The sequence below is a fragment of the Dipteris shenzhenensis genome, chromosome 24 (genome assembly GCF_047967505.1).
Source record: "Dipteris shenzhenensis isolate YYH24624 ecotype China chromosome 24, Dip_SZ_1.0, whole genome shotgun sequence".
Lineage (NCBI taxonomy): Eukaryota > Viridiplantae > Streptophyta > Polypodiopsida > Gleicheniales > Dipteridaceae > Dipteris > Dipteris shenzhenensis.
In genome coordinates this window covers 5,635,970-5,757,865 of record NC_141619.1, presented here as the reverse complement: position 1 = coordinate 5,757,865, position 121,896 = coordinate 5,635,970, and the positions used below count along the sequence as shown (strand labels likewise).

At 42.7% G+C, this 121,896-nt stretch overlaps 2 protein-coding genes across 3 annotated transcripts; both read right to left on the bottom strand.

The window, feature by feature from the left end:
• Nucleotides 1–8,387: 8,387 nt before the first annotated feature.
• On the bottom strand, nucleotides 8,388–90,435 carry FASS (tonneau 2 (TON2)). 2 transcript variants are annotated; one of them, XM_087395693.1, is made up of 12 exons: nucleotides 89,615–90,432; nucleotides 89,267–89,358; nucleotides 89,041–89,103; nucleotides 88,844–88,942; nucleotides 84,729–84,887; nucleotides 84,489–84,560; nucleotides 65,771–65,903; nucleotides 44,440–44,504; nucleotides 39,970–40,048; nucleotides 34,489–34,590; nucleotides 33,904–34,096; nucleotides 8,388–8,669 (listed from the first exon to the last, which is right to left on the bottom strand). In XM_087395693.1, the coding sequence occupies exons 1-12, from the start codon at nucleotides 89,751–89,753 to the stop codon at nucleotides 8,429–8,431; spliced, it is 1,437 nt and encodes a 478-aa protein (XP_087251819.1). In that variant the 5' UTR covers nucleotides 89,754–90,432; the 3' UTR covers nucleotides 8,388–8,428. The 2 variants fall into 2 exon arrangements, with proteins under 2 accessions (XP_087251819.1, XP_087251820.1); XM_087395694.1 differs by lacking the exon at nucleotides 34,489–34,590 and having other exon boundaries at nucleotides 89,615–90,435.
• A 24,415-nt stretch (nucleotides 90,436–114,850) lies between these two features.
• On the bottom strand, nucleotides 114,851–117,434 carry TMKL1 (transmembrane kinase-like 1). The gene is made up of 2 exons (XM_087395948.1): nucleotides 115,945–117,434; nucleotides 114,851–115,742 (listed from the first exon to the last, which is right to left on the bottom strand). Exons 1-2 carry the CDS (start codon nucleotides 117,392–117,394, stop codon nucleotides 115,099–115,101), a joined length of 2,094 nt encoding a protein of 697 aa, XP_087252074.1. The 5' UTR covers nucleotides 117,395–117,434; the 3' UTR covers nucleotides 114,851–115,098.
• Between the last annotated feature and the right edge of the window lie 4,462 nt (nucleotides 117,435–121,896).

The window sequence follows — 121,896 nt, the reverse complement described above, 5'->3', positions numbered from 1 at the left end:
TTCATTAATTGAGCGTTGAGGTTGAGCTTTCCATCATAATTGCCACCATGGAGAATCACACCAGTAAAAAAGTGTCTTTTAAGGGAGAATCAAAGTCCTAAGAGAATACTAGACTTATGTTTAAAAATCGTACAATTTCTAACAAAAAACAATGATTGGAAAAGAATAAAATATTTTAGTCCAAAATGTGATCAATATTAAATGCATCAATGTGAATCCATCCAAGGTATAAGTACGTTAAGAGTTCCATAATCCTCCAACACTATCCAACTAAGGGCGTTTCTTGGTTACATGCTTTACAAAATAGCCTCTATGCTACAATAACCATATTTTTGATCCCTTCCATTGATGTTTTATCAAGAATGCAGTCATGCAAATTAATGCTATTCATAGACCATAAAGTCTACTTGTCAAACAAAGGCATTTAAATGTTTAAGAGAATTCTTAACTCTCAAGGCCCTTCAAAACTCTCATTCCCATGTAGCTTGAACTACCCAAATAATTATTTGCAAAATGGTTTGATCAGATATAAGAACAAACTTTTCCTCATCTCTATAGGTTTGCAATAGCTTATATTGGAGGAGATAGTCTTCACCTATGACAAGAAGCATAGATGCAATAGTTTTATCTTGGAAACAAATATGAACAAACTATATGGATTGTGCCAAAAGTTGTGATTTCTAACATCAAACCTTCCTACAAAGCTGAATACACTTGTGGGTGCAAATTTACTCAAATGTCTTCCTATTCTTCAAGGTAGGTGGACTTGTCCGAGTATGGAATTTATTACAAGAATACATGAAAAACCAAGGTCTATAGTGGCAGTTGATAGAATGAACAATGTAGCTCATTCTTTCAACCAAGACCACAAATTCTACCTCTGAATTCGTAGCTCAATTTCTTGACATTTGTTTAAGCTACTTAGGCTGCTTCGACAGATACTCCCAAAAAATGCCAATGTCATGAGGAGATTTTGCAAGGAGTCTTCCACACCAATGTCACAAGAATCATATCTAATATGTCACATCATCCTCAGATAGATGGACGTAAAGAGAGTTCTTACAAGATGGATGCATATATCTTTAAGACATTTTTGCCACAATATACATTAAGCTCAAGATAAGTGGTCTTCCGCAATGAATTTATCTAAGATCCTCATTGGCTACAAATTCAACTTAACTTCCATTAGGGATTCAAGCCCCAAGTACAAGAGGCATTAACCCAAATGGATGCTTTTTATAACTAGCCATGCAATATATTGAGGTAGCAGATATAGTGTATCCAAAGCTACACAAGCACAAATATTGCAACACTTAAGTACTCAATTAACTAGCCCAAAGGTATTATGTATCTATATACTAGTAGGAGGACTTGACACAAGCAGAGCTCAGTTCTCACAAAACAAATCGATACATATTAGCTTTGTGATACACAAATATGGAAATTAATGTTCATGGTATCTCTCTACACATGGATAGTGGTATAAGCATATTCCAAGCAATCAATGAGTCCTTGATGTCAATATCTAGATTCTCCTATTCTTTGATAGGCAATCATAGCTAGCAATCATATCTTGAATGTGTCAACCATATCTAGTAAGGTGTAATATCTATCTCTAAAGTCATGATTTACATACTCTAACCAACCAAAATGTGAATGTGTTCATCCATCTAAGACAAAGAAAACCACTTGGCTAGAGACTTCCTTTATCAAAATGCTTGAAAGGATAGAGAGCGCTTAACTTTGACCAAAAAACAAAAAAGAATCTACTTTCACTGGAGACATAAAAAACTCGAGACAACTTTTAAAAGGGAAGATGAATAAACACCCTTTTTGAAGATCCTTACAAATGACTACTTGAGACTCTACAACTAGCATTCTAGAGCAACTAAAAGGCATAAATATTGCAAATTTTGCTTTAAGGTAGTGATTATAGTCTTTGAAAGGTCAATAACATCTATTTTGCATACCAAACTTATAAGAATGCTTGAGATTCCTTTCCCTATCACCCACATTGATGATTCTAAAGCGTGACAAGGAGAACCACATTCTTTAGATGAAAGTCTACATGGCCTTCAATAGATGAGACACTCTACCATTCCACACACACACAGACACACACACAAATATATTAATTATTAAAGTTTTCGGGAAGTTTATTATAGTCTTATCGACTTTTGTGATACGACAAGCATCATTACCCAGGCTAGATGCTAAATGTCACACATAGTCCTAGAAAGCATCAATGTGACATAGTCATAACAACATCATCATCATCTGGTCCGATACAACACATGCTAGAGCCCTAGAAGAGAGGTCACGGTGGACCCAAAGGCGAGAGAGAGAGAGAGAGAGGGGGGGGGGCGGTGCGCCGGAGGGGGGGGTTGTTAGTCCTTTGTCATCTCGAAATAGCATGTAGCATGAATGTTTATTTCAAGATTCCCCTCTTTAATGGTCCTCGAGTACTTTAATAGCGCTAAAGCAAGGGCTATATCCGGCATAATTGGTTGCTATCAATTAACACATGGCATTTGAATGATATAGTAGACATGTATATGGGGTAAGTATATTGCCACATGACAATTCGACATTGTACCCAAATAAAATATGCCATATCTAAGTCCCTAAGAATCAACATTACATACATATTCATTAACCTCTAGCTAGCTACACCAAGTAATGCCAATGTTACAAGCCATCCCTACTCAAACAAGATTTCAATGTAAAAGGACATCATAAGAGTCTGATAACAGTAATGACTCAAATTGCAATCAAAACTCTTTAGTAACAGCTCAACAACATATTCCCCAATGTTGCATGCCTTTGTAATGATCTTTCAATGGCCAACCATAATAATCAACTACAAAGTCAATAGCACAAATCAAGCAACAAGGAGGAGTGTTGATCAAGAATTAAGGATCACTCTCACCTTGCTTCATCTTCTAGCAATTCCCCACACTTGCATAATAATTATGCACCTCAAAATAGTCTCTACACTCCAAAATCTTCCGCATAGGTCTTCTATCTCACCTTCATCATCCATAGGAGTAAGCTACAATCATAGTTATGCCATATCCACTTTTTGAGAAATGCAACGTGCAAGTTTGATAAATTATGAATGTAGGCGGCATGGTAAGGAACTCCGTCCCTCAACATAGTTTCATTTTGTGCGAGTCTTGAGCTATATACAATACGTGTGGGTCCTTGGAGGGATTGGGTTGCTACTCCATTAGAAACACATGCCTTTGCTAGATCATGGTCATATGCTCTTTGTTTTGTCCAAGTTGAGCATCACTTCATCACCTAAAGCTTTGCTAAAGTAAGGATATGTACTTAGTGAAAAGACTGAAGCTAAAGGAGTAAAGCTTTCAGTTCATATAGGGAGCCAGGCCACTTCAGCTCAAAACAAGGATAAAGGAAAAAGAAAGTTAGTGGAAAATAATTCATCTTTTCACGAGGGATGGCAGACCGCAAAGAAGACAGTGCCTCTCAAACAAAGACCTCTCCAATCTCGTAATTGGGATGCTTCTGCTCTTTCGGGTCAACCTTCTACCTCTTCGAGCAACCCCATCTCAAAGGCATGGGTTAATGCAGTCAAGAAGGGTCTTCCACTTTGTGAACAAGATGATCTAGTCAGGGAATTGGATTCTGAGGGTCAGCAAGACCCTGTGGCAATGGCAGAGGCTTGATGCCTCCCTTTCTTTTTTAGGATTGTTCATCTCTTGTACATATTTTCATGCGTGCTTCTCTTAAATGTATTTCTTATAATATACAGGGTCTCTGCAACCAGAATAAATGGAGACTCCTATGGCATTATATAAATAAAACTCATCCAGATGTTGTGTGTCTGCAAGAGCATAATCAGCATTCTTTTGCTAGCCAGCATGGATTCTTTTCAGGATATGATATATTTTATGCAGGATCTGAACAATTCTCTGGGCTGTGCATTTTAGCCAGACATGATCTGCAGCCTTGGATAGCATATAATGATCTTGGTGGCCGATGGCCAATGTATAATCAATGGAGAGATTTTTGAAATAGGCTCCTTGTATGCCTCTCAAAATTCAGCTTCTAGAGCTCAAATGTGGGACTCCATAAAGCAATATCCTTGGTCTTCAAATGCTCTACTTTGTCGTGACTTCAATAATTCTCCTAACTGGAAGGATAATACCACGCATAAATCCCATATGCTGCCCTCAAAAATCCATCAATGGGAACATATGACTTCATCACTTCAATTTGCAGAGTTATGGACAGCAACTCACCCTTTAGTTATGGGATTTACATATCATCATAATGCTTTTACAGAATATTGGGCCAGGCTTGATAGATGTTATCTTATTCATGCTCAGCAATATGATGAATATACATGTCAAATGTGGACTGATTATTCTCAACAACTATCTGATCACACTCCACTTTGGCTCACCCTTTCATTTGGAATGCCTCTGGATGACATGCAGCTCTCTTCAGTCAGATACTTACAGGGCAATCAATTATATCTTTTTCATGGAAAATTCTAGCAAATGATCAGACTGGCTTGTAGGCCATTGTTATCCCATGCTCAGGAAGATCTGGACTTTGCTTGAAACTCTTTTGTACATCGTATTCGAAATGTCATTAAGGAATATGGAAGATGGTACATGGCAGAAACCAGACAGCATATCCAGTGGGCAAAATCATACAAGCAGTATTTGGTACAGATTAGCCATCAAAGGTCTCTATCTGCTTCTGAGCAGCATGTATTGTCTTGTGCTTCCTCCATAATTGATGCCAATGATAAACGCAAGCTTTCCAAATGGCAGACCAGGGCTAGAGTTAAACCTATGCTAGATAAGGGTTGTTCCTCGAAATCTTTCTTTCGGAATTTACATGCACATAGACAAAGTCAATCTATCATGAGGGTCAGGAAACCTGACAGTCTTTGGACCCAAACTTTATCTCAGCTAGAAAAACAATGTCCGGATCATTTTCAGCTTCTTTTTTCTCAGCCATCTTCTTCTACACCTCAGGTTGCATTGGCTCGGAACAGATTTATTGAGCTTGTTTCTCCTATTGTTTCTTTGCAAAAAGCTTCAATGCTGGAAATGTCTTTCTCAGATATTGAATTGGATGAAGCCCTCAAGCATTTGGGTAAACATAGATCCCCTGGCTGGGATGGTTTGACGTTTGAATTTTTTGTAGCCTTCTGGGCTGAATTGAAGGGTCCAATTTTGAAGTTCATTAATGTAGCATGGCAACATCAACATCTTCCCTCAGCTTGGAAGCATGGTCTGGTTAAGCTTGTGCCCAAAAAAACCTCTATGTGAGACAATGGATGACTAGAGGCCCATCACTTTGATGCCGTTATATACAAACTTATTGCTAAAATGTTGGTACATCAAAGAAAGGATATCCTTCATGATGGACTTCATCCCATGCAATATGGTTTTGTTCCAAGAAGGCATATACATGACAATATCTCTAATACTCTCATCGCAATGGAATATGCAAAATATTCAGCTCAAGATGTTTTGGTCATGCAGGTGGATGTGGCAAAGGCATTTGATATGGTACAGTGGGATTATGTCTCTCAAATCATGTTTAAACTTGGTTTTGGGCTAAAGCTAGTTAATGTCATATATTGGTTTTACTCAGATTCCACTGCACAATGCTTTATAGGGACTCATTTGTCTGAGTCTTGGACTCTGGAACGATCAGTTCGACAGGGATGTCCTCTCAGTGTTTTGCTCTATGCCATTGCTTCACATCCTTTGCTTCTTTATATGGGTTGATACTGGACATTTAGTGGGGCTTCAGATTTCTGGTTCACGACCTTTCATTGCACAGGCTTATGCAGATGATTCATTCTTCATGCCAAAGAACAATCCTTTGGAGCTTCACCTATTGATGGATACCCTTTCAGATTTTGGGTTGGCAGCTGGTCTTAAAATTAATTTTCAGAAATCAAAACTCTTGTCTCTCAAGCCTTATGACTGGCATGCTATCCTGTGGCCCGGCCAGATTATTTATCCGAAAAACATAGTAAGACATTTGGGCTATCCCATAAACAAAATTCAGGACAAATTAGAATATTGGAAGATCTCCACGTGGCCCCTGCATGTACGGCTTCGAATTGTCCAGTCCATTGTTCTAGCTTATATCTAGTTCTACCTTCCTCTATTACATTGGTCAATCTCGAGATCTCACTTCTTTTATGTCTCAAGCCATGGAGATTTTCTGGAAAACTAAGCTTCATAAAAAAGCTTTAAGGTTGCTTAAAATGGACTTGCTTTGCTCACTAAGAATGCATGGTGGTTTGAATATAATAAACATCATGTGTTAGCAAGAAAGATCACTATGCTCAAGACATTTTTTCAATAAGAGCAGCCTTGGTCTATCATGTTGGCAATTTTGTGTGGTCAAATGCGCACAAATGCTTATGGACATTGACTAGTTGATCCATCAGAAGTAGTACTTGGCAAATTCCAAGGTAAAATCCCTGGTTGTCCGTTTTCTACATCCTTGATTCAGGATTGGAAGCAAGTTCTCTCTGACATCAAATGGTCTCCCCATCCTGCTTCTATAGCTTCTTCACTCAGAATGGAAAGCATTCAGTGGAGTGCTGTGTTTTCCTCTTCCCTTCCTCTACAATAACCAATCAGAGCTTATAATCTTATGAAGTTGGACATCCGGTCCATTGATGACGTGGTAGATACGCAAGGACATATTCTCTCTTTTCCGATAGCATGTGGACAATACAATCTTGGGATGCATCACAGACCTATTTGGAAAGCTATTGCTGATCTCTTACTCCCTTTGGTTCCAATTCCAACATTGAATGTAAAAGACAGGCTTCAAGATTGGCACCTTCAATCTTCAAGTCCAAGAATATCCTCTCGACCTTTGCATTTATCAACTTGTATACAGGCTTATTGATTGATATTACCTTCTCCTTGGATTGCTCATCATGCTAATTCTCTATGGCATCTGAATAAGTCATTAACCTAGTGGAAAGGAAAATTGCAATTGATATGGAACTTGAAAATGCCATTGAAGCAGAGACTCTTTCTATGGAGATGCATAGTTGGTATTCTTCCAGTGGGAGTGAAATTGGCTCAAAGAAGAATTGCCTCACCTCTTTGTCCAAGATGTCATCATTCTTCCAGTGGGAGTGAAATTGGCTCAAAGAAGGATTGCCTCACCTCTTTGTCCAAGATGTCATCATACTCCTAAGAGTATTCCACATTTATTGTGGTTTTGTTCATATTCCAGAGACCTTCTAGACAAGATCTCCTATTTCTTCTCTCTCAGATTTCTTGCACACAGGTTCTACAAGTTTTTCTGAAAGTATGGCAAACTATCAGCTTCTTTGTCACAGTATTCTCTTTTCTTTCAATGGATCAGATACTAGGCCTTATGGACCCTCTAGCGCAGCGAAATCATGCATATCTGAATTCTCCCCTTCAGCACCCTTATGAGTTCTTCCGAGCCTCATTGCGACAGTCTTTATATGATGCCTTATATGAGGAAGATTTGGATATTTCTTGTATTCAGCTTTTCTTTTACTGCTTCTGATGGATAGGTCATTGGCTCTTTTCTCGAGCTCTGCCCTGATGTAAATGAATGTTTCATAATACAATTTTCTTGGTTTCACAAAAAAAAAAAAGAGGGTGACAATCCTTTCAAATTGAGGTGCAAAGTTACAATTCTCGAATTTTATAACACATGGAAAAAAGTTAAAAGATGAAACCATGGCAACTTCGAAATTCGTGCATTCATCACTATGTGCTGCTTCTTTTACGAATTGATCTTCAAATTTTTTGTTCATTTTTATGCACTGCTTTTTACAAATCGAAAATCATGCCCACGCTCATTTGTCTACAGCGTCAAAAGTTTCATTGTACGTGGGGAATACACAAACTCAAATTTTCATCGAAGGGTAATTATGAAACAGAATAAAGAAAACATATATCAGCCCCAAATATGGCTAGACTTTCCTCGGGTCTTTTGCCACTGCGGCGGAATTGTGAACATTACTTTTTGCTACACACTCTCTCTCTCTCTCTCTCTCTCTCCAACCCCCCCCCCTCTCCCCAAGAATCCGTCTATGTAGAACTCCACAGCTGAACCACCAAAACACCAACCACTTTGTATTTCTGTAGGGAATAGCAATAATCTGCACAATACCTTTAGTTTGCAAGTAACTCCCCTAAAATATAGCATAAGAAAGACCATAGCATTCCATACACGGCAGATTGCATCCATGTTAGATTCTAAGCGTGCACTTTGATACGTTGAGATCCTTTGTGGGGGCAAGACATACTTAATGTATCACACAAATTTCATAATGAACTTTTGCATAAAGAATTTCATGTGAGAAGAACTTAAAGACCTGGAAACGGATATGACGAGAATGAAATTATTTCCTAAGGTAACAGAGGAGGGACTATTCTTCCTCTTCTACCTCTTCCTCATCTTGGAGGAGATTCTCACGATTGTCATGAGCCCAAAACCCCCGCACATCAGTAAGCATACTTGCTACAGTGCCTCCCTGTCTACAACCAAGCAGGTCTTGTAAGGTGATACTCAACGGATCTTGAGGCTTAACCATGTCCCAAATCTCATCCCTCACGTCCTCAATACAAAGATCATAATTGCCACCTTCAATCCACTTTCGATGGACATCCCTGGCATAAGAGTGAAGAGCTGTCAGAACTTCGTAAGTACAAATACAGAGGCAAACGTAGAAAGCTAGACACCTGAATGAACAACTTAATTATTAAACAAAGATATAAAACTCGAAACAACATGATAATGTTGATGGTTGATCAAACCAGCAGAAAGAATTTGCAAATATACAGTAATCTGAAACTTGGCATTCCAATGGTAGGAACACAAGTAGGAAACATACCATCTTAAATCTAGGAAGAATGTATCAAGTGAGCATCACTGAATATGCACACTTTTCTTTGCTTCCCATAAGACTAGTGAAACTGTCATGATAGCAGAAGAAACTGAAGGGGAACCTAAAGGAGCCTAAATATACAAGCTGACCTGTGCTATTAAATTTGTATTTAGAGGTTTTGCAACACACAAAGTTTTGATCATGTAAAAAATATAAGAATTTGGGTTTGAGGAACACAGTGGAGTAGAACAAAACAGTTATAGAAAGCACAAGAAAGCTGATGTGCTATTGCGAAATGTCAAAAGGTTATCTTGTACAACTCCAAAACGAGGTTATATACCTCGAACACAAAGACCTAACCCTAAGGAGGAAAAACGCTCGTAATTGGATGTAAAAGTGCCCCAAGGGGTGTTCACACCTCACTACTCAATATCCAACAAGTCCCCCTTATAGTGGCAGTGTGAACATGAACAGGAACTAGATCAATCACCACAAGAAAATAAGCCTAAAACTTGCGGCAGCTTCAAATTGTTCTCTTGATAATGCCTCAGTAAGAATTCAGAAAACACCACATCTCTACTGACAAAAATCCTTTGTGTCAAAGGTTTGTACAGACATTAACCTTTACTCTCATTGCTATAGCTAACAAAAATGCACTTGATATTTATCATCCAATTTGCCTCTCATATGTTGCATAGGCTAAGCATCCAAACACCCTCACATAGTGCACTTTGGGTTTCCTATTAAGCCATGCCTCAAAAGGTGTGATGGTCTTTAACACTTTTGTGGCGCCTTTGATCCAAACATGTGCAGCACACCTAATCCCTCCATCCAAAACTCGTGTAGCAACCCCTTCCCTTTGATCATGCATCTGGCTATCTCCATCAGAGACCTATTCTTTCTCTCAACTACACCATTCTATGTATGGCACTATACACGGATGCTTAATGCCTTGTTCCATCAAGTATGCTTTAAAAGCATCACACATATGTCCCCCCCCTTTTCTATCTATACCCGAGGGTTTGCACTTCGCAACCTATTTTTCATTTTCAAGACTCGCAACAAAATGCTCAAAACACAAACACTTCAGATTTTTCTTTTAAAGAATACACACATAAATCATCAATGAAGGTCATAAAATAAGCAAGCGATGGTGTCCTCATGAGACAACACACAAAACTGTGCATAAGCCGCAATTTCCTGTCAACCTGGAGTCCTGACTGATCCATCCTTGGGGGAAGCATTCCAACGCATTTGCCAAAATGCATCCCTCACATACATTTTACCCAAAATGCAAAGGCATATTCAGTACCATGTTTTGTCTCAACAATAGCTGCGAACTACAGTAGCTGTAATCTAGCATGCCATAACTCTCTCTCTTTCATGGAAAAAGTAGAAATGGTTGCCAAACAAGTATCCTGCTTGTTGCTGTCACATGCTGTCCAGCTGGTATCACCCCTAATACAAACTGCCAATAGTGATCACCTGATACCCGTCATCCTCAAAGATGACAGCATAACATATTTTCCCCAAAAAGGAAACTGAAAGAAGATTCTTCTTAATCCCTGGCACATAAAATCCATCAGGAAGACATAAATCAGTTCCACCAGCGGATGGCAGGATTATCCTCCCAACTCCTTGGGATAAGAAAAAGTGTTGGCACAAAACACTTGTTGTCAACCAGGAGCAAGCTGCAAATCTGCAAATAACTTCCTCTAGGATGTAATTGTTGGATGCCAGGAGCAATGGAATAGAGATGGAATGCAAAGGGGTCAAACAACAGATGAGAGATCTCAAAGTACTTGCAAATGGATAATGAAAAGGTACAAGTGGTGGCCAATGTCAACCACAAGTGTTGACCAATGAAGTCCACCTGAGGGTTGACCGATCCTAATTGGCCTACAAGGCCATACCAGGGTTAAGGGCCAACAAACCCCACTCCATCGTATGGCTGAAGTATCTTGGATACATCTCAGATATACCTGGAAACTATATCATGCTTCCAACTAGGAAGCTACTTAAAAGAGATTTTAGAAAATCGCAACCAGGTATTGGATCTAGCTCACAAGCTGGCCCAACAAGTACTCACTACATGACAAATATGTAAGATTTTTCTCTTCACTGCATGTAAGGGATCACTATTAGTTAATAGTGATCACCAGCCCCATAGATCCTGAAGGATCTCACACGGACTTTAATACAATCATATCATATCATATCATATCTTCTACTCAATACTAACTGCAAATTGCAAGATGATGCACTCAATACACCAAGTGATGCTGTGGATGTGAGAGAAAGAGAATCAAAGGGAGAGAATGTCGTGGGCCTCCGAAGATGGATAGATACAACTAAATAATGCCCAAAGGGCTGAATACAACTGTATGGAGGGGCTGAAACCCTCACTGCAAAACTGGAAGAACTAGACTACCTAGAGGAGCTGAATCCTCACTAGATCCCCGAAGAGGCTAAGGCTACCCTGCTGGGCTGCCACAGGGAGGCCTAGCTACTGCTGCATTGAAGGTTTGAAATACCCAACTGTGGGATGGTGAATGAAGGCCAAGGGGCCTGCCGTTTATAGGCTCCCTTGGGCCTGGAAATGAACCGACCACCTTCCTGCCGCCCTCCGATCTGGCAGACTGGTAGCCGACCTGCTGACGTGGTGCCACATGTCTCCTACTAAAGTGGCACCCTTGCTGAGGTGTCGCATACACTGTGTTGGCTACTGCTTGTGTAGCAGTCCACATGGTAGTTGACTGACGTGGCTGCCTGCATGGCAGTCCACGTGGCTGCTACTGTGGCTGCGTGCTAACTGGGCAGCCTAGCACAGGTTGAGGATGCCCGTGTCATCTCCTTCTGCTGAAAGAACCAATATATGAAAGTGGTCTCCCGTTGTGCTGATGGGGGTGACTGGCTGTGGTAGATCTGGCTGAAAACTTTTGACCTACCTGGTTAATGAATCCGGAAATGGTTGCTAAGCTGATGGATCCTGATCTGCAGGTACCAAATTCTTGGATCTGGAGCTAACTTCTGGTAAGGTGCTCTGAGTTAATACTCCATGTGGTTTTCCTCGGTGCATATAGATAATAGGAACGGAGGAAGACTAGGTTTGAGAGAGGCATCTTGGTCTTGTTGTAACCCTGTTGCCTGCTGTAATATTGTATCATGTTGTGCTACTGTGTCTTGCTAGTGCCGGTCTCGAACGCCTTGAATGACTGATATCAAAGGTCGAGTCGGAACACCCTTAATCCAATAGATGAACTTGGACCCATGGTCATCCAAGCCTTGGTACTGATAATTTGGTCGGACTTCGAAATGGTGCCACCATCGTACTCCCAAGATGGCGTCCGCTGCCTGAGTAGGTGCGACCCTGGGTGGCTGGGACTGTGCACCCACCCTAAGATCTTCAGAGTGGCTGAAGTTACCTGCGTGTTGCTCTCTATCTGCTGCCGCAAAAATGCCCCATTCAAGGTCATCAGTTCCGTTGTCGTAAAAGGCAACTGAGCCTTCTGAGCTGTTTTGGTGGAGATGATGTCCTCGGAACTGCCTGAATCTACCAGGATAAGGACCTTCTGACCACCAACCTGTCCATAAAACTGAAACATATTGTGTTGTTCAAAACTTCAAAATTGGTCATCATATATCTAGAGGAAGAGCTCGATCTCCCTCTTATAGTGATTTAAACGAGGGGATGACCGTTCCATATTCTTTCGAGCATGCATTGCAAATGGTGTTGTAGAATGTTAAAGAGAAGGCATTATTCCATCCAAATACACCATAGCATCATGCCTTCTGATTTAGGGCTTGTCATCTTATCATCTTATCCAATACAATCCAAATACAACTCTATGCCCTGAACTGGTAGAAGGGAAGTGGTTGAAGAATTCCTCCACAAGATTAAGATGATCCGGGATCAGTTGGTCTCAGTTGATGAAAATTTGGACACAAATATGAGCAAAGCTTGTACTCAACAAGCTACCAAGGCTTTGTGACAGAATGATTACATGTCAAAGAAGTTGCCCAGTTACCTAGCTCAGGGCATGGCCTTGGAAGAATAACAAAGGATGAAAACGCATGATGGCACTAAAGCTACTGACAAAGCTTTCAATGTCCAAGCAAAGATCAAAGAGAAGTAGGTATCTTCAAAATACAAATACGGGCAAGAGATTAGGGTCTTCAGATTTAAAGATGAAGCAAAGTCCCCAGCATTGGGAACATGATGCCATGAAATGCAAGAAGAAAGCAGTTAACAAACGAGATAGCAAAGAAAGGAGGAAACAAAGTAACAACAGTGTCCTCATAGACAAGTTGTTTCTCATCGTGGACGAGATACCCATTATTGCAAAAGTAGTATCTCACTCGAAGATGTCTAGTATGTTGGCAGTGGTGCCACCGGCGACATGGCCAACAAAGGGGTATGGTACAGCTCCATTAGACATCGGGATCCCAAGTCCTTAGTCACAACTGGTAACAACTAAAGAATCAAATGAAGGGAACTGGCAATGAGACTTCATCACCAACTCAAGCGAGACTAAGGTCCTATCTAATGTACTCTTGCTACTAAACTCTGCAAGAATCTTCTCTTTGTTCATGCAATAACTAGGAATAGAATGAAGGTAGGGTTTGACCATCAAGGTGAAGATTCTTGATACAGAGAACAAGTGCAATAGGAATGTCAGAGAATGATCTCTATAGAAAGATTGCATTAGCTAGGTTTTGGCATTTGCACATGTGCATGTTGTATTACATGCAAAAGAATGGGTTGGTAAATGGACTACATGCAATCCACTCCTCAAAAGATATATTTCTTCTTGCTTGATGCACAAGCAAGCAATATGACCATTTCCAAAAAAGCTAATTCCATGGCAAACCAAGTTCTCAAATTGTTTTCATGCCTATATTAATGGTGATGTCGACACATCACCCCTTGGAGGCGCACTTTATTTTTTTAGCTTCATAAATGAAAATAGCATTATAAAGCCTGAAAAAGAAGTCCAAGTCATCTGATAGCTTAAATAATGATTGACATTATAAAAAATGGAATTGGGAAGAAGTTAAAAACCTTGAGCGCAGACAAAGCAGGAGAATTCCTTCCAACGAGACTTTCCAAATGATTCTAGGCTGAACCAATTAACATTACAATGTATCTACTCAATACTATTTCAACAAAGATAGTAAAAATGAAGACTCCCCATCCATTACAAATTTGAAGGTTTACAAATGTAATTGTTTTATGCATGTTTAAATGAGCTAGCATGTACAGCCTACAACCAAGTCACCTAGAAGATATTAGTTAGTACGACACTTAGGATGTTGAAGCCTCAACAGGCAAGGGGGCAATCATCGATACTACACACACAGAAGAAGAGGAGGAGGAGGAGGAATAAGAACCACAAGAAGTGGTCGACGTTCCACAAGCCCCAAATCCATTGCAATGGACAACTCTAACTAGAAAGGAAAGTCTTCAAAGACGGTACACACTTACTTGGAGTCTTCAACTTTATTTGATGAATCTATTAATGCTATACAAAGATGATACAGGTTATTGAGACAAGGCACTAGACCAAAGTAATAGTCAAGAGTCTAGACATAAATGGGGCAGAATTGGAAATTGTAATCGAACCAAACACCCTAGAACAAATTGATAATTAGCCTTGAAACCCTAAAACGAATTGGTAATCAACCCAAAACCCTAAAAATGAATCACTTCTGGTAGAAATGCAATTCGCAACAAATAATCACCAAGATAGATTTTGAATTTCATAGATAGAAAAACATCTGATAGCTTCATCTAACCTAGAGCAACAACATAATTTCTTTTGGGAAGCAAAACAAACTGAGAGGGGGAGAAAGAACAGAGAACACACGCACTAGGGCCAAGAAATAAGGGCTGGATCCCCCCCAACGGTCTTTATTGCAATAGAATAATTTTTGTAAAGATGGCTCATAAAAGAGAATTAGGCTGAGTACAACTCTTGAATGAATCTAGGAGCATTGAGGCTCTTCTTTTATAGACTCGGCCCAGCAAAAAGCTGGGCCTGCTTTTCTAAAGCTACTTTTACAAAAGCTGGGCTTTCTTGCTTAGCCCACCTAGGGGCAGCTTTTGTGATCTTTTTACAACCTCGTGGGGCCCTCCTTGATGGCGCCATCTTCCTGGTGCTTTTTGGCCTTGTGGGACCTACTTTTTGGCACTTGATCCATCAATTGTGAGCCTTTTTGCACTCTTGCAAGTCCTACACAAACACCAACACTTTAACCCATTAAAGGTTAGCGAAATGCATGCATTCCTAGTTCTTGGACTAATCCTAGTCCCTTGTGGGCACCATCTTCCTAGTGCTTTTTGGCCTTGTAGGACCTACTTTTTAGCACTTGCTCCATCAATTATGAGCCTTTTTGCACTCTTGCAAGTCCTACACAAACACCAACACTTTAACCCATTAAAGTTTAGCAAAATGCATGCATTCCTAGTTCTTGGACAAATCCTAGTCCCTTGTGCACAGTTCTCTTTTACCAATGCAAAGCAGAAGTAAAAGCAATAAAACCTATTCTAGTTAACCAAAGTCAACTTTCTTTGAAAGTAGTCAATCTAATAAAGACTCCTCTTTATTTCTTGGGAGAAATACCAATCGGTGACAGAAATCAATGCTCCTGTTACAAATCTTTACTATCCTAGTCTCTTGTTCAGATCACGGGAGTAGCACCTTGATCTTCCACCCAGCCAAACTGCCAAAGCTTACCAGCAAGAGAGAGAGAGCTATCTCAAAATCACGTAAATCCATTAATTCTCCACTTCTCTCACTAGCTTTGACAGACCCCAAATCCCTAGATAGATCTAGATGCCACATGTCATCCATATAGGGCCTTCCTAATGCAACATTTCACCCCTCTCTTGGGATGCATTTAATTCCTTGCCCCTAGGCACATTCTTTGCACTAGGCCCTTGGTCTCAGATCTATCTAGTCTGGTGCTATCAGCCCTCACCTAGGACCTTGACATTAATCCCTCCCGATCATTTACATAAAGCGCAAACACATATATTACAAAGATAGATCCTATAAGGGAAATGTCGACTGATTCTTCCGAGGTCATGCTACCTCGGCTAGAGCGTAACATTCCTTCCCTCTTCAGACATCAGCGTCCTCGATGATAAAGTCTGGGAACACTCTCCGCAACTGATATACGGATTCCCAAGTAGCTTCGGATAGAGGCTGACCATGCCATGCAACCAACACCGTGGGTATCTTCCGATTTCGTATTTGCATTGTTCCTCGGTCCAGGATTCTTGTTGGTTTGCGCCTTGCAATATCCTCTATCTCCTGAAACAAAACCACACCTTCGATTAGTGAGTCACCAGTATGTAAAAATTTCTTTAAACGTGAAACATGAAAAACCGGGTGCACCTTACACCCCTGTGGCAATTCTAATTTATAGGCTACACTGCCTATTCTCTTTAGAATTAACCACGGCCCACAGTATCGAGGTGATAACTTAGCACACTCTCCTGAAGTCAACGACTTCGAGTGCGAAGGAATTCTGAGAAAAACTTTTTCTCCTTCTTCAAATACTCTTATAGACCGATTTTCATCCGCATACACCTTGGCTCTATCCATAGCCTGGCGGATATTAGCTCTCGCAAGTGCTAGCATCTCTCGCATCTGAACTACAAAGTTCGCGGCACTAGGCACTTTCTGAGGTACTCCAACTATAGTTGGATTGGCTGGCCTATAACCATAGTTCAGTTCAAACGGACTGAACCCAGTAGATGAATGTTTTCGATCATTGTAGGCAAACTCCAACAATGGCAACCACTTGTCCCATGTATGTTGCCTCAATGACACATATGCTCTCAGCATATCCTCTAAAGTCTCGTTGACTCTCTCCGTCTGACCATCCGTCTCAGGATGATCCCCACTACTCATTCCCAACTCAGTCCTTAGTGTCTCGAATACCGCTGTCCAAAAGTGACCGGTAAACCTGACATCTCTGTCTGACACTATGGATCTAGGCAATCCATGCAGACGAAATATGTGTCTAATAAACAAATCCGCTACTTGCGGGGCACTAACAGACTCTCTAGTCGGAATGAAGTGAGCCATCTTGGTTAGACGATCAACCACCACAAGGATAGAATTATACCCTCCTTGTGTTGCAGGTAACCCTACAATAAAGTCCATAAAAATGCTCTCCCACTTACTTAGTGGTATTTCCAAGGGCTGTAAAAGTCCGGGTGGCTTCACCCGCTCGGCCTTACTTACCTGACACGAGAAACACCGTGTCACATATTCATGAATATGCTTTTTCATCTTTGGCCAAAAGAAATCTCGCTTCACGAGATCATATGTCTTCTCGACTCCTGGATGTCCCGCACACGGGCTATCATGGCATTGTCGAATGACTCTCTGCCTGAGATCATTCTGACCAGGTACTACAACCTTGCCATTTCTAACTAGCATACCATCCCTTATGGTATATCTTGCATAAGTTTGGCCTTTTCTGGATGCCAGGTCATCCTTTTCACTTTCCCCGGGTTTTAACACATGAGCTTTAGGACATAAGCTCTGGACAAACTCGTCCACCTTCTGAGTTTCTCTGATCTCGGCCATTAGAGCGCTCTCTAATACCGTGAAACTCAGATTGTGCATAATGCGAGACAACGCATCAGCAACCTTATTGTCTTTTCCTCTTCGGTACCGAATCGTTAAATTAAACTCCTGCATGAGCTCTGCCCACCTAGCTTGGCGGCCCCTCAAGTCAGGTTGCTTACAAAAATGTTTCAGAGTATCATGATCTACATCCACATAAAACTCTGAACCATACAGATAATGCCTCCATGTTTTCAAAGCATGGATAACTGCATACAACTCCAATTCATGAGTTGGCCAATTCCTTTGAGAGGGAGAAAGCTTCTTGCTTTCGAAGGCTACTGGCCTTCCCTCTTGAAGGAGGACTGCTCCTACTGCAATGCCACTTGCATCGGTTTCTAAGAACAACGGTTTCTGGGGATCAACTATCTTTAACACCGGTCCTGAGACCACAGCTTGTTTTATGGTGTTAAAACTTTCTTATTGATTCTGTCCCCAAATAAAAGGTACTTTATCTGAGGTCAGATCAGTCAATGGCGATACTATTTCGGAATATCCTTTGATATGCCTTCTATAAAACTGGACAAATCCCAAGAATGATCGCAACGCGGTCAGACTCTGAGGGATTGGCCAAGTTAGTATCGCAGCCACTTTCTTCGGATCCATTTCTACCCCCTGTGGAGTAATTATGAATCCTAAGTACTCAAGCCTAACCATACACAGTATAGTTTTCGTTTTATTCACGTAAAGACTGGCTTTCCTCAAAGTACTGAACACTATCCTTAAGTGTTCATGATGCTCAGTAATACTTTTACTGAATATCAAGATATCGTCAATAAAATGTACTACGAACTTTCCGATATACGGACGTAGTAAATCGTTCATAAGCATGACGAAGGTTGCTGGAGCATTGGTAAGTCCGAAGGGCATTACCAAAAACTCATAATGACCAAACCTGCTCCTAAAAGCGGTTTTATGCACATCCTCAGCTCTAATCCGGATCTGATGATAGCCGCACTTAAGATCTATCTTGCTGAAAATCACGGCTCCATGTAATGCATCTAGCAAATCATCAATCCGAGCCATCGGATACCTGTGCTTAACAGTGATATTATTCAATGCTCTGTAATCTATACAGAGGCGAAACGTATCATCCTTTTTCCTCTTTAATATCACTGGTGAAGCAAAAGGTGAGAAACTTGGTTGAATCTGCCCCAACTTGAGGGATTCTTCCAGTTGCCTACGCACCTCCGCTTCCTCAGTAAAACTCATTCTATAGGGAGGTCTATTTACAGGCTCTGCCCCCGGGATCAGTTCAATCTTATGCTGAACTTTCCGCTCTGGAGGTAACCCATAAGGTAGTTCATCCCTAAAGCATTCAGAGAACTCCTCTGTTATAAGATTAGCCAGCTTGGCCATCTCATCACTTTGCGTAACATCAGTGCTAGTCGAAGAATCATTCACCGACTCTACCGATGCGGTGCAAAGGTATAAAAACTCTACTTGAGCTTTTCTGATTTCCATTACGGAAACCAACGGTCCCTGAGGTATATCTTTTCCACCTCACAAGACATAAAGCACATCATTCATCTTGAATTGATATACGTGCTTTTTCCAATCAATGGCTGGATTCTTCCTAGAATGCCACGCCATTCCCAGGGCTATATCCGCATGAGCAAGCTTGGTTATTTCAAAATCAAGCTTCTCAGTATAGTCCTGAATCTGAAGCTCCAACTGGGTAACCCTTTGGTCCCATACTTCAGTTGAACTTCCATCTGCCATCCTGACTGTGTACGCATAGTCAGATGGACTTGTCTTTAATTTCAGCCTCTTCACGAGCTTGGAGTTAATCACATTGTGAGTTGACGCTGAGTCAAACAACACAATGACATCATGACTGGCCACTTGCCCTTTCATTTTGATTAACTCTGTATCGTTGAAGGCTGCATACCCCGTTGCTGCGGGCTTAGATAGGATGTTATCAGGTGCACTCGTCACTAACTTAGTAACAGACACACAGAACAAACAAGGTACTAACCTCTGAGAAGATCCCGCTAGCTGAATCTGCATCTCTTCCGCTCTGGGACTTCCCTGCATCTCCACGTCGCACTCTGAGATCACCATCTCAGCCATCCGACGATCTTTATTACGTGGACAATCTCTCCACTGATGAGGTTGAAGGCAACCAAAGCATAAGCCTTCCCTCCTCGCTTTTTCCCTTTGTTCCGGGTTCAAGGGAGACTTAGACCAAGCCCGGGCTGCCATTGGAGTTACTTTTCTCTTCACTCCAATGGTGGTACTTGGTTTAGGAGTTTCAGCCGGTCTCGCCTGCTTGGCTTGACCACTCGGCTGCGAACCACTCCCTTTACTAGTCCACTTCTTCTTAAACCCAGATTTCTTCGGATACCCATACTGGGTTCCGACCTGTGCAAACCCACTTGGCTTGCTGCTCTTGGCATCCTCGTAGTTCAAGGCTATAGCTATTGCATCATCTAGCGTGTTCGCGTACTTAGCCCGAACTTCCATTTTTATTCGGTCATTCAATCCAAATATGAAATCTTTCACTTGGATTGATTGAGGCAGGGGTTCGTCAACCTTCATTACACTCTCTCGAAACTTATCAGTGTATTCTGCCACTGATAAATTTCTCTGACGCAGGTTCCTATATTGATCCCAAGCTCGGGATGCCTCGTCAGGAGGTAAGAAGTGTTTCCTGAACTCTCTTTTAAACCCCTCCCAGGTAGTGGATGCTATACCGTCTTTTTGTTGTTTAATCCACCACCGATCCGCCGCCTCACTAAACATATGGGTGGCCTCGCGGATCTTTTTGATGTCATTTCTGATCTCACAAATGGCGAACGCCTCGTCCCATTTGTGTAGCCAGGTCTCAATGACATCGGAGCTACGGTCGTTCATCCGACCAGAATACTTTTCCGGTCTGTAATTAGCAATATTTGGCACTTTAGCCTTCCTAGGCTCGACCGTATGGACACTAGACTCCAGTTCCATTGGAGCCTTTCCCTTCTCTTCTCGAGAAGGTCTGGCAGACATACTCTGTAGCACTCTCCTAAGTTCAGATTGCCCTGTGTTGGCTTGTAATTGCTGCGCTAACAACTGTTGCAAGGCATCTTCCAGCAATGCAATCCTGCCAGATAAAGTGTGAGCTACTGGGCGCGATCCCTGCTAGGTCGGCCGGACTCCTGATTCACCAGGGTCCCTCCTGGAAGCCCCTTCTTCTGCTTCCATTTAGTTCAATAGGTGTTTTGTTTTGGGGTTTTTTTTTTTTATTTTTATAAACACCCTTAGAACACTGTAATCACAAACTGACACAATTCAGGGTACTGACACTCTGAACACAATTCCCTATACTAGGGAATTCCTGCAATCCCACATTCACACTGATCACGCATTTAATACAGGCATATATCGCATATGGCGCTTTTCCCTGTACTAGGGAAATTCCTGCAGTCAAATTCTAACTGAAGCACACAGGCATCTACACAGGCATCATATGTCCCTATATAGCATCATAAACTGCAAACACTGCTACAACCACCAAAGCCTAATCTGCTTCTGACAAAACAGGAATGACAGAACAAAAGGGAAAATGAGAAAAGGGCTCCCTGTTCTAATCTATCTGAGGGAATCCGTCTCAGCTCCACATCGTTCAAGCCCCTACGCTCCTGCGACAAATCTTCAGCCTAGAGCTTTACTTGAGCATCGATCCAATATCCGGTTACGTGCTACCTGCGTGGCGTTGGAGGGCTTGGAGAGTTTTCACGTATGCGGATATCCCGAAACTTGCAGCCTCCACGTAACTTCCCGATCGCAAATACTACGTCTCTGCCTACGAACTGTTCACGTGACCTTGGAGGGCTGCGACAGTGATTCCGTTGCACGAGCCCCTTGGTTGGCTGGTCGGCGCCGTGCCTTCCAGAGGCCCTTCTTCCGTCTGACTTACGGGAACCCTGCTCTCCGTTCCTCGTCAATCAATTTCTCCCAACCTACTGGCTAATTACGTAATGCTAACGATCCCCTTTTTTTTATCCCGTCGACCGTCAGGCCACCACGCTAATCTGCGCTCACCGTCCAACCTGCCTTACGTAATTCCTTCGCCAAGGATGCACAAAACTCCCAATCGCCATTGCAGGAGGGCCACCAATATCAATTCGTCAAGTCAGCCCGTCTGAGAAGAACTGGAACGGATCAGAATCTCTCGTTGGTCGTCTTGCCCATCAGCCCAGTGATTCTCACACATAGCGCTTCGCAGACATTTAAACATCGACGTAATTCCTCGACTTGAATCGTCAGCCTCTTAAGAAAGACCTTGATCCTGCGCTCTGATACCAACTGTTACAAATCTTTACTATCCTAGTCTCTTGTTCAGATCACGGGAGTAGCACCTTGATCTTCCACCCAGCCAAACTGCCAAAGCTTACCAGCAAGAGAGAGAGAGCTATCTCAAAATCACGTAAATCCATTAATTCTCCACTTCTCTCACTAGCTTTGACAGACCCCAAATCCCTAGATAGATCTAGATGCCACATGTCATCCATATAGGGCCTTCCTAATGCAACATTTCACCCCTCTCTTGGGATGCATTTAATTCCTTGCCCCTAGGCACATTCTTTGCACTAGGCCCTTGGTCTCAGATCTATCTAGTCTGGTGCTATCAGCCCTCACCTAGGACCTTGACATTAATCCCTCCCGATCATTTACATAAAGCGCAAACACATATATTACAAAGATAGATCCTATAAGGGAAATGTCGACTGATTCTTCCGAGGTCATGCTACCTCGGCTAGAGCGTAACATGCTCCACCCTCTAGACATCCACCTAGTGTAGGTGCTTACTAGTAACGCCCCCAAAGGAGGAGGAGCCATGAGGAATAGGTGGTGGATCAATGCCCATAGCATCAAGTTTCAGCACTCTATTAATTGGATAGAGAGACTGGTGTGTAGACATCAGCATTGGCTCTTAAACAGCCCAAAACAGGGCTGAATGCTGAGGTGGCATGCATGCGTGATGATGTGGAACCACAGCTGCAGATTTGCAAAATATGACATGGAAAACAGCCACATGGTATAGGGCTGGGAAACAACAAAGTTTCTATACACCATGCTAGTGTGCTCCACAGTTGCCCAGCCTGGGCACCCGAACTATCCAGGGCATATTGGGGATAGAGACCATCCAACAAACGTTTTCCCATCGGTCGGTTAAGGGTTAAAGCCCAAACTCCATAACCCATCCTGCTTGCAAAGACAGCGATGTTACCTCTTAAAGGGGGGGCACTAACACGCTTGGAAAGACTGACACAAAATGATCCCACATAAACAATGGAGGCCCACAAAGTGGCACAGAGAAGGGGCTAAATGGATGGAAAAGTGGGAAACATTTGGCTGCTGATATCCCAAATGATGGAGAAAAAATCAGAAATCCGGTCATGCATGAAATGCTGCAGAAACTATGGCAAGAACCAGGGCCGAAAATAGACTTCTACAAACGAGAAATCAATCAAACGTATAAGGTATGAAATGCAGGATTATCTCGTGGAGGACTAATCATGGTACAAACAGCATTTAATCAAGGAGCAGCTCTCAAGAAGTAGAGGTGGAGAAGGGCAGGTGGAAAAGACCTCGAACCCTCTGGAATGCAACACTTTGCTGAGCGTACCCACACATCATGGAAAAATATGGTAGCACTGCCCGTCTTAGAGGACATCCCCCACCCTTCGTCTCCACGCTCTTCACTAAACTCGCAAAAGCTCACTTCAAGAAGGCTATCAAGAAACCTCAAAATGGCAAGGCCAAGAATCGCACAAACCTCCAAGCAAAGCTCCTAATCCATGGGTTAGGGAGTACTTGCTCCAATCTTAGCGAAGTCGTTTGATGAAGTCTTCTACAACGCCTTGACCACTGAAATCATCATACCCATTCACAAGGCAAGGGATCCCAGGATACAAGTAACTATAGGACCATCATGGTTGGCCACTTGATAGCCAAGGTTTACGGGTCAACTCTTCAAAAATGAGCAAGTCGAGAGAGCAAGTATGTAAGCAACTAGAGAGGTATGTTTCAGACAAGTTCAATCCACAACACTAGATCACATCTTCACCCTTAGAGCCCTCATAGAGGCGGCTTCACACCCGAGACAAAGAGTATACTCTACTTTATGGACTTTTGGAAGGCCTTTGACTCTATACCACTCTTCGCATGACTCAAAGCCCTGGATATAGCACACAATGTGATATAGGCAGCCATGGCTTTGTATGAGAGGATTACAAGCAAGGTGCATACCATACAACAGATGTTAGAGGAGGTGAGCAACACCATGGGGGTGAAGTAAGGATGCCCCCTCTCCCCCACCCTCTTTGAAACATTACATTGATGAGATGGCCATGCATTGTAGATCAAGGATCGGAGTCTCTCACACTAATCTTGTTGTATGTAAATGATGTAGTACTAACCTCAAATACCACAATGGGACCATAGATGCACTTGACAACTTTGCAAACTTCTGTAAAAGCCATGACATGAAGGTTAACCTGGAAGGTCAACCTCGGAAAAGGTAAGGCTATGATCTTCAAAACTAATGATGCTCACTAAGGCTTTCCCCCTTGCACGAAAGTCACTTGAGATGGTCAAGTCCTATATGTATTTCGGGTGTGTTTTAATAGGCTCCCAATTTGAAATCAACATCTTAGGTATGCTTGACCAAAGGACATGTGTTTTAATAGGTACGCTTGACCAAAGGACATGTGTCTTTGTGGAGACTAGAGAGAGTGTTTCTAGGCACATTTCGAGCATGTGAACACAGAAATAATCCTCTTTGAACTCCTAGTTTGGTCAACAGCTCTATCTACAAGTGCTTTTCGGACCATAGATCGGCGAGAGGATGAGTGGACTCTAAGAGGCTATAGGTCATGAGTGGACTCTAAAAGGATGATTTCGGAAAGAAATGCACTCCACACCTGTTACAAAAAGAGAGAGTGAGAGAAAGAAAGAAAGAAAGAAAGTTTATTAATGTCCACTGGAGACCTAAAAAGGTCTATGGGACAAAAGAGACCTGCTTATACATCAGTACAGAGAGGGCCATAGGCAACCTCCCTGGGAGTATCATCAGATTCCTCCAAAAAAACAAAACACATAGAACATAAAACATAAAAGGAACTAAGTACTAGGCTATGGAGTGGCCATTACATCAATTTAAGACTGAGGGTCTTTAGATTTTGTCTTAAATTCTCTAATCACTGCAAGACCATCACGATATACTGCCCATTTTCATGCTTCCCTAGCTGCCCAAACCTTAGCAAGCTCGGTAGCTTTGTTCTTCAGTTGGGTTCTTGTAAGCTCCTCAGCAATCCATATCTTTGTCCCCTTCAGCTTATAGGATTGTTGTAGAATCCTCTTCCTGAGTGTCTTCAAGTTGAAGGTGATGACAACGTGTCCATTCCTAGGCGATAAATAAACTGGGGAAGACTCCTCTTCATCATCATTATTGTCATCACTTGGGCTTGCTGACCAATCAATGGCCGCGACTGCTGCCTTGATTCTGTCGATTGTCTCCTCGAAAGTGTCATCTCGTGCTGCCAATCGGTATTCCCCCTATTCGAATCTTCATAGCATTCTCTTTCCGAAGGTGATGTTCTTGGATCTCTGTTTGGATGTCAACCTTAGGTTCAGCTGTCACTTTCACCTGGATAAGCTCTCTAACCGTGGAAATCAGCTGTGATGTTGGGGGCTCAGCTTTACATGTTTGTACGGCTGCTGCAATAATCTCCTGCTTCCCTGGGCCTTCCAAAGCTGCAATACGAGCTAGGGCTTGGGTGATCTGGGACCTCAGGTCTCGCACTTCTTGCTGGAGATGGTAAATTTGCTCTTGCGGCTTGGTCGGCGTCGGGGGAGGTTGAATCTTATACCTAGAGTACGTCCTGTCGAAGGGAGCAGGGGTTGTGGCCCATGGCGGAGTAAAGCTTAGGGGGATGAGGGGAGGATGGGCTGGCCATATCGACTATCCCCCTTTTGGCTAGACTAACCCCTTGGCTGGGCCTGGGGTACAGCCCAGCCAAGAGTGGGGAGAGGAAGTGCGGAAGTGAAGAGTAGCGGGCTGGGCAACGACGAGCTGAGCGACGAGGGGAGCGACGGGGCTGAGCGACGGGGGGAGCGACGGAGGCTGAGCGACGAGGGACGGAGGGGGGAGCGACGAGGGACGGACAGGGGGAGTGACGAGGGACGGACGACGGGAGCGACGGACGACGGAGGAGAGGGAGGGGGCTGAGCGACGGACGAGGGGAGGGGGCTGAGCGACGGACGAGAGAGCAGGGGGCTGAGCGACGGACGAGGGGAGGGGGCTGAGCGACGGACGAAGGGAGGGGGCTGAGCGACGGGGAGGGGGCTGAGCGACGGACGAGGGGAGGGGGCTGAGCGATGGGGAGAGCAGGAAGCAAGAGAGCTGAACGTAGTGCTTGCAATAGAATAAGTGACTAGTACAAGAAGTGGGATGGGTTTTGTCTAAGTGACAAAACCTTATCCTTCACTAACCATAGTTAGTGAACTAACTGTGGTTAGGAGGAAAAACCTCTAAATGAGGGAAAAGTGCCCCTAACCTACTTATTACATTACATTGGTCACTGCTGAATTATAATAATAATTCTAACACCCCCCTACAATGCCAATGTCATGTATAAGGAAATGATCAATCACCAAAAGGATATAAGTTCAGGGCACTACGAAATGCCTCAAACTTTTCACGTGGAAGTGCTTTGGTAAAGATGTCTCCAACATTGTCATGTGTTGACACATAGATCCTACTAATCTCTCCTGTATGCAACTTTTCTCTGACATAGTGATAGTGAACCTCAATGTGCTTCGTGCGAGCATGAAACACAGGATTCTTTGCCCTTGTTATAGCACTCTGACATTGAGAATCGGAGAAGGACCCTCCAATGAAAGATGAAGATCAACAAATAAACGACGCAGCCAAACACATTCAACTGTCGCTGTGAAAGCTGCCCTGTACTCAGCTTCACATGAGGAGGTAGCCACTGTAGACTGTTTCTTGCTGAACCAAGAAATGCAAGCATGTCCTAGAAAGAAACAATTCCCACTGGTGGACTACCTAGTATCATAGTCTCCAACCCAATCTGAGTCACTGTAAACATGCATATGCAAGTCACCCCCCTGGGAAACATCAAGCCAAAAGACTTTGTACCTTGCAAGTAACGGAAGATGCGTTTTACAACCTGCCAATGCATAATCTTTGGGCTGTGCATATACTTGCTCACCTGAGAAACTGAAAACTGAATATCCGGTCATGTATTGCAGAGATAAATGAGGCATCCAACAGCCTGACTATAGAGTGTGACATCAATTGATTCACCCGCATCATGCATTGTAAGCTTCAGCCCCGACGCCATGGGAGTGGACATAGGCTTGCAATCATGCATGTTGAATCTGTCCAAGAGCTTTTGAACATACTTGGACTGAGACATAACAATGCCACGTTTCTCTTGAATAAACTCGATCCCCAAAAAGAAATGTAACAAGCCCAAGTCTGTGACATATCAAATGTAGCTTTCAATTGGGCTTCGAAATCTGCAATTACTTCCTCATTTGATCCGGTGAGCAGCATGTCATCTACATAAAGAATGATGACCAAAATATCCCCCCCATCCTTCTTGATGTAGAGGGTGCTCTCAGTTGGACTATTGTGCAACCCCTTGCTGGTCAGAAAGGCATCAATTTTGGCATACCATGCACGTGGGGCTTGTTTCAGCCCATACAAAGATTTATTCATCTTGCATACCTAAAGTGCGTTTCCTGAAATTTCAAAGCCCGGAGGTTGTTTGACATAAACCTCTTCCAACAAGTCTCCATTAAGGAAAGCTGTTTTAATGTCCAACTGATGAACATTCCGTTCAAAATTTGCAGCCATGGCTATAACTGACCTGATGGTTGTCATCCTGGATGTAGGAGCAAAAGTCTCCTCATAATCTATGCCCTTTTTCTCAGCATATCCTTTTGCAACCAACCTTGCCTTGTACCGATCAATGGACCCATCTGGTTTTCTTTTGACTTTGAAAACCCGCCGTGTACCTATGGCATTCTTACCTGGTGGCAAATCCACAACATCCCAAGTCTTATTTTTATGAATGGACTGCAACTCATCGTGCATGGCATTCATCCAATGCACATTATCTTTTGCTTCTTCAAATGTCTCAGGCTCCTCCTCATCAAGAAGAGTACCTGCATAAGCTGATTCAACAGAGTGAGCTCCCTCCATGTGCCTTACTACACTACGAGTTCTGCCAGGCAATGGAGCTTCAAGCCTACTCTCCTGAGAGTCTGAAGCAGCCAATGCAGCCAATGCAGGACTGTTTTGGCTGCGTGTATCTCTTGAATTTCTTGCCTGACAACTTCATCCACACCCTGAGGTTGTACCAATTCAGCTGGGGGCTGAATCTGTACTTGTGGAGCTGGCGGAGGTTGCTGTAAATTCTGATTTTCAGCGGGGGAACCAAATGCTATAGGAAGCATCCCCTCAAACACATCATCTGAAGAGGCCGGAATCTGAAATTCAGCATTTGTATGTGCAGAATTTTCAGAGAATATGACATCTCTACTGAAAAAAATCTTGCATGTTGCAGGATTGTAGAGACGATAGCCTTTGCTTTGTGAACTATATCCCACAAAAATGCATTTTAGTGCCTTATCTGACAACTTGTGTCTGAACTCCACAGGCACGTGGGCATATGCAACACAACCAAAAACTCTGAAGTGGTCCACTGAAGGCTTTCTCCCATGCCATGCCTCATAGGGAGTGATTGTCTTCAAAGCCTTTGTAGGAGCCCGATTTAAAATATAGTTGGCACACATGAGGCCTTCCAACCAAAACCTGTGAGGCAACTTCTTACTTGTGAGCATGCATCTATCCATTTCCATGGTGGTGCGATTCTTCCGCTCAGCTTTTCCATTCTGTTGAGGTGTAAGCCTCACTGTAAGCTGATGCATAATGCCTTTTTCTTTCAGAAATGTCTCAAATTCATGAGACATGTACTCACCCCCTCGATCTATGCAAAGTGTCTGCACCTTGAGTCCTGTCTCATTTTCAACCATAGCCACAAAGTGTTTGAAATGCATAAACACTTCTGAGTTTGCCTTGAGACCATAAACCCAAGTGTAGTTGGTAAAGTCATCTATGAATATAACAAAATAGAGATAACCCCCAAAAGCAGGTGTCCTCATGGGACCGTAGACATCACTATGAATAAGCTGCAATTTTCTTGTAGCTTTCACTGCACCATCCTTCTTGAAGGGAAGCCTATGCATTTTGCCAAGAATGCAACCTTCACATGCATGAGGAGGAGGCGACTCCAAAGGAGGTAATGCATCAACCATATCATGCCTCTGAAGTGTCATTAAGCTGCCATAGCTCATGTGCCCATACCTGGCATGCCATAACTCTGCATTGTGCATCGCAGCAGTGGGAGTGCTAACTGATAATGCAAGATGGGATCTTTTTTCATATAAATCAAGCTGAAAAAGACCCCAATACAAAGTGCCAGACAACCTCAAAGCATATTCATTTTCTTTGTCTCTGACTGCACACTTGTCATCATCAAAAACAACCTGAAATCCTCCTCTATTGAGTGAGGACACTGAAAGCAAATTCTTCTTTATACCTGGCACATAGAGTACATCTGATATTCTGAAATCTGTGCCATCAGTGGATGTGAGAATAATGTCTCCCACTCCACACACTGAATGAGAAGAATTATTTGCACAAGTTACCTTCTTCTTGGTGGGTGAAGAATGCAAAGTTACAAATAGATTTTTCTTGGAAGTGATGTGCTTTGAAGCACCACTATCAAAATCCCAAGTATGTAGTGTCTCATCAACATTGAAAGAGCATTCATCCTTTGAAGGATCGTAACTGCAAGTCAAAAAAGCATATGGGCCATCATCATTAGTGGCTGTAGTATCTGAACTACCCACTAAAAAATCTCAAGTGCAAGTCAAAAAGGCATAGTGCTCTTCAACCAAGTTGGCTGCAACATCTCCTCCATCATGGCAATGTGGACCTGATGAATCTGATACAGCCATACCGGAATCCCTTTTCTTTTCTTTGGCTATGTGCTTCTTGCACTCTCCAATGTAATGACCTGGCTTCTTGCAATAATGACAGATGCCCTTCTTTTTCTGCTTGTTTGTATCACCCTGTGCCTTATAAGAAGGCTGCCCAGAATCAGCTTTATGCTGATGTGGGCTGATGGGCATGTGGCTTATGCTGCCCTTTATCCTTGGACTTTATCCTTGGGCTTAAACTTAGAGAGCATAGCATGCTCGCCAGCCCGGGTTGCCATATTTTTGTGTGTTTGTTCCTCCTGCAACAGAAGTCCTACCAACTCGTGAAAGGAGAGAGGATTGCTGCCCCCCCTCAATGACAAATTCAGCGAGGTGTGGAAACCGAGATAGGACTCAAGAAGAGAGTTCAGAGTGGTGGAGATCATCTCTGAATCCAGAATGACTTCATCAATGTTCAGCAATTGTTCCCTGAGATCCTGAAGCTTTGTGAGGTGAGAATTCATGGAATCTCCCTCTTCCATATGTGTATGGGAAAGTTCTCGCTTCAGAAAGGAAACTCTGGCATCGTTTCTTGCTGCAAACATACTCTCTAGTATTACCCAAGCTGCCATAGATGTCTTGCATGACCGAATATGAGGTATAATGAACCTCTTGACAGAAAGAGAAATTACTCAAAGAGCTTGTGCATCTCTAGAGTCCCATCTTTTCTACTCTGCTATGGGAGCTCCTGAAGCGGCTGCTCCAATCACCTGTGCTGTATTTGTACCTCTACCCCTACCTCCAGTTGTAGGAGTGACAGGTATAGGTATTGTATCTGGTCTTTCTTCATCTCCATTGACATAATCCCAAAGATTTCTGCCAACTAAGATATTGCAAACCATGAAACTCCACAAGGAGTAGTTGGTGCCATCCAACTTATCCTCCCGTGTGAGAACCCCGAACACCTCATTTGAGTTGTTCTGTGCCATTTTTGCCAGATAAACTCAGAAATACAGCTAACTGAACAAGTAAAATCCCTTCCTAGGATGTAAGATGCACAAATAGAATCTGCCAAAGAAAATATGCCCACAGTGACAAATACTGTCACACCCTGTCAAAGGCTCAAAATGCACCACAATGCTCTACTCAATGCCCAAAAATCTGCAAATAGAATCTGCAAAAGGTGGCAAAAGTTTGCAATTTGACTCGTACTGAGTCCAAAACTGTTTGCAAACTTCCAAAATGCTCTTTTTCCTGCAAAATTGCAACTTAAATGCAAAAGCCCCAATTTCTTATGGGAGATTGCATATAAAAGAGGGCAAATGGTCTGAAAGCCCCAAATGTTGCACAAATTGAACTATGCCTGCAAAAGCCCCAAATTTCATTGCAAAATTGCAGTGTAATTGCAAAAGCCCCAATTTCTTGCCAGAAATTGCATCCAAGACAATGGTTCACTGCACAAATGCACTTGTGTGCATATGCAAACAAAAGATTCCCAAAATGTACTTATAGTATGGAGCTGCAACCTCAAAGAAGCACCTTGAAGCCGGGAACAAAAGTATACAGACAACTACACGAAAAGATGTACGGTCGATAGTGTACGGATGCCAGTGTATGGACGACTGTGTACGAACGAAGCGTACGGATGTATGGATTCCTCTGTACGGACGTATGGTCCTCCTTCATGTACGGACAATCGAAAAAGATCTGTACGGAACAGGTAGTACGGCGCATGTACGGCCAATGTACGAACTAGCTGCAAATGTACGGCTGTACATAACAGTCCATACGACTTGTACAGACAGCAGCGCAAGAGCAGCGTACGGACGACGAACTGTAGTACGAAAGTCCGTACGTTGTACGGCGACTGTATGGCGCAGGATAGTACGACTGTACGGACGGGATCTGCGAGAAGGGAGCTTGGAGCACGGAGAACTTGTGGGCAAGGAGCAGGGAGCTGGGAGCAGGGAGCTTGCGGGCTAGGAAGCAAAAAGCAGGATCTTGCTCTGATACCAAATGTTACAAAAAGAGAGAGTGAGAGAGCAGGAAGCAAGAGAGCTGAACGTAGTGCTTGCAATAGAAGAAGTGACTAATACAAGAAGTGGGATGGGTTTTGTCTAAGTGACAAAACCTTATCCTTCACTAACCATAGTCAGTGAACTAACTGTGGTTAGGGGGAAAAACCTCTAAATGAGGGAAATGTGCCCCTAACCTACTTATTACATTACATTGGTCACTGCTGAATTACAATAATTATTCTAACAACACCACACTAACCTAGCATTGTTTGCACTGACACCTCCCCAGAGATGCCTCATTCTAGATTTCACCTATCTAGACCATAGTTACGCAAAAGGAAAATGGAAACCAAAATGTTTCAGAATTTTTAGGAGGGCCGAAACGGGGAAACACCATGTCAACAAGGAGGTTTAGAAAAGGGGGTTTTGAGATTACAATCAGCAACAGGGATTTGAAATTACATTCAACACAACGGGCATCCTACTTGTAACTTAAACATAGTGCATAGTACATACCACAATTCACATACCCGTTTCAGCCCATCAAAACCGCTTTAGGACCCCTCAGAACGTTTCAGGCACCGTTTCTATTTGGGGAAACATTTCCAGACAGAAACGATGTTTCTGTCTGGAAATGTTTTTAAAATGACGTTTTGGGGCAAAATAGGGGCTGAAATGAGTTTCAGTGTAACTATGATCTAGACCGAGTTGGACAGCTTAACTAGACAGATGTAGATCAATGGAGACTACCGAGGAGGGCCCTTTCAACATCTATGCAGCTTGCAATTGGGGGAGACGAGTAAGCATAAGTCTGTAGATGGTTCTGATCAAAGGACACGTCTATCGATCATCTACCAACATACAAGTATTGACTAGATGCCCCTTTCCTACGATTGACTCGGTAGGAGATTCATCAAATCATACGAGATGACCTATGACAAGTATATATCCATAAGACGTAGGTATATAGACGAGATGACCTATGACAAGTATATATACATAAGGCATAGGTATATAGACAAGATGACCTATGACAAGTATATATACATAAGGCATAGGTATGCCCCCATGGCCATACGCAACCAAGATGGACTTCTATGGAGAGCATTTCCTCTGCCTGAGCAAGACGGCTTCATCCAAGCACTAGGACACTTATAGATCCATGTCTACCATGCAATATGAATCACCATGGGCCAACTTAAGACCTCATCCCATCAAATTCAGATCAAGGCAAGGCACAAGATTCAAGCCACACGACATCATAGCAATCTGAGACTCTACACTCTTTGCGACACATGTGCAGTGGAGGCCAAGAAGCAGGTCTTAGTGCAGTGCCCCAGATACTATCAGATCCGAGGGAGGTACCATTGTCTTGTCACCTTGGATACATAGACTTTGTCTGCAATCAGAGTGTTACAAGTACAAGTTTCAAGCTCCATGACAGAAGGATAGACTACTTAGGACAATGGGAAATGGGAAAAGGCTGATCTCCATTAACTAATCTCCTTTTGTATATAAGCTTTGTGACATGAACGTACCTAGGATCTTGCGATAGGGAAGATGTTGTGCATTCAGCGTTGTGTGTGCATGTCATGTACTATTTTTAACCTCCATATGGGAAAAAGAGATCATTCATTTGTTTTTTTCCGATGAGCACCCTCACAACATTTGCAACTCCATGTGTATGCAGGAATAGTATTCAATGGTATTATAAGCTGTGACCTTTTAAGTCTATTACAGGGAGAAAAAAAAATCATAACATACCAAGACAGAAGAAATGAAAACCATTACACCCTCCTATTCCGTAAACCACTCATAAACCTTGAACATTGCTGAAGATCACCTTGAGAATCCACAAGTGAATCATTAATTAGGTAGAAAAGAAATTTCACAGTTGCTGTTGGTCATTGTATGTGCAATTTTAGGCTGTCCCATAGATCCTCATGGATCTTCAAGAGCCATTAGCAAACCATTTCAATTCAGTGTTTTTCTTAGCAACCATCTTACACACACACACACACACAAATACAGAAGTATGCGTCGCAATATGCAGCATTACTGCATTGAAACACAAGCATGCATGTGCACACTCATGTTGCACATGCACATGTGTGTGTGCACCACATGCTTATCCGGGTGGACGAGTGTGTGCACACACACAGGGGTGTACATGACCATGTGCAGATGTCTTTCAAATAGAGCTTAACTAACGCCCATCAAAGCTAATAGCAAATCAAGGCTGCGATGTCTAATAACACCATAGGTCCCAGTCAGAAACAGACAATTGGTTAGATATATCAAAGAAACATGCAAGCAAACAAGAACATTCCAGTTCAGCCCCTGAAACATTTACCTGAAAAGAGTGTGGATGTCAGCAGTGGTAAGATAGCCCCGGCTGTGCAGATCCAGGCATCGAAACAGGTAAGTCAAGCCTTCTGGAGTATCTTTGTTCTCCAATGCCAAGACAAAGTCCAGAAAGCTCTCAAAGTCCATTTCCCGACCATTTCCTCCACTGCCTCTACCTCTCTTCACATGCTCATCAAAAACTGCAGAAAAAGAAGTGCAGCATGATGAAATGAGTAGATCAAGAAGAAGTTGACCTTGCACATCAATGATTCAATCTGTAGATCGTATAAGATGTTTAGCATGGTGTTTCAACTTTTCAAAAACAATCTCCTGATCAACATAGCATGTACAGCTTAATATTTTAAACTTTAATATCCTCTGGATATACAAATTCTCCTCAATCATATTTGCGCCTGCTATTTCCAAAAACTAGCAAAAAATGTTCTTAAAAGTAAATTCAGATTGTAAATAAACAAGCACACATAGAAACATGGTATGAGAGCCAGGACAAAGACCACTGACAACACAAAATCATTTTATTAGAACTAAAAGATGAAACTGGCCTAATTTTGAAAATACATATGGTACTTACCTCGCTCAATGAAAATCTCTGTAAGGGTGCCTTCAGCATACTCTTGAAGCTCTTGTTTGCTTAGTGTACCATTCATATCTTTGTCCAAGGAGAGAAAAATATCTAGTACCAAATAAGGAGGTCAATGAAGTGACAGTGTCACCAATCATTCAGCAGTTCTCTCTCTCTCTCTCTCTCTCTCTCTCTCTCTCTCTCTCTCTCTCTCTGTGTGTACGCTCTCTCTCTCTCTCTCTCTCTCTCTCTGTGTACGTGCACCGTACCTCCCGTACAACCTCCGCTCAGCCCGTCATACAGATCCCATACAACCTCTGCTAAGTTTCCGTACAGCCCCCGTAAGCCTCCATACAAGCTCCCCTCAGCTCCCGTACAACCTCCGTAAGCATTTGCTCAGCTCCCGTACATCCCCCATACAGTGACAGCAACCATATCGTTGGAGCGTAAGGGAGCAGCGCAGGTAGCTTTTTGAGGCCACTCCAAGCTTGGAGTGAGCCCTTGGCCCAGTTCTGGGGTTTAGCTCCAGCAAAGGGCTCCCAAGTTTAGGAAGGCCAATATGGATTTCCCCAAAACGAAGTTATTTGCCTCTACCCCAACCAACAAGCCCTCTTATTCAACTATTGCAGCAACACCCAGCCCCTCTGCGCTGACCTAAGATCGGATCAGACCCTCAGGAACACATTTATTATCTAAAGCATTAAGTTAGAGAGCTCAAGCTCCTAGTTGCAGCTCTTAGCAGAAAGGTGAGAGAGAGAGAGAGAGAGAGAGAGAGAGAGAGAGAGAGAGAGAGAAGGTAGGCTAGGGTGAGAGGTAATGATACTCAAATGAAAACATAATGAAAATGAAATGACAAAGCACTCACATGACTAAATGTAACATGGTTCTTTCTCACTGCCATATATTGAATCATTATTTTTACTTTCTTGAGATCTCATTTTTACTGACCACGTGTGTGTATTCTTCTATGTGAATTCTTGTGATAGGACTTCACATCCCGGCCGGGCATCTTCTGCTACCCTGTGCACATCTTCATCGGCAGTTCAGAGTACTCTCTTTTCATGGCTGATCACCACGCAGTGCTATCTCCAGTATAGCACTTCTCACCTTCAGTGTGATTTGTATAGCACTTCTCACCTTCAGAGCTATTATCGCCTTCAATGCGGTCCATCGCGTTCAGCGCAACCGCTCTATCACCTTCAGTGTGCTCTAGTGTCTTCAGTACAGTCTTGGTTTGCCATCTCCAGCGTGGCCTATGTTTACCATCTTCAGTATGGTGTTTTGTTACCGTCTTCAGCACGATCTCTCTCTTTGCCATCTTCAACATGGCCATGGGTCTTTAGTATTCATCATAGTCACATCCAGTGACAGGATGTCGAAAGCTAGTGCATGGGGTGGACTTCACACCAGTGAAGTTACGAGTCGATTGACTACCTTACCGAATCACCCTCCACCTGGTATTAAATTACCAACATGTCGTACGAGACTGATGATGCTTCGCACATCCAGAAGGGTTCTCAACACCCGACCATTCCTCCCTGACACCTTCAACGGTCTTGGGGGTGAGCCTTGGTGTGTTGGGCTATGATGCTTAGTCAATGAGGACAGATCTAGATCACATACGCTTGTGAGTTGGAAGTGATCTCAAAACCCAGTCCTTGAGTATCTAGTTCTGAGAGCCTTTCGAGAGCTAAAAGTTGTTCTCAGTTTAGTAGATTATGAGTTATCTAGAGTTAGATACAAGTTGTCTAGGTTAGTAGGTTCTAGGGTTGATTGACTCCTAGGCCTCTAGATTAATTAACCTTGGTGAAGGGTAAAATAATAATAATAATAGTAATAATAATAATAACCATATTCATAAAGTTATTGAAGTATTAAATTATTAAGAGTTGATGCTTTTCTTAAAAGCTAGTTTAGCTTTTCTGCTTTTTGCTTTTCTAAAAAGGTAGTTTAGTTTTTCTGCTTTTTGCTTTACCAAAAGCTACTTTAGTTTTTCTGCTTTTTGCTTTTCCAAAAAGCTAGTTTAGCTCTTCTGCTTTTAGCTTTCTTATCTTTAAAAAGGCTACTCTATTTTTAGCCCTAGCTCTCCTATAAAATAGTGGCCTAGCCTACCCACACAGATTCATGCAGAATCCTCCACAGTTAGGCCATCTCCTCTTCCTCTTGCTGCACAACAGCTTCCACCTTGCCCCCATAGCCTTCCAAGCTACTGCTACTGCTCCAGTTTGCTGCCATCTCCTCTCTCTCTTGCTGGACACCTTATCCCAGCCTGCCACAAGGGCTCTTCCATGTTGCTACACTGCTGAAAGTGCTGCCCTAGCGCTCTACCTTCACTGCCATGTCCACCCTTCTGGTTTTCCTATCGATTGCTCTCTCTGCAAATTTGCACCCTCTCCCTTTGCTCTCTTTGCAAATTCGCCCTCTTCCTAGCCATCCTCCTCTATCCAACTATTATTGCTGCTTCAGCCTATCTTTCCTCCTTTCCTGTGCCCAAGACAAGTCACGGGGCAAGTATTCTTCGCGTATTTCACTTTTATCACCCACTACAGTCTCATTTAAGCGTTGTCTTTCTCATATTTGCAAATAATAATTTTATTGGTCTTCCATTTTCTTGTGGAAGCAAATGCATGATCACAAGCAAAGGCAAGAATGGCATCTCAGTCCTTTTCAATAAGTAGAGCCACCATATCATCAAACATGATAGTGGCAAGCCGAACTTCAAGGGTTTGCTCAAAAGGAGATATCCCTTGCATACTCTTCATAAGGACAGCCATTTTATCCTCATCATCAAGCGGGCTTTTCAAGCTTGAGAGTTGTTATACAAGAGACGAAAATTTTGCTAAATGATCACTCAACTCTTCATTCTCTTCCATTTTTAAATCATAGAACTTGAGTTTCAAAAAGACTTCAGAGTTGGTGATTTTGTTACCAAATAAGCTCTCAAGACGATCCATAGCAGTTGACTTGAAAACCACATGGTGAACGAGGGAGCCGGCCAAACAAAGACCAATGAGAGCAATTGCTCTTGCATTCTGCTGCTTCAATACTTTGTGTTGCTGCTGATTGTATCGAATTGGTCTTCCTCAACGACGTCCCAAACTCCTTTGCGCAAATAAGCAATTGCATATATGTTTGCCAAGTTGGGAATCCATCAAGGGGGGCAGCGACCCGAGGTAACAAGCTCGCAGTCCAAAGTGAAGAACGAGCAATTCACCAACAGAGTCCATGTGTACAAGGCAGCGGATGTAGGTGCTCCTATAGGCATTGCAGCAGCTGGTCGGTGGCTTTAGGTGCTCCAAAATGCAAACCCTGGTCGAAATACCATAGTTAGGGGAAATAGAAACGGGGAAACGGGGAACGCAAACGGAAACGTTTCGGGATTTCTGGGAGGGCTGAAACGGGGAAACGCCACGTCAGCAAGGGAGGGGAGTAGATGATGATGGAGGGCTGAAGCAGGCTGCAGGAGAGAAAGGAGAGGAAAGGAGTGAATGGGGCTGAAGGAGGGCTGGAAAACCTTGAGGATGGAGAGAGTATGAGGCGGAAGGAGTGGAAGGAGCCTGGAGACCAAAATCAAAAGAAAAAAGACAAAAAATGTGATTTTGGAGACCTAGCAGCTTGTGTTGTCTGAAACGGCACGTTTCAGGGCTTTGAAACGCGTTTCAGACTGGCTGAAACGTTTCAGCCAGCCGTTTCAGGGTCCTGAAACGTTTCAGACCCTGAAACGCGTTTCAAGAAACGGGGCTTCTCTGAAACGGCGTTTCAGGCCTGGCTGGGCTCTGAAACGCGTTTCAGCGTAACTGTGCGAAATACAGCAAGAGGGTTCCCCAAAATATAGAACCAGATCAGAACGCAGCACTCATAGACGTTGGAACTGCTCGGAGGTGGCTTCAAACACTTCGAAGTGCTGGAAAAGTAGCTCAGAGGTAGTGGGCTATACAGCAGCACCACCAAAACAGTGACTAGTAGGAGACATATTTAGGGTTTGGGCAGATGAAGTGGCAGGACAGGTTAGGGTAGGGTAGGGCCGGCCTGCTCTGGTACCATGTTAGAAACATGGTGTTAAGGGGGGGCAGGGGGGGAGGGGGGGGGGAAGAGAGAGAGAGAGCGAGAGAGAGAGAGAGAGTAGGTAGGCTAGGGTGAGAGGTAATGATACTCAAATGAAAAACATAATCAAAGTACTCACAAGACTTAAAGATCTTGAGGCTTGATTTCATTAATGTGACATGAGAAGTACAAGCCTTTATAGAATAGGCGCACACACTACCGAATGTACATGGGATAACTCCCAAAGTGACATGTGGCACTCACACATAGAAGTACTACTAGAACTCCTAGAAAAACACTCCAAAACACACTCTTTGGCTATGATTTCTCCAACACTCAGCATGTATACAATTGTGTAAATGTATACACATCGATCCAATAACCAACCACGCAACATTTATTTAAACAATAGTCTTCCTACCGAAATTTTTACAAAACCCTATTATTTAAGAAAACTAGGTCATATGAAGGCTAACACATAAGGGAAGGGCTAATGAAAAGTTAGCCTACATCCTGGTCATTTAAAAACAACTACTAGTCACGACAATATTTCCATTTAGTCACAGCTTAGAAAAAGTATACCTTTGTAAGACTAGAATAAGTCCAATCATACAAATTTAGATTTTTTGTTGTTCTAAAGATCAAAAATCTACACAGAAAATAAAAGAGAAAATGAAAGAGAAGAAAAAAGAGGTAAACAAAAGCGTTTATGAAAAACAAAAGGAAGACATACTTAGCAAGCAAAGCAACACTTATGTCATCATCAGTGCCCAAGCATAAGCAGCTATACTGGGTTTCTAAAGACCCGCGGAGTCTCTTGGGTAAACCCAATGCTTACTAAAGTCAAATAAACAAAAGAGAAAGAAAACAAGAAATAAAGAAAAAAGGAAGCAGGTGACTAAGCAAAAATAAACAAGCAAGTCAAGAAACAAAATCTTCCAAAAAACTGGAATATCAGCTTAGAAAAAGTAGCTGATAGGGCACTATGGAACATTCAAAAAAAATCCCCTCGTTAGGGAAGCACACTACCAAACATAAAACTAGTTCCCTTGTCAAAAGGCAACACACTACTAAACATACAAACAATCCCCTTGTCAAAAGGCAATTCGGGGAATTATAGGAGAGGTTCGGGGAGCTTCAAATCTACAGCCACTCAATAGAGCATTAGTCAATTACAATTTACGGAGCTCTTGTAATACTTGTAAATTTTCCAATCATGTACAAATGATAGTTAACTATTAAAAACTTGTTATCAATATATTCTGAGTATACTTTACTGCTGTGATTTTTACATAAATGCAAAAAAGTTGTCCAAATGAGTAAAGATATAGACATTAAAACAATATTTCTCTTTCACACATTATCCTTTTTCAGGAATCAGCAACATAATGAGTGATAGAAGAAGCAAACTCCATGACTTTAAAGCTCTCTCATCATGAGAATTACCGCATATCCTTTGGGCACTCCCTAGAGAAAACCAATTCTCTGCTTGCTCCCCTTCAGTTGCTTCATCTTCAAAAACCTCCTATGTCACAAGAAACACATAAGTGCCTTTAGAGAAGGGGAAAAGAAAGGGAAGAAAGAAAGAATTAGGGGTAGGGGAGCCCACTTGGGATAAATCATAACATATTCATTTAACTATACATCAATGCGAGGATGGACAAGGTAAAACATAAAACCACAGTTTAGCATGGCATGCTAGACATTTTATTTTACTTGGCAGAAGTGACACTTGCATCCAAAATCCTAGAAAAACAAATACAGTACAATAGACAAACCTAGCAAGAATCTTTGAGTGATTAAACATAAGCAAGGGAATTGTTGGAGATATCATAGTCAAAGAGTGTGTTGGTGTGAAGTGTTAGTGTGTAGTACTAGGTGATCTAGTACCGGTCTATGTGTGTGTGTCTTGTGTGAGTGCCGCGTGTCATGGGACTTATCCCATATGCACTAGGTGCTAGAGTGTGAGTGAGTAGCCTACATAAGGCTTGTACTTCACTTGTCTTGTCATACTTGATGAATGAATGAAAGCCTTCTTCATGCTTTCATTTGAGCATTATTTCCTCACACCCTAACTCTCTCTCTCTCTCTCTCTCTCCCTTCACCATGTTTCTAACATGGTATCAGAGCCACCTTCCATAGCTGCCATGTCATGCCCTAACCCTAATTCGTCACTCTAGCTCAAGCTTTTTTATCTCTTGCAGCCGCCTCAGTTCCGCCTCCTTCCCTTGCAGCCCTTTGCACTCCTACCTGCCCACATGGCTTCACCTCGGGAGTTGACGAAATACATCAACTCATATGCTTAGCCTCTCCATCAGCCTGAAAGCCTCGCCATAAGCAGCCGTACACGTACGATTGATCATACGCTCTATCATGCAATCGTACGATTGACCGTACGACTTGCCGTATGATCTGTACCAATCGTTGTTGCATCTGTCCGTACTATCCGCCGTACAGCCACGCTGTCCCACTGTACACTCTTGCCCGAATGTCCGTACAGCGCCGTACAATTCCTGCACTACCACCTTGTTTCTGCTGCACCACCGTACGGATCTACCGTACAATTGTACGACCAGCCCTCTGATTTGCTCATCGTACGGCTTGCCCATACAGTTCATGCTTTGGTGCTGCTGCTCACAACGTTTTGGAGGTGCTGCCTTCGCCTCTACTCCAGCCCACGACTTGCTCCATGCAGATTTCGGACCTCTAACTGCCCCAAAACCCTAAAAGTTGATTTTTGCAATATCTACTCAGATCTTCCCAAAATTTTTAGGGCTTTTATGATTTGAGGGGTCCTAAGTGTTGCAAGAGCACTCTCCTGCAAGAAATTTTGAAAAGCCCCAAAATTTCCAAAACCCTACTTTTTTGCTAAACCCTAATTTTCACATTTTTAGGCATTTCTGTTTTTTGCATACCTTGAGCTGTATTGAAGTCTCCTCAGTGTAGACATTTGGGGATTTCTCAAATTTCATGTAATTTCATTACTATCTTCTACATTCATTTGGGCATTTAAAGATCTTCTTTGCATTCGGTGACACTCTGATCGGCACATTGAGAGTCATGACATGATCTCCCTTGGTAGCTGCTCCTATGGACTTCATAGTCACATCAATCGACGGCATCCTCCCCTGGTTCTTCACCGACATACCTCTTCGCATCAGGATGTGCACACTCTTGTGTGGTAGCTACTTCGGGATCATGGGTTCTCTACCCTTGCTATGCATAAAATGAATGAAAATATCTATTTTTATATGTTTGAGTTAAAGATTCTCAGCCTTGAGTTGTCCCTCTAAATTGAATGTCTTTGGAGTCAATAAGAGGTCCTCTGCCCTGGGTTGTCCCCGAAAAATGATTGTATTGTGTTTTATTTTGGTTGATGGTATTGACCACCCAGTCTAGAGTAAAGGGAGACTCTTTGTGTTGGTGTGAAGTGTTAGTGTGTAGTACTAGTCTATGTGTGTGAGTGCCACGTGTCATCATGGGACTTATCCCATATGCACTAGGTGCTAGAGTGTGAGTGAGTAGCCTACATAAGGGTTGTACTTCACTTGTCTTGTCATACTTGATGAATGAATGAAAGCCTTCTTCATGTTTTCATTTGAGCATTATTCCCTCACACCCTAACTCTCTCTCTCTCTCTCTCTCTCTCTCTCTCTCTCTCCCTTCACCATGTTTCTAACAGGAATCACCCATCATAGAATGATATATCGAAAAATCCAAAGAGATTCGGTTCACCCAAAGAGGGCTTCAAAGAGATTGAAAATCTGATAGCCAATAACAAAAATGCACTACAAAGCCTACATTATTCCATGGAATGCATTTCTAATTTCTGTGACTGTTTTATTATATTTTAGTGCATATGCTGCTGATTTACTTTGTGTTCAGGTGACGCTTCACAGAGGAGTCAACCAAGGACTCCCTGAGCCCACGCTACGTGTGACCAAGGATCTCTAGAGGTCACATGAAGGTGCGCTCCTTCCAGTTGCGCAGCAATGTGTTCCATACAAGATGTTCGCTATCCAAAGTAAGCCATTTGCAGATCTGCAAATGATTCTCCCTTACTTACAGCAACTTTAGGGCCTCAATTATAACCATTGCAATGTATCTTCTCATCCCTAATCTTGCTTAAAGATCCATTTGACGGGTCCACCTACACTGTACACATTATGGAAAGTCAGGGTCAAGAATCTCTTGACCTCATGGAGAATATGGAATGTCACAGAGGGTGCATACCCGAGGCCAAAACCGACCCCATGATAGTGATATTGGTTGAAGCATGGGAGGAGAGGCATACAGGCATGTTAGCTGCCCTTATTCCTATAATGCAGAAGCACAAATCTGTTAACCCCAAAGCTCATCAAGCATGGATGATTCTCAAGTATCATTACAAGACTGAGAACTCTTGAATCTAGAGAACTAGATGTTCTCTCTTATGGTATCTGAGGGAGACGAGGTGGAGTAATTCTGTCAAAGGTAAAGGCCACACGAGACAGTTGGCATCCATAGGTGAAGACCTCGACTTGAATACTATGGAAAATCTTGTACAAGCTTACCCACAGTTACCAAGGAATTGTCACAGCATCAATCACCAATAAGAGCAGCAGCCCAATCACTTCCGAGGAGGTCAAGACCATGATCCTGCAAGATGCATTGCAGATGAAAACGTACATGGGTGACAGCAATGGCGGGTGTTTAGTTTACAACAAAGACAATGGTAATCCGGATGCTTCACCAAAGAAGGATGCTTAAGAGGATGGACTCCAGAGTCTTCCAACAAGGAGGCGGCCGCTGGTTAATAGGGTTGGCCTTTACAGTATCACCAAGAATTTTTTTTAAATCTAAGACTAGTTTACCTAAGGCATCCCATTGGTGTGCTGTAGTGTGCCACATCATCACAATTGTTATATTTCTTGTAGGACAGGTTGTATGGACACCAAAGTAAAAGCTCAAAACTACTGCATCTATGGATTCGTACAACATTCCCCTACTGTTCCATAGAATCATGCTTGCTCTGACGACATGTGGGAGTATTTTCATTGCCTTGCACATCTTGAGGCAGTAAAAAATATCATGCACTTGCTGCCTCTTCTACATAACTAGAGTTACTGCATCTTCTACATAACTGGAGTAACTGCGTCTTCTGCATGACTGGAGTTATTATGAAAAACAGCTTTTGGGGCTTTTGGTGACTTCCTCTAGATGGCACGCTTCACCAGACCTCTATTTGTCACAGATTTTGCGTCATTTCTGTATATTTACAGCTTATCTCATCTTTTTCAAAACTTTTGAGAAAGACGTTTATACAGCCATCTTTCTCATAACTAGTAAATACTGGTGTTTCTCACAACTGTAAATACCGGTGTCTCATCTGTCTCACAATTGAGACAGCAATTTGTTGCATATTTGGTGCCATTTCCCTCTTTCCTACTATCTATACAAAATAGTCCACTCACATTTTGCTCACAATAATTCATAGATATTACACTAAGAGAATGACAAAGACAAGTTCTCAACTAGAACGGATTCCGCTACAAGCTAAACCATTGTCAATTAAATTGGAAAACCCTCTAGCTTTCTGCAAGACAAAGTGGTCGCTAGCAAGTTATGCATAAGCTTCCCATAAAACCTAGGTTTGAGGGACATCTACCAGAGCCTAGAACGGGATTTCTCAGCCTATCTCTGAATACTTCAAAGATATGATAAAGTCAATAAAATGTAAATTTACTGAAAGCCAAAAAATTATGCATCCAGCATGCAATATAGTCGTGTTTTCAGCAAAAGATGAGACGAGCAAAGTTGTACATGCATCGGGGATGAGTGCTTCCTAAAATAAAAAACCATCTAAAGCTCTGGACACACACAGACGAAAAGATTAAATATTAACACTCCGTGAGTTCCAGATGTCAGACATGGTACCTGATGAAGTTCCATCAATTCGGCAAGGCAATTGCTCAAAAGCACCTTTTTAATGCACAGCTTTCCTGCAAACAAAGCAGGTGAAGCAAGTGCTCACATGAACTCTTTAAAATCTATCAAGACATGCAACGCACTCTGTAGATGTACGATGGCCACAACACCAACTGACAAGTTAAAAGAAAGACCACAAAGGATGCAAGCTTTAACTTTTTTAAAGAGCATCAATTCCAATACTTGATACAGATATTAATCCAAAATGGATAGAAAGATACAAGCTGGGAAAGGAGTAAGTTAAAGAATATGAAGTTTCTTACTAGCTTTACTTCCACTATCTTTAAGCAAAGGGTAATCAAAATTCAAAAGCTTGCTCTAATTTTAACTTGAATGCCAAAGTAACCTACACCCGACACGATCAGTTCATCAACTTAAAAGAAGGTGTCCAATTCACAAGCTTTATTCCTAAGCAGTAATCTTAGTCTTCACAATGATCAAACCCTATAATTTGCCAATAAACTACCAAGCTCCTTGCTCACATTATCAATGCATATGAGTTTGAACATGTCACACAAATGTTTACCTTTCGGATTTGCTGCACATACGTCCCTGCAGGTCACGCACATGCAGCAGGGGCATATTTTGAGCAAATTTGAGGACCAAATTCCCATTGTTTCCCAGAGGAAACGGGTGCCTCCTAGAATGCCATCCCATCCAAAGAGCTATATACACATGAGCTAGTTTTCCTTACTCAAAATCTACCTTCTCTACATAGTCTTGAATTTGAAGTTCCAACTTTGCAACCCTTTAGTCCAACACTTTTGTTGGACTTTCACCTAGCATCTTCACCTTGAAGATCTAATCAAGTGGAAAAGTATTAAGCTTCGATCTACTAACTATAACTACTAACACTTTGTGTTCATTCCATTTCAACTAAAACTGAATATGCCGTTGCTGCAAACTTTGAGAGAATATTGTCAAGTGCACCCTTTCTATCACAAACACACACATTACAATAGAATCGTACCTTTATGTAGTCACACTTGGCTAAATCAGTAACTCATTAGCATCAAGGCTACCTTTCATTCTAGAATCAAACTCTATGACAACCATCTCGGCCATGCAACAATTTTCACTAAAAGAATGTCGTCAACTGTACCCTTTCTCTGACAAACACAAAGTAAGATAGAATCACACATCCATGAAGTACCTACCGGCTGAATCAATAACTTAGCAGCGCGCCAAAGCTACCTTCCATGCTAGAATCACCCTCTGTGACAACCATCTCAGTCATGCAACAACCTTTGTCCCTTGGACAATCCCTCCACCTATGTTGTTGGAGACATCCAAAGTACAAACCTTCCTTTCTCGCTTTCAACTTCTACTCATAGACAATGGAAATTTCTGCCATGCTTGAGGTGTAATAGATGAAGGTCTCTTTTCACAATAATGCCACTACGGTTCGCCTTCACCATCTTGACTTCATTACGAAGCTGCTATCTGGCAACCTTACTTACAAACTTTGTTTAAATTGTCAAGACCTTTACATACACTTTCCCAAGAACATGGCTTAAAAACTTCTAGATCTACATCTCACATCCTCGTAGTTGAAAGCTATAGCAATAGCTACGTCGAACTTTAACTTTGATTCTGTTGTTCAAGCCAAACATATGATCTTTGACTTCTACAAAATGTCATAATGAGTTTAAAATACTCATTCACTGACAAGTTTCACTACCTTAAATATATTCATCCCAAACTCAAGAAGCTTCATGTTCATGCAAAAGCTATTTCCCAAAATCTATTTTGAAGCTTCCCCAAGTTTAAGGTGCTACATCATCCAAGTATATCCACCATCTATCCAAAACTTCAAAGAGCATATGAGTAGCCTCGAGCAGTGCCTGCTACAGTTGTGCCTCCCACACAGGAACAGAAAAGGTGGGATTCACGTGATGCAAAAGCACTTTCAGTAATCTCTCTTTTTGTCAAAAGGTTTATTATTCCGCACATTCGGTCCTGCAAGACCTCAAAGGCAGCTTGGGATATTTTGGAGAGTATGTTTGCAGCCCGCAATGATGCCAAGGTCTCTTTCCTGAAGAGACAGTTGACTCATACTCATATGGATGAGGGTGACTCTATGTCTGAGCACCTCACCAAACTTCAGGATTTGCGAGAGCAATTGTTGAATATTGATGATTCTGAGATGGTTACTATGACTTTGAACTGAGTCTTATCTTGGTTTTCACACCTCATTGAACTTGTCTTTGAGGGGGTTGGCAACCCTCTCACCTTTCATGAGTTGATATGGCTTTTGTTGCAGGAAGAACAAACCAAGAAGAACATGGCTTCACGGGCTGGTAAGCATGCCATGCTTTCGAAATTCAAGCCCAAAGGGAAGAGGCAGCATAAGTAGCATGCAAATCAGCCTACACATCAGCATAAAGCTGATTCTGGAGAGCCTAATTACAAGGCTAAGAGTGATGCAGAGAAGCCCAGGAAAAAGGACGTTTGTCATTATTGCAAGAAGCCAAGCCACTACATAGGAGAATGCAAGAAAAGAATTGCCAAGGAAATGAAAAAAGACTCAAGCATGGCTGTCACAGATTCAACTCCTCATGCACATGATGGTGGTGATGCTTCAACCAACTTAGTGGAAGAAGACTATGGCTTTTTAACTTGCATTTCTAATTTTCACGTGCATGCTCCAGATACTATAGCCACATTTGAGGATGACTCTTATGCTTTTTTGACTTGCACTTATGATCCTTCTAAGGATGCATGCATTTTCAATGTCAATGAGACATTGAATAATTGGTATTTTGATAGTGGTGCCACAAACATATCACTTCCAAGAAGTGTTTGTTTGATTCTCTACCATCACCCGCTGGAAAAAGGGTATCTTGTGCAAATGATTCTTCTTATTCAGTTCGTGGTATTGGTGAGATTGTACTTACAACCACAGATGGCACAAATTTCAGAATTCATGATGTGCTTTATGTACCTGGAATCAAGAAGAATTTGCTTTCAGTGTTCTCTCTCAATAAAATAGGATTTCAGGTTGTCTTTGAAGATGACAAGTGTGCATTTCGAGATAAAGAAGATGATTATGCCTTGAGACTATCTGGCACGCTATTTCGTGGTCTTTTTCAGCTTGATATTTTATAGAAAAGACCAGATCTTGCAGTTTCTACTCCCACTGTTGCTATGCAGAATGCGGAGTTATGGCATGCCAAATATGGACATATGAGTTATGTCACCTCCCCCTCATACTTGTGAAGGGTGCATACTTGGGACGATACACATGTTTCCCTTAAAAAAGGATAATGCGATAAGAGCTGTTCGGAAATTACAGCTCATTCATAGTGATGTCTGAGTCCCATGAGGACTCCTGCATTGGGTGGTTATCTCTATTATGTCACAATTATTGATGACTACTCAAACTACACTTGGGTCTATAGTTTAAAGAAAAAATCAGATGTGTTTAAGCATTTTCGACACTTTGTGGCAAAGGTTGAGAATGAAACCAGGACTCACTGTTCAGATTCTACGCATAGATACAAGGGGGGAGTTTATGTCTCATGAATTTGAGGCTTATTTGAAAGAGAAAGGCATCACACATCAACTTACAGTGAGGCTCACCCCTCAACAAAATGGCAAAGCTGAGCAGAAGAATAGAACTCTTATGGAGATGGATAGATGCATGCTCACAAGCAAAAAGTTGCCTCACAGGTTTTGGCTTGAGGGTCTATGTGTGCCAACTATGTTTTGAATCGAGCTCCCACTAAGGCTTTGAAAACAAAGACTCCTTATGAACTTTGGCATGGGAGAAAGCCTTCAGTGGAACATTTTTGTGTCTTTGGATGTGTTGCATATGCCCATGTGCCTGTTGAGTTTCGACATAAGCTTTTGGGTATAGTGCAAAGAGCAAAGGTTACCGTCTCTACAATCCTACTAAACGCGAGATTTTTGTCAGCAAAGATGTAATCTTTTCAGAAAATTCAGCACATACACAAGGCTGAATTTAATGTGCCAGCTTCTTCTACATCAGATGATGTTTTTGTGTCTTTGGATGTGTTGCATATGCCCATGTGCCTGTTGAGTTTCGACATAAGCTTTTGGGTATAGTGCAAAGAGCAAAGGTTACCGTCTCTACAATCCTACTAAACGCGAGATTTTTGTCAGCAAAGATGTAATCTTTTCAGAAAATTCAGCACATACACAAGGCTGAATTTAATGTGCCAGCTTCTTCTACATCAGATGATGTTTTTGAGGTATTACTAGCCATTGCTTTGGGTTCCGCATCTGACATCCCTGCTGAAAATCAGCATTTACAGCAAGCTCCTCCTATTCCACATGCCCCGATTCAGCCACCGGCTGATTTAGTTCCTCCACAGGCATTGGAAGATGCTGTCAGGCAAGAGATTACAAAAATACACGCAGCCAAAACTTACAGAAATACACGCAGCCAAAACTGTTCCGAATTGGCTGCTCCAAGCCCTCAGGGAGAGTAGACTTGATGCTCCTTTGCCTAGCAGAACTCGTCATGCAGCAAGGCAGGAAGGGGGGGGGCTTTTTTTGTTGAATCAGCTTATGCAGGTACTCTTCTTGATGAGAGAGAGCCTGATACTTTTTAAGAAGCCAAAGATAATGTAAATTGGATGCATGCCATGCAGGATGAGTTGCAGTCTATTGAGAAAAATCAGACATGGACTCTCATGGATTTGCCTTTCAAAGTCGAAAGGAAGTCAGATGGGTCCATTGATAGGTACAAGGCACGGCTGGTTGCAAAAGTTTATGCTCAGAAGAAAGACATAGATTATGAGGAGACATTTGCTCCTACTTCTAGGATGACCACTATCAGATCAGTTATTCCTATGGCTGCACATTTTGATTGGAATGTTCATCAGTTGTAAAAACAACCTTTCTCAAACGGGCTGAAACAAGCCCCACGTGCATGGTACTCCAAGATTGATGCCTTTCTGACCAACAAGGCGCTTCAATTGGAAGTACCCTCTACATCAAGAAGGATTGGGAGGGGGGGATATTTTAGTCATCAATCTTTATGTAGATGACATGCGGCTCACAGGGTCACATGACGAAAAAATTGCAGATTTCAAAGCTGAATTGAAAGCTACATTTGACACGCTAGATTTGGGCATACTACATTTTTATTTGGGGATCCAATTTATACAAGAGAGATGTGGCATTATTATGTCTCAATCCAAGTATATGTTGGGTGGTTCAACATGCAAGATTGCAAGCCTATAGCCACTCCCATGGAGCCAGGGCTGAAGCTTACTATGTATGATGCAGGTGAGTCAGTAGATGCCACACTCTACAGGTAGGCTATAGGATGCCTCATTTATTTGTGCAATACATGGCCCGATATTCAGTTTGCAGTCACAGGTGAGCAGATCTATGCACAGCCCAAAGACAACACATTGGCAGGCTATAAAACGCATCTTCCGTTACTTGCAAGGCACAAAGTCTTATGGCTTGTGTTTCCCAGGGCGGGTGACTTGCAGATGCATGCTTACAATGACTCAGATTGGGTTGGAGATTATGACACTAGGCAGTCCACAAGTGGTAATTGTTTCATTTTGGGACATGCTTGCATTTCTTGGCTAAGTAAAAAACAATCTATTGTGGCTACTTCCTCATGTGAAGCTGAGTACAGGGCAGCTTTGTCTTTCTAGAATGAGGAATCAATATAGAGTTGGTTGGCCATTCTGAGAAAATCCATGAGTCCTTTATGGGGCTTGCTTGGCAAAGGTCTGCAGTAGAACATCTAGCCTCCGAATGGCTCAGCATGGTTGTGTTTGATCTTTCGCAAGCACATGTCAGCTGTAATGAATGTGTTTTGCCCTATTAAGGACACCTCGTTGAAAACAAGAAGCTCTAAGATTTTTTCAAGAGTGGAGAGTATTTGGCTGCCAAGAGGCTCACGTAAGCAGAAATCAAGAAAGGCAAGTGGAGCGCTCAGTGTATTGTTGTCTCTCCTATGTTGTATGCAACCTTTCCGGTGTATGACAATAGCAGATCCTTAGGCAACTCTAGGTTAGATGTTTGTGTATGTGAGGAATGTCGCAATAGAGCTTGGACAAGAAGCAACAAAGTGAAGGTTTTCCCTGTGCTAGCATACCTTGATAGGAATAGATGGAATTTTTTCCTCGGTTAATCCTTTTTTGACCGCTATGTCCTCCACTATAATACGTTGCTCATGGTTTAGTTTTCTAAAGGTGTCATAGTAGTTTTTGTTAGGCATAAATCTATAAGTTAGTTGCAAAGGGTTGTGGAATTAATTGGTGTTGGTTTGTTACGCCACTTATTTGCTGATCTTCATTAATCATTGGAGGGTCCTTCTCCAATTCTCACTCATAGTCAGAGTGCTATAGCAATTGCAAAGAATCCTGTGCTTCATGCTCACACGAAGCACATTGAGGTTCATTATCATTATTTCAGAGAGAAGTTGCATACAGGGGACATCAGTATGCTCTATGTCTCCACACATGACAATGTTGCAGAAATCTTCACCAAAGCACTTCCAAGTGAGAAGTTTGAGGGATTTCGAAATTCGCAGTGCCCTAAACTTATTTCCTTTTGGTAATTGATCCTTTCCTTGTACATCATCCCATTGGCACTGCAGGGGGATGTTGGAATTATTGCCATAATTCATGGCAATGACCAATGTATGACCAATAAGGAGGTTAGGGGCACTTTTTCCTCATTAGAGGTTTTTTCCCCTAACCACAGTTAGGACCTTAACTACAGTTAGTAGTTAGGATAAGGTTTTGTCACTAAGACAAAACCTTAGGCTTGTATCTTGTTTTTCTTATCTCTTTCAATACATTGGTGTGGTTTGCTCTCTTGCTCTCATCTCCATTTCCTTCAATGTACTAGATGGTTTTTTACTGTCCCATAGACCTGTTGGTCTCCCGTCGACATTAATAGATTCTCTCTCTCTCTCTCTCTCTCTCTCTCTCTCTCTCTCTCTCTCACACACACTTTTTTTTTGTGAAACCAGTAACTATATTATTAACATGAAATCAATGTACATGACATTAGACTCCAAAAGAGAGCCTAATGGAAGAACTCAAAAACAGTCAGAAAACACTTCAAGGCTAGTAGCATCCAAGTCCCTCGCAACATAACTATCATATAAAGATTGCTTGAGGGACATTCTGAAGAAAGCATATGCCTGAGGAAACTATTGTCCCATCCTAGAATGCAATCTCTGTGTCCAAATAGTCCATAGTACCCAAAAACGAGCCCACTGAAAGAAAAGGAGGAATGGAGACATCTGAGATGAGAAGCATCCAAACATCCAGAAGAGTTTCCCGAATGTGATAGAGGGAAACCGAAGCCACAGCAAATGAGAGACATGAGTGATCAATATCCGAGAGTGCGGGCAAGACCATAACAAATGGGGAACTGTCTCACGGTGATGAGAGCAACGGGGGCAGGAAGAGGAAGCAATACGATGTGCTGCCAATTTCACCCCAATGGAAAAAGCTCCCACTATACATCTCCAAAAGAAAAGCCTCTGTTTCAATGGCAATTTAGCTTTCCAAATTTTCTTGAGTTGTGATTGCCACCAAGATAAAGGCCTATCCAAATTCCAAAGAGTGTTGGCATGCTTATCAATCCATGGCGGTGGAAGAAGAAATCTGTAGACCATCCAAGAGGCCACATTATGCATTGAAAGTGAACAGGTAGCGGGAGATAAGGAAGTCAGATTCCAGTCCAGTAATCTGTCGTGTACGTGGAGGAACAGGAACAAATGGCTGCAACATAGTTGTAAGTATTCTCCAAATTGGCCTATGATGCAAACCCAAGGGGAATGTCCTGCAAGCTTGTGGAAATGAAAGCACATAACCATGTTGATCCACAACATCTCCGACAAATCTTATGCCCAATTTCATAAGATTATATGCTTTAATAGGTGCCTGTGAAGCAAGAGGCGATTCAAACACCGTGCTCCAATGGATGCTTTCCAAGCGAAGAGAATTACCATGATGCGAAGAAGCACCTGACCATTTAGCATAAGAAAGAATTCTCTTCCAATCATGAATAAAAGCAATAGAAACAAGACAACCAGGAATTTTCCCCTGAAATGTGGTCATGACTGCTTCCCAGTGATCTGTAATCCAATGCCCATATGCATGGGACGTCATGTTTCCACACATAGCTGCTAACATAATAGCCCATGGCTGTTTTTGCTGAAAAAAAACAGCAATCATAGTGCTCTTTCTTGCCAACATATGAAACTGAAGATTGAGAATATTCAGTCCCCCATGAGTCTTAGGAGAACAAATAGACTGCATGGGAAGTAGTCGCAAAGCCTTTTTGTGAGATTTGCTTTTCCAAAATATCTCCATAGCCTGGGACATATAGGAGGCCAAATGCTTAAAAGACCAAGGAAGAAGAGGCAAATAAAATTGCACATATGTCATAATGATAGACTGTACTATCCGAAGTCGAACATGTAGAGGCCAAGTGGACAAATGCCAATATTCCAACTTCTTATTAATCTTTTGAAGCACCCATTTGAGTTGTTGTTGAGGGGTAATATTCCAGCCAATGGGATACCCTAAATGCCTCACAATAGTATGGGAAGAAATAACATGGCCTGGCCAGAGAAGTGCATGCCAATCAGCTTCTGTCAATGCTAGAAGATTCAATTTCTGAAAGTTAATATGCAGTCCAGCAGCTATGCCAAAATCATTCAGAGTATGCATCAAATGAGAAAGGTCACTTTGAGAATTCCTGGGCATGAAATATGAATCATCAGCATATGCATGTGCAAGAAACGGCTGTGCCCCTGGAATTTGCAAGCCATGAAGCTGCCCTGTATCTGCAAGATGGTCCATATGCAACAATAACGGATGAGTAGCAATGGCGTACAGGGCGAACTAAGAGGGCAACCCTGTCTTACTGAGCGGGTCATAGTCCATATTCTTGACAACCCACCACAGCAAACACTGCGCAGTGGCATGAGAATAGAACAAGTAAATAATATGGACCAGCCGAGGGCCAAATCCCAATTTATGCATAGTTTGAGAAATAAAATCCCAATGGACACTATCAAATGCTTTCGCAATGTCCACTTGCAGAATGAGAACATCTTGTTTAGAATATTAGGCATACTCAATTGCAAGCAAAGCATTGGAGATATTGTCAGTAATATGTCTTTACTGCCTGGGATGAAGTCCTACTTGCAAGATAAATCGAACCCTGAGGACAATCATTTTGGCAATGAGTTTGTAAATGACTGGCATAAGAGATATGGGCCACCAATCAGCCATTGTCTCACACAACCTTTTTTTGGGGATCAATTTGACAAGGCCATGTTTCCAAGGAGGAGGAAGAGATTGTTCTGCCCAAGCATGATTGATCATAAGAAGAAGAGTGTTCTTGAGATCACCCCAAAATGCACGGAAAAATTCAACAGTCAATCCATCCCTGCAAGATTCCGAGGCTTTTTGACACCTACAGATATATTGGGGTTGTTGTTTGTAGTATACGTGCTGCCTTTACGTAAATGACTCAAAGCATCATCCAGTTCATTAAGCATAAAGGGCTGCTCCAATGCATGAGCCTGTTCCCGAGACAATATGGGCTGAACATGCATAAGAAATTGAGACCTAGCTGAATTCACTTGCATCGAATGATCAGGCTGAGGAGAAAAGAGATGTTGGAAATGACTAGAGCATTGCGATTCCAATTCTGATTTGGAGGTGGTCCAAGTGCCATCATCTTGCCTGATCCTGCAAATATCCTCCTTTCGCCTATCCGCATGCAGGCTTTTAAAGAAGGCCTTGGAGGAGCAGCCCTTATCCAAAAGGGGTTTCATGCGAGCTCGGATTTGCCACTTCTTTAATTTGCGAAGATCATTTTGATGGATGATATGAACCGCATAAGCACAAGAATCATGTTCAGAGGAGGTGAGCTGCCTATAAGGGCTGATTACATCCATTTGTTGCTTGTGAGATTGAGCCCATTTCAGCTTAAGCCTAAGGTTTCCCATGTAACTCCGTCCATAATCTTGAATAACAGCCTGCAAGCGATGGGCTAGACTGATCCAAGCGAAATCCATGTCCTCCTGAGCATGTAAGAGGAGGGGGCGGACAGCCACTCTCACCATGTTCTGAAATCGTTGATGAAGCAAATAAGCACTATTAACATGGAGTAGGCGACGACCAAAAAAAGGCATATCATCTGTCAAACGTGCTATAGATAATGTCAAGCATACTGGAAAGTAATCAGATAGCAAGAGGGAATGATCAACCCATAGTGCACATGTGAAACTAGCATACTGCTGAGCATGCAACAAATGCCATCTGTCAAGTCGAGCCCTGTAATGAGTAAAGGCATTGTGACGGTATGTATAACCCATATCTCTATCCCTTGTTGAGAACCATAAATCTTCTACATGCAAGAAAGAAAGCATATCCTCCCAATGTCGAAGCTCAGTGGGGATCATGTGAGAACGATGAGTGGTGTTGTCTTGGATGGCAGGCGAGTTATTAAAATCTCCACACAAAAAGGCATTAGATAGCAAATCCCAAATCAAGATCCAAAGTAGATGGCACGGGCTGCGTCATATCCCACAAAACGCAAAGGCGAACATCACGGGAAGCTTGCAAGAACTCCTATCTCGGAACATGAAGAGACCTTCCCAAAAAAGCTGCAAGAGTTGGAAGATGCTGAAGAAGAGGCACACGCAGCGCTTTGAGAGTAATTCAAACCGGACAGTGAGTCAGAAGGGTAGCAGAAGGATCGAAAAGTAGATCCCAGGGCATCACATAAGCGAAGAAACCAGCCCCAGGAACACCAGCACGACTGACTAGCCGCTCCACCACATTAGTCGAAGAAGCGTGGGCATAATAAAATCCTTTACCTAGAAAGACAAAGGAGGAAATACAATCCAGACCCATTGCAACTTCAGCCTAACGACGAAGTTGAGCAGCAGAAAGAACCCTGCCCATAAAGTAGAGACAGACTCCAAACTGCTGAGCCTATCGAAGACCTGAAACCAGAAGGGCAGAATCCAAAGAACAAACAAACGGGGAAACTAATGAAGGAACATCTGTGACAGAGGCTGAGCATAACTGACGTAGAAGATCCACCTGCAGGGAAGAAGAAGGGCCATCTGCGAGATCAAGCTTTGCCAATTTGAAAGAGGATGAAGAAGGCAAAGCACCGCGCTTCCGTCGAATGAAGACTCGAGCAGAAGGAATAGAGGAAGCAGAAAAAACAAAAGATGTTTCGGGATCCTGTACGAACTGGGAAACCTGTACGGATTTTGCAGATATGGATGAAGCAGGTACGGGCATCTGCACCACGTCTGCCTGGACGGAGGGTTGTATGAAGGGCTGAACCGAAGGCTGTGTAGATAACTGCAGGGGTCGGGGGGCTGTACAGACTGTACGAAATTCCGTACAGCTGACGGGAGCTGTACGGATGGCGATGAAGGCTGCAAGGTGAAAGACGGGGGCTGTACAAGCAAAACGAGGGAGGGAACAAAGGGGGACGGAGGGTCGACTAGGACTACTAGGGCTCCAGAGCTCTCCATTGGAGCCCTTACACACACACACACACATACACACTATATCCCCACACCACACACACACACACTTTTTTTTTTTTTGGGGTAAATCCATGATTATATTATCAGCAAAATTTACATGAGGGTCTCAAAAAAACAGAGAGCCTCAACAGGAAATCAAAAGCAAAGAGAAACTATTTCCAGGCATGACTGAGGAAGATCTCCTTGATGGCAAGCATCATAGATAGATTGCCGTAGGGAGAGTCTGAAATATTCATAAGATTGCAAGAACGGATTCCCAAAATATCTCATGTTATGATCCTATAATATGGTCCAAAAAGCCCAATATCTGACCCACTACAAAAGTAAAGAGTAATGGACCAGGGTTGTAGGAAGTCTGCCAAAAAGCCAAAAATGTTTCCCAAAAGGAGAGTTGGGGAAACGAAGGCGAAGCGACATGGAAATTTTGCATATGAAGGTCTTAGTGCTGGAGCACATCCAAAACAAATGAGGCACCGTTTCAGAAGGGCCCATGCATCGAAGACAAGAAGCAGATGCAATCCTGCGTTGAGCAAGAGTGACCCCCACGGATAAGGTTCCTGTAAGACAACGCCATAGGAAAAGCTTTTGCTTGAGAGGCAATTTGCTCCTCCATAAATTACGGAGATTCTTTCGCCACCATATATCCCCACACACACACACACACACACACACACACACACACACACACATACACATATACATGTATACCTATACACACTTTTTTTTAGTGGAAACTTTTGATTGATTATATTACAAGAGTAGCAACCTCAAAATGAGACAACCAAAAATACATCACGTGAAAATCTCAGTGTATGCTAAATATACATCATGATCCATGCAGTGCGTCTGCAAGCAATCAAAGAAGGATTGCTGCAGAGAATGCTTAAAAAAACTAAACAATGAAGATATGGGATCACCAAAGACTTTACAGTTCCTGTCTGTCCATAAAGTCGAGAGTGCCCAATAGCGTACTCAAACAAAGAAACGATGAAACTCTGGTCAGGGTGGATGAAAACCAAAGAGCCAAGAAGACTTCCCAAAAAGACTAGTCTGGAATCTCGCTCGTAGGCGCTGCCGAAGAAGATCGATGAACTACTCTAAAATATGTCTTTTTTATTCCTTGTATCCAATGTACCATCGAACGCACACTCAAGATTTTTTAGTTCTTTTGATACCAAACTAATATCGAACGGTACATATCATACCGTGTACGTGATCAGAGGTGGTGCAACACACCTAACACAAAAATTGCTACTGCATTAAGAAGGCAAAGTCCAAGAAACATTAATTTACAAAAGTACAACAAATGGAAGGGAGACCAAGAATTGCAATACAAAATTGTACAGTGTTGACAATGGGACAGCATGCAAGTCAAGTTAGCTCAAAAGAACTTGAATTGGAGGCAATTGTATCATCAAGTTGAGCAAAGAAAGAAATAACTACCTTACCTTGAAAAGTTACAAAATCATCTTCTGTCTGGCGTGGTTGAAAAGAAAGAGAGAGAGCTTAAAATGCCACTCCAAAACACGCAGATTTCATTAGCCAAAGAATCGCAGGATGTCATGAGGGAGCAACAAGAACGATTAAGTAAATGCAATAATGTGGTGATATAGAATAACACAATGAGAACCCAGATAATATAACTTTGACGGTGCAGGTATTTTTGCATCATTGTTAGGCAAGGGATGCCATTGTTACGTTTCAATGCTTAGGAATTTGAGGACAATAAAGGCAAACCCATCAATTCTTGGAAACAATTGGACCTTGAGTTATTCTTCAAGGGACGCAATTCTAAAGTGGGCAAGAGCTCATCTAAAAACAATAAAAGGAACATAGAAAGCGCTCTAAAGCATGCAAGAAATCTCAACCAATAAAGAACCCAAGACCCACAAAACGAGAGCCCAGTCAAACCACGTAGGAATTTGCAACCTACGGGACCACGGAGAGCATCTTGAATACAAGTTTTCGGAATTGCCATGCTTGTCAGTTGAGGACGGGGGCATGTTGCAAGATGTTAGTAGAAGATATGGGCATTATCTCTCATTGGCCAAAACTATGCATGTAAGATTCATGCAAACCAACAAGTACATTCAAGTTCAGATGTCAAAGAAATGTACAAGTAAGAGGCGAGGAGGGATCATTTGCTTTGTTCGCAAGACCCTATGCAAGTGCAAGTAGGCCAATTGGATGCAAAAATATGCACAAGTTAAAATTCTCAAATTCTCAATAAGGATGCCATACTTTCTTTCTGGCGGGGTGCTATGTCTTGAACTATGATGCCCCACATTAAGACGGTGTAAGCCAAGATGACCCCTTCTTTGAGCAAGAAGTAGATATAGCAATATTAAAAAATGAGAGAGATGTCCTGATTATGGGAGATTGCAAGGCTAGGACAGAAAATGGGTAAATACGATGGAAGAAGATGAGAAATGTAGAGATTCCGTGAGGGATGCAAGGCAAATGAAGTGGGACAGCTCTATGGAAAATTCTGGCTACCCCCATCCAAATCATCCTCGCCTGAGGCTGAGCTGCTGCTCCTCCCCGTTCCCCTGCTGCTCCCCCTCCCTCAGCCCGTCTCTCTCTCCCCTCAGCCTGTCCCTCGCCCCCTCCCTGCTGCTCCCCCCCCTCCCCCCCTGCTGCTCCGCCCCCTCCCCCTGCCTGCCCCTCGTTCCCTCCCCCTGCCCTTCCGCCCCCTCTCCCTGCTTCTGCCCCCTCCCCCCTGCTGTTCCGCCCCCTCTCCCTGCCTCCGCCCCCTCCCCCCTGCTGTTCCACCCCCTCTCCCTGTCTCCGCCCCCTCCCCCCTGCTGTTCCGCCCCCTCCCCCCTGCTGTTCCGCCCCTTCCCCCTGTCCCGCCCCCTCCCTTGCTTGCCCTTCGCCTCCCCCCTGCTGTCCCGCCCCCTTCCTGCCTGCTCTCCCGCCCCCTCTCTTCCTCTCAGTCCTCTCCTTACCTCTCAGCCTGCTCCCCCCGCCTCCTCCCTGCTTCTCCGCCCCCTCCCCCCCCCCCCCCTTTCCTGCCCTTCCCTTCTCTCCTTCCCCTCTCCTTCTTCTCCTCTCCTTTCCCTCTTAGCCCTCCCCTCCAACGCCCCCTCCCTCCCTCTCAGCTTGCCCCTCTCCCCTCTCAGCCCCAGCCCCTCTCCTCCTTCCCTCCCCTTCCCCCCTGCTTCCTCCTTGCCTCCTTTCCCCTCCTTCTGCCCCCCGCAGCTTTTTTGGAACGGAAGGAGCCTTTATTTTGTTAGAGTCGGCCTCCTCACCTTGATTGGCGATGGATACCCCGTCAGCCAATCCTACTCCACCTCCACCGGCCGCGAAAACTATCACTTTCTCTAAAGACGAGTTGCAGCAGCTCAAGAAGGATGTAGAGATTGAATGCTCTACCACATTGCTAGCACGCATCTTCGGGTCTCACCCCTCCACATCCCAAGCCAGAGACTGGATGCTTGTGGCTCTCCCCCCAGACCTCACTCCTCGATTGTTAGATGTTCGCCTTCTGGGACGAGGTTTTTTCCAGGTTGTTTTTGACACTCCAGAGGCTGCAAGCACTGTGCTCAAGGCCGAGTTTTTACACCTGGGACACAGGAAGATCTTCTTTGAAGCCTTTCACATTGGTTTCGACCCAGTAGAGGCAGATAAGAAAATCTTCTCGCTCTTCATCAGGTTCCCCGGGCTTCCCCAGGTTTACCATCGACTTCTTTCTGTTATTGGGGAGCATTTTGGCGCAGTTGCTGAGATCCCACCCCTCCCTGGGTTGCCATTGACTGCAGTAGAGGCAACCAAGGCTGATGGGGTTCCTAGAGTTAGGGTCCTTTGCAAGTATCCTAACCTCGAGATGGACCACGTCATGATTCAGCGCCCGGATGGTTCCTTTTTTCGCCAGAGAGTGGAGATTTCAGGCAGGCAGGACCAGTGCAGGATTTGCAGGACCTCGGGACACTTTGCCAGGGATTGCCCCAGGAAGAAGAAAAGGCCTAAGAAGCCCTCTCGTACAGCTACCGCCTCAGGGCATCGACAGGGGGGACAGGGGGGGGATTAGACCCGGCACTTGCCCCTCGACCTCGACAGAGGGGTGGTACAGGTCCAGCTCCTGCTCCTCGTTCTTCACGTGGCGGTCCTGCTCAGTCAGGTGGTGGTACAGGTCCAGTACCTATTCCTCGGCCTCGACAGGGGGTGGTACAGGTCCTTCACCTGCTCCTCGACCCCCACCTCCCTCAGGTACACGCGACGCTTTACAGTGGGTTCCAGTACGTGTGCAGGTCCCTCCTTCAGTTCACGAGGGTACCTTAGTAGACTCTGCTTCACCTCGAGCTGTCCCTCCTGTCTCACCTTGCACAGTCCGAGACGCTGAAGCTTCGACCTCCTCCCCAGTTGCAGCTTCTTCCTTAGATCCAACAGTGCCAGATGTTCCTCTTGAGGACGGAGAGATCTCCGCAGCTGGGCAGACACAGGATAGAGAGCATTCCTCACTCCCTCCCTTGGATAGGGGGAAGGGGATAGCTTACACTGTTGATCCTCTTCCCTCACAAGGGATCCTTCGTACTCCGGTGTCTGGATTGCTCCACAGGAACTCGTTTTCAGCCTTAGCAGAGAGTTCAGATTTCCCAGAGGAGGAGTTTGTGCCCGCTACTTTTGGGGAGCCAGTGGTTGGGTTTCCTATTGACAGGGCTTCTTCTTCAGGTGCCAGGATCCTTTCCCCTATTGATTTTCCACCACTGGGTTCCTTCCCTCCCTCCTCGAGCAGGAGGTCTTCCCCTATTGAGGGGTTTGTTTCCGCCACTAGGTCGGGTAAGGTGTTCCACTCTACATCCTCCCGTCGATGAGGATTATCAGTTGGAACATACAGGGCCTAGGTGGCATCCCACATCGCCGCCGTAGACAGCTGATCCGGGATCAGCTTCATCCAGGTGTTACTGGGGGTTCCATTGATATATTATTTATTCAAGAGCACAAGCTGGATTATAGAGATTGTGCCAAGTCAGGCAAGTTGCTTTCTGGCCATACTTTTTTGTCGCCTGCCTTGGGCACTAGGGGAGGCACTTCTATTTCAGTTTCGCAGTCGGTTCTCCCCTTAGTTGTTGGGCACGGAGTCATTATCCCCTCTAGAGCTCAGTGGATTATTCTTTTGATTGGAGGGCGTAAGGTTGGATTCCTCAACCTATATGCCTCCAACATTAGAGGGGAACGTGTCCTTATGTGGAAGACTTTGCTCTCCTGGGCCCCCATTGTGGATTCTTGGGTGATTGGAGGTGACTTTAACATGGTCGAGTTACCTTCAGACAAAAAAGGGGGTAGAGAAGGCGGACTTCACTCTTAGGAGAGAGCAGCTTGGGATGCCTTCCTTTTCCATTTCTGTGGCAGAGATACTTGGTGTGATGATGCCTTTCTTATTCAGCCACAATCCCTCCTGTTCTCTTGGTCGAACAGGAGGCAACAGATGCCTATTCATGCACGCATTGACAGATTTTATGTAGAGGACTGGGCACTAGACAGAGGTGGATCGGTATGCATTGCTGCGGGGGTTTCCACTTCAGACCACTTCCCTGTTGTTCTGGCGATCTCAGAGCCTCACTTGAGAGGCAGATCTGCCAGCATCAGGATTCCAGATGCCTTTTACACAGAGGAGGACCTTACGGAGGCAGCCCTACGGATATGGTTTGCTCATGTGCAGGGTGGGCAGCCACATCCATCACATTTAGCCGCTGCCCTCTCTGGTATTAGCGACTTTTACTGCTCAGTTGCTTCTACCAGGAGACGAGATATTCTCATACATGAGATTGGTGTTCGCCAGCAGTTAGCAGCTTTGCAGAGGGAAGAGCAGAAACGGCCTTCAGATGCTTGGATTCAGGAGCGCCTTGCTGCAGCGAGGGCTCATCTGCAGTTATTGCTTGATCAGAGAGCAGAGTATGCCTTTCATGCACAGGAGTCCTTCTGGATTCAGATGGGTGGTAGAGTCAATAAACACTTTTTCTCTACTCTTGGCCCTAGACATAGTAGAGAGAGTGTATCTCAGCTTATTGACTCACATGGGGTTTTACAGACAGAGCCAGATGACGTCTTACGCATAGCTTCAGATTTCTATGCCACCCTCCTTACTGCTGATCCTGAGACACACGATATAGAGGATGCTAGACAGGCTATTTGGCAGAGTATCCCAGTGTTGGTGAATCCGAATATGCATGTTCTACTTGACGCACCTTTCACCAACACAGAGTTCAAGACTGCACTTACAGCCCTTCACAAGGGCAAGTGCCCAGGTTTAGATGGCCTCACCCCATCTTTTTTCATTGCATTTTGGGATATGATTGGAGACTATATTACTTCAGCCATGCAGGCCATTTGGGACTCTGGCGAGATGCCTGAGTCGCTTACAGAGGGCCTCATCCACCTTATCCCAAAAGGAAGTAGCAGAAATTTATTGTCCCAGTGGAGGCCTATCACACTTCTGGGGACTTGTTACAAGATTCTGGCCAAGGCTATCAGCCTCCGATTGCAGCCACTTCTCCCTGATCTTATTCATGACACTCAGACGGGATTTGTGCATGGCAGAAGTACTTTTTATAACATTTTTTCTTTTTGGGAAGCTGCAGAGTGGGCCATGCAGAGTGGCCAGAATCTTGCCATTCTACTATTGGATTTTGAAAAAGCTTATGATAATAGATTGGAGTTTTTTGGAGGGCACCCTTCTACGCTTTGGATTCACTGATGTTTGGATCAGAGGTGTTTCCTCTTTGTACAGATCAGCCCATAGCCAGGTACTTATTGGTGGGGTAAGGGGTGAGAGATTTCAGATTTCGAGATCAGTCCGTCAGGGATGCCCCCTTGCTCCTTTCCTTTTTTTATTCGTGGCCGAAGCTATGAGCATCTATGTTAGATCTCAAGCTGACATCTTTGGGCTGAGACTTCCCATCAGAAGAGAAGAGGAGCTGCTTGACAGTGAGTTGGCTGATGACACAGCGATTTATTTGGATGCCTCTCCACAGACGCTGACTTCTTTCAGGACAGCATTGGATTTATTTTGCTTGGCGGCAGGGGCGCAGATAAATTGGCATAAATCCAATGGCTTTTGGATCAGTGATGAGGACACTCCAGTTTGGGGGCTTGACATAGGGTTCACTTGGGTTCAGAGGGGTGTGCCTATCAGGTATTAGGGCTGCCAGGTCGGCTTGGGTATTTCTACCACGCAGCAGTTTGCTCCCGTGTTGGAGAGCATCAGAAGGAAGCTTCTCTTTTGGAGCTCAGCCAAGCTGGATCTTGCCTCTAGAGTTGTGGTGGTCAACCAGGTCCTCCTGGCCACTGCTTGGTTTATTTGTTCATGTTGGTGCCGCTCTAAGGACTGCATCATTCAGCTCAGAAGACCGATCAGGAACTTTCTCTGGAGTGGGCTTGATAGCACAGCAGATGCCTTAGCCAGAGTGGCTTGGGAGACCCTCATCCTCCCTACACAGGATGGGGGTCTCAATATTATTGATCCAGATCTACGGTGCAGAGCTTTACTTTGCAAGTTAGTGGTGAGAGGACTTATGCCAAGACAAGAACCGTGGAAGGACTTTCTTATCAGCAGCATACAGAGGTGCATACCTTCCTCGGGAGGAGACTGGATGAGCAGTGTTAGATGGATCTTCACCACAGCACACCTCAGATCACCTTCATCCCCTCTCATGGTTGCCATTCTGAAAGCTTGGGCTAGTTTCAAAAGCTCTCTTCGAAGGATTCCTCCTTCCTCCCGGGAAGAGATTGATAGGCAGTCCATCATGTGGAACGACAGTATTTTAGATGATCGTGGCAGGCCACTGGGTGCCTCACTCTACATGCAGTGGGCCAGGTGGGAGAGGGGACCTGCTTCTTCTTTGGGATCTTGAAAAGCTTTCCGTAGGCTTCCAGAGGAAACCAAATCAAGGTTGACAGGACATCTCAGAGGGAGTGCAGGGAGGATCTTGCAGATTGAGACAACCCTTCCAGAGGCTTGGATAGACACAGATGATATGCCTCTCACTTCCTCCACTTGGGCAGGTACTTTCTCGAGAGGCGGGGTTCCACTTCAGGTCTTAGCCTTCCGAGATGCACAGGAGGATGCTTTGGTTTTCAGTGTCCAGGATGGTGGCAGATTGCTCAGATCTACAGAGGACATCTTGCTTGAGTCTGCTTTTCAGCCTATCAGGGTTGTAGGCCTTTTGATGTAGGGATCAGATTCAGAGTGGTTCTTAGACCCTGACCCCCAGTTACTCTCCACCGGGTCTTGGAGGCTCTGGCTCTATGGAGGAGTTCCCATCAGGTATTTACAGTGGGACCCCGGAGAGTGGGAGTGGATTGACGCGGGGCATCGAGAGAAGACCATCCCCTTCTTTCGTTACACGGTCAGTAATGCCAGGAAATTTCAGCTCAGTAGTAGAGGCTGGAGACCCTCCAGAGTTCCTCATTGGGAGACTTTTGGTACTTCTGCGGATCAGCAGAGGTACTTCTGGAGGAGGCTCTGAAAATCCCACAGGAATAGAAAGATCACTATTTTCTTTTGGCTTTCTATTCATGGAGGGATTGCAGTGAACCTTTGGAGGTCCAGATTCGGAGCCGACCCTACTTGCCCTCGTTGCCTTTCTGCTTCGGAGTCTATTCAGCATTGCTTATGGGATTGCAGACAGGCGAGATTGATTTGGATGGGGATAGCCAAGATCTTCAGTCACTTTGCCCATTCCCCACTTTTTATGACTTGGGGCTCGGTGGCTTGGCTTTCTCTTACAGGACCTCACGTTTTCTATGAGGGACTTGACTCCTCTCGGGCCATTTCGGTTCGACGTCATCGGGTTGAGTATCAGGTTGAGTTCTGCTCGTTGGATGTGGTTCCACACCGTCCTTTTACAGCTGTACATGCCTCTGTGGATACTTCTTGGGAGATTATAGCGAGCATAGCAGCCTGGCATATCTGGAGAGCCAGATGCACAGAGGCTATGGAGGGTACTCAGGTTCATCCCTCGCACACATTGGCTAGTATCTGGATAGACATCGTACACACTCTGATGGCCGTATGGACGGGTATGCAGGGGGACTCCCGTGCAGCCTCAGCTAGGAGGGCTTCTTTCTTCAGGGAATGGAAGGATTCTCCTTTCTTCTCTGAATCTACTACAGGGTTGAGATGGCACTTTCAGCCTCAGCCTTGGCTTCTTTCCACCTCACTCTGAGGGGTTTTTTATTATCCTCATGATTTCATGATGTATTCCGCTTTGAGCTTGCTCTCGCGGGTTTTTGTTCTTACTTAATAGAAGTCTTTTTCATGAAAAAAAAAAAAAAAAGAAGTGGGACAGATCCTCTGTAAATGGAGAAGCTCTGATATGCTTTATCAAGGTTTATGGGGTCATTATAATCAGAGTCTACAAATGCCTCAACAAGCTAACTGTGGCAAACGTTTTCAAAGTCACCAAGTCCCCCTAATTCAAAATTTGGCAAAATAATGCTTTCATTTTTTGAAAATGACATTATTGATTGACATAAACTTCTTCCATGCATTATATTTGCTACCACACTATAATATTTTCAGATCAAGAACTCGCTATTGTTACTCACCTTTCCATTGGGCACATACTATGCCTTCTGTGAATGTTTTATCTCATTTTCAGGCAAAGATTTGAAGTAGATTGCGATCACGGACTTTTGGATATTCAGAGAAACAGCAAATCATGTTCATGAAAGATTTGGGTATTACATTGGAAAGACATGCAATACTTCAAATTCAAGGTTACCAGTCTTCAGCATGGAACAAACCTCGCCTATGAGGATCACAGAAAAAGAAGAACTTGCGTGCTGCTATGCGGCAATACATTGGTAAGAATGGCACGGGTATATCTCGTAGTTGTGCCAGATTGGGGATGAGTCCCCTGATGTAAGCTTCCATTTCCTGAAACAAAACATGACAAAAAAGAGGTTAAAGCAACTTCTCTACATGTGTCTGCTTGCGATACTATAACCCCCACATAATAATCCGGCCACAAGGACATTGTTCAGCAGAGATACAATCATAGTCAATTCTCGAACATAAAACGGTGCTAGAACTTCTAGCAAAAAGAAGGACAAATGAAAAAAGGCAAAGCAAACAATATCAACTCTCTTTTTATAAAGAATATATCCATTAGTCAATCATAGCTGTCTATTGAAATACATACAAATCAGAAATATTGAAGATCAAATGACATCGCAAATAGAACTCTACAAATCGATAGGGTATGCTTGATTCAAGCTCACAGCAATAAAGCTAAGTGTCCAAATATCATTACTGAAAGGCGTCCAGATATGATTACTGAAGGATGTAACAAACATCCTTGCCAGATCTTGCAACCTCCACATACACTAGGCAATAATATTCACAATACGGTGTTTCAGGTGGCTCATGGTATTGTTGCTACAACCAAAGATACCCAAAAGTTTAAGTTAGAGCTTACTGTTGGAATATGGAAGCAAGAACTAGAACTAGAAACTGGAAATGAAATAACAAGACTAAAAGACAAGAAATACCTTGAGAAGAGTGTAGACAAGACACAAGCTTAGACAGATTGATTACAATGATGTGACCCATGAATATATGGGCCAAAGTACAAGACATAAAGCAAGAGTGCTTATGGGATAATTGTGGAAGTGCCACATGGCACACACTCAAGACATAAAGACTAGACTTAGACTTAGACAAATGTAGACTAGGAAATAGTACACTTGGTGTGCACTTATCTCCAACACCCTCCTTAAGTGGACACTAGGAGTAAAACAGAAAGACAAGACTAGAAGACAGACATAAAGACTGATAGACTGAGAGACCAAATAGAAAACATGACAGACAAAAGATCCTGAGACACCCCTCCTCAAGTGATATCCTCATATGGGTCCACAAGGGTAGGGACAAGATGGATCTAAAACACAGTCAGATTGATAGACAAATAGACAGACAGACAAGACTAGATAGACAGAAGACTGACTGTAGACAAATAGAAAGACCAAGACACTAGAACCCCTTGACCTACATCATCGGTGGTCAAGGTGGTAGACAAGACATAGAAGTAATCAGAAAGCCCACTTCTCATCATGTGAGGAAGGAACAGCAGGATCAGCTGATGGAGATGTTGCAGCAACATGGGCTGAGGTAGATGCACGGGCTGATGTAGAGGTTTTGGAGTAGCAGTCTCTCTCCCGATGATTATCACGGCCACAAATGGTGCATGGATGAGCCTTGAAACAGTCCTTCTCCATATGATTAGTCTTGCCACAATGGGTGCAAGGCTTTCTTACCTTAGAACTTCCTTTCTTTGCTAAAAATGCAGCGTCAGTTACCTTTCGTTGTTGAGTTCTTTCTTCCTCTTGGAGAGCATTGATGATACCCTCAAGAGAAGGATTATTATGATACTTGAAGGTAGTGATAAGAGTAGCATAGGTGTCAGGTAAGCTTTTGAGAAGCACAGCAATAGCAATATCTTCGGAGATGGGAGACTTGACTGACGCAAGCTGAACCGTAAGACTGCGAAGATAATTGACATGAGAGGCTATAGTAGCTCCTTCCTGCATATGTAGATCAAAGAATGAGATCATAAGTGCAATCTTAGAGTTTTTAGATCGGGCTCCAAAAAGGGTATCCAAAGTGATCCATGCTTGAGGAGCAGACTGTATGTTGGAGATGTGATGAATGTAATCATCTCCAAGGCCGAGCAATATGATAGCATAGGCTTTGTCATTCTTGGCAGTGACAACTTGCTCAGAAGGACCTTCGGGAGCAGCACGTTGAACAATGTCCCAAAGACCTTCTTTCATAAGATGGCACTTGATTTTGATTTGCCAAGTATGAAAGTTGGACCCATTGAATTTGTCGATAGATATGAGAGAATGAGAGGAAGATGCCATGTGGGAAGGTCTTACCTCTTGCTAGGATGCAAGGGCAGTATCTATTCCCTTACAATATTGCAGAAATAAATGAGAGGAGAGATTTAAGAAGCCGGTTCTCTCACCACTTTGTCAAGGCCATAGCATATGACAACCCATCGAAGCAGGAGGAACCAGCAAAAAGAGAGACTGCTCAGCAAACTGAAAGAGGCAAAGCACAGTACCTTAATCTCAGGCAGAGGCAGAGGTGCAAAAAAAAAAGGGGCGCAGTCCAAGAGGTCGAACACATGGCGTAGATCTCCGTGAAGATGGAGCAGATCTCGAAAAGCAGCTGGAGAAATCGGCCTGTGCAGGTACCGATTCCGTACAGTCATACGGAGTGTACGGACTGTACGGACAGCGGAGTACGGACGGAGTATGGACGGAGTACGGCGTACGGACGACAATGTGTAGAGTACGGACGGCGCTGATCTGTACGGACAGCAGGAGCGGGTGCAGGAGTGACAGCAGGACTGCGCAGATCTGGCGCTCAGATCTGGCAGAAATGATGCGCAGATCTGGCGCAGATCTGGAGCAGAAACACACAGATCTGGCGCGCAGATCTGGAGCGCAATGGCGGGGCAGAAAGAGGGAGAAATGAGAAGAGGGGCAGATCTGCAGCAGGGGAGAGATCTGAGAAAAGGCAAACTGAGGGGAGAGAAGAGGGAGAAGAAGGATCAACCTAGCTCTGATACCATGTTGGAATATGGAAGCAAGAACTAGAACTAGAAACTGGAAATGAAATAACAATATACCTAGATGAATCCAGAAACATTCCCAAACTCATCCTCTAAAAACACAACATAGTGCAGCTTCAATCTCATGATAGTCACTCACAAGGTTGAAAACCATAAACTCCATCATGCATAGCAGGGACTAGCTACTGGAAATGAAATAACAAGACTGAAAGACAAGAAATAACTTGAGAAGAGTGTAGACAAGACACAAGCTTAGACAGATTGATTACAATGATGTGACCCATGAATATATGGGCCAAAGTACAAGACATAAAGCAAGAGTGCTTATGGGATAATTGTAGAAGTGCCACATGGCACACACTCAAGACATAAAGACTAGACTTAGACTTAGACAAATGTAGACTAGGAAATAGTACACTTAGTGTGCACTTATCTCCAACACTTACTCAATGAAATGCCTCTTTCTGTTATGCACACCAAAAGAGAGGGAAAACGAAGGAACAAGAACAAACCTGAATTTAATAAGAACGGAAGGTTTACAAGCTTACTGAACTGGATTTGACCTGTTTTAAGACTTTGTATCTGACATTGAAAGGCCATGACAATAGCAGGAATTACATGTTACCTAAGTGGACTGAGAAGTCAGAATGAGTACAGCTTAGTGAGAATTGGGACTGGGTTTTAAAAGGTTGTGGATGGCTGAACAGTCGAAAAAGAACCAGGATGCCTGGTACGTAATAGAATCTGGTCTGTTGCTAGCTTCAAAGGGGGACAATTGGATGGAATTCTCGGTGGTGCTTGGTATCTCGAAGACCCTGGCAGGTTTGTGGCACTGAATTTATATCTGTGATCTGGGTTGAGTTTGAATTTCAAGTGAACGTCTAGGGAGCATTGGTCTATGGTATGGGGGAAGATGATCAATAGATATGCCAGAGGTTGTCTTATCAGAGTATGCAGAGAAATTATGTGTACAGAAGAGAGAGATGCAGAAATGTGGTTAGAGAGAAAATGTACTGCGCAATAAACAAAACTGCAAGTGACTTTAAGAACAATGTGTTGGAAAAACTCTGCTCTTTACTGCTGAGAAAACCACTTCTGGAAGATCAAAACCAAGGATGAACTGCACCCTGCAAGTGTGAGAAGTGCAGCGGAAATGAACGGAAGAGAGAGAGAGAGAGAGAGAGAGAGAGAGAGAGAGAGAGCACGCCTCACATATACACACTGATAAGGAGAGAAAGGAGAGACAAAGGCACAAGAGAACTGCAAGTGATCTCTGGAGAACCCCACTACAACTAAGGGAAAACCTTGTAAACAACAGGCTGCTCGAGAGCTCGAAACACACAGCTAAACAACCAGAAGAATGGGAGCACGAGGGAGTGGATGAACTGCTCCACTACCCTGCTCCTCGAGTGATGTTGTGGGCTGGCTCTGCATCTCTGCCAGGCTCCACACTGTGGTGGACTGAACTGCTCGACAAGGAGACGTTCACCTCCAACAGGAAGACTCCACACAAGGGCTTAACTGCGTCTCTGAATGACTACATATATCTCGATGAATCCAGGAACATGCCCAAACTCATCCTCTAAAAACATAACATAGTGCAGTTTCAATCTCATGATAGTCACTCATAAGACTGAAACCATAAACTCCATCACGCATAGCAGGGCCTAGCTACTATGACATCCCCACTAACGTCATCAGCGCCCAACAGTGGTTGTAGACCATAGTATAAACATATGTCATAGTAGCAGGGCCTAGCTACTATGACATCCCCACCAACGTCATCAGCGCCCAGCAGTGGTTGTAGACCATAGTATAAACATATGCTCTCACACATACAAACCCACACACCCACAAACACTTGAGCATCCATTTATACAAACGTCCTCGTACTGAGTTTCTGTCGGCACTCAAAGGTGAAGGGCAAACTCAGCCATGACAAAGGCTAGCGCCTCTGAATGACTACAAACTAAGGTAGAAACTGCTGCATTTTTTTCTTCATTGGACTTATTCGTTGCCCAAGCGGGGACCCGACCCGACCTGCCTAGGTCTAGGTTGGCTGGTCTACCTGGTGAGGTCGGTTGAACCTAACACTGGTCAAGTGGGTTTGACCTGACCCTGGTCAGGATGGTTGTCGCCCAAATATGGCTGGTGTTCGTGGTCCTCTAGCTGAGCCTTTACCAGGCCCTAAACCAGGCCTAAATATTTGTTCAGCCTTATGCCTTGTCACTGCCCCCATTTGACGAAATATTTTACAAAAGAATACTACCACTATCTCGAGTGGGCACAACCACAAAGGCACAACCACAAAGAAGCCCTCACTCCCTACAGTACAAAAAGGAGATGCCAACTGTAGCTGGATTTGCCAATATATAACCGTAGTTCAACTCGAAGGACTCATTCCTATAGAGGGATGTTTTGATCATTGTAGGCAAACTCCAACAATGACAACCACTTGTTGCACATATGTTGCCTCTGATACATACGTTGTTAGCATATTCTCTAAGGTCTGGTTGACTCTCTCCGTCTGACCATCTACCTGGTGATCCCCACTACTCATTCCCAACTCAGTCCATAGTGCATTAAACACTGTAGTCCAAAAATGACTTGTAAATCTAGTATCCCTGTTTGAGACTATGGATATGGGTAATCCATCCAAATGAAATATACTATCGATATACAAATCTGCTTACAAGGCACTAACAGAGTCCCTAGTTGGAATGAAGTGATCCATCTTGGTAAGACGGTCAACTACCACAAGGATAGAATCATATCCACCTTGTGTTATAGGTAGATCAACTAAAAAGTTCATCGAAATACTCTCCCATTTGCCTGATGGTATCTCCAAGGGCTGCAAAAGGCTACATGACTTCACTTGCTTTGGCTTACTTGACACTAGAAACACCATGTCACACATTCGTGAATATGATTTTTCATTTTTGGCTAAAGAAACCTCGTTACACAAGATATGTCTTCTTAACACTTGGACGCCCGGCACATGGGCTATCATGGCACTGTCAAATGACACTATCTAAGATCATTCTAACTAGGTACAACTACCTTCATTATAATTTTAGCATACCATCATCTATGCAAAGTATATCTTATATAAGTTTGGCCATTTTTTTGCTTGGATGCTCGTTTGGGAGAGACTAAAATGAAATCGTTTAGTCTTTAAATGAAGAAAATGTGGACTACTTTTTGATGAGCTTTCTTTTTTACTGCTAGCCTTTGTCATAGTTGAGTCTACCCTTCACCTCGAGAGTGTCAATAGAAACTCAATACGAAGACCTTTGTATAAATGGATGCTCAAGTATGTCGGGGTGTGTGGATTTGTATGTGTGAGAGCATATGTACACCCACTGTTCGGCATTGATGACGTCACTATGTGTTGTGTTTTTAGAGATGAGTTTGTTGTGTTCCTAGATTCATCTCTCTCTCTCTCTCTCCACCCACCCACCCACCCACCCACACACACACACACATTGTAATGAGGTGGGAAAAAGGGCTACTTTAGTGGCTCTTTAGGTGGGAAATGCGGAGGAAACTATAAGTCTCTATCCACCACTCATTGTACACTTTTGATGTGACATCTAATCCTATGTACTCTTCCTCCTTCCTCCCCCTTGCAGCCTACACACTCTCTCATCCCCAATCTCTCTCTCTCTCTCTCTCTCTCTCTCTCTCTCTCATGTATTTTATGCAGACCAATTGAATCTCATGAAGACCAATTGAATTTCATGCATTGATCAGAGTTATGCAATACCTAATAGAGGTGCAGCAAATGCAACCTGATAGGCTGCCTCATAAAGCATGGAATGCCAACACAAAGCTTCAAAAGAACTACAAAAGTAAGGTCATCTGCACAGGATGGGCAACCGACATAAGAAAATGGTTCAGCAGATGGAAAGTGGAAGCATATTTGATCATGCCGCCTGAAAAGGTCGACATGCAAGAGTTTCAACTATCTTTACTGAGCACTTTGCGGAATCACTGGTTGACAAGTGAAAAGAGGGTAAAGCTGGAATATTACCAAGACAACATAAATCCCACATGTTGGTCTACATACATGTCCATAGAGACTCATGCTCACTCTTATATTAGCACACCTATCCCCCTTCTATATTGCAGAAACATCGCTAGGTTCCGTACCAGATCTCATACATTTGCCATTGAGCAGGGAGCTTGGATACACCAGCCTAGACATGCTAGAGTCTGTACCCTTTGTGACATGCAAACAGTTGAGACGGAGGCACATGTAGCTCTACAGTGGCCCCGATATGCACATATCAGGGAGGACTACCAGCAGATACTGGGGGACTCCGCTAAGTTGACATCAGTTCTCTCCACTGCCTCTCCGACAGCATTGGGATCTTTTGTCACTCGTCTTTTTACCTGTCGTCAGGAACTCATAGACTCCTGACCTCTCTCCTTGAGGAAACTCTTTTTACATTGTATCGAGACGGGTCCCATGGGGGTCATTTTTGCCCCCTCGAGGACGCTAATAAACTCTTTCTTTCTTTCTTTCTTTCTTTCTCTCTCTCTCTCTCTCTCTCTCTCTATCTCTCGGGACACAAAGCCAAAGTGGTGCTCAATGACAGGAAAGCAAGAATCAAGATTCTCATGCAAACAAATAAGTTGAGAGGTACCAAAGTATGGATATCAGAGAAGCTCACCCCAATTTAGCTCAAGATGAAGCTGAACAAAGTGAAGGATGCTTGCAAAGAAGGGAAATGGGCTGTCTACAGAGATGGAAAAGCACTTATCATAGACTTTAAATCCAAACCCAAGGATTCTCAGTCTTAAACTGATGTAGCATAGGTTGACTACCTAGTACAATGTAGCTAATCTATAGTAACTTGGGGAGTGATATATGCACTTCCAAGAGACTCTCAGTCTATAACTGATGTTTGGTGTGTACCTTTTTTGTTGTGTGCGCTTTGTCTCATTGTCTCGCGAGGGCTTCTGAAGATGTGAATCTCTCTCTCTCTCTCTCTCTCTCTCTCTCTCTCTCTCTAGTTTACTTTGTATTTAGGCTCAGATTTGACATTATGTACTTTCACTTGCATTGTATTGCGTAGCACTTAGATGATATTCGACGATGCCTCTTCTTTGTGGCACGTTGATTTTGTGCTATCTTGTATGCAGAGTTCTTGATGTCCCATGGGCCCATTTTGGCCTTTAGTGGACAATAATACACTTTCTTTCTTTCTTTCTCCCCCTAACTCTCTCTCTCTCTCCCACCTCTTCCTCTCTCTGCCTTCTTCTCTCTCCCTTCCTCTAACCCGTTATTTCGAGCTCTAGAAGCTACGCCAACAGCCTCAAACTTTCGTGGCATTGGACTAGTGTGCAACAGCCTTAACTTAGCGTCATTTATCAACAAATCAAAATCCTCTCTGCAAATCAAAGAATTGGTCAAGAAGGATAGCAGTGGAGATATCCTGCCCAAGCTTTGCATTGTGCACAGGAGTTGTTCATCGTATCACAAAGCATAGCTGCTCTGACAAGCTATTCATAGGAGTTGAGCCCGAAGCCTTTGTTTCATCACACAGGTGGCTAGTTCCATCGCAGCCTATCCAAACTGATTGGAGAGCCACCAAATGGACTCTTCATCTTGCCCACCCGAACGTTGGAACTTGTCCGTTCAGGTCATGGATAGCTTGTTGAATATAAGCTTTCTTGGAAAAGAAAAGGCTCAACAATGAAAAGAAACATGCTTGCTAAAATTAGGTCACTTTTGCAGATGCTTATGCAAAATTGAAGTTTTTGTTCAATCAAAGTTAAGGAGAGAAGAGAAGTGCATACATTGTCATTTTGCCATTTTTAACTACTATTTAAGTTTACACCAAACTCTACATGATTTTTAAGTCAGCAGAGCAAGCTCTTATATGATTTTGAAGTGTTACATAACAAGCAATCAAGAATTTATAAATCAATAAGAAATCAAACCAAAGTTCGAGGTCAAAGCAATCTCACAAATGTGCTTCTTGAGCAATCTGGTGTACATCATCTCACGACTTGAGGCAGGAGACCTCTTCACGTGCGCGCGCCAACTCCATTCACCAATAGACGAATAGACTAAGGCTTGACCGCCATGCCGCCTCGCGCTCCGTCCACGCCTAATTCCGCCAACGTACCATCACTTGGAGCTTCCAAACCTTAGGAATATCTTTAATTAATTAGTAAGTTAGCTTGACTTGGGTTTGGTTTAGCTTAGGTTAGGTTAGCACGTTTAGGTCAGGTTGGGTTAGAACTAACTTAGATTGGGTTAGTTAGGACTAACTAGGTTGGTCGGGGTTAGCTTAGATCAAATGAATTTGGGGTTAGGATCACTCATGGTTAGGTTAAGTTGACTTAATGTCCTAACAATCCTAGGGGTCTTAGGTTAGGACTGTCCTAACTATCCTAGGTGACTTAGGACACCCCCCTCCCCCCTGCCAAAAAAAAAAGAGCCTCTTTTCAAGGCCTTCCACAACCCAGTTTGGGCTCATTTCGGCTCCATTTCGAAGCCTCTTCACCAAGCTTCCTCTCGAGCTTCGACATCGACATTTCCTATGTTGCACACACAGCATCAAGTGCTATTACAGCAGCATTTACTCTTGCCTTTCTGCTTCCTTTCTTGCACTATGCTTGTACTTGCTTGTGGGGGCAGCATTGTCTGCCAGAGTGGGACTTTTTGCAAGAAGCTACATTTGCGCTCCTTTCTCCCGTGATAGTCATCATAGCTCCCAAGTGTGCCACTCGTATTGGGCCATCACTACATGACAATGATGAGGTTGCTCAACATGAGGATGTGCCTACCACAATGGGTGCATTCATTGCACCAGCAAAGAAACCACCTCGAAATGGATGAAGATCAGCTGTACAACAAAGCAAACACCCCGTTTTGCGTGCAAGACAGTTGCACCAGTTCATACAGCTGCCTCAGGATGCATGCAGATATCCATACAGCAGCTAGCAAGTCTGTGCGCCGTTAATTAAAGCGCCTTGGAATGTGTGCCTTAGAGAGAGTCTATTAACGTCCACTGGAGACCAAAAGGTCTATGGGACAGCAAGAAACCATATAGTACATCTCTGCTTTAGGGAGGGCGCATAGCAGCTCCTAAGGAGTGCAAAAGCAACCCCAGTTTATTTAGAGTACCTGCATAATAGTCTGAAAGAGTAATCAATTGTACATCAGTTTAAGACTGAGAGACTTTTGGTTTTGATTTAAACTCTCTAATTAGGGCTATGCCTTCACGGTAAGCTGCCCATTTTCCATCCTTTCTGGCAGCCCTGACTTTCGCTAATTCAGTTGCCTTATTCTTGAGTTGAGCTTGTGTAAGCTCCTCAGCTATCCATACTTTGGTGCCCTTCAGCTTGTAAGATTGGCGAAGAAGCTTGATTAACATATCTTTTGACTTCAGTGTAAGGATTGCATGACTTTGTGCATCATAAAAGCGGGCCTGGAGTCGTCATCATTTTGCTCATCCATTCAATGTTGGGCAAGCCTGCTTTGATCTTTGTCAATATTTCACTATAAGTGTCCTCCTCGTTGTACCAATCTTCTGGGAGTCCCCCTATTCTAATCTTCAGCGCATTATCACATCTAGCTTCGTGTTCTTTAATCTCTACTTGAATATCAGACTTACTTGCTTTGGTGTCCACTTCCACAATCACTTTGCCACAGAGAGAGAGAGAGAGAGAGAGAGATTAACGTTCGCGGGAGGCCTCGCAGGCCAATGGAACAAGGTGCGGAAAACACCAAAAGGAAAAAAACTCATACAAGCCAGAAAGGTTGGAGCAAAATACTATGAGAGATAGCAAAAGAAAACGTTGAAAAATCCGTACAAAGGAGGAATACCCATCAAATGTTGCTTTGAAGAGAAGGGTGCATGGCAAATTGCCACGTGGCACATTTGCCCCCTCTCATTAAAGTCTTAACCCCTACAACCAATGACACACTTAAAAGCTCTAACCCACTTTACCAATGACACATTGGTCGTCTCCCCTTGGGCCCAACTGTTAGACCCCTCTCTTCTAACATTGGTCGTCTCCCCTTAGACCCCTCTCTTCTAACATTGGTCTCCCCTTGGGCACACCTTTTAGACCCCTCTCTTCTAGCATTAGCCTAACACTTGGGCCTAGGCATTGGATGCATTCTTAGGGACTTCTGGGAAGTATCACTTCCCCTAGGCTAGTCCCCCAAGCCAAAGGTAGTCACGATTACCAAACTCACGTCCCCATGACATACCCAACAAACTACCCAGTTTGCTGCTAACATATACAACAAATAAAGAACAATGAAAGAGAGATGAATAGCCCATACCAGATAATAAATTATCTATAAGATACAACCAGCAATGATGATATGGTCTAGGAGAGAGCGCGATTTCATCCGTACATCAATCCATCACTTGTGTGGAGTGAGTACTACACTCATCGTAGAGGTCCCGTAGCAGAAATACTATCAACAATCTGTACCTTGGGTGAGACGTGTCACCAAGTGACCTCTAGATATGTGAGCGTGTTTGTCCTGAAGGGGTGGAGGTGCTACCCCCCTCTTGAGCATCAGGCAATGCTCTAGACCTTTTCTCATTGACCTGAATGACCCTGCACCGTAGTGGGCTCAAGCTGAAATGCTTCCAGGGAGAGCTGCAATACCCTAGGTGAATCTACTGAATAGTTCTGAAACTTAACTAGATACCTTCTGGAAACTCTACCTCGACTTTCCTTTCATGTTGTGCCAAGATCTGTTCTGGAAGCAAGATCTCGTCCAGTTCCTCCACTTCAGGCCGTTTCTCATCAAGCATCTCTTCTGGCACATCTTGCTGGAAAGGTTTCAACAAACTCATATGAAAGGCGTTGTGAATTGTCCAATGGCGTGGTAGCTTCAGCCTGTAAACTACATCATTTATCCTTTGCAAGACTTGAAAGGGTCCATAGTACCACATTTTCAGTTATCCTTGCCTTTCATCTGCTTAAGTCTTGCTTTCTGAAAATGCAGCAACACCCAATCATATTCTTTCAAGACCAACTCACATCAGTGGCGATCTCCTGCCCTATACAATGCATCCAAACTTTCCACATACCGATCTGCTTCAAAGATCTTCTCTTTCGTGTGTAAAATGGGAGGTACCTTTCTTCCACCTTCCACAATTTCAAAGGTTGCTTTCCCGGTGGAAGAATGCACTATATTGTTGTAGGCAAACTCGACCAGTGGCAAAAATTGCTCCTATTTTGATTGCTGGTCTGAAACATAGCATTTCAAAAGGTCCAGGGCAGTAGAATTTGACTCTTCTGACTGTCCATTTGACTGTGGGTGTAAAGAGGATGAAAAATTGAGCAAGTGCTCATGTTCTCAAAGAGACCTCTCCAAAAAAGGCTGGTCATACGGGGGTCTCAATCACTTACAATTGATTGAGGCATCTCGTGGTGTTTGAAATATGAGACATGAATAATCTCGCCATCTGATGTTCTGTAATTTTCTTCCGCATTGGAATAAAGTGGGCCTGTTTGCTGAATCTGCAAATTATGGTCCATAGACTAGCGTGTTTAGGGCTGGTTGGAGCCAGCCAACCAAGGCAAGTTATGGGCAGACCATGGGGCTGGACCCCTGCAAAGTTATGGGCCAATTGGCCCTGGTTTTAAGCCCCAGGAGGAGGTAGAACAGGTCGGCCAGGAGGGGTAAACTGACTGACCAGGTCGGCTAGTCTGTGGCACCTGGGTCTGTGGTATTCCCAGCCCTTTGGGCCTATAAAAGGAGGGCCTTTGTGCCCTCATATCTCATTCAATTGGAGCAGCACTTCAGGGAGCAGAAGGAGCAGCAGACCAGCCACCTGTGGGCCTACATCCAGCAGCTCAGCACAAAAAGGGAGCTGACAGCAGCAGCCAAAAGACACTTCCTGGGGCCTCATCTTGGAGGTGAAGGAGAGTAGAAGGTGTGCTGCAGGCTGAGCTCTCAAGGGCTGAACCTTGGCTGTCTCTCAGGGCAGCAAGGTGTTGTAATCTGGATTGAGAGTCTACTTACGCTTGAGGTGGAGCACACGGGCTCAAGTCTAGAGATATCCGGCAGATAGTAGAAGTACGTGGTGGTAAGATCAAAGGACCACGCTTTAGTGGGACTTTGGATCTTTATCTCTTTGTATTGTGTCCATAGTTTTGGATGGAAATATATTCTTTTGGCAGCTTCTATCTCTGGCTGGATCCTTGTCTAATGCTTGTGGATGTTCAAAATGCAAAAAACGTGTTTTTAATAACCGGTCAATGTACACCGGTTGACCGGCTAAATACTGCTCGGTGTATCACAACACTGTGCGGTATTAGGCTGAAAATACCGCAGTGTAATATAATACCACACAGTAAATAAAACACCGCACGGTCAATATGATTACCATCCGGTATCAAATACACCGATTGGTGAATCCCTACACCGAGCGGTGTATTAGGATTACACCAGTCGGTGTAGTGTTACACCAGTTGGTGTAGTCAGTCAAGGAACGTGGTGCTGTTTTCCGCTGTTGAAAGGAAGGGTTGGCTCGAGGATGAATTTTGGAGGTTCGGAGAGCTTCAGAGGTTCTAGAGCTTACGCGCCGTTCAATCATGATCCAGATGGATATTCGCCGTTAGATCTTGGGCAAAGGCAGAGGCAGAGGCAGAAAGATGATGGTGCAAAGATGACACGTGGAAGAGAGGACAAAGGGCAGAGCTGAGGGCAGAAAGAGATGACACGTGGTGGCGCGCGGGCTACAGGACATGTGATAGATTGGTGGACTGGTAGACGGGCGAGGAATAGGGTATTGTTGAGGTCGAGGCGGGTTGTTGCGCATGTTGAAGATGCAACTGTTTTCATCATGGCTGCCGACGACGCAGATATGGCACCACAACCTTGGCAGTGGATTTGCTTGTGCAGTGATCTTGGCTCTTAGGTCCAGGCACTCATTTGCTGTATGATTGGCCATGTAGTGTGGACACCAGATATTTTCTCACCGAGGATATGTCTGAGTTGGCGGTTGAGACAAGTGAAGTTTTTGTTCCATGACTTGCATCATGTCTTCTTTCAACTTCATGGTCATGGCCTCTAGGCGATCTTCATTTGATGTTTCGGCAGTGGACTTGGTTTTGCCTTTTTTCGAGCGCTTATCTCGTGCATTAGATCTGTCGTCATCACTGCTAGTGTCAGAGTTGGTCATGCCATCCTCGATGTCAATGGTTGTCGCATGAGCAGCACTGAACATTTCATAGCTGCTAATCTTTTTCATATCCTTTCGGATTTTCTTTCTTAGTCCTACAATGAACCAAGCCGTGAGGTACTTTGCATCGGGGCATGGGTCACATTTGGTGATTAATCTTTTCATCTTGCCCAGGTACGTGCGTACATCTTCTTGACGGCCTTGTTCGATCTTGCTTAGTTGGAGAGCGGGATCATCTTGAAGCCTCTCCATTTGAAAGCGTCATTTAAATTCTGTTTGAAGTAGGTCCCATGTGGCTTGCTCTTCCCCTAGAAGGTCTAGGTACCATTCGGATGCTTCATCAATTAAGGCCATGGGAAACCAAGCCACCTTGGTTTCATGGGATTGATCTCCACCTTCTTGGCATGCGACATCAAAATGCTAGAGGAATTGGGCTGGATCTCCCCTACCATTATATTTGGGAAGTTCCAGTTTTCCCAAGGGGTGTCTGCCTTGATTGTTATTTTTTCTTCCATTAAAGAAATTGTCAGTCTCTGCATCGAGGTTGATATCCCCATCATTGTCACGAGGCCTCCAGCCATGTTGTGGCGTGGAGGAGTTAAAGGGATTGCTTGATTTTTAGGGGGGGATTTGGGGTAGAGGATTGTTGGGGATGGTGGTTGCAGCGGAGTTGTATGCGTACTTGGTGAGCGAAAAGAACTATTCAGTGTATGATAGAGAGCTCCTCGATGTCATCCAGGCATTAAAACATTGGAAGCCTTTCCTATACGGACGGACCTTCACGATGAAGACAGATCACCAAGTCCTTAAGTGGCTTCAGACAATGCCTAGTACGCAATGGAGTGATCAACAGCAGCGGTGGAGTCAGATATTCCAGCAGTTTGGGAGAATTATCGAGTACGTCGGAAAGATTCTATCCAGACCATTGAGCAGGCCACTGTGCTCGAAATCAAAGAAAAGAATCTTGATAGCATGAAGGCACAGTACGCGAAGTCAGCAGAGTTTGGCACGCAGTTCCAATTAGCCACGACGCTTGCTCCAGGCCATTACTCATTAGAAGACAGTTGGCTTTTCTATAAGAAAAGGTTGTGTGTACTCAAAGACAAACGACAGTTACTTCTTCATGATGCCCATGACGCCCTTACCGGTGGTCACAGAGATATCAACGGGACTTTAGAGAAGTTAGAGCGCTATTTCTATTGGCCAAAGATGCGGAAGGACGTATAATATTTGTGCAGAATTGTCAAATATGCCAAAAGGTCAAGGCTTCCCACAAGAAAGCAACAGGCTTACTTATGCCATTGCCAATGCCCGACGGTCCTTTCCAGGACATAGGTATGGATTTCGTGGGACCACTTCCAGCATCCGCAGATACGCATAACACTCAATGTCTTACTATTGTTTGTCGCTTTAGTAAATAGCTTTAGTAAATATTGTATACTCATTCCCTGCAAACAAACGGCCAGTGCTGAAGATGTAGCTCGTTTGTTTATCAAGTATTGGTATCCCATTGGAGGGTTGCCAAAGACCATAACATCCGACAGGGACTCCAAGTTTACGTCTAACTTTTGACGAGCCTTGTTTGATAATTTTAGTACTAAGCTGCAGATGTCCACAGCGCTTTCCCTCCGCAATCGAACGGCGAGACGGAAAAGTATAATGGTATGGCATTTGATATTTTGAAATCATATTGTCATGATGCTCACGGAAAGTGGGAGCAGTTTCTTCCGCTTGTGCAGGCCATTCTGAACGATACTTATTCTTCAAGTATTGGTCGCACACCTTATGAAGCGGCGTTTGGACGGCGATTTACCTCACTCCTCACCCAGATGGTGTCTCCATCTCTTGAAGCCAACAAAACCACCGAATCCATGGCAGCGAATCCATGGTAGAGATTACGGAGTCCATGAAAAGCCGCATCGCCAAAGCTCAAGCATCGTATACACGCCAAGCTAATAAATCCAGACGAGATGTCCAGTATAAAGAGGGTCAATGGGTGTATTTACGCATTATCAAGCAACGATTGAAGCAAGTGGGCAAGCGATGCCCTAAGATGTCCTTCAGGAGCTTCGGACCATTCCCTATTATTCAAAAGATCAACGATGTCTCAATGAAGTTACGCCTACCAGACAGTTGGACTATGCACAACGTGTTCCATGTAGCTTGGTTGAAGCCATATTTTGGACCTCCTCTTTCAGAGATTTCCGACAAGCAACAACATGAAGTTCTTGATAAAGCCGAAGTTTTGCAGCCAGAACAGATCCTTCTTCATAAAATCAAAGCATGGGTCAGGACGCAGGATCCGGGAGTTTTACACCAAGTTCCGTGATTGAGGTACCCATGAAGCAATGTGGTTGGACGAAGATTTTTTCCAGGAGTTTCCCCATATATTGGCAGACTACTTGGAAGCAATGAACCTACCGCCAAGTTAAGAAGGAGGGAATGTCACATGCACCCTTGCACTTGGGTGCAAGGAGACACACTGGCTACATCGACAAGTGCATTATAGTTCCCAGATAGGAGATTTTGTCATATGCCGTGACCCCTTTGTGAGCCCTTGTCCAGGGACAGTTAGGCACAAGCTACGTAGGTCAATCTCTCAGCCTTAGGTCAAGTCAGTAGTCAGTTCTTGTTCACTAGTGCCCACTAGAGAATAGTAGGTTAAGTGTTTCCATCTTATAGTTTAGGTTAGGAGTCCCTTTAGGGTCCCCAAAGGCTGGACAGGTAAGAAGGGAAGGCAGCCTGCAAAGGCTGTCCTAAAACTCCCCTGGCAAATGAGCCAGGGAAGGCTTTTTATAGGCTGGTTGTAGGCCAACCAGTCTATAAAACAGACTGAGTCGATCTGTTTACAGACTGGGTTGGCTCAGTCCAGCCCTATAAAAGGGCCCCTTGGCTGCCCTGTTCTCTCATTCAGTTTGCTCCTGCCTTCAGTCCTCCTACAGCTCCACTTCAGCCTCCTGTGCAGCCCCTGAGATCCTCATATCTGGCCCTACTCTAGCCTCAGTCCCTTGGCCATCAGTTCAGCCTGATCTGAAGGTGACCACGCAGCACAACAGTCGGAGGTTTGGAACGGAGAGAGGTTTGGACACTGTTTCCTCAGCTTTCTCAGCTCTCTTTTACAGTTTACACAGCTCACTCTCAGCTCTATATTTCAGTCTTCTCTCAGTTCTCTCATAGGATCTATCACTTCTAGTTTTCACTCTCTCACTCACACAGTAACCCTGCATTCCGGTAGACAGCACAAGCCTCTTCCTTGCCTTGCAGAAGCGTCCTACATCGTCAGTGTGAATAGCATCAAGGTCTCGGTATTAATCGGCGTTGCCTCTCAAGTCCTTGGGTCTGCTATATGTGTGCACAGTGAGCTCTTCGAAAGCGCGTTCCATGCTCTCTCGAAGAGTGTTCTTTGTATTTCTCAGTGCTCCAAGTATAAAGCAAATTCTCCCCTGATTGGGGGAGGGGGCCCTCAGTGGGTACAGGGACCCAATCGGTTGTCGACTCTACCCTCTCTCTACCCTCATCTCCTTTCTCTCTCTATGGTAAACAACGCTCATTCCTCGCTAAAGGTTTAAAGAAGGGCTTGCTGTGAATTACACGATCAGAAAACCGTTGCATGTTACATCTCCAAATCTGGTACACAAATTCCCAAGAAAATGCCTTTCCCACACCATCAAATTGCTAAGGGAGAGGGAAATAAAAATAGAAATAAATCTCTATCTGATTCCACCCTCCCTTCCTACTTCCCCCCAAAAATCATAATTCCGTAGCGGTCACCACTTGGGTACATACAGGCATTTTATGCGCAGCTAGTCAATTCTTATAGAGGTAAATCATGCCATGCAAGCAACATTGTGGGTATCTTCCGATTGCATACTTGCTCGGTCCAAGATTCTTGTAGGTTTGCACCTTGCATTGTCCGCTCTCTTGAAACAAAACAATACTCTCGATTAGTGAGTCACCTCGGTGAGAAACATGAAACATTGGATGCACCTTACAACCTTGTGGTAATTCCAATCTATAGGCTACCTTGTTTATTCTTTTTAGAATTAACCATGGCCCACAACATCGGGGTTGCATCAAAGATAGGCCTTTAAAATTGGCATTTTGGCATCTAGATCTCTCTAGGGCAATTGGGCTTTACAACGAAAAAAGAAACGAAAAAAAAAACGTACGAGAGAGAGAGAGAGAGTTGTTGGCTGTAGAGCTTTGCTGGGAGTACAATCATTGTGCCATAGCCCAATATGTTACAGATGAAATTGCAGGGATTGACTGAAGCATATCACCAATAACATAATTATTTGCATTTACACTTACATTGACACACATCGTGCTGCTCTAGTTCCGGAATATGACTTGAGCAGAAGAACGTCAGTTATTAAGTCCCATAAATTTCTCTCTGCAAATGAAAGGAAGATCTCTTATGGCCATTGCTGGCAAATGGACCATGAGAGATGAAAGTCTCAATACACACTACTTTCCATAAAGGATTGCTATATGGTATGCCTGGATTCTCATGGCCAACCCCACTGGTTTACTAACAGAATCTACAGGACCAATATCAATCCCAGTCATCAGATTACCAAACAGGACTGAAACAACAACTCTAAAAGACTCCCAATAACCCTAAAATCAAAAAGTAAACTGGGCTTCAACTAAAATGATCATCTGCACATCAAAAGCCAAAATCATAACAAAAAACAGAAGAAAACTGACTACCTGAGGTTGCAAAAACCCATCTGCATCTTCATCTAGCTCACTCATGTCAATGCGTGCTTGTGTCAAAGACACCTGCAGATATTGGCAATTGTAAGGGATTTAACACAGTTAGCAAGCATCTTCAACCTCAGAAACCCAACTGGAAAATAAAATCTTGTACCATTGAATGAGCCATATTTTCTCCACACCTTAAGAGCCTGGAACATTAAAAAGGGGAGGCATTAGAAGATGACTACTCACAGTGCGCATCACGTACAAGTAAAAGGGCAAGATGGCAATTCTCCCAAATTCATCCTTCTCGAACTTCATGAAGTTAGATGGGCAGAAGAAGCGACGGCATTTGGACCCTATTTGTTCTGTGCAGACAGTGGCAATGTGACAAAAATCTTCATAGTTCATCTGCAGACAACCAACGTTTAGCCACAGGTACAGCCTGCCTGGGATATGTACTAATAAATTATCAGTTTTGAAAACAGTTCTTGTTATAACCTTAATTTAGCAAGCACAGGTAAAGGCACTATGTGCTAGGGACGTTTCTATGAGACAGAATGGAAGTGCACCAAAGGTTCAGTAACACTCGGTAAGAAAGAGACACCTTCTGCTTATTTGATACAGTATTCAAGAATGCTGCATGATTCTACCTCATTCCTTGCTAGAGGTTATGTAAAATGCTGCTTATCAACCACAGAACTTGAAAATGTACCTGGTGCTTCTCACTCAATAAAGTCTGAAATATCCCTGGACTATAACAAAGTGAACCTTGGCGTTAATCTCCCTACAAAAAGCTACAAAACATGATAAATAAGACACTACATTGAGCACCAGGATCGATCTGAACAGACACCCAAGAAAGAATGGCAACAGCTTTTTATAGAGAATGAATGCCTTTATCTCAGTCGCATGGTGATAAATGCCTATGTCTCCATGCCATCACATACCTTCTCAAGTTCACCTTCCCACACTCACCCCAAACTTAAAAAAGGGGAAACAATGTGAAGTATAACCCCAATGTGATGTATAAGCTTGCTGGAAGGCTCTGAAACACGCGGCAGCACAGCCATCCCTTTGCTATCCGGCCTGTGTGGACCTCTCCCACAACCCCTAGGCTGATAATGACCGCAAAGAAGATGCTTAAAACACAGCAACCAAACATGTATACTAAGGCTGGTAGCGAAGCAAAGCATATGATGAAAAAACAGCAATCAAGTGTGTACTGATGCCAATGAAAAACCAGTATGAACTGTTGCCCAAGAAACTGCCCACCAAATGTGGACCATTGTCAACCAAGAATAGGTATCATGTGCCGCCCAAACCTGCTGCAAAACAAGACCTCAAACAGTCCAATGCCTGCCCCATCTTGATGTAATGAAGAAAACAGCACTTATCAAGTACAAAACAATACAAGTGCCGAAGCCGCACCTTCTAAGAGGCCCATGTCTTCAGAACAACATTCCTCTAACACCATGTGAGAAGGTACATGTGCTCTTATGTAGGAGCATGTACACTAGGTTGACTCTAATGCCACAGGATTGGTTCAACAAATGCACGAGTGAGCTACAAGATGAACTCTGAATGTCATGACAAGAGAAATAATTATTTAGTTAATTAATAGTCATTAGAACCTTATTATTGTTAGGCGCCAATTTGATGGTGCGGTTATATGTTTGTATTTATGATCGATCAAGCGGTGTAAATAGTACCGCAAAACTATCTAACATTGGCCAATGATTAGTAATAAAGATGTGCACACACGTGTCTAGGTCCTAGGGGCAATAGGAAAGGGAAGGGTGCATTAGAGTGCATTGAATGGTAGGCGCATGTGTCATAAGATAAGGGTAGGTAAGATGGAACTTGAGTGATCTCAAGGGACATTAATGAAAGGGTATCACCCTTCATTGTGAATCTCACGTAGCATTCTCTCTACCACATTGCATTCATCCGCCTTCTCTCTCCTCCCTTGCATGTAGGTCGAAATAGAAAGAAGTACTCTCACGAGGGCTCTCTTCCCCATTGGAGGGCCAATTGGGCCATTGGCATTCAAATTCTGCATGCATTGCACACATTTGCATTCTCAAAAAGATTGGTTCTTCACATTTGGTATCAGAGCAACGACAATCAACGACCAGGACAGCAAGAGAAGGGGAAGAGTGCAACGAGACAGAGAGCGAAAGCGTGCAAAACAAAGTCACCGGCTGCGCAACGTAGAAGAAGGGTTTTCGAGAGAGGGCCGTACAAGCAAGCACGTGGAGAGTCCGTACGGGAAGAGCATGATAGCAAGCGACGAAGTCCCGTACCGGCAAGCCACGTGAAATAAGGCCGCACGAGAGAAGGTGTGGATACCGGATGAAAGGGGTGCGAGATCCAAAGGCTGAAGACTGACCGCAAAGTCTAGCGAAAGGCTGGCTGCAAATTGCGACGCAAGAGTACGGGAAGAGCATGATAGCAAGCGACAAAGTCCCGTACCGGCAAGCCACGTGAAATAAGGCCGCACGAGAGAAGGTGCGGACGCGCAAAGGCAAACTACCGGATGGAAGGGGTGCGAGATCCAAAGGCTGAAGACTGACCGCAAAGTCCGATGAAAGGCTGGCTGCAAATTGCGACACAAGAGTACCTGCAGATCGTCCTCTTGTTTTTTTCGTTTGGAGCAAGGAGTTATTTTGGGAACCCTGCAATGTTTGAATTCTAAAGTCTCTAAGGTAAGGGATTTCTCTGATTTTTTGGGTCTTTGGACATGGAACGGGGTGACTCCCCCATGTGAATGTATCCTTAAAATCCTTAAACCGTGAAGAAAAGAGACCCCCGTTCTCCCAAACAGAAAGTCGGATCAGAACAAGATTTTAAGGGGGTGATCCACCCACCAAGTACCCCCTATAACCGTATCTAGAGCTCCAATCCACTCAAAATAAGTAGCCCAAACAGAGTACCAGTTTACAGCAAATGTACAATAAGAAAAGCGTAAAAGCGAGGAAAGAAGAGGTCATTTGAAGAGTTTTTTGGACACCAGCGAAGCGAGAGTCAGATAAGTACCACCAACTCTACAACACTTGACTTTTGCTGTAAAATAAACCCTTTTGTTGAAATTAGAGCAAGTCATTTTCCCTCTTGTATTACTAAAAGGAAAGAATGGAAGGGAAGGGAGATATAACAACGAACTTATTCCTTTTCCTCCATTACCCGAAGGAGAGAGAGAAAGAACACCTTCACCCCCTCCTTAAGAGGATGGATTAGGTGAGTTACACACATCTTGAGTATGATAACCCACAAATGGATTTACAGCAGTCTCTCCTTCAAGAACCTCTTGATAGGGAGTTCTCCTTTCGTAATGAAAGAAGAAATGGGACCAGCCAAGAATAGGGTGATGAGTTTACGCCTTCAACTCGAAACCCAGCACACATGGATTATAATCCAAGTGCAAGAGGAAGAGAGAAGACTCCTTCTAATAGGCCCATGTCTTCAGAACAACATTCCTCTAATACCATGTGAGAAGGTACATGCGCTCTAATGTAGGAGCATGACACTAGGTTGACTCTAATGCCACAGGATTGGTTCAACAAATGCACAAGTGAACTACAAGATGAACTTGGAACTGATGCACATAAGGCACATCCAAAGTGCGAGTACAAAACTAGGCAGAGTTTTTGTGCATACATGACCATCATATATACTCACAGATATTTGTGCAGAGTTGCCAAGGTTGAAGGGAAATTTCAGTCAAGTCACACTATGCAGGCTATTTGAACTGGTTCAATGTCTTTTCATCCAAGCTACAATTGCTTCTGAAGACAATATCAGTTTCTTTAGTCTCTCCCAAACACTAAGCTGTGGTGCAGGATTGCTTAGAAACGGTAGCTGATCAGCCAACTCACCACTGAAGTGGAAAATATTTATGATATCAGCTGGCACAGGTGAACTCTGCATCTTTGCTACTGCGACAGGAAAACATTCCTAGGTGAACCTGAGCAGCCTAAATATGTGACCTATAAGTAACAGAAGAATGTGCTGCAGTATTTCAAACTTGTGATGGTCCCCACGAGTCAAAAAGACCTATCAACTCCATCACCCGTAGCATTCATGGCAGGAAGCTACATCTCTATCACCCAAATGGTGCAGATCTAAACATACATAAGATACACAGGGCATGCATGTGCACACTCACAATAGACAAGAACTCGTACAAAAGTATTGGGGTTGAATTTCAGTAAAAATGAATTCTGTCCCTAGAGACAACAAATAATAAATCTTTTTCCCCACACCTCATGTACATTCTTTGGACCTTGGCAGAGAAAAATAAATTTGGGGCAGACATGCCTCATCTACGGTAAGTAGACATTGGCAAACTTTAGAACAGAACAAACCTTCTCAGCACCAGTTGAATCATCAACAACACAGTTCTCCCGCAAGCATACCCACATGGTGTCCAGATCATCTGCATTTAGTAGTTGTTCTGTTTGTTTCTGCACATAAAAGTTTTGGCTGTCAACTTCTTCGTGCATAATCTAAGAGATGTTCATCAGCACAAATGGTACCATATGGAGTGCTTCAAAATGCATACCTTTAGAAACTTAAATCTTGCCAGCCGTTGCACTTTACTCGCAATTGATCCTTCAGAAGGTTTCTGCTCTCAACCCCCCCGCCCCCCACCACGAAAAAACACAAAACAATCAAAACAAAATAGACAGACAAAAATTTTATTAAATAAACATAATAGACTTCAAGTAAAGAGTGATATGACACTCTTTATGCTATCAAATTTCTTTAATGAAGAGTCCAAAGAGCACCTTTTTATAAAAGCTTGGAATAGCTCCAGACTGGGCATTCTTCTGCTGACGTTCTTTGAAAGCTTCTAGCAGAATTCTTTTAGTCTCTAGCTCTGCCGAATCGTCAGGACGGAATGTACCATCAAACAGCCCATCGCTTATACGACTTATACACGTAAATTTAAATAATGCCAATGTTAGGAGAACTGCTCGCACAGATATCTTTCCGTACATTGTTGACGAGATTCGTACTAGGCCACCCCGATGGAGTGGATTAGACGGCCAACGATGCGCTGGGACAGTTTTAAGTCGAGATCGTTTTCATAGCTACTTGAAAAAGAGAAAGCAATATGGGATATGGTATATTACCCATTAGAGCCTCAGACCCTAAACCAGTTCCGGATCCAACATATTTCCTGAGATTTCGAGCCCATAACATCGATGAAGGCGGTATACCCGGTCTCGATTGCGCCTCTTGGCCCTCTCCGCTGTTAGTATTATCCTGCATTGTTCTTGTATTGACTTGAGTGCCGCGATGAGTGGCAATTTAGTGGCCTCACTTTTGACTAAAACGGTTCCTAGGCGAAACTCGATGGAAACGGAGAGTGACTGGCGACACTTTCCCAATCCCTCCTACAGTTATAGGAACGAGCTTCACTCAAAACAGAATCTCGTAGCCTACAAAACGAGGCCGAAGGGGCCCCCTCATGCCATGGCTCCTTCATAGGACTTTGAACAAGAATTGCGCGTGCAGATAGGTTTCATTTGAAATCTCCCAAAAATGCTTCGTCCAAAGTGGGGCAAAGTTCAGCCCACTCGGCATTTTCCTGTGTGGGGCTGGAAGGCACGCAATCTTACTCGAAGGTTGAAAGAGGCTTGGAAGCGCTTGGTTGGAATGTCACCAAACCTTGTTACACATCGAACCTGATGCCAGTCTAGGAATCGGGAGCTCAAGGAGGAGCTTTAGATGATGGAGCAACGCTTTTCCTTCTTCGACATTGTGACACTTGCTTCGCGGAGTATTACACTTTCAGCAAAATGCCTCATTCACGTGTGCTATTGCATTGTCTAGCATTTCCAGAGCATTGAGGTTTCAAGAGAGGCATTGCGATCGTTACCTTGATAGTATACGAGGAGCATGACCCTTCTATGACGGGTTAGAGACCCGCTCGGCTAGGGGATGTATAGATTGTCAATTTTCAATTTTCGGTAGATGGGCTTTCCATCTTTGTATGCAATTTGTGTCTCACTTAATGTAGATTTATAACCATCTAACCAGATGGCTTTCTGATTTATAACCTAAGCCAAGGGAAGGCAAAAACCCATTGATAGAGAGAGAGAGAAAGAGAGAGAGAGAAGGGGGTGGCGGGGGAGGGAGACAGAGGGAGGGGGACGGGGAGGGAGAGGGAGGGAAGGAGGAAGAGGTAGGGACAGAGGGAGGGAGAGAGCAAGCCAAGGGAAGGCGAAAGCCCATTGAGAGAGAGTTGGAGAGAGAGAGAGAGAGAGAGAGAGAGAGCCAAGGGAAGGCGAAAACCCATTGAGAGAGAGAGGGAGGGAGGGAGGGAGGGAGGGACGGGACGGAGGGGGCTAAGGGGATTTGTTTCACTTAATGTACATTTATAACCATCTCGAACTTGTGTTATGAGGCTGCGTGAAGGCTGAGTCAATATGGCTCGTGCAAGCTTGCTTGTGCCTATGTTGTGCCAAGAGTGTTATGCCCTATGCCAAGATGGCTAAGCAAAATGTTGTATGTGTTGATATGCTACACCTTGCGCCAAGGAGATACACACACACACACACACGAAAACCTCCCTCCTGCCTTATTGCCTTATTGGGCACCTCTCTCTCTCTCTCTCTCTCTCTCTCTCTCTCTGATACACACACACACACACTTATAGTATAAATATGAATATATAAATATATAAAGATAAATATATGTATATATATTTATTTATTTATTTTTGTTTTTTTGTTTGTATATATAAATTTATATACACACACACAGGTGCACAACGACGCAATAAATATATTTATTGATGTGCACTTGTGTGTGTGTGTGTGTGTGTGTGTGTGTGTGTGTGTGGATGAGTGAGGTATGTGTGAGAGAGAGATCTCGTGCTAGCCCTCGTGCTCCCATGTTGCAGTTGCTTGTTTCTCCCTCAGTTTGACGCCCTCAAGGTTCTGTTTGATGCTCGTTTTGTGTCCATACGCTCTGTCAGAAAATTCAGGAGAGAAAATCGTACTGTCAAAAATCCGTATGATTTTGTCCGTACAGCTGGGAAAAATCCATACAGTTTTGTCTGTACGGTTGAGAAAAATCCATACAGTTTTGCTGTTAGAAAATTAAGGGGAATTTTTTTATTTTAAAAAATCATACTGTCAAAAATCCATATGATTTTGTCTATATAGCCAAGAAAAATCCGTACAGTTTTGTATCTACTATGCTTTCCTCCTTGTAAAGCATTGCTGCTTCCAAGCCTTTTTCTTAACTGGAATGGCGGATTATTCCTATGAGAAAACCTTTCACAAAGACAAGTCAGTTTCCAACAAGGTGATGGATTAGATGATTCCCTTCATGACTCTGCTGAGGCTCAACTTGTTTTATGAGGTTATGCATGAAGGGTTTGAAGACACCTGCAAAGGTTGGAAAGATCCACTTCCCACCATTGGCATTATGGTGGAAGTGGATGATATATTTGATCCTGTTAAGGAGTATGCAAAGCATGCCATTATAGTTTTCTTCCCAGGATGGATGCCTACTACTACAGTAGATGTTGGGAATTGGTTGACTCGAACCGTGGGTGGTTTTGAGGGGCTTTTTTTAGATCATCATGATTGATGAGGAGCACCGTCAGGTTTTGCTGGAGCACTCTCCTCTCTTCTATGGCCAGCATGGCCCATGTCCTGCCCTAGTCTCCCACTCGGGATTATTAGGCATTGATTCAGCATCGTTGCCCTGTTTGGGTAGAAGTTGTGGATTTTCCTCAATGCTTGTCTTCTCTTCTACCTAAAATTGCAGCTTCGCTCGGTAAGGTGGTATGTCCACCACGACCCAATAGAAATTCGAATCGCTTATGCATTTTGTGGGATACGGATCATCCCACTCCAGCTTCATATTCGATTACTGTGAAGAATGTTTCCATGGGGAGTGCCTTTTACAAGCTCAAGTGGGGGCTATTTTTAGGTGCTTGCTTTGAATGCAAGCAATTTGAGCACATGGCTTCACAATGCTCTTCTCGAGCTCCACAGATGCTAGTGCAAGCTGAAATGGTTCAGCCTTTGAATAAGAATGCAAATGCCTCTTTTGTGGTAAAAAACAAAGGGGTCAAACAGTTTTTCTCTGTTTAAGACAAAGGCAAAGCCTCAGCTGTCTCAAATGGTAATGCTTCTTTTCTAGTGCCTTTGTCCTCTCCACCTCAGGGGAAGAGGGAAATTTTTTTGAATCTCCTTGATGTGTCTATCGAAGCGTGTGCAGCTCTGAAAGGAGTAAAAGCAACATCTTGTAGGGAACATGACTCTACTAAGTGTCGATGAACAAAAAAAACCCAGTCTAAATCATGTCTTTTGAAAGAGATCCGAGGCCCCGTAAGAGAAAGCCAAGCCACTGAACCCCAGGTCATGAAGAAGAGTGAATCGCGTTTCCTCTCCCTTTTCCACCATGGCTTTGCCACAAGTTACCACACTACATAACATACACACATTTTCACAAAAATGGACACACATGCATGTACTAAAATCACATGCACACATAATTACACACACATGCTAAACTGTGTGCATACGTGTTAAGTGCACACATGCATGTATATCTGTGTGTGCCTGCGTGTGCACACACATGAGAGAGTTTGCCTGTACATATGCAGATGCATATGTTGATTCTCTAGGCATGTGTGAGTGTGTGAATTGTAAACACATGTGTGAGATACACATGTGTTTACAAATATATGCATGCACACATAAACTCAAACACAAACATAGACAGATGCAAATGTGTATGTTGATTCTCTAGACATGTGTGAGTGTGTGAACAAACACACAAAGATACACATGCATTTACAAATATATTCATGCACACATAAACACAAACACATGTACATGTCAATAGCGACATACACACTCAAATATGCCCCAAGGATCAACACACATGTGCATGTGCATAAATACGCCATGACACATGGGCACACATAGGCAAGAATTTACATACACATAGGCATACATATGTACACTTATATGAGCATACATACACTAGAGAAAGAGATATATATATATATATATAGAGAGAGAGAGAGAGAGTTGGGGGGGGGGGGGAGACAGGGGGATTTTTTATGCAAATGCTTTGCCCCTTGATCAACATCACATGGCCACTCATCTGTGTGAATCATTGAGAGTAAACTGAGCATAGAGCCAAGCCAAGTGATGAACGGGTTTTGAAACTTGAAATTAAAGACATTTTAAGAGTTGACCTTGAGGCCCAGGAGTGCGGGTCTCTAACCCATCGTAGATGGGTCATACTACTCGTATCTATTAAGGAGAGGGTGGCTTGGGGAGGCTCGTTGAGGTTCAGGGCATGCTTGCATAGCTTCGAGGCTTAGGGGCATGTTGGAGCATTAGATCATAAGGGGAACATGGGAGATCAGCCACCATGGTTGCAGAGGAGCACGTTCGGGGAGGTTCAAGAACTAGACTAGATAATATTCACCGTTAGATCTCGGGCATAGCACAGGCAGAGGTAGAAAGATGATGGCGCGAAGAGGACACGTGGAAGAGGAGACTGACTGCAGAGTTGAGAGCAGAAGGAGATGGACATGTGGCCAAGCACGGGCTGCAGGACCTAAGGATAGACTAGTAGACTATTTGTTGCGCAGCCCGCACAGTGCAACACATCATTGATCACAGTGCTTTAAACTGCGAGAGATAGTGCTAATCAATGAATCTGATAGATCAAGCCTGAAGAACGAGGGAGGCAAAGTGAAACAGACGATTCACGACATGTGGCAAAGTGCAGTGGCTGGCAGTCTATGGAATTGACACATGGCGCCATGGTGACTCATGATGCAGAGGCGTAGTATGATTCACCAGTAGAGAGAGAGTACATGCGCCAATACGCAGGACTCCGAAGAGGGGGAGAGAGAGAGAGAGAGAGAGAGAGAGAGAGAGAGAGAGAGAGAGAGAGGGGCACAACACAATAAGGTAGTACACACAAAGACACACTTTTTTTTTTTGGGTGAAATATTTGATTGATTATATTATATGAGTAGCAACCTCAAAATAAGGTGCTACAATTACATCAACTGAAAATTTCAGTATATGCCAAAAAGACCTCATGATCTATGCAACGGGTCTGCAAGCAATCAAAGAAAGATTGCTGCAGAGAACGCCTAAAAAAGCCAAATAGAGAGAAACTAGGATCACCAAAGACTTTATAATTCCTATATGTCCATAAAGTCCATAGTGCCCAGTAGCGAACCCAAATGAAGAAAATATGAAACTCTGGTCTAGATAGATGAAACCCAAATAGCCAGAAGAACTTCCCAAACAAAACAACTCACGAGAGCACGAACAATGCCAAAACAAGTGAGGCTCAGTCTTCGAAGAAATAGAACATCTGTGGCAAAATGCAGGAGCAACATGACGATGAGCTAATAGCTGTCCAGATGGAAACACTCCCAAAAGAACTCACCAAAAGAAAACCTGTTGCCGAAGCGGTACTTTATAGGCCCAAAGTTGTTGTTATCTTTTCCTCCACCACTTGGTTGGGTGATGCATTCGCCAAACAAAATTACCTCTCTCTGAAACCCAAGGTTGAGGCAAAAGGATTTTATACAATGCAGGTATAGTAATCTGAGATAGCTTCAAAGGACGAGAAGAGGACCCTAGAGAAGTCAAAGTCCAATCTTCCAGCCGGTCCTGGAGTTCCAAAGGAGGAATCGAAACAAAAGGCGAAAGCATAGAAGTAATTTATTGCTGCAAAGGACGATAATGAGAGCCCAATCCATATGTAGTGGCTGCTAGAGAAAAGGGGAGCACAGTACTAGCATCATCTATAACATCAGCAACCGAGGTGATGCCTTTAACGTTTAGGTTCCTGTAAATCTAAGGGAGGTTGAAAGACTTTCAACCAGTGAATGCTTTCAGCTCTCAAAGAATTCCCAAGCAAAGATTGCCGTCCATTCCATTCCATATGAGAAAGAACATGCTTCCAGTCAAGAAGCAAGCGGGAGACAAAAGGGCAGCTAGGCAAAGTGCCATCAGTGCAGCCAAAAAAGAAATCCCATTGATCGAGTTGCCAATGAACAAACACATAAATATTGATATGAGTGACCAAATTCCTAATCATAAGAGCCCAAGGCTGATCACCTTGCAGAAATTGCAGCAACATTTCCCCCCTATGGGCAAGAATATGCACATGAATATCCGTGATGTTCAATCCACCATGCACCTTGGGAGAACAAATGCGATGCATCGAAAGCAGCCTGAGACTTTTTCTACCATGTTTGGATTGCCAGAAGATTTCCATAAAGATAGACATGAAAGATGTAAGATCTGCCTTAGTGAACATGATCAATGGCAAGTAAAATTGAATATATGCTCGAAGACGAACATGTAAAGGCTAAGTGGCCACTTTCCAATGCTCAAGCTTTTTTCGAAGCTTAGCCAAAACCCAATCAGTTTGTTGTTGGCAAGTGAGTTCCCACCCAATATGACAAACAAACTGAGTGGTGGAATGATATTCCCCGACCATAATAGACTATGCCAGTCTTTGGAATGCATAGGGAGCAGCTTAGACTTCTGAAAATTAACATGAAGACCAATTGCAAATCATAAACAGAGAGGGCTTACATCAAGGCACCAAGATCATGGGGTGTATTCTTTGGGGTAAAGAAAGAATCATTAGCATAAGCTTGAGCAACCATGCTACAATTAGCATCCAATTCCAAGCCATGAAGTGATCCTGTAGCCACAAGATGATCAATATATTGCACCATAGGATGAGTAGCAATGGTATACAGTAAAGAACTGAGAGGGCATCCCTGGCGGATTGAACAACAAAGAGTCCACTCATCACAGATATCCCCAAAAAGAATGCAAGCCGCATTGCTATCTCTATAAAGCCAGTAAATAACCTGCTATATTTTTTGTCTAAACTCAAAAGCTCACATAGTTTGTGAGATGAAATCGACTTTCGCAATATCTACAAGCAAGAGTAGAACATCTTGCTGTGTGTATTTGGCATATTCAATCCCAATATAAGCATTGGCAATGTTATCTGTGATATGGCGACATGGAACAAAGCCATATTGGGAGGGATGCAACCCATCATGCAAATAACCTTTAATCCGATCAACCACCATTTTGGCAATAATCTTGTAAATGCAGTGCATGAGCGTGATTGGCCTCCAATCACCAAGTGAATCACATAGCCGCTTCTTTGGAATCAGGTTGAGACCCTTTTTCCATGACACAGGCATCTGCTGATTTTGCCATGTTGTATTTACCATTTGCAGCACGGTGAATTTAAGAAGATCCCAGAATGCAAGAAAGAATTCAACAGTGAGACCATCCCATCTTGGAGATTTCCATCTACCATAGTGACAAAACATGCGTGCCTCAGGATCTATGGAGTGCTCTAAGGTGGATGGAACCTATGTGGAAACATGATGAAGAGAGTGCTCATGACATGTATCTCAAGTCAATTAGGTTCCAAGATAGATTAACTTGGACTCATAAAGAGAATCTTGAGATAGTGCAAAGTGCTTGATTGATATTCCTTCAAATGAACCTCCCTTTTATAGGTGAGGGTACTTACATCCATTTGCTTGCTCACATGTGGGATATCTCCTCCATGCCATGTGGCAGCTTATCCTTTGCTCATACCTTTGCTCTACAAGTGCTCATGGCACCACAACTCTCAACACCTCCCCTTGGTGCCATAATCCTTTGGCTACTGCAAGGTGGTCAGATGTGAGTTACATTCCATCACCTCCCCTTAGTGCATGCATGCTACTTAAGGTGGTCAAGTGTGGCTTCTACATGTCAATACCTCCCCTGGGTGCTTTCATAGCTACTCTCAGGTGGTCAGGTTTGATTACAAAACATAGGCAAGGTTGGCAAGGTTTTTGCTTCTCAATACATTCAATTGATGTCACCTTTTGGCTCATGGCTTGATGACGACTCGTTTGCTTCTTTGCTTGATGCATGATGCTTTGTTCTTTCATGTGCCTTGATGCTTTATGTGTGGATGCCATGCTTCCTGCTATGGTCATCTCATGCACTTGTGCTTTTGGCATGCTTATGACAATAATGTGTGCATTCATGCTTTGCTTTTCCATTTGTTGCAAAGGTCTTACCAATTCATTTCTTTCAATATTGGCAGTGTCTAATTGCATACAATCATTCTGACTTGACAAGCGCGTAGAGCTCGAAAAGACGTTCACTTTTCCTTTTTGGAGCATGTCCAAATTCTTCCTGGATTGCAAGTTATGGCTTGTTGAATCTTTTGTGAAGAAGAGGGGGGCCTTGATGATGTGGCACAGGGATTCACATGCTGAATTCCATACTGTGCTTAGCAGGGGCTCTGTGCTTAGGTGGCACTGTGCCATGTGGCATCCTTTAGACCCACTTGGTTAACCCAAGGTTTACACAAATTTTACCATGGTTTAATTTAACCACACCAAACCTTATCTGCCACGTGGCATAGACTAGAGCACTGACCAAACCAATTAACCCATGGTTGCTTGGAGCTAACCCAGGTCAAAACTTATCTGCCACGTGTCAAAATGTGGTGAAACCTTGGAGAAGGAAGAAAGAAGAGCTTTGAGCCTTCTGCGACGATGGCGACGGAGATCTTCGTGACAGAGATGCATTGGTGACGGACTGCCGGGGCTGGATGCGTGGACTTGGAGCCGTGGCGGATTCTTGGAGAAGCTGCAGTCGGCTATCGTTGTAGCCATAGTTTGTAGAGGCCGTTGAAGCTCGTGAGGCTCTGGAGACAGCGTTGCATTTTCGGAAGGTCGCAAGGAGCTCAGAGGCGTGCTGGAAGGTCGTAGCATGTAGCAGATGATTTGACAAGCAGTAGCATGGCGAATGTAGTGAGGATTCCCCTTGCAACGAAGCCGTTGGGAGCCGCCTTTCGTTTGACTGTCTTTAGCACTCCTTTTATGCCTCCCCTCAGCTTGCCAAGCTTTGTTGTAGCAGCCCAAGAGCTATGTGCACAGCCCGTGGCTCTGGTCTTTGAGCTTAGTTGTTGGCTAGGCTGTAGATAGAGAGGCGCTGATGTGGTTTTTGCTGTAGAGTCCGCTTAGAAGGCGCTATGTAGATGCTGTAGTTGCTAAGCTTGCAGAGAGGCACTTGAATAAAAAAGGCACATAAGAGCTCCGTTGAAGGAGATGGCTGATGCGCGCTAAAGTTACGTGAGCAGATTTCGATGGAGCTGGGAGAGGCTTTGCTAGAGTAGCCGGTGCTATGACGTGGGCTGGCAATGGCTGTTGCTGATCCAAGAGCCGCTGTTGGAGCCGAAAGGTGAGTTGAAGGCTTGTAGGAGCATCGTGAGCTCTGGCTATGGTTGCCCACTCAACATGTCTGTGTGATCAGACCTTTGTTTCCACAGGAGGCTGTAAAATGTTTCATCGCCTTGAAATTCCGAGCAAATTTGCGCACTAAGTCCATCGAACTGAGGTCAATCTGCAAAACATGCAAGCACTCTTTTCTCTCACTCGAACGAGGAAGAATTCTCTCACCCGAAGAGATAGAACGAACGGAAGTTGCTATCACTCAATGAACAAAAATCTTCAACTCTCATGGATGGAATTCTCTCAATCTAAAAAAACTAAAAACTAACCTAGGAGGAAACATCTGTTCCTAAGGCAAGCCTACAACTAATCTAGGAATGGAAGCAATCCTAGTGAACTACTAATGAGCTAAACTAGGAGAGCTTAACCTATGCTCTGATACCATGACAAAACATGCGTGCCTCAGGATCTATGGAGTGCTCTAAGGTGGATGGAACCTATGTGGAAACATGATGAAGAGAGTGCTCATGACATGTATCTCAAGTCAATTAGGTTCCAAGATAGATTAACTTGGACTCATAAAGAGAATCTTGAGATAGTGCAAAGTGCTTGATTGATATTCCTTCAAATGAACCTCCCTTTTATAGGTGAGGGTACTTACATCCATTTGCTTGCTCACATGTGGGATATCTCCTCCATGCCATGTGGCAGCTTATCCTTTGCTCATACCTTTGCTCTACAAGTGCTCATGGCACCACAACTCTCAACACATAGGATCTCAGTGCATCAGACAATTCCCTTTCAGTGAAGGGATGTTCAAATTCCAAAGTTTGAGCATCAGACAGAATTGGATAAATATGTTGCAAAAGATGTTGAGGTGCAGATACAACTTATTATGTAGATTTCTTTATTTAGCCTCTCTCATCTTTTCCCTCTCTTGTTGTCTAGCCTCTAGATTTTGTAGGATTTCTATTATCTTTTCCCTACTCTCCATCTCTTATTATTTATATATCTCTATCTATCCTCTCCATCTTCTCCCTCTCTTATTCTCTAGCCTTGTTTACAAGTTGATTGGCTTCTTGTTGATCAAGTATCCATCTCTTTAGTTCTTACAAAATCCTACATTCAAGTTAACAAGCCATAGAAAAACCTTGGAAACTCATTTTAAATTTGTATATATAGGGTTGCACAAGATGTAACTCGGTACAAAATTAGCTTGGTAGACTAAATATAATATCCTAGCCACTACGACATTTGGGTGTGGAGGGATTGAACTCATAGACCTCAAGGATGAGGCTTAAGGAGGGAGGAGCAGAGGTCATTCGATGTTAGCAATACCTAAAGCCATTTAGTATCCTTAACATGATGTACACAAAGTTGAATTCATTTGTTGCAATAACATCTTGCCATCACATGACAAAAGGAATATCAAGGACTTGATTGCCATGGGTCCATTTGTGCCTATAACTCATGGCTCTTGAGTTGATGTAGTGGCAAACTATTATGCAAACCAAGTGCTCAGAATAATTATTCAACACTAACTTCAAACTAAATAACTATCTTATCAACTGTACAAAACTTTTTTATGGTAGGATCTAGGACTTTCTAGTGAGAGCCACCTTTAACAGTAAAAGAGGCATTGTGGGTAGACTGCATCACATATCATTAAGTATAGAATCCAAAATTATGATAGGTACGTGTGCAAATCATGGGGTTGTTATACCAACCATAATTGTAGAAGCCTATAGCTTGGTTATCGAGAGACAGGAAACCACGAGGGCTCAATGGTGTTTGCATAATTAGGTCATTACTAGGCAGTGCCATTAGGCTATAGCCTAGAGGCAATGTTAGGCCCAGATAATAAGTTTGGGCATGGAATTACTAAGGTCCAAAGCTAGCATATAATTCCTAGGCCCTGAGGTTTTTTTATATACTGCACTTTATATATAGTACTACACATTGTATTGAGTTTATCATGTAATAGAATTAGCCAATAGCATGCTGCCATGTGGCTACTTTTTGCCACATGGAAGCATGGAATTGCATGCTTTTACCACATGCTAAACCCAAGAATACCACACAATAAAATGAAGCAAAAATATTTAAAAGGAACCCGCACCCATTCACTATATAATTCCTCTGATCCACCGTCTGGCATTTGCCATGACTTCTGTTTTTATATTCCTAATTTTATTTTCTAAACTAGTTAAAAACAATTTAAATGTTTAATATGCAATCTTTATCGAATTTATCTTTACAAAATTTTTTTGGCTTTGTTCTTAAATTGTGTATTGTCTTCAAAAAAAAAAAAAGGGGATGCAAAAGAAGACATGTAACCTTGAGTATTGATGGCAGAGTTGCTCTATCCATTCAAATGACTTTCCCTAACATTATTGAAAAGGAAATAGTTAAGGAGGCCTTGCTTCCTTACCCAACTATAGATGCTTCATAGCAAGCAATTGGGTCAAGTTATTATTTTGTCCTTTTCTCATACATAAGTTTTTGTGGAGGGATACATGTTATTGGCATACCCCTATCAGAAAGGATCCTATTGGTATCATTATCTCAAAAATGCATGCCAACCAAAGTATTGAGTGTTGTAATAAAGTAAAAGTGAGGTGCTTCCATTAGAGAGAGAGAGCGAGAGAGAGAGAGAGAGAGAGAGAGAGAGAGAGAGAGAGAGAGAGAGAGAGAGAGAGAGAGAGAGAGAGAGAGAGAGAGAGAGAGAGAGAGCTACGAATTCTTGATATTGTGGGACTCGAGAGATACACTCCTTACCCTCAACTTAAAGCTAAAACTGTGTTATTAATTGGTATATTATAATCATTATGCCATTCATGAACTCAAGACAACTGGACTTTGTTGTGTGCAGTGGTCGATGATAGACCAAAGGGACACCCAAGGCACATACAATTCCGAGTGAAGGTGGAGAATGCAAGGGACAATTATTTTTGTAAATGCAAAGCCTACAATGGAGAGACTAGCACACAAGAAATTTTGGACATTGGGGAGGACCTAGCCAAGAATCTATGTGAAATGCATGGGTGGGTAGAGGGAAAAGGTAGTTTGTTGAATACCATAGTTGCACCTTTCTTTTATGCAATGAGGGAACACCCCAATGGACCTCCCTTGGACCTCATGAACATTTAATGTGGTTTTTCAATGGGGATGTGACAAATGCTTGGAGTCTAGATTGGCGCATGAGCCTCATATGTTTCATGTTGTTTCTTGCTATGATTAGATCATCCACATAGGTTGCAATGATTGTCATAATTCTATCTCTTTTAGGAGTATATCCTATGATCCATCTTCACTTCTAAAAAATAGTTTTGCATATCAAGGACTATGCAAGAAGAGAGTGTTGTTGATCTCAAAGTGTGCTTAGCAAGATTGTCATCTCCTCAAATGGTAATTATGCAACCTTTGACTCCAAATGCTATATGTGCATTAAGATATCTCTCTATTCTATAATCATAGAAGTAATATAGGCCTTTGCAAATGCTAATAAGCCCATGTCTACTAGTAAGTCTTGCTCGATAAAGCATAATTGCCCCTAGTCGACTATTCATGGCTAGTTGTGCCGCACTATATGCCATTGATCTAATGGTATTGGAGCACTCAATGGGATGGAGGAAGGATCGAATGAGGGAATGAGAGGGCAGATGAATAGAAGAGGTGGAGGTGGAGTGAAGTTTGTGGTAGATACTTTATCATCTTGTGTATTTGCTCAAACATCCAAAGGTAGAGGTATTTTTGTATGCCATAACTTCTATAAGCTGAACTACCTTCATTGTATTATGGTAGTGGGCCTGTACCAATGTATCTTGAAATGTGGGCACTAGAACTTCCCTCATAAAATTTGTGAGCAAGAGCACAACTTTCATTCAAGTGTTCATCCTTGTCTTTAATATGTGTTTGGTTAGATGTTTGAGGGACTCTAATAAATCTTTGAGCTCTTGATTGTGTTGCAAGTTGAGCAAGGATGGCTTCCAATGCCAAAATTTGCCATGTAGCTCATTTTTTATCTAGAACTAGAAGTGATGAATTTTTAAAGGGGGTTACTAGAGTGGCATACCCCTTTTGGCCGCGTGCCTTTCTATGTGTGTAGTTGGTGATTAAGATAGTTCATATGAACATTTAGAAGGCACCTTTAGTTAGGAGGGGACAATGAGACAAAGGATTGATTCGAGGGTGAGGGGAAGCATCCAAAATGTGAAGTGCCTAATGGTTTGATAGTGTATAGGGATCTCCCCCAATGAAGTGGCAAAAAGGGAGACCTAGTAGGGTTTGGTGTCGGGAGATCAGTTCGGATAAGTATGCTTGATGTAACTAGGTGCCCTATTTGAGGGTGTCAACCCCCTGGAATATTCATGGTGTAGCCACACCCTATTCTTTGGATGGCCCCAATAGTGTTGGGTTGTTCGCTAATGGTAGGTGCAATCGGAGGAGTGTTGGTGAGTGGGGGTGTAGCTGGGGATGTGGGCATCATTGAAGGTACAACAATAGGATTGGAGAGGACTCGAAACGTGGCATGCGTATGTTGGATGAGGAGATAGATTGAATTTGTGATTAAGGTTAAAACTAAAGGGTGATCTAAAGAGGGGGCAGTAGAAGGTGGAGAGACTTTGAAATCCTTCTTCTATGTATTAGGATGGACTACCCGCTTTTGTGTATGTGAGAAGTCATAGAGAATGGTTGCAATAGTGGGGGTGGCATTGGTAGGGAAAAGGTGGTGATGGTGTAGGGATTGGAGTGCTCAAGTGAGGCAAAGATGGAAGAGCGAGTATATACATGAGCAAGGGGCCCAAGTAGGCCTTCTTTCATGCATTTTTGAAAGCAAAGACCATGCTTGATAAAGGTAATGGAGAAGACAATCCTAATGCATCTATCGAAGGAATATCTAAATTAGTGAGTGGTGGACACATCCACAATGTGCCCAAATCCATGCACTTGCCTCTCTTGTGACTTTTTGTTTGGTGTCTCTTCTTGCTTTTCAATTAGGTAGGTACATCTTGGTTGTGGGTGAGGGCATGAGTAGGGAGGTCAAGTACAAAGAGGAAGTAGGGTATGGAGAGGGTGGGTGAGGAAGAGAAAGAGGCAAGATAAATGAGGAATAAAGTAGGGGGAATGAGTGTTATATCCAAGGAATGTGTAGGGTGGAGCAGTAAAGTAGTGTGTAGAAGCAAGGAATAGAGAAGGGGGAGTGTTTTACCCATAAATGTAAGGTGAGCGATGAAATTGTGTCTAGCACCAAAGGGAATGGTGGGGAGCTACAAATTGAGATCATACAAATGAGGGAGGTCAAGTGAAAGAAACAAAAACCTTTTGAATAGAGAGTGGTATTGTGGTCTAGGTCAAGATTTTGGAAAGGATGTAGCATTTTTATTGGTGGAGAGGAGAAGTGGAAGGAAGAATAAGGATGGCTAGAGATAGGATAGGGATGGGGCAAACATGACAAAAATAGTGGGTTGGGAGGACAACAAGCATTGGGAATTTTTATTTTTAAGTTTTTTGATGATGAGGGTTCCACGTGCAATGCATCTCATGCATGATTTTGGTGATTTTTTTGCACGATTTATGCATGTGGCACACAATTTGCATGTAGGATTCTTTTTATGCATGGTCAAACTCATTGTGCTTCTTATTCATGGTGTTGGGTACTTCTTGCATGTAGGGGACACATGGTGCCAATTGTACACATGGTGCTTCTTGCATGTGGAGGACACATGGTGCCGATTTTACATGTATCCACATGAGGCAGACACATGCACTAAATGTACACAATAGAAGCCTAATTTTCATCACCAAATAATTGTGTGATCCTTTGAGTGCTTGGCTATATACTCTTCCAAATGCATGGAAAATTTTAGGTCTTGGTACATTACCATTATTTTTTGTATATGGGAGATTACCTACTAGAAGATAAAAATTCTCATGCTTATATATTATTCTCATGATGCATGCATGTTCTAGCCACATCTATAGTTTATGTGGATCTCGTTTACTAGTTCTTCCATTCTTTGTTAATGAAGACATGCTATCCCCCTGGAATCTTGCCCTCTTGTGTATTTTGTGTGTTCCATATTGACTTTTTTGAAAAACCTTGCATTTTTGCGATTGTATTGCCCGTGGTATTCCCATGTTTCCAATATGATGAGCACAATCTTTGTCTAGTACAACTCTTATATAAGAGCACACACACATATGAACATCTACGCATATGGGATAACTCCCAATATGACACGTGGCACCCATAGAACACACTCGACTAGAGCTCACACTAGAACACACTAGAACACACCAAACTGACTCAACTTGGCTTCGTATTCTAACATTCCCTCATGAAGGCAAGGTGAGAGAATGGAACCAAGGACAGAACATGACAGTGACAGGACTACTAAACTGTTCAATGTTTGAACTAGACATGGCTCCCATGCCAACTCAGAGGCTAAAGTTTGAACATGGTTTAGAGGTCAAACTGAGCACTCACATGGCTTTATGTCCCAAACATGACTCAGAGGCTCATGTCTCAGCATGAATGCATGAACAACTCAGAGGTCTAGAAGACCAATGCACCAACATCCTCGAACTCATATGCCAGGCCTGATAACTAGACCCTGTCAATACCAATACATGGCTCCCACAATACATCCCCCCTCTTGACTCTAGGGACTAACTAGAAACATGGAGTCACACACCAAAAATATAAAAGAAATACATCATTTTAGGAGGACTATCCAAGGCAGAGGACCTTTATTGGCTCTTCAAACATTCATTTTAGAGGGACTACTCAAGGCAGAGAACCTTTAACTCAAACATACAAAAAATATAAAAGATTTCATTCATTTCATGCATAGCAAGGGCAGAGAACCCATGAGCCCCAAGTTGCTATCGCACAAGAGTGTGCACATCCTAATGCAAAGGTATGTTGGTCAAGAAGCAGGCAAGAATGCCCTCAAATAATGTGTCGATGAAGGCCATAGGAGAAGCTACCAAGGGAGATCACGTCATGACTCTCAATGTGCCGATCAAAGAGTCACCGAATGTGCAAAAAAATGAGCAAAAATGTACTGTAGGAGATGATGAGGTGTGAAAAAAGTATTCCCTATTGTTGGAAGCCTCAAGTCAATGTACCGGAGTGTCGGTACAGTCGAAATGACTTGTGGGTAAGCTCGAGAAGCTCAAATCACTAGTGGAGGTCATAGGAATCCAAATCTGAGCAAAAAATATAAAAAAGTAGCCTAAAAATTGCTCGGAATCACCTTCTAACAAGTTGTACGAACTCGTGGCACTATCATGCATCTGCCTGCAGAGGTTTATACGGACGTCCGTACAGTTATATTGACAAAAAAGTGAAACTTTTTTTCCTCTCGAAATGGTGCGGTGGGACAGGGTCGTTTATGTTTGGGCAGTGCCAAAATGTCAAAATTGGACCTCAAAAGGTCAAAAAATAGCAACTCGACTGCTTCAAAACAAATTTTTAGCGACCAACTGACGAGGAATGTCCGCCAATGTTGAGAGAGAACCATGAATTGATGAGCTGAACTAACATAAGACGACCAGGAGCAAAATCACTAGGACACTGGAGTACTTGATGGAGAGGAACCATGGCGAGGCTAAGGGAAGGGAGGCTCTACCTTAGAGGAGAGGGGAGCTTCCACTTGCGAGCTTCTCTCATCCTCTAGATAGAGCAAGAAGATGGGGAAGGTAGGAAGGGAGGCTCTGATACCACATGAAGGAACATGGTGGAAAGAGGGAGAGAGCAAATGGTTTTGAAGTGGGGAAATTGTACATGGGTTTGAGGGTCTTCTCCTTAGATGATTTTATCTTGTACACATTTGAGGTCATTCTTGAGGCCCATGTGTCCATGTCCTTGGTTGTTCAAGTGCCCCATGCACTCCCTGAGTGTAGGACCAAGATTGCAATGAATCAGGGGGAGTGGGGGGGAGCAACCTTGATATGGAGGTGGAGGATTCAAATTTGGAGCATTCCATTGTGCAAGCAAGTGGGAGAAGCCCTCTTCTTGGAGCTCAAGTCTAGACTTGTGAGGAAGGTTGTAGAGGCTTAAGGACTTGAGGGTGTTGGTTGGTCACAGGGAGGGAGTGTTGCTACATGCTTTTTGACTCCTCTCACTCATTGCTTATCGGGATTCTTTCTCTTGTCTCATATAGTGTAGGTGTTCCTATCTTTGTTGGCATCTTTCTTTTATGGTGTGACATCGGTGTATCCCTTTTATGAGGTGATATCATCTATTGATGTGTGTTTCATTGTATGACATTGGTTGTGGGTTCACTTGCACTTGATTAAATTTGCTCGCTCATGATATATTATCGTCGACAGGGCCCTCTCTCTCTCTCTCTCTCTCTCTCTCTCCTGTGTGTCTCTTTGATACTCATCATCAACAAAAGACTAACAAAGTGGACTACATGTGTGTGTGTGTGTATGTATGTAAAATTCATTAAAATATTGGTACCATGACTCAATAAGGTTAGCATTAAATACTCTTCTCTTATTGCCATAAATGGTGGAAATATTGTAGTTTACAAACACTTGGTTGTATGAACCAATTTGTCAAGCATATTTCAAAAAGACTAATTCCATCAAGAGCAAGTCCCAACTTCATATTATGAGGCTCATCCTTGAATATTAGCCATGTTCTTTCAATATGTTGAAATGCTTCACAATCAGCTGCAATATGCCATATCCCATCTATCCTATAATTCTTTTCATGTCAATTCCAATCTTCAGCATTGAGATATGTGCCACAAGCATGCTATATTGGATATTGTCTCCAAACTTTCTTGGTACATCGGTGGAGGATTGAGCATTGTTAGTGGCCATGATTTTGTCATGACCCTCCACATTTTGGACAACATATGTTGTTTTCAATACTTTCTCTATATGAAATGCAATCATTGACTCATGCATGGTAGCTTTTATACTCCATTCCTTATTGAAGCCAATAACAAACTTGCTTCTACCATTGATGTAGGAAGAACCTCTGCATGCAATAATCTACAAGAAATAGCAAAACATAAAATTCAAGGAACTTAGAACATATACATATTATTCCTGTGTTGCATGCAATGAATGTCTTCCAGTACAAAAGTATTGTTCCACTGAAATCATGTTTGTAGGTTTAAGATTAAAAGACTTACTAATAGACTTGATATAGTTGCACTTTTATAAAATTGGATTTTATTAATTCTTTCTTCAACTTATCAATGTCATCAGCATCATGTTCCTTATTGGCACCACTAATATCACTAAAACAATCATCAAACATATCATTCAATCCATCATCATACATTTTCTCCTCTTTATTAGGCATCGTTGGTTTAGGATTTAGTGCACTAGACCTTAGCAATCGATATAGTGTAGGTGCATTTTCTTTAATTAAATTAATATATTCTCATGTAATTGAGAAATATGAGGTCCATGTTGAGGACTATGAGCAAAATTTGCATCACAATCCACCTCATTATCATCATCAGTCTACTTTTCAAAATGATAATCACTCATGCAAACTTATTCATTGAAAAAAAATTAGGTAGCAATTTAAAAATCTTCACATTGGAAAAATAAGTATGCAACTCATGTTGAGAATCATAAAATTTTTGTTCACATTAAAAACATTCAGTAGCAATTCAAAGCCATTCACATACAAAAAATATACGTATGCAAATCATATAAAAATTATACATTTCATCGAGGATAACCCAATGGATCATCTAGGGTATTCTACTAGCTATCATTTTCTCTGAGAATGTATGTTCCTATGAAATGAATAATGTACAAATAACTCCTCTCCAGTGGATAGACTCCTATTGGTTGCAACTAGCATGTACAATACCTACAAGGCAAGGCATGTAATCAAGCTCATATCCTAGATTCTCGTAATATATACAAATTTCCTCTCTATCTCCCATGGAGCTATTTATTAATCTTGCAATGTTACCTTGTGTATAAGTCTGCTTTTTGGATAGATATGACTCTATATCTCACTTGCTCCATTTCTCTAGGAAATGCCACATTTATACATATGTCATATGCTCACAAACTGAGGACGTAAGTAGATAAATTATGCCAATCACCTTATGAATACTCAAGGCAAGAAAATGGATTCAATGTGACAACATGATCACTTGGTATATGAACATATCATAAAATGTATAATCCTAAATTAGCATCATTGAGAGTAGATGGAGCTATCAAGTACAACCATCCCCAATCAGAGAATTCCTCATGCTGACAAAGAGAATTACATTGTAGCCAAGCACCATATGATGCACAATCACAACTCCTGACAAGTGCTCTCAATTGAGAAGTAATTGGATAGTTGTGTTGATAAACTTAAGCATAACATGATCAATACTCGTAGGTGACAGCGAGGAGTTACCTCTAGTAACACCATATTGCAAGCATGCAATTGCATGCCTATGATAAGTCTTGGGGCACTAGATCCTCTATGCACATTGTCTTGATCACGTGATGATTATTCTTCCTCCTCTAGTGTGATTAGAGGTTGACTCAATTCATAATTATTCATCTTTATACATATTTCATAATTAAGAAAACATTTTGATACAAAGAAGGAAAAAATAAATGTGTTAGAGATATATATACCATGGTATTATTGCAACTTGGCTTCATTTGGAACACTTGATTATGTTCTTGTAAACATCTCATGCTTGCCACATATCGAAAACTTGTACTAGAGTAGGCCTTTGCAATACACATAAAAAAGTGCTCTTCTCCTTAAATCTAAGCTGACTACTCATGGATAATCCTCTAATGATGATGATGTCAGTAAGACTAGGGGATAGGGTCACTAGAGTGCACATATATACGTGGTAGTGATGATGTACCTAATGAATCACTCTTTGAATCCATATCTTGTGTGAGTAAAAAACACATATTTCTAATGATGCCACAACATAGGCTCAAAACCATGATTCAAATGATAATGAGATAGATGAGGCAAGTAATGAGATTCACTTAAATACTATGTTAAAAGCAATTGGATAGATTTTATTTTTCAAAGGAGCTTGGGGATGCAAGCCTCTGTATTAGAAGTAGAATATGGGAATCATGTTGACTATTGGATCACAAACCAGTCTATTGTTTAGTCAATTTCAGGATGAAAAGAAGAGCTCACTCTTCTTGGTTCATAGCAAATCTTTCCCTTTTTACTTTTCTATTGTCAAGTAAGGATTCCTATAAACATATATACTGATGCTTCTTAGTAGATTATTTTGAGATGGGAAGTAGCCATAACTAACACTCATTATTTTATAAAGTTTTCAAAAATCGAAGTGGATGCATTGAGAAGGAAATGTAAATTTCTAGAAAAAAAATAATGCAAAGATGATCACTGAAGCACAAATAGGCTCATTATATGCTCATCCTTGGTTGATCTGGTTAAATAAACAACTTAGACTTCGAGAAGAGCAGAAGCTTCTCGATGCTGGGATTTATTTAAGGGACTAGTGGGTAGGAAAAATAGACAGGCCAACCAAATAATGCTTTAGTTTAATCAAAAGAAAAAAACAGAGAAGAGCTTCCCCTACTCAAAGTCATAGGAAATAGAATTGCCATTTTTAATGGAATAGAGACTTCATGGTTAAACATTTTGAAGAGCTACTAGGCTCTAGGGGAGAGATTGATCACAAGTTAATTAAGGATTAGGATATTTGTAGCTCTGCCAAGAGGAAAAGTCTCTCTGAGTATGAATCATCTGTTATGGATGCCCATTGTTAACACTAAAAGACTAAACAAAGAGCATTTATGCATATGAAGGATTAGAAGACTCTGCAAAACATTATGGAGATTCAAAAGACCAAATCTTTTAATGCTATGAACACAACCAACAATGAAGGTTTTCTCCACCTCATCTTAATCGAGGTGTGATTAAACTTTTACCCGAGCATGTGATTACCAAAGTCTTAAATTTTGAGGCCACAAATGATGCCAAATTACAGTTATAAAATCTTTGCAAAGGCCCTTTCTCTTAGAACTGAAAAAATATGACATCTTGGATAAGATGAACAAAAAGGATTTGACATATATTGGATGTTATAAATTCTTTATGGGGAGGTTATGAATATGTGGAGGAAACTTAGCATGACATATGATTTTTGAAGATTCATTTTGATAAAGCATATGAGCCATTGGACTACGAATTCATTACCAGGTCACTAAAAGACATCGGATTTGGGTCTCCCCTCATAAGGTACATTAGCTTTCTTCCATGCTTTACCCATTGGACTAGGACTTCATTACTTCCTAGGTCACTAAAAGACATGGGATTTGGTTCTCCCTCGATAAGTTACATTAGCTTTCTTCCTTCCAATGCCTTAGCCAAAGTATGCTTTAATGAAAAGCTTTCTCATGCTTTGTTGCTTCAGAGATCAATCAGATGAGGCTACCCTATTGCCCTCTTTCTTTTTTCCTTTTAGCAAATGCTTTGGGCTAGTTGTTTAACCAAGAGGTTAGCCAAGGAAATATCCACAAACTTGTCCTGCTAGATGGTATTCAAATGGTCAACCAACAGTTTGTAGATGATACAAATTTACTACCCAAAAACACTTCTAAGGACTTATAATGAATGCTGATATGCTTGAACATTTTTTCTCAACCTCAAGATCAATAATAAACCATACAAAAACTAGTTTTACATCTATCTTGGACAAGGAAGTGTCTATACTCTATAGAGGCTTTGGATTGCAAGATTCTACCTAAGGACATGTTTTCTAGGCTGCTAGGCATCCATTTGGGCTTTCAAGTTTCAAATAGTGATAGTTGAAATTGGGCCATTGATAGATTCAAGGTCAAGCCTACTAGATGCAAAAGTTTTCAACAAAGATTAGCATGTAGATGATGAGTATGACTATCTTTCATCATATTCTATTAGCTTCCCTCCAAGAATAATATGAGCTCATTGGACACTTTGTGCAGAAGCTTTCTATGGGGGGAAAGGACAAACAAAAGATACCCTTGTCAAATGGAATTTTAAAAATCTTGCCCAATGATAAAGGTGGACTTGGCATAATAGACTTTTAACAAGCTTCTATTACTCTAGGTTCCAAATGCACACTCTTCAACAACAACCTCTCTTCTTTTGAGAAACTTTGCCTAGGTCTGATAAAAAAGAGCTTGGGTTATTCTCTTTCGAAAATTCTTCTTCTTTTCAACCTAGAGCCTTGTACATCTAAGAAGAGTGAGCTTTTTAGCTACACTCTCTTCTCTTTAGCAGCAAGCTAGAAGTGATTAGCCCTGATTGTATTGTAACATTCTACAAAGCATAACGAACAATACATCTTTTTTTTGCCATGCAAAAAAAGACAAGAAGGTTGGTCTATACTAGCATTTTTTACATTGAATGAAACACATTATGAAAAATAGATTATTATACATGTGAATTTCCTATATGCAAAATGTGATTCTTAGTCTTCTAGTATCCTAACAATTTACAAGTTTTCAGACATGATAAAATGTAGAGAAACAGCAGTATGGAGAAACCCACAAGACCTATGAGTGTATCAAAGGCATCATGGAGTATCTTTAAAAAAGAATTAAGATATCAAAAGGTAATTTAATTTGTATTCACTAATATAGTTTCCATATATCACATATGCATCCTAAATTCATATTAATTTCACATACACATCATAGAAGCTGTGCTTTTTCAAACTTCATTGGCTATTTTCTCATACTAAGAAAAATGTAGCAAAAAAATAGAATGCAAAAGGTAGTAGTGATACACTTGGGCAAAGGAAGAAGATGCACCTTTGTTGCTCAAATTGTAAGTATAATTATTGTATTATGTTTCTTCTTTCATTCAATCATTCATAATCATTTGAAACTAAAATATTTTTCACTTAATAAAAAACAAGGGGTTTTGGACGAGAGCCCACCAAGGAAGAAAGGGAGAAGGCTACTAGGCTATACTACTTTTCAAGGTATCCTACAAGAGAAAGGTGTGGAGCCTTTGGTGCACGTATGCCATATCTAGAACATTCATCATTTTTCTTTGATTCTATATATTGCTTTGTATGAATTAGTTTCTCGTATGATAACATTTTCAAGAACTATTATATGATTTTCATTCTTAAATATAGCTGCAATGGTCATGTCTATTGTCACATCAATAAATATCATTAGTCAATATATTGAAAATTAGCTTCTACGCTATAGTGGAGGGAGTGGGATATGACCCAATTGCAAGGGAGGAAAAAGTGACAACTAAGCAGAGACAGCAAGTGATGACAAGGACTCCACCAACACTAGCAATTGATGATAGTGGATTAGGTGGTGATGATTTGAAGGAGAACTAGGGCATAGGAGATGAGGTGTTTGAGGGTTAGGGCCACTGCTAGTAGATCAAGCATGGGGGAGACACTTCCATTATGATTTGGATAGATTCAAAAATAGTGTATAGCTAGTAGATCAAGGATGGGGGACATCGATATATTTTGAGTTGGGTATATAATGCTGTAAGCATAGCCTTGTATTTAAAAACAAAGAGATTTAAATTTCAAAACAACTTTCATTTTTCCATGTAGTACTAGTGTGTCTTTAGTCTTACAACAAAAGAAAATACAATGTTTGATAGGTATTTTAGAGTCTCATGTCATAGATAGGGGTTCCTCCACCTGCGATGCAAAAGCAATTTTCGATACTAGGCATATTCCTTCTGAAAGTGCATCAAATATGGATTCGTTTCGGAATCACCAAATCAATTTTGATCAAATTTTGAAAGAGGAATCTGTGAAAAATCCTGTTTATGTGTTCCATTGATCAATTCACTCTATCATATTGGAACGAATATCATCAGCACACTTTAGGCAAGTTCTCACTATCAAAAAGCTTTGATGCCAAGATTTCGGCTATCCCTCAATGCCTATCACTGTATTTATGAGCATCCCAAAAGTAATGCCATGAATAATACTTGTCATTGTATGGAGTTTTTGAATTTTAGGGTTTCTTAAATTGCTACCTTCTTTGCGACCAAGTCTCTATACTCACCTCCCTCTTGTGGCAATGGATACCTTAGGAATAATATCTCATGCTAAGAGAAACTATGTATAATGGATTGCATAGAGCCAATGCATTTACATAGCATACAAATATAAGGTATGTCAAATCACTGACAAACTATAAAAGAGATGACTTTGTTGATTGCAAGAGATAAGAGAAGGAAATACTCAACATAGAAGTGGCCAAGGGTAGAGACTTGCCACTTGAGCTCAAAGCAAGAGGAGTTATATGTTCTATTAAATCTATGACTACCATTTTGGATGCTATTTTGCTAAAGAAACACAACTTATACTAGCACGAGAGAATATTTTATAAGAAGTAATCATTAGAACCATTGAACTATGTGGTAGTAGAGACAGACTATGTACAAGGCGCTAAACATCAAATTTCTAGTGATATATATTATATAAAGAGCCATTCCACAAAGCTACGTAAAATACCATATATATTTTCTAAAAAAATGAAGGACTAGTTTGAGATCTGTTTTGTCAACATCAACAAGGTCTAATATACCTTTGGTACTAGTAAGGTGGTTTTCAATACCCAAATCTTGTTTGAGAAAACAACTCTCAAACTGACAGCTTGACATGCTATAGAAGTTCCCAACTAGCAACACCTCACAATTTAACATGTGTCTAAAAAAAAGGTGGCATATTTTGGTATTTTCAAAAGAAATTTCAGTCGATTTCCATGGTTCTAATAATGCTTAGAATATACAATAGTTGTAACTAATTTCATTTTTTACCTCCTAATCTTTGGGAGAGCACAACAATAAAAAATTAATGAGAAGTGTTACCTTTTCCTTGTAGCAATCAAGAAGATCTAATTAAAGTTTTCATGGGGACTGCATTTGACGACTTATGTTAAAACCTATGAACAACATTTGGAAATTACCTCCTTGAAATTGGTAATGTAAGAACTTTTTGGAGAAGAGAGATGGGTTGGAGTATAAGGAATAAGAGTTTAATGGCCAAGCGCCTAGCTCAATTGTTGAACACGTGTCTGAGTTTGGGTGTGTGTTCAATCGGCGGTGAGTTGTGACCACTTGGTCCAAGCCTCGAGAGGACCAGGGTGAAAGGTCATGGAAAAAAATTATTAAAAAAAGAAACCTTTATAAAGACAGCTTCTAAGGAGAAAATTTATCTTAATAAGACTTATTACATTGGAATGTAAATAAACTGGCGGTATAGGAAGAGGGGCAAAAAGGCAATTAATACTTGACGGAAGTACCTGAGGCTGTTGCTGTACTATGTAAGTAGCTACTCACTAGTGCTCTATACGAAAGCTCTTTATACTGGTGTCTGTCTAGGTTGCTGCAAAATCTCTGGGACTCTTCATGCCTGTTGGTGTATAAAGAGGCGTTGGAATTTTAGGCCTTATTTCCTCAAGTTGCCGAACTACTTCCTTAATGTCGGGCCTCACAACCGAAGAGGGTGCACAACAACCCATAGCCAGTTGAAGCGTCTGCAGTAACCCATCTTCAATAGGGCTTCGCATGCCTGTTACGATCTCCAAGTCAAACAGATCCGAAGTACGCTCCTCCAACACAGCAGCCTTCACCATTGTCGGAAGATCCACACCTTTTTCTGGACCCTCGCTTTCCTTTGGCCTTTTGCCCGTTAAGATCTCCAGCAGCACAATCCCAAAACTGTAAACATCAGTTTTGGTATTCGCCCTTGTCATTTTGACTAGTTCCGGAGCTCGGTAGCCCTGAGATGTTGCAGCATTTATCATTTCATTTTGAGCTGCGGAATTCATCAAACGGCCGAGACCGTAATCTGCCAAGTGCCCTTCGTAGCTCTCGTCTACTATAATATTTTTAGATTTGAGATTCCCATGGATCAATTGTGTCCGTAAGCCATGGTGGAGGTGAGCCAAGCCCCTGGCTGCTCCCAATGCTATTTTATGCCGCCTCGCCCATCCGAAAGGAGGTCTTACAGGGTTTCTATCTGCAAAGTCAGCCCACAAAGGTGGATTTAAAACTATACGTCACACACAACATGATAATTAGGATCACAAGGAAGCATTTACTAGAGAAATCATCCCGGACCTACGAAAATGTTAATGCTCTAGTTGGGGGGAGGAGACAGGCATTCGACCGAGAAATCGCAAAACAAAGCTATGCGAGAAGGCCTTGCAATGCAGTCTTACTGTAAAGAAGATCGGCCAAGCTTCCCCTAGAAAGATAGTTGTAAACAAGGAGCTTTTCTCCCTTGGGTCCTGCATAGTATGCCAGAAGAGAGACGACATTTGGATACCTAACCAGACCCAACTCTTGAATAGCTGGGGCGAAAGCTTCCCGTTCTCGTACTGTATCCTCTCTCAGGAGCCGGAGGGCGATCATGCCACCGTTGCCAAGTTTCGCCTTGTAGACGGTACCATAGCTGGTCTTGCCCAGCACTTCGCCTGGAGCATTCAGAACTTCCTCCACTGTCAGGTGCTCGCCCCCTTCAAAACGAACCAGCTTCCCGTCGCCTATATCATCTTCCTCGAGCTCTCGTCTTAAGGACGCCGCTGCCACACTGTCTTTAATGCCCCAGTTATGTTTGTGTCCGAGCCCTACTGAGATAGCCAACAAGACCACGGCAGCAGCCAGAATGCCGATAACGAGAGCCGCCACTATGCGAGGGTTTAGCCCTGTACGCATGAAAGGGGAGCCGCAAGCAGCAGACAGCGGTGGTCCGCACAGAAACGGATTGTTTGCAAACGAACTTGCACTGATAATTTGCTTGAATGACGGGATCGGCCCAGTGAGGTTGTTGTAAGCCAGATTAAGGTTCGTCAGATTGTTGAGCTTTGTCAGTTCGCTTGGAATCTCCCCAGAAAGTGTGTTGTTGCTGAGATTGAGCTCACTCAAATTACTGAAACTCCCAAGGAAGGAAGGGATATATCCAGAGAAGAAGTTGCTGTTCAAATCGAGCTTTCGCAGGAGCGGACATAGGGCGTTCGCAGCAGCTGGAGACGGGATGATGCCTGTAAGACCGTTGTGATCCAGCTGCAAATCTGTGAGCTGGCTGCAGAGGTTCCATAAGGAAGAAGGTATGGAGCCAGTAAGCTGGTTGAAGCGGAGATAAAGGAATGCTAAAGATGCGCTGTTGCCGAGATCGAGAGGAATTTCCCCGGCAAGTTTGTTGGAATTCAAATCGAGCTTGCGAAGGGAGGAAAGTTTTCCTATCTCACCCGGGAGGCTCCCATTAAGTCCCGCCGCTGCGAGATCGATGCTGTAAGCAACCACACTGGAATCCTGCGCAAGCGAAAGGTTATTGTTGAGGGCTGAGGAGGAGCAATCTAGCAAGGTGCCGTTAGTGAAGATCCATTGTATGTTTCTCCATCTGCAGAGCGGGTTGCTCCCACTCCAAGTAGAGAGAACAACGCCGTTAGGGTTGCCGAGCGCGACTTTTATTTCCAGCAAAGTGGAAACGTCCGAGCTCAACTTTTGCCCTGCAGCTACTAATAAGGTGCAGCTACAGGCAACTACGAACAGGAAGAGACGAGAGAGGAAAAGGCCTCGCGAAGTGTGTGTTGTGGGGCGCATGGTGGCTGCGAACGCTGGAGGAGTTACAAAGGAGGAGGAGGCAGAGGGCGGGAGGAAGGCACTCATTTGAGTGGCGAGTAAAGGGAGGGAGGGCACAACTTAGAAGACGAAGTGGGCAAGTGAGAGAAGACGAAGAAGAGGCGGCGCGGGGGCCGACGACCATACCAAGAAGTTGGCCTCCTTCGTGTAACTAGTGGGTGCGCTTCCGACAAACCCCTCCAATGCCACACTGCCACGTTCTAACTTGGAAACTTTTCCAAGGGCCGCAGTTCGCACGGCAATATCAATTCGCAACCACAAATCATTCAATAAGGCCTGCTGAAAAATAGCGAGAAAGAAGAATTTAGAAGTGCAGAAGCTGTGAGAGAGAGAGAGAGAGAGAGAGAGAGAGAGAGAGTGATGTGCAGGGTGGAAAAGAGGGCGGAAAGCCGTGCGAGAGAGAGAGCAACTCCCAATCATAAAAAATCCAAATGGGAGTTTAGAAAAATCAACATTTTCACTTCACAAAGTGAGAGTCCAAATATTAGCCCTTTCCATGGGGCACACAAAAAACCACTTGGCAATCCAAAATCCCAAAGAAAGATGCCAATCGCTTAAAGACAAGCAAGAAGGCTATTTATTTCTTTGAAAAAAAAGAAAAAGACAAGCCTCTTAACATATTTCTAGAGCATAGTGGCATTTCTAAGCACAAGATTTCTAGCACCCACATGTTAAATAGCCCCGATGCCGCCACTGTTTTGTTTTGTTATGAGAGCTAGGCTTTGCTATGTGAGGCACCCACACCCACCAAACATCTCATGGAGAACTCTTTCCCCCCCACCTTATGTATTCAACGCCACCTTAAGTGTGGACTCTATCTATGCCACCACTCTTATCAACATTCCTCCCGAGTTAGGCAAGCCATCCAAACCTCCATTCCACATAGAAAGCAAAATGCCAATATAACTAACACTAACATCAAAGACATGTGCCTACTCTACAAATTACGTGTTAGCAACAACAAGGTGGAGCTATTAGCATGCACACACATGCATGTGTGCATGCCCACACACCAAAAGTATGCCTAGGGGATGCTTCTTACTTTTCATCATAATCTAACTTAGGGCCTTCCCCCACTAGTAGTTAGGTTATATTAGTGAGCTTAACATAACTAGTTTTGTTAAGTTAACCTTAAAATGGAAATTGGAAATTACCTTAAGTTAAAGTTAACCTTAAAATGAAAATTACATTCCCGTTGGTAACCTATTATGTTATGTACAAAGTGGTCTTAAATAAAACTTTTGGGGTATTTTTTATACAAAATGGTTTATCTCATCGATCCAAAGTCAGTTCTTTAAAGTTAAGGTCACAAGCGATTCTTCTTTTCAAGTCCTTTCAAACGAGTACCCATGTTGTATAGTTCCGAGTTGATCTTGACCATGAAATTTTCTTAACAAGAATCCTGCTTTAAGTATCATTCCCACACTGCTCACTCTTAAGTTAGCCATTAAATTGTCACATTCCAACTTCTTTCTCTTTTTAAAAGTCCTTAAAGTACCTATTTTGAAAGGGTCAAATTTACAAACATTTTTAACGGGTTAGGAGATTTAACTTAACTACATTCTAAAAATGCTCATGGAATGCACATTAATGTGGACACTCCGTTAAGAGCCTTAACTAGTGCTCCCTAACTAGTAATGGGGATAGGCCCTTAACATAAAATTAATAGCCTTAAGAGTATTATAATCAAACTATGAGCAAATTAAAAGTCAAGCTCTCAAAGAAGCTTTCAAATGCTAGGCATTAATAAAAAGTGCTCATTAAAATGGCTATTGGGTGATTTTCTTAAGAAGTTTTACAATCAAGGAGGTGTACTTGTCAATAATACTTGCTATTTGCTCATACTAAAGTGTATGATGATGTCAATATCTTTCAAAGCTAAAATGCCTACATCGCGTCCATGGGATATTCTTTTGAGTGAATTCTTTTGCCTGGATTTATAAGTTGAAAACCCCACTTACCAAGTTGTTAAGGCACAAGTAGCAACCTTGATGATGGAGAGAATCATAAGACCGATTCGTTTAAATGGAGAAGTAGTTCACTTTATTGTATAAGTAGTCAATATTCGCATGCATTTCCATCAACACAATGTCAGTGATCCATATAAGTAAACAACTAAAATAATTGCACCCTCTAGACCATACCTTACACTAACTTGTCCAATGGATTTTGTGGTGGAGGGATGATCAAGGGCACCCCTTTAGAACATATATTTGACCCTGTTGAAGCGATCATATCATGTCCCAATGCCCAAAGTAATTGCAACAACATGAATATGATCCTCCTAGTGACAAAAAGCCATGTCCAATTGCAACAATACAAGCAAGTCAGCCTTTGACTAACATGGCCCATGGGTTTCATCTTTGTCAAAGTAGTAAAGCTTCATGGCAAACAAGCATTCTATATCATTTAACATTCCACTCATCTTGTAAAGTCTCTCTAAACATGACAAAATGGAATCCCTTTATCAATCAACTTTTGTTATCAAAACTAGGCATAAAGGGTTGATTTACCCCTTATGTCTAAATATCTCCATGAACAAAACATACCAAATTGCATGGCAACAAAGCTATCTTTTTTTGTCACCTTTTAAGTAACAAAATATTGAATCAATGCATCATGGGACAATGTTCTTACCTATTGTATTCCACTTTAGAAATGCATCACATTGGGCTACTTAGTCAAAGTTATATGCACTTTCTCAAAGTAAGGCTGCAAAATCCAAACCATGAAGCTTCACGTGGAGTGCTTGCCAACCTCTTTGAAGGAAGGATGGTCTTTTTGCATGATGGGACATGATAGGTGCTAATGGGATATCCAAATCATGGGGTCCATTTTATGTGATGTACAAATTGATATCCAGGTCATGGGGTCCATTATATGCGATGTACAAATTTCCAACTTGTGCCAATTGTGTGAGAATATAACACACATGGTGCTTTTCAATGGTACCTCAACTCCAAAATAACACAAGCAACATCCCATTCCAAGGTTTTTTACAAAGTTGAGATCATCATGAAGACACGTAATTTAGTCCACATAAGATGCTTCTTCAACAACCCCAAAGCTTTCCATACTTATTCCATGAGATTTTGCATGCTAGCCTAAGCTTCTTTAAGGTCATATATGTGCATCAAGAATATTGAGACCACAAAAGAAGTTTATGACACAACCGAATTTCTACATATGATTTTCATAGAGAGTAAGGGCATTTACTTCTAACATATTTACATGATAGAGGCATCATAACAAAAGGGCAAAAGCAACGAAAAGAGGCAATGTTGGAATTTTTATTTCTAAATGAAGAAAGGGTGCCCAGTTTTTCACCCTCCAATGTTCAACACTATATTATTAAAGCTCATTTCTAATTTAAAACTATTTTTATATCCCACTATTCATGGATGGCTATCCTCAGGCAAAGTAATCTTATAGACATGTAACATGCTATTATATATATATATATATAAAATTGATTGAGGGGCAACTAGGTGACTTATATGCCATTCACGTAAATAACATATAATTAAATTATATGAATACATAGAGGCGGCGCTTTAAATTGAATAGAGACGTTTTGAAAATTAAACCTTAAATATAGGGTCTTTACTTCCCTTCTATCATGTATCCAAATATTGATGTTCAAATGTCAACTCATATAAGCCCTTGTTGGGCTCTCTATGGGTGTAACTTAACCCCTAAGTTGCCTAACATTGAAGTCATGGTATGAATAATTACAAGCTTGACAATTAATGATTCTAAAGGACTTAATTTCCAACAAATCTATAAACATGTCTTGATAGAGCAACGAAAGTACAACAACAAGCCAAGCCATAAAATTACAACTATGGTGTAGTATCATTATACCATTTAATCAACGTTTTGAATCTTTATGGATTAACGTGATAGGATGAGAACACACATCTAGAAAGTAAAATGACTAGTCAGGTAATATTTTCACATGTAGCTATAATGAAATTGATTCAAATTTTGAGATGTGATGTATGTGTCTATCTACGGCTTTAGCCTTCATGTAATCGTCACTCAAGAAGCTTATCGGCTTTAGTTCTTTATGAGAGAAGCTAAAACTTTGATCAAATGTAAGCAAAGGAAGAGTTCCTTATCTATTAAAACTGTATTCAATAAAAGGTTACTTTGGTAGCACTCTTCTCCCATAAAGTGCCAAGAGGCCTTACAAAGAGCTTCAAAACCTCTTTCTATTTTGTGGATGTAAAGTACAAAAACTAGTGCACTGAAGCATCTTACAAAGAGTGGGTTGTTTTGGTAGTATTATACTTCTATTTTGTGCCTATAATCCTTTTAATCACCTGCAAATGTGCTGTAGACATTGTAAGTGTAAAGTATTGGCTAATATTAGTGTGTGTGAATCTTTTACAAAGAAAAGGGTGCTCTGGAAGCATTCTTATTCCACAAAGGGTCAATCGACCTTACAAGGAGCTTTAATATCTCTCGATATTTTGTGGATATAGAGTATGGCCAATAGTGTGCTTACAAAGACAAGGTTGCTTTGG

Coding starts and splice junctions, on each gene's coding strand:
- FASS (XM_087395693.1), bottom strand. CDS start 89,753: ATGCAGGATAATACTAACAGCGGAGAGGGCCAAGAGGCGCAATCGAGA. Junction 88,943..89,040: donor CAAGATTTAAGTTTCTAAAG/GTATGCATTTTG, acceptor TTTTATGTGCAG/AAACAAACAGAACAACTACT. Junction 44,505..65,770: donor CTGTGATCCTCATAGGCGAG/GTTTGTTCCATG, acceptor CTTTGTTTGCAG/GAAAGCTGTGCATTAAAAAG.
- TMKL1 (XM_087395948.1), bottom strand. CDS start 117,394: ATGAGTGCCTTCCTCCCGCCCTCTGCCTCCTCCTCCTTTGTAACTCCT. Junction 115,743..115,944: donor CTTGGCCGATCTTCTTTACA/GTAAGACTGCAT, acceptor CTGACTTTGCAG/ATAGAAACCCTGTAAGACCT.